The 144,179-nt window shown below is 42.6% G+C and overlaps 1 protein-coding gene across 1 annotated transcript; it reads right to left on the bottom strand.

Moving 5' to 3' along the window:
* Positions 1 to 75,598: 75,598 nt before the first annotated feature.
* LOC126457506 (uncharacterized) lies at positions 75,599 to 125,281 on the bottom strand. Its single transcript, XM_050093837.1, has 3 exons — positions 125,029 to 125,281; positions 100,280 to 100,738; positions 75,599 to 75,894 (listed from the first exon to the last, which is right to left on the bottom strand). Exons 1-3 carry the CDS (start codon positions 125,190 to 125,192, stop codon positions 75,891 to 75,893), a joined length of 627 nt encoding a protein of 208 aa, XP_049949794.1. The 5' UTR covers positions 125,193 to 125,281; the 3' UTR covers positions 75,599 to 75,890.
* Positions 125,282 to 144,179: the final 18,898 nt, after the last annotated feature.

Genomic DNA, 144,179 nt, shown 5'->3' with positions numbered 1-144,179 from the left:
TCCAGCTGGTGTGGCCAAGCTTCACAGCCTCAGTCACAAGTGTTGATTTGTCATGGTTAAATCTCTGAGTTTTATGTGGATACCATGGTCTGAGATGCAGTCATTCATTTGGCCCCTGATAAGGAGGTGTGTCAACATACCCTCCAGTTTGAGGACCCAACAATAAAGCAAATTTTGAATTTTGCACAGTTGTTAGATCTTTTACACCACAGGCTGTCAATTAGAGACTTGGAGTGAGGTCACTGTTGTTACAATGTGCACCTCCAGTGCATGGAGACTGGCGTGCTGGGGGAGGAAGAGGCTGCTGCAGGACACACAAGCCAACCGCACCAATGCAGGCAAACACATTGCTGGCATTAGCTCCAGCAAACACCATTTCTTTCATGCCTCTATTGTTTTGTACAGTATGAGTGGACAGCTCACCCCAAGCAGTCAGCCTCTTGCCATAAATGTAAAAAAAGTGGTGATATGTCAATATCTCTACTCTCTCAAAAATCAGTGCAGGTCTCAATGGACATCAATATTTGTACTGTTTTTTGTTGTGTTCGCCATTGTCTGCAGGCCAAAACAAACTTTTAATTGAAGTATGGTTGATGGATCAGCCATTATGCCCACAAGTTGACACATCCCTTTTCAACTCCCAGATATACACCAGGCTTAGGTCCCTAACATTTGCGTGCATTGAATGTCAGTTGGTAAGCTATAACAAACAGCATATTTCTATATTTCACTAGTTCACAGCCAATGCAGTTTCCAAGTTAATTACTTGTTCCATTACATAATTGGTGGTTACTGATGCAAGTACTGAAAATATGTTTGGGTTACTGGCTTTTGCTATTTTTGGTTTTTCTATTGCAGATGTGGTGCATAAGATGTCAGACCAAGTGCCTTAACACAAATTGGATTCATCATGTTCTGAGTTTTTGGATCTGTATGTTATGGGGTTAGGTTGTGCAAAAAATTTCATAGCACACATGACCCTCAAACCCTCCATCCACCCTCATTTTTTTTGGATGTGGCCAGTACCAGGAGCTTTATGTGACTAAGTCAAGATGGAGCTGGATCATTTAGTGTCATTGGGTGTGATTAAACCAATCTCCTCGTGTGAATGAGCTACGCTCTTAGTGATTGTAAAGAAGCTGTTTGGTCACTTTGGCTCTATGGCAACTTCAAGATCATTATTAATCCACAGGCAGCCATAGACATGTACACACCTACCTCACCTGGGGCAATTGCTCATAAAGTTGACTGGGGCTCAATCGCTTCAACAAAAGTTGCCTAAGTGGAAAAATGTTTGGCCCTGAGTGAAGTAGGTGGAAAAGTGTGTAAATAATTTAGCACTAATTGCAATGACTTCACTTAACATCTGCAATAAGAGAGAAAACTACTGATGAAAGGGGAAGAGTAAGAGTCATTTGTTTTATTTAAGTTGGATTGTATGACAAAAAAAAAAAAAGAAGCGCCCTCATGGGAATCACATTCTTTGTGAATTTTGTAGACTGACACCTATAAGGTGTATTTCTTCATGTTTCATTTTCCATACAAGGATCCTCCTCTCCTACTATCCTGTATACTTTAATCACATTGTCTTCAACTATTTTTAACTATCGGAAAGGTATTTGTGATCAGGCTGGATAAGCAGGTAACATGGCACTTTTAGTGGTTGTAAAAGTGTACTCCACCCATTGTATTAAGAAGTGGAGAACTGCAGAGTTAGCTGTTATGTACCACTTCCTGTGTGAGAAATATCATTGTAGTCGCACTTACTTTGTGGGAACTTTTTCTTTTGTAAAAAGTGCTGGTGGTACTAAATACCTCAATAATTCAAAAGTAAAATATTTGTATTATTAAGACAGCTGATAGAATCAGAACTATTTACAAAAGAAAAATTTTCTACAATGTAAGTGTAGCTACAATGATATTCCTCACACGCTGTAAGTGGCACATAACAGCTGACTCTGCAGTTATCCACTTCTTAATACAATGAGTGCAGTACACTTTTTTTGTGTTATTAGACCCTATTGGATCAGGCAAAACTTCTTGTTTCTTTTTCCTTTTTTTCCACACTGCTCTAATTTTTTCTGCATGGGCTCTCCATGTTGTTTTGACTTTCTTCGGAGCTTTGTTCTCTGACTTAACTTACCATGTGTCAACTTTCTGCTAAACTACCTTTTTATCCAAAATATCTGAATAATTTACCTGAGCTTTTTGTAGGTCCTTTTCAACCTCTTGTATCCAGGGTATGTTTTAAGTCCTTCTGTGTATTTAAGAATTTGTGCGTACGTGAGAGACATAACTTTTTCTAATGTCTGCTGCAAGGTTGGACAATTTTTCAGTTGTTTGATGAGATTGTAGTCTATAGCCCTCTTCTGTTTTCTTTGGCTGTAGCATCTTTTAAGATTTTACATTCTTCCTTTAATTAGTTTTCTAGGTAACCTTTTATGTGGACTGTCAGAGTTTCACTGGCATACAGGACTTCAGGTTTTAATACTGTATTATAGTGCCTAATTTTAGTGTTTTTGGACAAGCATTTTTTTATTGTACACCTTGTAGCTTCTTCTATAGGCTCTCTTTAATTTTCGGAGGCAAATGTTCCATGCTGTTTTCTCTCATCCTGTAGGTTCAAGGACTTCACCTAAGTAATTTAAAATATTGGGCTCCACTGATATGACTGTATTTTGAAGTCGTTTTGGATGTCAGTTTTTGTGGCAATGAACTCAGACTTTAGGAAAGATATTCACAGACCAAATTTCTCTGCATGTTCTTTAAGGGTTTCAACCTGTTCGATTGCTGTTATCTCATCATGTGCTAGTAATGCTAAGTCATCAGCAAAAGCTACACATGAAATTATCATGTCATTCTTGACTCACTTCATCCGTATAGGTTTCCAGCAGGTTTTGTTCTTAAATTCATTTACCCATTTGCGGATGACCTTGTCCAGCATAAAGTTGAATAGAAGAGGAGACAGACCATTGACTTGTCAGTTGCCAGTTTAGATCAGGAAGGGCTCGGATATTTCACCCATGAATTTCACCTTGGAGGTAGTATCAGTCAATGTTTCTTTGATGAGGTTAAGGATTTTTGGATCTAACCCTTGTTCTTCAAGGATATCTAAAAGTGCTTGTTGGTCAACTGAGTTGTACGCCTTTTTAAGTCAACAAATGTGCAAATTATTGGGCTGTTTCTGACTGCTTTGTATTTTAGCACGGTATTTAGATTGAAAATTTGTTCTGTGCTGGATCTACTAGGGCAAAACCCACCTTGGTATTCACTAATTTTGTTTTCCAGTTGCTCTTGTGCTCTTTGAAGAAGACAGGCTGATAGAACTTAGGATGCTGTGTCATAATACATGTTTTATGGGAGGAAATAGGGTAAACGCACCAAGGAAGTAAGAGTCTACACATGCGCTAAGGTAGGGGAGGGATTTGGCACATAGGGACACCATCTCTGTAGAGTAAAGGAGGAATGAAATGTGTCTGAGGATATAGGTGGAAAAGATAATTTCAACAGAAATACAATATTTAATGTTTCGAGACTTGCTCCAATGTTGTGCAGATGGAAACTTTCCTTGTGAAAAGTGAAGAAAAATAATTGAGTGGGAAATGATTAAAGAGAGTTTATGAAGAGTGTCTGAATTTTTGTAATACAAATAATAGATGTCTAAAAGACAAGGGTGTTACAAAATAAAAGTTTAAGATTTCAAAATACTCAGAATGTAATTCCACCAACATAATTATTAAGACAAAACTGTAAAACTATTATAAATGGACAAGGCAGCCAGAATCTATTGTTTGCTCATGAAAATTGCATGTTTTAAAAATTCTGTCTTCTAATGTCATGAAAGGACATTACTACAACTTTACAGCAGTGCCATTAAAAGGCATTAAGAGAATGTTGCATACAAATGTAAAGGTCTTCAATAAAAGCAGAACCATGGCTACTGTAGTATTGTTAATCATGCAAAATGAGAGGTGAATTACTTTGTTACAAGCTAGTGGTTATTAACTTTATAATGCATCAGTAATTAGAGACATTCATCAAAACAATTTGTTACCAATGTAAACTGATTGCAAAATGACAGAAGTCCTAAATATGAATTAAGAAAAGTAGCAATATTTATGGCCAAATCACTTGTCTAAGTGGGTAGGTATGTGGTGCTACATACTACTCAAGTGGAGTCATATGAATCTCTTCACATTCTTACTCAGAAACGAAAACCATGAAACAATCTATTGTCAAGGAGAGCATAACTATTATAAGGATTAGTTATTTTATTTACATGTGAAGAACCATGCGAAGGGATGATGCCTGTCTTCAAGATGGGAGGTTCATCACAGCAACTTTGCTAGAGAAAGTATCTGTGCAAACATAAATATAGAGGCTCCTAGCATCAACAGCCTACTTCGGTGAAGCATGAAGTCCTCATAGAATGCATATATTCATGACAAGTCATGATGTTCACTAAAACAAATGAAATGTTAATGCATTGCCATTCAGATTCATTTGCTTTTTTGATAGACTTGCATGTAGAATAAATTATGTCCACACAAAGTGAGACACTACACATGGGGGCTCATCACCTATCAGTCAGTGTTCACAGAGGGTGTTTCTAATAGAGTAATACATAATTCAGGATGTGGAGAAGATGCTGTGAGATGACATCATTTTGCCATCAGGAAGTCCATGGTCCTCCTCCACAGTCCTCATGAGAAAGATGGCAAATGATATTTCTGCTTCAATTAACAGTGGCTATACTAAATCACCATGAAGGATGAACACCCACTGCCATGAATTGTAGACACCTTGAAGTGTTGGAAGAGAGTAAAGGATTTCTCCACTATGTATATGCAGACTGGCAACTTGCAGATGGAGTGTGCAATTGGGCATTGCACATTTTTGGATGCATGATGTGTGATGTGTCTTTGCTACCTAAACTACATTGTTGTTTTCTCAAAGACAATTGAAGAGCATCTAAGCCACTAAAAATCTGTGCTGGAGTGTGTCCATGATGCAGATATTCATCTGAACCAGAAAAGGTACCTCACATCATGCAAGAAATATAAATCTTGGAGAAACTAACAGAAATGAAATCTGTCCTGCTGCTGAAAATGTAACAGTGATAATATATTTTCCAACTTCTTAGCACATTGGTGAAGTAAGAGTTTTGCCCATAGTGTGTTCTTACAACAGGCACTTCAAAAAGCATTTCAGTTGCAACGCACAGCACAGAGATGTCAAATTCTCTTGGAACAATGAGCAAGTAAGCTCTTTCTGTATTCTTAATGATTTTCACCACCACATTTTCACAAGAACGTTGATGTGGAACTACTCATTGAAGCTAGCACTATGGGATGGATGCAACTGTAGGAAGCTGCTGAAAGAGTGGTTGCTTACTTCTCCATAGTGCTCTGCAAGTGCAAGAACAATTACTGTATAGATAAGAAACAGTGCTTCAAAACTCCAACCCTATTTAGAAAGCAGAAGATTCAGTGTTGTGACTGACCATCATTGTTTACTCTGGCTAACAAGCTTGAACCATGAGGATGCCTGACAAGGTGGAGACTGAAGTTCCAGGAATATGATGTCACCATAGAATACAAAAAATGGAAGCAGACAAGGATGCCAACTACTTTTCATGGAATCCATTGTGGGAATATTACAGTGTTGGTGATATCCCAGTCATCACCACACTAACAAACATTCCAGCTGAACAAAGGGAATTTTCAGCATTACTGAAGACCATAGTGGCCTTAGAGAAGGAAGAAGCTATCAAAGGTAAATTCAGATTAATGCACAGAACATTATATAAAAGGAATTGTGACCCAACGGTTCAGAAATGGTTGCTCATCATCTCAGCTGATTTATTACCATCCACACTGAAGTATTTTCTCAATGCTCTGACATCAGGTGGTCTGGGTTTTTCATAGATCCTCAACAAAATTGTAAGTACGAGGGCGGTTCAGAAAGTAACCTCCGATTGGTCACAGTGCGGGTTGTGGGGTGAGTTGCGACGCCATCTGTGCGTTCACGCACTCAACAGGTCAGTCGGCATCAAGCCGTGGTCGAGTGAACGTTGTACCTGCGCTAGTTTAGTTTTTGTGGCAGTTTGAAATGTGTGCTGCAATAGAAAACCCCGCCAAATGTGAAGTGCGTGCTGTCATAAGATTTTTTACAGCCAAAGGATATTCTGCAGCAGCTATTCATCGTGAGCTTTGTGCCGTGTACGGACCAAGAGTTATGAGTGAAGGAGTTGTCCGTGAATGGGTACGTTTATTTAAAAGTGGACGAGAAAACGTTCATGATGAAGAGAGGAGTGGTAGACCATCATTGGTGACTGACGAACTCGTTCAGACAGTTGATGCAATAGTTCGTGAAAATCGACGTTTCTCAATGTCGGAGTTGTCCACTGGTTTTCCACAGATTTCTAAGACTCTCTTGTACGAGATAGTGACAGCAAGATTGGGTTACCGTAAGTTCTGTGCACGATGGGTGCCCAAACTTCTTACCGACCACCACAAAACTCAAAGAATGGCCTCTGCATTAGACTTTCTGTCACGTTATGAGGACGAAGGAGAACCATTGTTAAACAGAATCGTGACCGGTGACAAAACCTGGATTAAGTACGTGAACCCTGAGACAAAAGAACAATCAAAGATGTGGGCACATTCAAATTCGCCTACCAAACCAAGAAAAGCCTTGCAAGATTTTTCTGCCATAAAACTGATGGCAACGGTGTTTTGGGATGCCAAAGGGGTGTTGTTGGTTGAATTCATGGAACGTGGTACGACCATTAATCAAGACGTGTACTGTGAAACAATAAAAAAGTTACGACGGGCTATACAGAATGAACGCCGTGGTATGCTGACTTCCGGTATCGTTTTTTTGCACGATAACGCCCGTCCTCACTCTGCTCGCAGAACAACAGCCCTTCTTGAGTCTTTCAAGTGGGACGTTATCAACCACCCACCTTACAGCCCAGACCTGGCGCCAAGTGATTATCACCTCTTCATGCATTTGAAGAAATGGCTCGGGTCACAGCGGTTTGATGACGACGAAGAGCTCAAAGATGCGGTCACAGGCTGGCTCCAGGCACAAGCAGGTGATTTTTGTGCAGAAGGAATTTCAAAGCTTGTGAAGAGATACAATAAGTGCCTCAATCGCTATGGAGACTATGTAGAAAAATAGTGCAAAGATGTAGTTGTAAGATGTATATATTAAAATATTTTTATTTAACTTGGTGTATTTTTTTAAATCAACCAGAGGTTACTTACTGAACGGCCCTCGTAGATATTATTGGGGAGGTCTCTACCGATCTGTCAAACTTTTATGTAAACAATTTTAAGGAATGTCAGTTATACATTTATTCATCAAGAATTGTCTCACAGTGATATAGGATTTGTCATGAAATAAGTATGCTTTTATGCGGATAGGACTGATGGTCAGTTGTGGCATTGATAGAGGAACCATCCTGGCATTTACCTGAAATGAGTTAGGAAGACCACAGAAACCTCAGTCAGTATGGCCAGACAGAGAAAACTCAACCCACCCAAATATTGTGACATTGTCTTAACAACTGCACTGCCTCATTTGGCTGGTCCCTAGAGTACAATGTTCTTTGATTTACACACAATTTATAAAACACAGTTCTGCATTTCATTGCTTTACACACTGAGGTCACCTCCTGGTGTCTCCCTGAGTACAGACATTCTGCAATGCAATTGCACTAACTCCAGTTTGTTTGAAAAAATGACTCCAGGCCTGTAAACATACGACTATGCCTCATGCATGTCTTCATGTCCTCCCCTCAGTCTGCATGAAAAATTAAGCCAGCATCTCCCAAATGATTGAAATACTGAACTCAGGAGAATGACAACATATCACTTATCACTTATCTTTGGACATGTTTTGCTGGTAAAAACATCACATTGTGATCATGTATTGTAATGTGTCAGTGTTATAGTTTTCTCTTTCACAATTAACCCCTACTCTGAGTCCTCTAAGTAATATTTAATTGTGTAGTAGGCATTACTTACAAAAGATGCCTAAACTTCCTTCTTTTTTTTTTTTTTTACCAGTCTTTCCCATCTCCTTGGGCAATTTATTACAAAAATTTATTCCTGACAAAAATTCTCCTTTGAATTTTTTATTTGTTTTTCCCTACTAAAATTATGCCCAAACTGGCTCTTATTTCATTATTATGTATAGAACTACTAGTGAAATACTTATTATTGTTTTTCCTGATATGCACAGCAGACTGGTACAGTTAAGATCCCCAGTTTTTGAATAGCTCCTTATAGTGAGTCCAGCTACTCTTTCTAGTCTTATTCTTATGGCACTTTTCTGCAGTTTAAAAATTAAAATACAATTTGTGCCTTCAAATCTCAAAGCTAAAATTGAATGTACACAAGGAGTAGCATGTATCAAGACATTGGCCATTCCTAACTGATGGTAGAACCTGAAGAGCATAAGATGCGGATTAAATCCTTTTTGCTAGTATCTTTGCGTATTCATTCCATGTTAACCGATAATCAATACTCATCCCTAAGAATTACGTGTTTGTTGCACAATCTATAGATTTATCCTCTATGCTTAATGCAACAAAATTGTTTTCCCTCTTTATGCTGAAGTGCATGCATATTGTCTTCTTAATGTTTAATAATAATTTATTACAGTCCACCCCCATAGCTGAGTGGTCAGCATCAATGGCTGCCATTCGGATGGGTAAATTACAGTTTTATTAGTGGTGGGTGTCATAAGACATCCTGTGAAACTTGACTAAATGCCTTCTCTGAAAACTATCTAGAACAGGTAGTTAGGAACCCCACTCATAATGGAAATATGTTGGATCTAATGGCAACACATAGACCTGACCTCTTTGAGGATGTTCACATTTAAACTCATATATCAATAAAGAACTTGAAACTTTCAGCACAGGGCAGGGGAATGTAGAGCAACTCTGGCTCAAGTTTAAAAGAATAATCGACCATGCACTGCACCATATTTACCCAGTAGAACAGCTTGTAATGGAAGGGAACCTCCATAGCATACAGTCACTGTAAAGAATCTTCTAAAGAACTGGAGATTGCTGCATAATAGGTGTAAAACAAAGCATAGGGCTATACACAGAGATGCTGAATGGAACACGTTTGGTTGCCGAGAGAGCAATGTGTGATACCTTCAATGAGTACTGTAGCAGAAAAATGTCAAATGATCTTTCACAGAATCCAAAGAAATTCATTCATATCTAAAGGCTGTTAGAGGCACCAAAGTTAGTGTCCATTCCCTAGCAAATGAGATAGGAACTGAAATTGAGGGTAGCACAGCAAAAGCTGAAATGCTTAACTTCGTTTTCAAATGTTCCTTTACAAAGGAAAACCCAGAACAGTTGCCACAATTTAATCCTCGTACCGCTGAAAAGATGAATGAAATAAGTATTAGTGTCAGTGGTGTTGAGAAACACCTGAAATCGTTAAGTTGAACACAGCTCCACAGCCTGATGGAATGCCTGTCACATTCTATACTGAATTTCCAACTGAGTTAGTCCTTCTTCAACTGTAATCTATTGTAGATTCCTCAAACAGAAACCCTTGCCCAGTTTTTGGAAAAAGACACAGGTCACACCTGTCTACGAGAAGGGCAGTAGAAGTAATCCACAAAATTATCAGCCAATAACCATGACATCAATTTGTTGTAGAATCTTAGAACATATTCTGACCTCAAACGTAATGAGGTATCTTGAACAGAATAACCTCCTCAATGCCAACCAGCATGGATTTCAAAAACATTGAGCATGTGAAACCCAACTCACACTTTTCTCATATGACATACTGAAAGCTTTGTGTCAAGGCAACCAGGTGGATACAGTATTTCTTTATTTCTGAAAATCATTTGACCCGGTCCCACACCTACACTTGCTGCCAAAAATTTGGTCATATGGGGTATCTAGTGAAATTTGTGACCGGATTGAGGATTTTTTGGTAAGGAGGACACAGTATGTTATCTTGGTTGGAGAATCATCATCAGATGTAGAGGTAACTTCGAGTGTGCCACAGGAAACTGTGTCAGGACCCTTACTGTTAATGTTCTATATTAATGATCTTGCAGACAATTTTAATAGTAAAATTAGGCTTTTTGCAGATGATGCAGTTATCTATAATGAAGTACTACCTGAAAGAATCTGTATTAATATTGAGTCAGATCTTGATAAGATATCAACATGGTGCAGAGATTGGCAACTTGCTCTAAATGTTCAGAAATGTAAAATTTTGCACTTCACAAAATGAAAAAAATGTAGTATCCTATGACTATATCAGTGAGTCACTGTTGGAACTGGCTAACTCATACAAATACCTGGGTGTAACACTTTGTAGGGATATGAAATGAAATGATCACAGAGGTTCAGTCGTGGTAGACCTTGGTTTATTGGTAGAGTACTGGGAAAGTGCAATCAGTCTACAAAGGAGATTGCTTACAAATCACTCATGCAACTGTTTCTAGAATATCACTCAAGTGTATGGGACCCATACCAGGCAGCACTAACAGGTGATATTGAACGTATGCAGAGAATGGCAGCATGAATGGTCACAGGTTTGTTTAATCCGTGGGAGTGTGTCACAGAGATACTAATGGAACTGAGCTGGAAGACTCTTGAAGATGGAGATAAACTATTCCAAGAAAGCCTATTAACAAAGGTTCAAGAACTGGCTTTCAATTATTACTGTAGGACTAACTAGTACCCCTATATACCGCTCACATAGAGATCACGAGGATAAGATTAGAATAATTACTGTACTCACAGAAGTGTTCAAACAATCATTCTTCCCATGCTCCATACATGAATGGAACAGGAAGGAACCTTAATAGCAGGTACAACCGGATGTACCCTCTGCCATGCACCTCATGGTGGTTTGCAGAAAATAGATGTAAGTGTGGATGTAGATGTAGATTTGGGTTTGATTCCTGCTACTGACAAGGATTTTTTGTCAGTGGAAGAACTAGTATGAGGTGCACTTAGCCTCATGATACCAATTGGGGAACTACTTAAATGAGAAGTAGAGGCTCCACAGTCTGGAAAGTGCTTCAGGTTATACTGAGGGTAGGGAAGAAGTGTGGAGGGGGGGAGGGGAAGTAGTGGAAAAGGAGAGAAATAAAAAGACTGGATGTGGTGGTGGAATGATGGCTGTGTAGTGCTGGCATGGGAACAGGGAAGAGGCTGGATGGGTGAGAACAATGACTAATGAAGGTTGAGTCCAGGAAGGTTACAGGATCATAGGATCTATTGCAGGGAAATTTCCCACCTGTGCAATTCAGAAAAGCTGGTGTTGGCGGGAAGGATCCGTATGGCACAGGCTGTGAAGTTGTCACTGAAATGAAGAATATCATGTTTGTCAGTGTGCTCAGCAACAGGGTGGTCCACTTGTTTCTTGGCCACAGTTGGTTGTCATGCCTGCATAGAATGCAACACAGTGGCTGCAGCTTAGCTTGTAGACCACATGACTGGTTTCACAGGTAGCCTTGCCTTTGATGGGATAGGCGATGTTAGTGATTGGACTGGAGTAGATGGCGGTGGAAGGATGTGTGGACAGGTCTTGCATCTAGGTCTATTACAGGGTATTAGCCATGAGGTAAGGGATTGGGAGCAGGGGTTGTGTAAGGATGGATGAGTATATTGTGTAGGTTCGGTGGACGGCGGTATACCACTGTTGGAGGGGTGGGAAGGATAATGGGCAGGACATTTCTCATTTCAGGGCATAATGAGAGGTAATCAAAACCCTGTTGGAGAATGTAATTCAGCTACTCCAGTCCTGGGTGGTACTGAGTTACGAGGGGAATGCTCCACTGTGACCAGATGATGGGACTTTGGGAGGTGGTGGGAGACCGGAAAGATAAGGCACGGGAGATTTGTTTTTGTACAAGGTTGGGAGGATAATTGTATATTATAATTATATTAATGGGTTTTTACACCTGTACAGAAGACCAGGCTTTGAACATACTTTTAAACAGGAGCGGGCTGTTGGGTGCTCAGAAAAATTGAAATGTCACTTCAGCTTAGACCAGATAAGAAGTAGCTTTGAGAGATCTCCTGTGAAGTTGAGTGGGATAATTCCATGAGGAGGCAAAAGCAAAGAAACATAGTCTATGTTCTTACCATGAAGCCTTATCATTATACTGAGGCATAAATTGACAATAGATGCTTCCAGTACAAAGAATATGAAGACCTGCCCAATGATTGTGTTACCTCAAAGTAAGTAACTCCAGTTAAATATCACAGATGACCATGAAGATGTAACAACATGACCAGAATGTGAGGATTCACCAACACCATACATAGGACTGCTGACTGGATCCAGATCCAGGAAGCTATAGTCAACTTCGAAATAGCAGGTCGCTGTTTTGTGAGGATGGGGAACAATGCTGTGTATTGTTTGTCATGGTGTAGTGATTATAGATGCTGGCTGGTGTTGTGTGTCCCATTCCTACTGCCTGAAATTATTTATCATGACATTAGTGATTGCTATAAGTTTCTGTAACATCATTATTTATGGATTATTGTAATTTATTAAAAAATGTGCTGTTATATAGTAAGTAACTCTGCTGAGCTCCATCTGTACTTTCATGTGTGCTTAATAAATGTACTTTCAGTGTGAATTGTTACTTCTTACAGATGACCCTGCTCCCATAATTGGTACTTGATAGCAAATTATATGTGATAATATGAAGTGAATCTGTTATTCCATAAGTGACATAAGTCCATTTTCTAAATTTTACAGACAGCAGAAAAACTGTATATATATAAAAACTGAGAATAAGTTACATCTTTGGAAGTTCCTGGCAGGTTGAACTTATGTGCCAAAATCATACTTGAACCTTTGCCTTGGACAAGTGCTCTACTGACTGAGCTATCCAGGCATGACTCACAATCCACCCTTACAGTTCACTTCTACCAGCACTTCCCCATCCTACTTTCTATGCTTCACAGAAGTTCTCCTGCATACCTTGTGGGTCTATCACTCCATGGAAAAAAGCCATATGGAGGAGATTATTTCCAGGATGAATTTTCACTCTGTAGCACACTGTGCACGCACTGAAATTTAGTGGCAAATCAAAACTATGAAAGGCAATGGCTCCAGGTTTGAGCTGTAGACAGAGACACAGTTTTAACCTGCCAGGAAGTTTCAAATGAGTGCCCACTGTGCTACAGAGTGGTAATTCATTCTAGATGCAAGTTCCATCTTTGTTTTATATACACATATTATACATAAAACACATCTTATACATAAAAATGCATTGGTGTGATCTAGCTCTAAATTTTGTTTCAACTCCAGTCTTTGAAAACAAAAATTTCAAATAAACTTATGTTGATTCTGTGCTAAATAAATAACATTTAGATGAAACAAAAAGTTATAATTAGAGGACAGTATTCTGCTGCTAAAGCATATGTAAGCCAAAATATAATTTTATTTGTATTTTGCAGAACCTGTCCAGGTAGTTGAACAATCTGAAGTGCCTGCTTCTTGGATAAGGAGATGCACACTGACTTTGGATTGAAAATGATGAGGACCTGGGTACCAGTCCTCTGGAACAGGGTCCACTCAGCCTTGTGAGATCAAATGAGGATCTGTTTGAATAAAGTGGCAACAGCAACATAAGGATTCATCAACTAACAGGAATGGCTTGAGGGACTGGTGTGATGCTGATCACAGCCTATGATCTTAGAACAGTCCTCATACTGGCTTGTACGCAGGAGTCGGCCAGTTGGAACAGGCCTAAGGCCTAATCCCTGAGTGGTATTTACCACTTAGGTGAATACTGGGCTGGTTCTCAGGGTCTGTCTCAGTTTTGAAAAAGATGTCACATTTGACCATGCAATATATACTAAACTCATCTGAACATGTGATAGCTTTAAAATGCCTTTGGAAATGGTGACCTCATCGTAATAGTAGCCTATAATTCCATGCAAATTTGAAGAAGTAGCCTACCAATTCTGACCCAAAAATGACAGGATACAGGGATCGAATGCATGGATGGACTGTATTTTCCAGATGAAAGATAAACTTGGAAATAGTACAAAATGCCTGACTTTTTTTAAACTTTTTATGGAAAAGTTGACACTGATAATACACCATACAAAGTTATATACTCGAACTTTGCTACACTAAGAGACAAATAATACAAAAATATTATGTCAGAGAGATAGATTTAAAAACAACATCCCCATCTGCAGTGTCATTGTGCATCCCCAAGTAGTGACAATGGAAAAGATGTATGAAAATCCTTTAGTATAGGTATGTAAATTCACATTCTCCAACTTTTTTTACTCAGAGAAACAGCCACAGAAAAGTAACATTAAGATTAGGGAAGCATTATGTTTTGAGTTTGCTGTGGCTTTTTGTAGCTGAAAGAGTTAGACACTAAGTATTAAATATCTTGTTGGCAATTACAAGTCCCTGGTGTTGTGAATATATTGAAATTCCATTTGCCAGGAGTAAATTTAACTTTATGTTGGATAAAAATCATCTTTGCCAGCAAATCCTTGGCTAAAGAACATTTCTTGTAGTAATCTTCCACCAATTATCAAAACTATAGAATGTATAGGGATTTGAATTTCATCACTTGAAACTTATCAGTACTGTTTGAATAAGGATTCACATAGTTCCAGACCATACACACAGTAATATGATCGTTCACATTTTCTCAGTATGACTGATTAATGATGTGCTTCTGGGAGTTCAGTTGAGATGTTTCCATTTTATGCACACTATTTCAATGACTGACCTAGTCATCTTCTTCAGATGCTGCGAGTTGTGCTGTTATGCATACCCACTGCCTGGTCTCTAACTGGACTGGTTGGAGTCTGGGCAGTGGGTGGCACCTGAAGAAGATTAATGGGCCAGTTGCTGAACTATTATGCGTGAAATAGAAATACAACTTGGTTGAGCACTCAGAAGCATACCACACAGTAATATTTATTGAGTTTTTTCTTTGTAGTTCCAAAATCTCAATCACTGCAAGGGAAAGAATGACCTCTAATGGGAAAATAAGTGTCACAGGATGAACCAAATCAAGTCACTGTGTGGTTGCAGTTTTTCCCAGGACAACTGTCAGATAAAAGGAAAATATTTTTCACTTTAGGAGGTAGAGACTTATTTATGTATTTGAACAACATGAAACAAACCTCACTGATTCTTTTTCTGTGATTGTGCTTCATAATATATTAGGAACTCAAACCTGTCTGTCTAAGTTTTTGATACCATGGCAAATGGCCCATAATTGATAAAACTAGAACCTGTCTAGAATGGGAATTTTTGGAAGTGGAAGTTTCTGCATAAAGTTAAATATGATAACAATAGTGTCATCACATTATAAGTGCAATTCAGCAATGTGTATCCATTTCCCACAAAACTTTTTTGCTCTGCCTTTGTGAATGTGTGATTCTCATTCGGCTACATTCCTCATACAGAATGATAATGAAAGATCTATACATTGGTAACAAGATTTTCACATTTCAAATAGGCATCAGCTTGAGCAAGATCAGCATCAGATTAATGTTTTCGTTACAATACTGCCAGAAATAAAACTCACATTCAAGTCTGGATACAAGTGAAAGAGCATGGAAGCACTTTCTCCATACCTATTGCAGCTTATGACTTGGGAATGATTATGACTGGAAATGATCCATTATAATCATGAAAATAATAGCAAATTAATGACCTTACTGAATTATGGTTTTTCTCTTGCTTATTCCTGTGGAACAACTTCCCTATGTAACAGCTTTGGCAACTGTCAGTTTGCATCACAAAACTAAGAGCAGATTAATGACCTTACTGAATTATGGTTTTTCTCTTGCTTATCACTGTGGAACAACTTCCCTATGTAACAGCTTTGGCAACTGTCAATTTGCAATGCAATGATGCATAGGCTTTTTCTGTACAAGAAAAATGAGAAACTAAATTTAATGGTGAGAAAATGTAGAATATGTTTTTTGGCTATCAGGTTCTGATGAATGAAAATGGGATATGCAAAACAATTTTTATGTCAATCAGAAAAAAAATCTCCTTCATGCAAGTGGCTCCAAGAAATGAGGCGTGATCTAAAAGAAATGAGGACTGAAGAACACAGTTTTCTCAACAAAGATATGTTTTCAAAGGAGGTTTTAGATTCCAGTCTCCAGAGAAACCAAAAATGAACACTGGTGCAAACTGTTCACAAGTTCAGAAATAACGGAACTCTGGTTTAACAAAAAAATATTGGAAAAACTGGAAGTTAAATCAGAGGTATCTATTTACATGGTCACAGATGGCTCAAATCAAATAAAAAGAATATACTGGAAATGAAAGGGGTAGTTAAACCAACCATGTTTAAAAAAGGCAGTTAGAGCATACCTCTTGAATAAAATATACTATACAGTAAACAAATGCTTAAATTACACGGACTAGGAATTGGAGAAAAATTCAAGGTTGTAAAAAAATTAAACTGTCTGTGATTCCACAAGATCGATACCAGTCTACAAAAAAGGAAACACACAAGACATTGGCAATTACAGACCAATTGCCCTATTGTCTGGTTTCTCAAAAATTTTAGAGAAGGTCTTCCACAAAAGACTTAAAATCTTTATGGAGAAATATCAAATCCTACCCACAGCACAACACAGGTTTAGGAAGAACCACTCAACCAACAGTGCTATCTATGAACTCTTAAGTGAAATTTACCAGAAAAAGAACAGTGGTGAATATTCACTGGAGTATGTCTTGACTTGTCAAAAGGATTTGATGTTATAAATCATGAAGCACTCCTACAGAAATTAATTTAACTAGGCATCAGAGGCACAACTAATGGCTGGGTCAGCTCATACCTTTGCAGACAGAAACAAACAGTGGAAATACAACACACTGATTGCAACAAAATCACAAATCATTACTCAGATACCAAGGCCTGAAATGTGGTATTCCCCAAGGGTCTGTACTGGGGCAGTGCTGTTCCTCGTATATATAAATGACCTACAAACAAACATACACCATCAAAATTCTTACCAGTTTACTGATGTTACAAGCTTAGACTTTACTTTATTTATTTAATTGTATGGCTAGGGCCCCCCATTGTGCAGGCTGTTCGCCAGGTGCTGGTATTTCAATTTGACACCACTTTGGTGACCTGCAGTCAATGAGGATGATAGAATGATGATGAGGACAGCACAACACCCAGTCCCTGGTCAGAGAAAATTCCCTGACCCAGCTGGGAATTGAACCTGGGCCCAGAGGACTGACAATCCGTCACACTGACCATCCAGCTACCGGGGGCAGACTTAGTCATTATTGCAAAATCAGAAAACCTACTACAAGAAAACATAACAAAGACAATGGATAGCATAGTAGAATGGTTCACATACAGTATGGTAATCATTAATGAAGGAAAAACTGCAGTAATCAGCTTCCATAATGTCAAGGAAGAGGTTCCATACACTATTAATTATGCAGTTGTCAAACAAAGCTGTAAATAGAGTTGACCTGACAAAGTTTCTTGAGCTCTGGATCCAGGGTAACATCAGGTGGGGAATTCATATTGACAACCTCAGCAAAAAGTTGAACACATCCTGTTATTTGATGAGGATCCTTAAAACTGCTGTAGCAAAGAGCGCCTAAAAAGGGTGTGCTACGAAAGTGTCCAATCAATCCTAAAGTATGGTGTCATTTTCCGGATAGCTTCACCAACAACATCAAGCCATTTAGAATCCAAAAAAGAATGATAAGAATCACAGAAGGTGCCAAACACAGAAAATCTTACAAGCCACTTTTCAGAAAACTGCAAATCCTTCCTCTTCCATGCCTTCATATATATGAAATCATAGTATTCATATATTTCTCAAAACTGAAGATGTGCACACTCATAACACAAGGCAGAAAATGTATCTCCATACACACCATACAAAAACTAAACTCTGCCAAAATGGAGTTCTGCATCTTGCAAAAGACACTGAGGAAACTACCAAGTAATATATAATCAGTAAACAACACAGCAGGGTTCAAAGCTGCAGCAAAGGCTTATCTAATTGATCACTGCTTCTACAGTCTGAAAGAATATTTTAATAAATAATAATGTGCCAGTATGACTAATAATGTACCAGTCTTAACCAAATAATGTACCAGGCTTATCCACTAAAACCATAGTATCATTGTAACCATTGAACAAATACAAATAACGTACCGATCATAAGTAGTGTAACTTTAAGACATTAATGATGTTAAAATGATAGAAACAACATTGTGTTAAATGATGTCCAACATCTAATGTACATTCTATGTACCAAAAAGGTCTCATGGACAAATAAATAAATAAACAGATTTACTGAACACAATACATATCAATGGAAAATGACATCAGATGAAAGGATGTATGTGATGTGACTGTAATGTGTGCAGTAACTGTGAATAAATAGTGTAATACTGGATTTGGAAATAGACCTATCAATAACTATATGAATTTTTAATTATGTTTTATTGTTTGTAAAGTGGTCTGTGGATAAGCAAACAACCAGATAATGTAGCTGGAGCAATCTTGTGAAAACAAAGACCACTGTTGAGGCAATGAAAAAACACCATATGAGCACTAGATTTATTGTTTTAATGACCAGGTGAATAGTTCATCTTCAAAACCCAATGCTGCAAAATGCAGTTTGTCCAACATAGTGTGTCAAGTGTGAGGATTAAAATCTGTCTGATGAACAGATCATCTTTAAATCTAATGTCTGCATGGTGTTTTCTTTCACTATAGATCTTTTATTACAGTTGTGCAGAATATTCAATTTGCAGTTACTGATTTGTCAGGATAGTCATCAAAACATCAATACAATCATACTGAAAGAATTACAAGCAGTTATTTTTCTGGGTTATGGATAATTAATTAATAGTATTGTATCATCAGCCACAATTTTTATTTTCCAGTTCCCATCAACACATTTTGAAGCTACAACTCCATTTTCAAGGACTGTATGGATATACTTGGCATTACAGGCACTTCAGTTTTTCACCTCCATTTGACCACATCTTCTGCACTAATGAAAAACTTCCATATTTGCACTTACATTTTGAAACTATTTAACATGTTTATTACAGTAGTATTGTAATGCAGTACGTGAGAATGTAACACACAACATATACATCCATACAGTCCTTGAAAATGGAGTTGTAGCTACAAAATACATTGGACAGCAATTACGAATAAAATTTGTGACTGGTGATGAAATGTTGTCAATTAATAATCCCTGACCTAAAGTTACAGTCACAGACAGCTCTGATTTTATGTCATTAATAACATAATTATTTTTCTGCTACATTTAACAGTACATTCTATGTAAGATGCAGCAGAAACATTAAAAAAGAAACTGCAAGAGCAAAACAGCTGATGCCAAATAAATTACTGCAGATAAAACAGGAAAAGCTAATGTCACAATAATTCATTTTCAAGAGTGAGAGGAGCATTACAAAAAGTTATTGAGCAAGAGCAGAAATGAGTACAAACAGGTAGTCTATCAACTGGAAGATGCAGATAATTTGGATGGGGGAACAGTGATGCAGAATGAAGTACAAAAATACTGCCAGATGGATGAAACAAATACTTAAGATCCAGATACATACCCATTAATTAAGTTAAATATGGACCAAGTATTTTATGGGAAATACTGGCATGCTTCTTCAATAAACTAATGATTAATGGTGAAGAGCTACCAGAGGATTTTAATATTCCTGTAATAAGTTTCATTTACAAAAAAGAGAACAGACAAGATTATGACAGTTAAGAGAAGCATCAGTATAAACAGCCCAACAGGCTAATAGGAAGGTTGTTTGGTTAAATCTGAGCAAACAAATCAAAGTATTATTGCGGACATCAAATAAACAGAGAGCATTTGGAATATGCAGGTCATGTAGTGATAATATACACTCCCTATGCCAGTTGTTGCAGAAAAGACCTGAAAGAAATTAGGAAACACATTTAGTGACCATTGATCTCCAAAAACCTTATGAAAATATCCCACTAGCCAAGCACTGGCTCCATTATTCATAAGAAGTATATAAAGATGTGCATGGAAGAATAATGGTAGGATCTATCATCTGTAAATTGCTTAAAATAATTAAAGGATTGGAACAAGGCTGTTTTTTGTCTCCATATCTACAAATCGCTTCATAGAACTGGAAAAATAAATGCAGTAAAATGGGATTTCTGTTAGAAGACTACTGCGCATATATCCTTTTATTCACAGATGACCATATGGTGATCATGACTAATGAAGAAAATATCTCCCATATGGTGAGAAAATTAATAGAAGAACACAGCAATTGGGGACTGAAGTTGAACATCAAGAAGACAGAATACTTAACCAAGGAACATGATCTGTAGATCTTGAAATATCAGAGAATGTAACTGTGACATCTCTGGTGCACAGCACCCTCTTCGATTCTTATTTCTTTGAACTGCTTTTGTTCTATGTCTTCTCTCAGTATGCAACATGTGTTTTGCCATGTTTGTCCGTTCTGTCTCAATGTTCAATAAATGTATATATGATACTTAGTGTGTGTTATTACCAACCAACCATACATGATAACCACAGTGAAAACCCCGACATTGTCATCGTGTGATCGCGAGCTATTTTGTGCTCGTTTTCATCATTTACAAACTTCGTATGCCAGCCCACATTGTTTCCGTCACAATGGAACTAACAGTGTCTTTCAGTGCAAGTGTAACGGACCTCATTAACTTTGCTTGAGATCAAGAGTGGACAAGTATACCTACTCCAAATTTGGTTAAAAGTAAACAATTGTTTATGCCCGGCTATGTCGGTGGCCACCTAACCTTACCCGGCACAACAAGGTCACCGCCTAGCGACACAACACAACAACCGCCACACATGGACAGTGCACGCTGCCTGATGACAATGTCGACGACCTTCAACTTAAGGACTTGGTGGTTTATCCTTCATGTACATTATTACCTTCAGGACAGTTCCAGAACTGCAACTGTCGTATCGTGGTTGCACCATGATCACCTTCTGCCCGCTTTCCTAATGGCGCTGGCCATTCTGCCCGTGCCGGTCACTGGGCTAGAGCCCCCCCCCCCCCCTCCCCCCCGCCTTGGCTGCACCACGACTGCCTTCCACCTGCTGTTGCAGTGACACCGACCATTACAATTGCGCCGTGTTCTTTGGCGGGCACATAGTTTGCACACACAGTGCTGACATCTGCACCCGCACACTCCATACCATGTGCTGCATGCGGCAGAAGCGTTCTGCTCTGCTTGTACCGATCTCCGTCTGCTTGTGCTGCCTCAACTTGTGTTACCCGGCAGGTTTTCTAGGCTACCTGTTTTGCAAAAAGATAACCGAAAGACTTGGTTCCCCTTAGTGGATCAGCTCCTCGACATTCACGGCACTTCCGAAGACAGCATTTGTTTTGTCTGCCCGGCCCACTTCCATACTGCACCACTCCGCCAAACAGCCTACCTGCTGTGCTGGTTCCATGTTACCTACGGGGATGCACCTGCAACTGCTGTGCATCTTGACTGACAAGCCATGTTTAGGTGCCGTGTCCCACCACATTCCTTCACAGCACCTATCGTCCGATGCTGCACCACTCGCTTCAGCACCGCAATGCCTCTATGCCACAGACATATCAACGGGCACCCGCTTTCTTGCCAAAACCGGCGCCGACATTAGCGTAATCCCAGCCAAGCATACTGCTGACACACTATCACCTTCTACCCTCACCTTGATCACTGCCAATCTTTCTCCTATTGTGATCCATGGCTCCATCAAGATGTTGCTTCACTTATCTCCGGTTCACACCTACCCTTCGACCTTCCACATTTCCAACGTGGATGAACCTGTGATTGGGTTGGATTTTCCACACCATTATGAACTTTCACCACACCTGCAGGCCGCCACACTCCATCACACGTCTGGCTCTATTGTTCTATGCTCACACGAGTTCGACATGACTCTGCTCTCTGCCTCCTTGGCTACACTTTCCACATGCATGTCCCTGGTTGAGCACGTCACTACACGGCTCTCTGACCTGTTGCACGTACACTCACAATTGACGAACTCTGCACCCAGAACAATGCCTTACACATCTGCATCACCTCAGCCTCCGTCTACCTGTAGATCCGTAACGAGGTGGTCCATCACACGCCTCTACAGTATTTTCCCACCAATCTACTCCTGTGCCAAGTATTCCACTGCCTGCTGTTGTTTTCTCACAACCGCAGACGAATCTGCAAGACGCATCTGCATGCTCCGCTCCTACACTGCATCTCCCGTCACCAACTTAAGCCGATGCCCTGTCTACGCTGCCCCAATTCACCAAGGTCAGTGAACCGATGTTGCCTGCAGATAGCTTCTTGACCCCTATTGCCGACCCTCCTATACGAGTATCAGCCAGCACTAATGGCACTTTTCATAAGATTTGCACCACCGATGGCCCAACTGTTCGTTATAAGGCCAGGTGCCTTAACGCTTCCAAACTTCTCCGTGCGAAGATCATTCAGGATCTGTTGCCTTTGGGCATCCTCCGCCCCTCCGATAGCAACTGGTCTTCACCTATTCACCTTGTTCCTAAAAAGGATGGCACCTTATGTGTAGGAACTACAGGTCCCTTAACGCTCGCACCATTATTGGTAACTACCCCCTTCCTCATATCCAGCATTTCACGCAATTATCACATGGTTCTAAGTTTTATCTCTGTTTTAGATTGTTCCAAGGCGTATCATCATATCCCTATGCATCCAACGGATATTCTGAAGGTGGCCATCATCACACCCTTCAGCCTACTTCAATACTGTTACATGCCTTATGGATTGAAAAATGCTGCGCAGACATTGCAGCGGTTCATTGATTCCATTTTGCTCCCTCTGCCATTTGCTTATGCTTACTTAGATGATATACTAATCTTTTCCTCCTCCACTGAGGAGCATCGAGCTCACCTCAACGCATCCCGTTCAGCCGTCGCTGTTAACGGTGTGGTTCTCAACCATGATAAGTCTCAACTGTGTTCCACATCAGTTACCCTCCTAGGCCATACTGTTTCTGCCAACGGCCTCCGACCGACGAGTTCTCTTGTCGAAACGATACTTCATCTTCCTCTCCCTGAGGATTATGCTCAGCTTCGTCGTTTTCTGGGTACGGAAAACTTTTACTGCCGCCATATTCCTCAAGCTGCCTCTGTCCAAATGGCCCTCACTGACGCTCTCTCCTGCAGAAACGCCACGGGGAAACGGAACCAACCTTTGGCAACCTTAAAACTGCCGTCACCAAAGCCGTCACACTCGCCCACCCTGACCATGAGGCCCGTGTTTCGATCACGGCTGATGCCAGTGACTCAGCTGTGGGCGCTGTTTTACAACAGCACACCGCCGACTCCACTCCTCTGCTTCTTTTCCAAGAAACTGACTAAGAGCCAGTGTAAGTGGTTGGCTTTCGATCATGATCTCCTCACTGTGTACGAGGTAATTAAACATTTCTGTAGTGACCTCGAGGGGCGACCTTTCACGATCTACATAGATCACAAGCCACTTGTGGACGCTATTCGTAACCCAACTAAGGACCTTCCGCCGAGGCGTTTCCGCCATATGGACTACATCTGTCAGCACTCTTCTGACACGTGGTATATCCATGGTGCAGAGCATGTTGTGGCAGACTACATTTCCCACATCCGTGTGCTAACTGCATTGCTGAATCTTGAAGGGTTCAGCCCGACTTCAGGCGGAAGACGATGATATACAGCAAATAATATCAGATATCAGACAGCACGTCATCGGTCTCTGTCCAACCCCAAACCCTACACAGGTCGACGATCCCTGTCCTTTGTGACACCTCTATGGGCACTCTCCGTCCCCTGGTCTCTACCGCACTTCGTCATGGGGTCTTTACTGCTTCACATGGCTTGGCTCACTCTGGAACGCAAGCAATGACGCGCCTGGTTACAGAGCGCTTTGTCTGGCCTGGTGTGAAGCACGACTGCCGCACTTGGACTCATGCAGCATCCCGTGTCAGCGCAGCAATGTCGGCAGGCAAGCTCAATCTCCATTGGGCAACTTTGACATCCCAAAGGGCCGCCTTCGGCATGTCCACATCGATGTCGTTGGCCTCGTCCCCCCTTCCGAGGGTTACAGAGACATCTTATCGATCATCGACCGCGTGACCCGCTGGGTCAGGCGGTCCCTCTTATTGACATCACGGCCTAGACCATCACTCATCCTTTCGTCTCGGCGTGGGTTGCTTGTTTTGGCTGCACGCTGTCTCTCACGACTGATCAGGGATGACAGTCCTAGTCCGTCCTCTTTGCAAGACTGTGCGAACTCTGCAGTGTTGCCAAATTCCACACCACCGCTTACCACCTGCAGGCGATTGGCCTGGTTGAACGGTGGCACCGCACTCTCAAGGCCGCGCTTATGTGCCATGGTGCCTTATGGTCCGAAGCCCTCCCTTGGGTTCTGCTGGGCATTTGCTCGGCCCATAAAAAAGACTTGAACATATCGATCGCCGAGATTCTATACAGTGAACCCCTCCTCCTGCCCGCAGAGTTTGTGGTGGATTCACCATCAGCCGATACCGTGGATCTTCCTGCTCTGGTCGAATGGGTTCGTGTGTGCGTCGCATGCCTCCGCAACCCCCTTCCGCGCTGTGCTATACGTCGAGCACGTCACGTCTTCACTACCACTACACATGCGCTATCGAATGGGGAGACTCACGTAGTTTTGAATGTGACCGTACTGTACCAAGTATAAAGAAAATCGGGCGCAATACCCCGTCTACGACCAAGGTTCTCGGAGGGAAACAAAGAAAGGTTGGGGCTTAACGTCCCATCGACAATGACGTTATTAAAAATAGGAGGAAGACTTAAGGTGGATGAGAAAAGAATTTGGCTGCAGTCTTTTCAAAGTGACAGTCCTGCGATTCGACTCATTCACAGAAAACGTAATTATGGATGAATGGATGGGCTTTAAACCCACCTTTCCTGAATGCGAATCAGTTTCTTAACTATTGCGCCCCTTGAGCCGGCAAACGTTTTCAGTCTCTTTTTTTTCTGTGAGGCTAGAGTTCTCGTTTCAGATATTCCTAGTGCGAAATCCCCCTCCCACTCTTCGTGCTCCCTGGGATTTGGCTGAAAATTATCGACAGTTCTACAACGACCTGACCTGCCCACTTGGGTTAGCAAGGGGAAGAAGGTCGCATTAGTTTACCGACATCAAACGTTTTGTGTTGAAAGTGACGTACCATGTCATAGTTCAATAGCGTGTAACTAATCAGTCACGAGGTGACCAAGGTAACATAATAACAAGCACAGATCACACCAATACACAACACAATCATATAAGTAACATGTCATGTTCTTAGCAGAATCTTATGACTACTTATACGCATGTACTCGGGTAAAAAATTGTCGTCGAAATGCCACTGATGCAGTGTTTACCATCTTTACTCTGGAAGAAATTACAGTCAAATCCAGCAAATAAACGAGGAGGGCCTCTGTACGTTGACATGTAAACTGTTAGGATTGTTCCACATTGATATGGTTTTCGTCGACCATCTGCAAACAAGAAAATAATAAATTGGTAGCATTTCAAACGTGGAGCTACAGTGGAATGTTAACAATAATTTTATCGGGCCAGTCAAGTCGGAAGCACCTGCTAGTAAACATTACATGTAGCGCTCTATCTTGTTGAACAACGAGCTAAATAATTGTATGATCTCACAGGTTTGACAATCATTGGTTCATGATATGAATGATAGTGATTTCTGGGTGGTTTTTCCAAGCACCTGTTTAGACAAATACGGAACTCATGTACACCGTCACCTACAAAGTGTTACACACAAACATTTAAAACACGAACACACACATGACAAAATTTACACATTTCACAGTCAGATGATGAACACGCGATGCCTTCGTATCAAGTGCAGTACACAAGATGCTCTATTATCTTCGAGTAAGCTGTCCATGTGGTGACAAGAATAGTATCTGGTCACATTAGGACAAGAACTAAGGAAGAATAAGAACGCAAAGTGTACACGAAAAGGATAAAAAGTAAGTGTTACCATAAGAAGCTTCACGTTAGTGAAGCACCCGACAATAGTTATAGTTGAACGCACAGTAGGCAAGATATGTTATTTAACTGCGAAAGCTGTGTAAAGCTGTTTTAGAATGACGCATTTATTTTGAGGGAGATCATGCCTCTAAAAAATTAGAAATGCAACAAGAGCTGTAAGTGCTTAACTTTTGGTGCAGAGACTGGCAGATGACTCTCAACGTAACCAAATATAACGCGCGTAAAACAATTATTCGATATTGTTTATTCACACCTTCGTAGAGCAATCACTGAAAAGAGTCACATCCGTCCAGAGCGACAAGAGTTGAAACGGTCATATAAATTGTATGGAAGGCAAACGCTAGGCTGACATTAATTGGAAGAATTCTAGACAGATGTGAATCATTCACGAAGGAGATCGAATGCAAAAATCCAGTCGGATCTACTGCAAACTATACTTCGTCAGTTCTGGCCATTCCTTAAGTTAGATTAATAAAACTGAAAGAGCAAGTCCTGTAATAGGTAAAACAAACTATCGAGTACATTGAATATAGTAGTAGGTACCATAAGATTTTGAGGGAATGTATTTATTACGCTTTTGAAGAACACAAGAGCGAATACAGGTGAAACTTACCGCATAGTCATACCATGATCACAGCCATCAAAAATACTCACAAAGGGTGCCTTATCGAGGAATGGAAGAGAAAACTGTAAGCGGACTAAGAGAGGAGCAGTAACGGCACTCGAGAAGAATTTTAACATTGCAATTGTCAAGAGAGAGATCAAATTTAGGGAAAGTAAGGAAACATACATTGTAAATTTGGAGAAGGTTTTTGATAGTGTGAAATAGAATAAGATGCTACCGGCTTTAGGCTTTGTCGCATTACCTACAGGGATACAAGACACCTCGGTACCATTATGTGGAACAGTCTGGAGTAGTCACCATTAACGTAATGGTACAAGAGGCCTCAATCAGTATTGGGGTGGGGACGGCTTGCGTATTGTCACCACTGATATAAAATGTATGAAATGAAGAGGCAGTGAAGGAAATGAAGGTACATTTCTTTGTGGGAATTGTTTGTCACAGACAGAAAATCAGTATGATGCGGTTCGTTGATCACACAGCAGTGGTCGTCGACAGTAATCAGGAATTTTGTCGGGTGCAAAATAAATGGAACGTGTGATGACTGATGGATATAATATACACACAAACAAAAAAGAAACAAAGGTAATGGCGAACGCAGAGGATGCAGGATGATTAATGTTAAACTTGGATAGGAGACCGTTGAAGTGGTAAATAAATTTTGCTGTCTCTAAAGTAAAACAAATGAGTAAGTCTATGCAAGTAAGACGTAATAGTTAGGACTGCACAAGGAAAAAGGGCTCCCTGTAAAAATAAACAGCTATTAACGCACAGAAAAAAATTAGTTAGAAACTATGTTTTGAGCGTAGTTCTACATGGGTGTGAAACGTATACAACAGAGAAGAGAGAACTGAAACGATTAGAAGCATTTGAAATGTAAGGTTAAATGTTTTCGAGCAAAAGGACCCAATAAAGGACAAGATGACTCTAAGAGATAGAATAATTCGTCACATATTAGGAGATCAATCGGAACAGTAGCCGAAGTTACGATGGAAGGGAAGAACAGCCGAACCAACCCTAAATATAAGCATATAATGCAGGTCGTTGACGATGCAGGATCCAGCGGTTACGCTGAAACGAAGAAGGTAGAAATGCCATACTCTCCAGAGAGATTAAGTGATTGAATATGTTCTTTTATTTTTTATATTTTTCGTCAACCAGTGGCAATCTCGAGACTAAAGGCACGCACTGTAAACGTCGATGGTTCACGTTGACAAGCGACAGGAGTGGAAGATACCAAAGGAATTTTAGGGTTGATTACTGGAACGACAGGAATACGGAATCAAGTCAGTCGAAAGAGTGATGGAATGTACATGTTTTAGCTGATGATTATCATGCTGAGAGAGCAGAAGACAGGAACAGAAGACAGGGGGTGGTTGAGTTGGTGGTGGTTTGATCGGTGGAGTCTGCATTGAAAATGACATGTCAACTTGGAGCATGCTTCTCAGCTGTTCTGATGCCACGAAGGAGGAGAGGCGTCAATGAGGAATAGGGAAGAGATTCGGGATAGCATGAAGTGACCGATGTACTGGCGCTCTCGGATGAAAATGGCCTATTAGGTCGCGGCGCGCCAGACATACATAATAGAAAGCGAGGTAGCGACACTTCGTCGTATGCTGTCGGTGCAAACTGATATGTGAATGGCAGTGTCATCTTACGCCCATTTTTCACGACCGACTTTCTGGTCAAAATCGAGTTGTCGAAGTGCGTGCACCTTATGTGTCTACACGTAAACCAGCAGCCAATCATGGCGCGAGTGTGTCTGTGACGTCAGTGACCTATGGATTGTGCCGAGTTTGGAGTTCTAAGTTTTCCAATATGCTGTACATTGCGCATGTGCAGAAACAGGAGGCCTTGACGGCATTGCTAATATCAGAATTTAACATATTCTTGTCCAGTTCAGTCTATTATAAAAAAGGATTTTGTACTTTCGTGTCTTCTTAATCTTTATTGTGTGGCTTCATTTGTTTTTGTGACACACTGGAAAGGTTGCACGAGATGCTGGTATTTTTGCTACTGGTGTTCCGCCACACGAGACACGAAATATCTAAAAGCGAAAAGGTGGAATGGGTAGTCAAATGGAAACTAGAAAAATCCAAAAAATATGTAAACTCTTTATTATATCAAAGTAATCGCAACAGCTGCTAATGCATTTATCTCACTGTGAGACAAGACTGCCGATGCCTTCATGGAAAAGGAATTGTGGTTGCCTACGGGGCCGTGGTTGTATCCAAGTGTGCATCTCTTCGTTCGAAGAAAACCGACAGCCACGAGTGTCTTTCTTCAGAGCTCCAAAAATGTGGAAATCGCATGGGGAGAGATCGGGACTGTATGGAAGATGTGTAAGGACTTCCCAGCGGAACTATTGTAGCGTAGTCGAAACGACCTTGTAACATGTGAGCAGGCATTTAGTTGGCAGATTATTTCGACTACGATGCAGATGTCCTTACACACCCTCCATACAGTCCAGATCTCTCCCCCTGCGATTTCCACATTTTTGAAGAAAAACATTCGTTGCCATCGATTGGCCCCGGACGAAGAGGTACATGCTGCCTTGATACAATCGTAGTTTTGTAGCCAACCGCAAACATTTTTCCATGAAGGCGCTGACCACGTCTTTTCACAGTGGGACAAATGTATCAACGGTTATGTCGATTACTTTTGAAATAATAAACAGTTTACTTACTTGTTTCCTATCGGTCTCGTTTTCCTTTCACCATCTCTTGAGTTTACGTTTTACAGAGAGAAACCTACTCTAAGCGTAAATACTAACATAAGCAGATAAACACGTTTTTATCAAAGTTACTGTAACAGTGAAGAAGTCAAAACTGCCTAACGTGAAAAATAATTTTGGGAGTTATTTGGTATTTAGCAATGAAAAAGATACAAAGGATAAAGTAAAGGCCGGCCGCGGTGGCCAAGCGGTTCTGCTGGCACGGTAGGTCAGCGTGTTCGGTCAGATTGGTCTCTGTAATAAAAAACTGAGTGGAGAGATCAACAAACGAACTTGAACGGATGTCATGTGACGTTCGCAACGACCAAACACAACGATCAACAACGAACAAAATACAAAAAAATGGTGAAAGATTAACTAAAAAACTGTAGCCAGCCGCGGTGGCCGAGCGGTCCTTGGCGCTGCAGTCCGGAACCGCTCGACTGCTACGGTCGCAGGTTCGAATCCTGCCTCGGGCATGCACGTGTGTGATCTCCTTAGGTTAGTTAGGTTTAAGTAGCTCTAAGTTCTAGGGGACTGATGATCTCCGATGTTAAGTCCCATAGTGCTCAGAGCCATTTGAACCATTTTTTTGATAAAGTAAAAGGGCGCTATTTACTGCGTTCTAGATATTGTTTGATGTGTCTGCAAGTATATATTTTCTCGAGTAAATAGATATTTATGTTTTGAAAAGTTTAGACGACACTTTTCCTATTTTTTTAGTTCTCAGTAGTATAGAGAATTTACCAAACGACGTTTGATAAGAACATCGACTGTGAAGTTTGCTTTGGTCGTTAATTATCATTACTTGTTCCTGCATTTTGTTACTATATTTCGACATTTTCGTAAAAAGGGTAATCCCTCGTAACCCCACTTTCACCGTTCAAGCGCCAAACTACACAATAGATAGCTCTCACAACACACGCAGTTATGGTGCTGACGTGTAAACGAAAACGACACTCGAGAGAGAGGCGACACTCAGTACACGAATAAATCGCCAGGGGCGCTGCATTAGACTCTGTTGCCTCGAGTACTAAGTTGGGACAAGAAAGTCGATCTTGTAAAAGGATCATTAAATTGAGCAGTGAGAATGGAGTGCACGGCGACAGACAAGTGTCGGCCTCAACTGCTGCAGTGCAAGGGAGTGCAGGTGGCCACTACGCTACGACAAGGAACAGGCGGTAACCTCATGGTAGGCGGGCCGTGGCGTCCACGGCTCTGAGGCTGGCGGTGGGGGCGGCGCGGCGTGCTGCTACCGGAGACCCTGGCGCCGGACTGTGCTGGAGCACGGCTCGCGGCCGCGCCAGCCTCCAGCGGCTATCGATCCAGCCGCCAAGCCAGCTCATCTCCGGCCTATTCCGTCGGGAAAACAGCGGAAACAAAAGGCGGAAAAAGTGGCGGTTGGACGCGGCGCGGCGGCCGACTGCGCGCTCCTCTGCCGGCCCAGATGCGGCGGGCGCCGGCCGACGGGCACCGTGCGTCGATACTGCCGCGGCCTGCGCCTGGGGGGGCAGCCAGCCCGCTACACCTGCTTCTCGCTCCGTTTCCTCGTCTCCGTTTCACCTTTCGACGTGAAAACGTCTAATCCCTCGTCGCTCCAACTTCCTTGTGTGACAAACTACCGTCAGGTTTGAACCGCTAATAACTGTGACATTAATAATGCTTAAGGAGTGGTTGAGTCTACAACAGACAGATCAAGTCTGTACCTACCTATACAATTCTTCTTAGCTTCCAGCCACGTCAATTCGGAATCCACGAGCTTTCGGCCGAGTACTCCTCTGCCACTGTCAGGTGGTGACTGTCTTTTGGTTGCTGCTATCGACCTCATATAGCCGCGCTGCCTTCTGTGACGTCACTGGTGCTCGCTCTGGCGCCATATAAGGTAACGTTTTCGTTGCGCGGCCGCCGCACCCGCTTCAGCCTTCCAATGGCCGGGTCCCAAGCCGTGCTTAGTTGCACACTCGACTAAGCCCAGAAAATGGCGAATAAAGGAAAAATTCATGTAATCGCAAATTTTTGGACAATACTACGGGGAGTGTCAAGAACAACACATTAAAAATCCCCAACTGTGGGGTGTGAGCTTTCAGTGGGGAGGCGTTTAAAGGTCACATTTCTACGTTTTTCTTGAATAATCCGAAAACCGCAGATTTCAGAGAAAACGTTTCCCAGTACAAAATTAAACTACATTAAATTTGCTACAAAAAGGTTCCTATTTAATTTTTTCTCTAGAACTAAAATTTCCTGCGTTGCAAGGTACCGAAAAATAGCAAAAAGGTAGTGTTATAGGCCCTTTGCTGTTCCTTATCTATATAAACGATTTGGGAAACAATCTGAGCAGCCGTCTTCGGTTGTTTGCAGATGACGCTGTCGTTTGTCGACTAATAAAGTCACCAGAAGATCAAAACAAACCGCAAAACGATTTAGAAGAAATATCGGAATCGTGGGAAAACTGGCAGTTGACCTGAAATAACGAAAAGTATGAGGTCATCCACATGAGTGCTAAAAGGAACGTTTTAAACTTCGGTTACACGATAAATCAGTCTAATCTAAAAGCCATAAATTCAACTAAATACCTAGGTATTACAATTACGAACAATTTAAATTGGAAGAAACAGATAGAAAATGTTGTGGGGAAAGCTAACCAAAGACTGCGTTTTATCAGCTTTCTCCTCCGAATGCGAAAATATTTTGTTGATCCGACTTACATAGGGAGGGCCGATCACCAAGATAAAATAAGGAAAATCAGAGCTCGTACGGAAAGATATAGGTGTTCATTCTTTCCGCGCGCTATACGAGATTGGAATAATAGAGAATTGTGAAGGTGGTTCGATGAACCGTCTGCCAGGCACTTAAATGTGATTTGCAGAGTATCCATGTAGATGTAGATGTATTAAAATACTGTTTTAATGGTATAAAATTAATGTTATTGTTAAATGAAGTGGGTTAAGACTAAATATAAATGACTGTGCCATATCTAAGTACAGTAGAGCAGTATTGAGGGACACATTGTGTTCTGGCGATGTGACTGGCGGCAGTGGGAGGAAGCGGGGGTGGTGGGCAGAACTGTGAGGGAGGCCAGGTCGCCAGAATGATATCACTTACTTCCCTCAACGATAACTGCTCACACTTAGGTTTACATACAGAATAATCGACTCTACCCCCTCTAGCATTTCCTGTCCAGTTTCATATGTCAGTAAACAAAACAACTTCTCTGTGCTCGCTTTTAAATAGTAGAGTGATTTTTAGTTTATTAAGTGAGTAGTTATTATTAAGCAAGTATTTATTTCTGTGGTTTCTGTGATATTTTCATGCAAAATATGTTACTAAAAATAGTGGACGAGAACTCTAATCTGTGAGAATGATGTTGTCAATGGCCGATGCAGTATTGGTGAGAAAGGAATTCGTGGATTGGTAAATGCCAGTTATTTGAGAAAAGACTGGAAAGCTGAGAGTATCAGGAATGAAAAAATACGGTGTCATTCTTGTATCTTGAAGAAAAGAGTATACCACAATAAGTCAATTAAAAGGTTTCTAGGAGAGGCTGTTTCAGATGAACAGCTTTCAACGTTTGCTTTCAGTTGAAGCGAAATTTGATTTTAACGCTAGCTATCTGTTTTGTGCAAAAGCTACTGATGATGGATTTTTTGATGAACAGAAGTCAACAACCCAAAAATGGCGGCGAAAGGTTTACAGTATTCGATCCTTCAGTGGCGATAACACAATCAGGGTTCGTGCAGAGGAGAGGAAGGATGGATGGAGAGACACTATCTGAAGACTAGATGATCTTTTGAGGATCAACACGCTGCAGATGCAAGATATCACGAGGATTACTGTAAAAAAATTCTTTATGGGCTCAGCACCTAAACCTAGAAGAAGTGGACGCCCTGAGAGTGAAGAAATTACTGTGTCAATGGAGGAAATATTCCACTGCATAAAGGGAAATGACGACTGCCAGTTCACCTCAGAAGAGTTGCTGGAGGAAGTTTCGGGAGTGTTACCTCCTATAAAGACAGTCAAGGACAGAATGAGTGGAAAATAGGAGTACCCTGTTGTTTTCAGCACAATCCGCACCAGAAAAACTTTTGTGTACTTTCGCAGTTCAGGTGAAAAAACTGGTATTCTTCGAATTGCAAAGACAAGCGAGCAGAAAGGGAAAGAATTGTAAAAGCAGCTGCCACTATCATTGAAGATATTGAGTCAATGGCGTCTGGTAGTTCCGTTTTTTCAATTTGTGACAAATTCTGTGGTGGGGCTGAGGAAACGGTACCTCATACACTCCGTGCCTTTACTGACTGCATTTCAGTGAAGAAAAGGGCAAAACAGAAAATTGAAAGGAAGCTTACATCTATATCCCACGCCTTCATTGCTGCCATTCGCCCACGATAATTCATATCATCTAGACTACATGCTGTCGCTCTCTTCATTCACAGGAACCTTGGATGAAAAAATCTGACTCGTCTGCTTGCTTGTTTAGGTTTCAGTGGAACATAATACGAAGCACAATAGCTGGAGTTACCTGCTGTCTACCACACTGAAGAGCCTGCCCCAAGTGGAACATTTTGTCAACATATCTTCGACAATGTCGATTTCGATGTTGCACTGTGGACGGCTGGAATACTTTTCACAGCAAAGAGGGCATCAAGCGCAGCACCCCAGCGTCAGCTCTCCCACCATCTGAAGAAATACAGCAGCTTAAATCGGCTCCCTCTGCCACAGAAGTACGCCACCTAGGTGTTACGGAACTTCAGGTATTTGAACATCAGACACACAATGCATTACGGCATATTGTTGTCCATGGCTTACATGATTAGCTGGGTTCCATCTGACATATTAACACCAATCATGCCAGGTATGATGTGGGTATGTGGTAAGTGGCTCCATTTCCATGCAGTCGTATATGTACGAATCGTGTAGCATTACACGATCCGCAAGGCAATAACGATGATATAACTACTGATTTTAAAATGTGCCAATTCAAGACAAGATGTTATTTATAATAACTAATGTACATTTTCTGTTATTTATAGGTTCAACGGGTATTAAACATTAATTTCACGCCATTAAAACACTATTTTTAATAACTTGCGATTTTTCATCCCTGCGACGCGGAAACTATTAGTTCTAGAGAAAAAATGAATAGGACCTTTTGTGGTAAATTTAATGTAGCTTAATTTTGTACCGGGAAACATTTTTGCTAGAAGCCGCGGTTATCCAGGAAAAACATAAAAAAGTGACCTTTAAAAGTCCCTCTCCTCCAATGCTCACACCCACAGGTGGGGATTTTTATTATGTTGTTCATAACATTCTCCCTACCATTGTACAAAAATTTGTGACTAGACAAATTTTCCCCTTAATTTTCCTTGTTGACTAGATTTAGCTGCAGGCTGCCGTCTTAATTAAGGGTATTGTCACAAATTATTTCCTCCATCGCTTCTTTTATGGCGCTATCCCAGAAACTATCAGTTTTTGTAGTAAAAGACGTCTCGTCAAATGCAATACGATGTCCGTTTTCAGGAGAATGCCCTGCTATAGATGATTTCTCAGGGTACCGAAGGCGAAATCCTCTCTCGTGTTACACACAGCGCTGTTTCCTAGTACGCACAGTCTGGCCGTCACAGAACTGTCCACACCCACACGGCATTTTACATACTCCTGACGTTCTGAGGCTTACTTCGTCTTTCACAGGCCTGATGAGATGCCGAATTTTTGTTGGAGCCCTGAAGACAGAATCGATTTTATGCCTCTTTAGAAGCCGACTAATTTTTCTGTTACTGAGCCACAGAAAGCAAAAACGCAAGCTTCTGCGACTTCTCCTCGGGGTCCTTCTGCTTCCTTATTTTGGGAAAGATGGATTGTGAAATCTGGCGGTTGTTGTAGCTCGTTTCGTTCAATATTTTCCGTAAGTGGCTCAGTCCCTTCGGCAGGTTTTCAGCGTCTGAGACGGTTTCCGCTCGATGCACCAAGGTCCTCAGAACAGAACGTTTCTGCGACGAATGGTGATAGATGTTAGGGAGCAGATACCGGTCTGTGTGGGTGGTTTTCGGTAAACACTGTGGTTGATACTCGATTTCTTTATAGCAGACGAAGACGTCAAGGGCGGGCAAGGCAGCATCTGTCTCTGCTTCCATCTTAAACTTGATGTTGTCATGGATACGGTTGATGTGGTCCAAGAATTCTCTCCACTTTTCATGTCTATGACACCAGACGACGAAAGTGTCGTCCACGTAACGGGCAAAAGCAACTAGACCTTGGAGGAGCCGTGCAGGCATTCGAAGAGACATCTGTTATTACGTGGACTAATAGTTTCTGGAGTAGATTCTTAAAAGAAGAGATCGAGAAAAAAAAATTGTGACAACACTCTCAATAAAGACAGCGGTCTTTAGCTAGACCACGGCTTAGGACCCGGCTATCGGAAGGCTGAAGCGGGGAGGAGAACGCGCAACGTAATTACCTTATATGGAGTTGGATCGAGCACAAGTGACGTCACAGAAGGCAGCGTGGCTATATAAGGACGGTAGCAGCAACCAAACGACTTGACAATGGCGGAGGAGTACTAGGACCAAAGCTCGTGGATTTTAAACCACTTGATGCTGCTGGAATGCTGCTGCATTTTATCAGCACATACCAAAAGGTTCAAATGGCTCTGAGCACCATGGGACTTAACAGCTGAGTTCATCAGTCCCCTAGAACTTAGAACTACTTAAACCTAACTAACCTAAGGACATCACACACACCCATGCCCGAGGCAGGATTCGAACCTGCAACCGTAGTGGTCGCGCGGTTCCGGACTGAAGCGCCTAGAACCGCTCGGTCACTCCGGCTGGCTCAGCACATATCGCCGTGAGACACTGCATTCGTACGTGTCTGTATGTGTTTGTCGCCCAATATTTGTTTTGCCTGTGGCGTCATTGTACCAGTGTAGGTTCATGTGCGTGATAGTTAACAGTCAGCTACGTGTAAAATTATACACTGTAGGAAAAAAAGCAACGCCTTGAAGGGCTGTGTTCAGTGGCACCTAGGGATAATATGTGCATACTGAGGGGTTATAGCATTAGTGATTCATTTTTTACAGCCATCGACGATCAGATGACGCTCAGGTAGCCTGTCCGAGCACCCACTGTGTTGACTTACAGGTAGTAACTATACTGAGTTTAGAGGTGAACAACAGTGTGCGCAGCATTCATTCTAGGGCACACCTATGCCCCACCGACGAGTATGCACTCCTGCTGAACAGATTCAGATATTTGAATGGATTCGCATTCTGGGCCTGCGAGAAGCCTGGTAAAATGTAAATGCCGTGTGGCTAGAGCCGCCCGTCGGGTAGACCGTTCGCCTGGTGCAAGTCTTTCGAGTTGACGCCACTTTGGCTACTTGCGTGTCGATGGGGATGAAATGATGATATTAATGGCAACACAACACCTAGTACCGGGGCGGAGAAAATCTCCGACCCAGCCAGGAATCGAAACCGTGCCGTTAGGTATGACATTCCGTCACACTCACCACTCAGCTACCAGGGGCGGACAGAAGCCTGGTGGACATAACGGATTATTGAACATCTTAGCAACATTGTATCGATGGTGTGCCGCTGCTTTCAGCAGTGGTCTACATGTTCTCGAAATTTGAACAAAAGCCCGTACCGAGCTACTGAGCGTCTCTCCTGCAGAGTCTTCCACTGCAGCCTATCTATCATCTCCGTAACGCTTTCGTGATTACTAAATGATCCTGTAACGAAGCGCGCTGCTCTCCGTTGGATCCTCTCTATCTCTTCTATCAACACTATCTGGTACGGATCCCACACTGCTGAGCAGTATTCAAGCAGCGGGCGAACAAGCGTACTGTAACCTACTTCCTTTGTTTTCGGATTGCATTTCCTTAGGATTCTTCCAATGAATCTCAGTCTGGCATCTGCTTTACCGGCGATCAACTTTATATGATCATTCCATTTTAAATCACTCCTAATGCGTACTCCCAGATAATTTATGGAATTAACTGCTTCCAGTTGCTGATCTGCTATATGGTAGCTAAATGATAAGGGATCTTTCTTTCTATGTATTCGCAGCACATTACACTTGTCTTCATTGAGATTCAATTGACATTCTCTGCACCATGTGTCAATTCGCTGCAGATCCTCCTGCATTTCAGTACAATTTTCCATTGTTACAACCTCTCGATATACCACAGCATCAGCGGCAAAAAGCCTCAGTGAATTTCCGACGTGATCCACAAGGTCATTTATGTATATTGTGGAACATTTCTGCATCTGAAGATCAGGATCTGGACGTCTGCATAGTACAGAAGCTCAACGAGATCGACACTCTGTGCGAGTAGCGGTGACTGACCGGACATAATGCACGGACGAAATCCTGGTTCATGTGACACCTGCTATTTCATCAGAGTCCATTAGGCCACCTGCATACAGCAGGGCGAAGATCACGTGTGCCTCTGGCCAGGCTACCACAGACACTACGAAGCCGCGAATCACGGCTACTCTGGTGTCGTGAAAGAGTCAGCCGGGAGTTGAAAGGTGCTCTGTTGTCTTCAGTGGTAAGTGTAGGTTGTATCCGTACGCGAGTGATGGACATGCATGTGCCGTGGACCTCGTGAGCGGCCTATTTCGGGTTGCATCCACCCACGACACACACGTCTCACCCCCATGCTTCATGATGTGGTGGGTCATTTGGTGTTTATGCAGGACAAGCTAACCAATGCCTGCTACATTCCAAAGCTTGTTACCCCTCTGCTACCTCCCCTTATTCGACAGGAAGGTAGCGAGCTTTTCAGCAGGGCAATATACGTCCTTGTAAGGCTGTGGCATTCTCATCGTGGGGTACAACAGTAATCATTGCCTGGACCTGAAGGGGAGGCGGAAGGAAGCATTAGCTGAGCACCTTGCAGAAAGTGCAAGAGGGGCCACAAGCACACATGAAAAAATCCCGGTGATTACTGGAGTCGAAGGGGCACATTTTTTAGGTTAGAGTCAGATTACGACAGAGAGTACTGAAAGAAATTAGTGCAGTGCAAGACCATAATACATGTAACAGCTTCCAGCAAAATAAAATTAATTTGTTTCATCAGAACATTAAGGGGTTGAAATGCAATGTAGGTGAGCTTACAGTACGTCTAGAAGAAGGGGAAAATCCTGAAGTGATGGATGTTCTGTGCCCCTCTGGACATCATGTAACACATATAGCAAATGTTGAACGCAAATCAAAATCGAAGCAAACGCTTTTAACTAAGGCATCTGATGAGCCCACCGAATAGAGCCAGTTCCGCAGTGACTTGCGTCGTCCTATTACGGCAGCAAACATCCATTTCCGAAAAACAGAAAATCCTTGTTTTCAAAGTTTATCGTGAGAATTGCCTCCATCAGTCTGTTCCTGCACAGTCAAAACTGCATCAAAATTATTTGGATTCAACTTACACTGACGCATTGCCCAGAATCCGAGGAGATACTGGGAAGTCTTATACATGGTCTTATCTTGATGAAACGACTCACATGTCTTGGCCGGCACACGGCAAATCTGATTGTTGGCAAGTTGGACCCAGATGCTCCATCCAGGGCTTATTTGATTTGTTCAAACAATTTCCAAAGACTAATCAGCAAACAATTGCATACTTTGTCAACAACAGGCCGAGGATGCTGTATCAAAACGGTGTGGATGAAAACAGACGCTTCTGGATTTCACACAAGCCGTTGCATAAATGGCTGCAGTGTTTCAGTTACATTGAGTATTCTATCCTTTGATGATGCATGTAATTTGCGTAGCACCTAGTATCAACCATACAGAAGAGCAAGTAAGGCTAGAATTCCCTAAGGCAGATAAATCAATCTCGACGGTAAAGAAAGCTTTTGTTAACGCACCATCAATGAGACAGGTATTCAAATAACAACTCCCAGATGTGCCTTTGCCACCTGAACCTGTTATTACATGCTGGGGTACATGGTCAGTAGCAGCTGAATACTATAGTAAGCATCTCCCATCATCCATCAATCCAGTGGGACTTCGACATCTTGGCAAGAATTGTTTCCGAACTAGAAGGCCAAGGAGCCCTATCTACGAGAACATTTCTTTCGTGAAGGAAGTTTAAGAGGAAATCAATGAAGCGCCTGGTGTAATGGGAGAGAAAGTGTTTTGGAGAAGATCACCGGGCTAAAGTACTTGGACGCACCTCTCCTCGTTGCAGTATTTCTGTCCAACATGTCCCGAAAGTGAAGAACGCCTCTGGCACGTCCGTTGATGCAGAACGTTCGTTTTCAGCATTTAAATTAATACTGACTGATGAGTGCCATAGTTTTTCTCTGGAAAACCTAAAACAGATCTTAGTTATTTACTGTAAAGCTAACTATGATCGGAATGTTTGAAACCACTGGTATGCCAGGCACTTATTATATTGCATACTACACGTATTGCTTAATACCGTATTTTTTTCTTGGAAAAACTATGAACATTTGCGATCAGTTTGAATATTACAGTGGTACAGTGGTATAATGTTTTCTTTGTTGTGCAGTTGCAAATATTTTCATTTTCCGTGTAGTTTACATTATGTTTTGTTTCTCTGCACAGTACTTTTTAGAACGTATTTTAGGTTTTATATAGTCTACATGAGGTACTGAAAGCGTCTATTTTAGGCGCCTAAAATGCATTTTTTCGACCTAAAATTCAACAATCTACTGATAATTCACAAGTTGTAGTAACTTTAACAATCACTTTCTAAGTGTGGCTGCAAATATAGGATTAAATGGTTCAGATGCAAAAACAAGAGAATATATTAAAAGTGTCATTTAAAAACTTTAAGTAACTAGAAGTCGCACAAACATCGTTTACTGAAATTAATAGACTTCTAAAAATTCTGAAAAAGAAAAGCTCTTGTGGGATTGATGAAATTTCAGACAGAATTGAGAAGAAATTAAATAAAAATCAAATCAAATCAGTTCTAATAGTTGAAGCATATAGCATATGCCTCCTTGTGTTTTGAAACCTTTTTTTAAAAAAGTTTTACCAATTTGACTTTACATACGTGTTTTAAAGAATAACGAAACAATTGACTCACAAGCAGTGAACCTGGAATTTTTTTATATTGTTTAAGTTTACTGTTAAATGTGGAAATAAATCGGACAGCAATCTAAATAATTTTACTTTATTTTATTTTGTTATTTCTTTACAAATTTGAAGCTTTTCATTAGAGGCCATAGCTTCTTTCCTTTGAGTGTTATATATTACGTAGTTCATACAGAGGGTGCCATACAGCAGCCGATGTGTTCTCCGCAAAGCCTACCCTCATTATACTGTAGTCTTGAAAGAAAAGTGACATAAGCCCGAACAACAGGGTACTGACGTACTAGTACATGCATTGATACGATGAAATGTTGGTATGTAATCTAATGTATAAGCATATAGGTTATGCCACGAGTTGTAATTTTTTATGCTACCGCCTGACTTTGTGCTTCTTGTATTCTTTAGCATTGATAATGGCTATACACTAGCCGAAATCTTGATTTGCCGAATAAAACCAGCAAGAAAAGGACGACTGATTACTATGCTCTATCATCTGAAAGAATTGTGAACAGTTTTTCCAGCTTACTAAGGAATCTCCTTAGTGATATATACAATGCGTCACTGGCACATGGAATTTATCTGGGATGGTTAAAATTCTCAATTATTAAACCACTTCGTAAGAAAGGTGATAAGGCAAACTTAAGTAGTTATTATCCAGCTTCCTTACTGACATCTTTTTCCAAATATTCGAAAAAGTAATGTATTCAGGAGTAGTCGCACATTTAAGGAGAAACAATGGATTTCAGAAAGCTTGTTCGACTCAGAATGCTATTTATACATTCACTCATCAAACGGTAACACATCGCCAGAAGGTAATTTCTGTCATCTTTCCAAGGCGTTTGATTCCACAGAGCATGACACTCTCTTAAAAAACTAAAGTTTTATGGAACTGGTGGCTTTACACACAGCCGGTTTGAATCATACTTAACGAACAGAATGCAAAATGTTGTGCTTAGTAATTCATACACGGACATAAATGTAGAAAATTTTAGTGACTGGGGAAAAAAACCAGAAAGGGAGTCGCACAGGGTTCAACTTTGGGTCCACACCTATTCCTTGTATATGTTCAAATGGCTCTGAGCACTATGGGACTTAACTTCTGAGGTCATCAGTCCCCTAGAACTTAGAACTACTTAAACCTAACTAACCTAAGGACATCACACACATCCATGCCCGAAGCAGGATTCGAGCCTGCGACCGTAGCGGTCGCGCGGCTCCAGACTGTAGCACCTATAACCGCTCAGCCACTACGGCTGGCCCTTGTATATGTAAATGACCTTCCATTTAACATTCAACGAGCAAAGTTGGTACTTTATGCTGACGATACTAATGCTATAATAAAATGCATTAGAGAGAAAGTAACAGAAGGGTTGGTAAATGATATTTTCCAGAGAATTATTAAGTGGTTCTCTGAAAATGGTCTCTCCCTAAATTTCAAAAACAAAAACAAACCAACAAAACACACTACTTTCAGCTCCGTGCAACAAACAGAGGCATACCAACAACAGATGTAGCACATGAGCAGGAGTTTGTAAGTAGGGTAGAATGATCCAAATTTTTGAGAGTACATATTGATGAAAACTTGAACTGGAAGAAGCATGTGACTGAGCTTTTCGAACAATTAAGTTCAGCTGCTTGTGCTCTTTGTATAATTGCTGATCTTGGAAACAAATGTATCAACTTCCTGGCATATTTTGCATATTTTCACTTTATTATATCGTACGAACAGAATGGAAAATGTTGTTCTGAATAATTCATACAGGGACATAAATGTAGAAAATTTTAGTGGGGAAAAAACCAGAAAGGGAGTCGCACAGGGTTCAACAATTAACAAGTGTTCGAACAATTAAGTTCAGCTGCTTCTGCTCTTTGTACAAGTGATGATCTTGGAAACAAATGTATCAACCTCCTGGCATATTTTGCATATTTTCACTTTGTTATATCGTACGGAATAATTTTCTGGGATTAATTATCATTTAGAAAGAAAATATTGATTGCACAAAACCGAGTATTGAGAATAATATGTTGTGGTTCACTCACGGACGTCATGTATGTGCCTATTCAAGGAGCCAGGTGTTTTATTTGCGTCTTCACAATACGTATATTTGCTAATCGTCATAAATAATCCATCACAATTTGAGAAGAGCTTACCTTCAACACTAGAGTGAAAAATGACCCTTATTACCCTTTGTTAAAGCTGTCAGTGGCTCAGAGAGGAGTTCAATAGGCAGCAAAATAAGCTGTCTGACAAGTAGGGAGGAAAGTTTCAAATCTAATATAAAATCATTTCTCCTGGGCAGCTCATTCCTATTCCGTTGACGAATTTGTACTTAAAAAACTGGTAGCCACTAAAAAATGTAGTTAGGTGATTAGGACCAAAAATAATAATCGTTCAAATGATCAATGGAACATGTAACTAACAACTGTCCTGGGCGCCAAGATCACCATATCTTTCGGTAACTCAGCACGTATGGGACACGATGAGGTGAGAACTTAACTCGTTGTCCAGCGCCTGAAAGAACCATTGCGGAATTGTGACGAAAGGTGTTAGATCTAGATGCCTGGGGACTCTATCGCAGGAAGCCATTCGGCAGCTTTATGATCGTTTTCGTGCTAGAATACACACCTGCGTCAGAGGGGGCGAGGCCATTTGAACCATTTGAACAAAATAATTAAAGCTGTCATCTCATATGACACGTTAATATGCTCGGAATTATAGACTACGCAAGTCAGAGGACAGATAGCGTCGACAGGTATATAAAAAGGCCAAAAAGTACAGAGCAGAGCGACGGCGAGTGCAACGGCAGCGTCGCAAAGAAAATGAAGAAACGGCGCGAAGCGATGACTTAGCTGGCCCAACTGGCTTACAGCGGCCTGTGACAGTCCCAAACTTCTGATACGTCGATTCTGTAACCATTATACTACTATGTGTAACCATTGTTTTAAAGAAATGGATAATTAAAACACTGGTTATGATTCTGTCCCGACGTTTTCACGAAAAATTATGGCGCGGGCGCAATGTGTAGAGAGATTTTTTTTTTTAATTGGCTTTTGGTATACAGACCACTGCAGCCAACAATTTATTACAAGACAAAGACAGAGATTACCATACTTATTTCGGCTCTATAATTCTTTTTTACTTCATAAAACGACAGGCTGTTTTCTTATTCATTCCATAGTGTTGGGAGAACTGGGGACAGCAATTGCTAAACATTTTATCACGGAAAATAAAAATTATTTCATCTCTTTTTTGCGGTCGATTTCTAATCTCTAAAACTTCATCTTCAGACGCTTTTTGTTTGATAATCGATATATAAATCCACAAATTTTCCTGTCTTTCCCAGTAAATCCCAACATGTGTATCTCCATTGTTCGCTGAACAATTATAAAATTTTAACACAACCTTGTCAATCAAACTGTACGTACAAGAAACACGTCCCGAATTCTGAATGCAAACTTTTAATATACTGGGCAGCGCATTATAGGCTGGACTATATCTAAAAATTACAACCTTGGAGGTATGCAAACGAGGTTTTTGGCTAACGATAGTAGGCAGTGGGGAACATGAATTTGACACATGAGCAATTCTTGTATCAACTCAGATATTGAAAAAGTATACCTTTTTAAACGGAATAATGAGCTTTTTTAACGATATTCTAGGCTTGTTAAGAAGACTAGTACAATGATATAACACGATGTAAATGATGCGGTTTAAAAATTTCGTTAAAAAATTCTGAATAACGTGCTAAAATTGAAAGGCATGCCGGCCTTCCGATTGCTTACTTGTTACGGCAAAAAGCTGTTCATTTAAACCTGACAGAGTGCACACAGCTGAAATAGTTTTCCTCGACCATTTCTGACACGCTAGTAGTTAGCATACACTTTCATTTATAACAGTCGTAGCTGGCAACGTAGCCTGTAGTTGTGGTCTTCAGTCTTAAGACTGGTCTGCTTCAGCTTTCCGCGCTAGTCTACCCTGCACAAGCTTTTAAATTTCCGAATAACTACTGCAACCTAAATTCACTTGAACCTCCTTACTGAGTTCATACCTTGGCTTCCCTGTACAATTTTTACCCTCCACACTTCCATCCAGTATCAAACTGACAAGTCCTTCATGCTTTAGACTGTTTCCTATCAATCTACCCCTTCTTATAATCAAATTGTGTCACATATTTATTTTATCCCCAATTCGAATCAGTATCCCCTTATTATTTACGCTCTCGACTCATCTAATCTTCAGCAACTTTGTATAGCATCACATTTCGGAAGCTTCTTTAATCTGTTTCTCTGAAATACTTACCGTACACGTTTCAGTTCCGCACAAGGCTACACTCCAGACAAACACCTTCAGAAAAGAATTCGTAACATTTAAATTTATATTAAATCAGGAAATAATTCCTAGCATTTAAATTTGTATTCGTTGTTAACAAATTCCTCGTTTTCAGATATCTATTCTTGCTATGGCCAGTCTGCATTTTATATCCTCTCTACTCCGACCATCGTCAGTTATTTTGCTGCTCAAATGGAAAAATTATCTGCTACTTTCAGTGCCACGTTTCGTAGTCTAATTTCCTCATCATCGTCTGATTTAATTCTGCTTCTTCCCATTAATCTTATTTTTACTTTTATCGATGCTCTTCTTATAACATCTTTTCAAGACACTGTCCATTCCGTCCAATTGCTCTTCCAAGCCCTTCTCTGTCTCTGACAGGTCCCGCCGCCTTGCCTGCCAATTATAGCACATTTCTCGAATACTCTGGCGAAAAATTTCAGTGCCAACATTAACCACTGCTATATCACTGTATTCGTCTTTTCGAGATCTTTCGAATGATCTTTCATTAAACATAGCATACTTACTTCTGTCTCTCCATTGACATAAGCAGGGCGGTATTTAGGCACCTGCAACATGTGCAACTGCATCCGGTAGCAAAAGTTTGGGGACGGGAAAATGTTGCCATCGAAAAATTATTTTTTATGTATATTTTAATGTGGATATCATTAGCGTTAAGTCATTCAATAATTTATTGGAAACGTGTTGACAAATATTTTTACCCGTCATTAAACTCGTATTTTATTGCTAGTCCATCTGTAAAACTTCCTTGAAAGAGTGCATTAATCTCGTAGGCTTCGCTACGAGATAGCTCTCCACGTAATCCAGTAGCCTACGAGACCTCACGTGTAGCATGTTGTTCAGTTCATCTATCTATGGTTATGTTGACGTCATACACAACACAATACCGTTCCATGTGCTTCTCAACTTAAAATTAAGGTATGTAATTCGTATAAAAACTGGTCACAATGAAGTTGGTTCGTTGTATTTGATATGGTCAAAGTACGTTCAGTTTCCAAGACTAAACATCGCTGTGGTGGTATGATTGGATGATGTAGGTTAAGTGGTGCTGCATATCAAAATAAAGGTGAAGAAACAAGCTAGAGGGATAGTTAACTTAAGTACTGCAAATCGACTCAAAGTTTCATGGTAAAAGCAAAGGTGAACTCTGTTGCTCTGAACATTCAGGTGGAGTTACGGGTCAAAACAGTAACAATGAACAGTAAAGGTCTGGAAGTGGAAGCGAAACTAGAGCTATAAAAGGTAAACGTCATACAGAAGTTCTAGCTTCAGGAGTTCCAGAAAGTTATCGAGAATCTACAGGCTCCAAACCAGAGGATTTTCCAGTTCTCACAAGGGAACCTCCCCATCGCACCCCCTCAGATTTAGTTATAAGTTGGCACAGTGGATAGGCCTTGAAAAACGGAACACAGATCAATCGAGAAAACAGGAAGAAGTTGTGTGGAACTATGAAAAAAATAAGCAAAATATACAAACTGAGTAGTCCATGCGTAAGATAGGCAACATAAAGGAGAATGTGAGGTATGGAGCGCCGTGGTCCCGTGGTTAGCGTGAGCGGCTGCGAACGAGAGGTACTTGGTTCAAGTCTTCCCTCGAGAGAAAATTTTAATCTTATATTTTCAGACAATTATCCTCTGTCCGTCCGTTATGTTTTCATCACTTTTTTGGGAGTGATTATCACATCCACAGGAAAACCTTAATCGGGCAAGGTAGAAGAATCTTTTTACCCATTCGCCAAGTGTACAAGTTAGGTGGGTCAACAACATATTCCTGTCATGTGACGCACATGCCGTCAGCAGTGTCGTATAGAATATATCAGACGTGTTTTCCTGTGGAGGAATCGGTTGACCTATGACCTTGCGATCAAATGTTTTCGGTTCCCATTGGAGAGGCACGTCCTTTCGTCTACTAATCGCACGGTTTTGCAGTGCGGTCGCAAAACACAGACACTAAACTTATTACAGTGAATAGAGACGTCAATGAACGAACGGACAGATAATAATTGTCTGAAAATAAAAAAGTAAACTTTGCACTCGAGGGAGGACTTGAACCAAGGACCTCTGGTTCCGCAGCCGCTCACGCTAACCACGGGATCACGGCGCTCCTTGGCTCAGACGTTCCTTGATGTTGCCTATCATTTCGCATGGACTACTCTCTTTGTATACTTTGCTTATTTTTTTCGTAGTTCCACACAACTTCTTCCTGTTTTCTCGATTGATCTGTGTTCCATTTTTCAAGGCCTATCCACTGTGCCAACTTATAACTAAATCTGAGGGGGGTGCGATGGGGTGGTTCCCTTGTCAGTAATGATCCATATCACTAGGTAATAAAAAAACATGTCGATTTTTCTATGCCCTCGTGGCGATACGCTGACGGATCTCAGTGATTTTGCAGCAGAAAGCTGTTTCAGAGGGCTTTGGTGAATGGGAAATTGGTAAACCGTCAAATCTTGTATATTCCCCTACCCAAAGATCGTTGTTCTGTGCATGTTGTAAAGTATTCAGTGGTGCATTTCAGTTTGTAACATTTGGTTTCAACGATTGGAGCCATGATGGAATACGAATTGCAGGACATGAAAATTCTATCTCCAATAGAGAATGCTTGTCAGAATTGAATAACAGAGGAAACGAGATGGTTAGAACTAAAGAATGATTGCTCATTCAGGATGAACATGAAGTTACACATCGCAGAAATGTACTCATAGAAGAAATGTCCTAAAATCAGTTATTTCTGACAGAGAGATGTTTGGCTATGTAAAAAATGGAAATTTCTTGATGTGTTTAGAACTAATTGCGGAGTATTATTCTATTTTGGCTGACCATATAGCAAAGTTTGGTAATCTGCACGAGGAATTACTTCATACATGTCACCAGCAACTTATGAAGATTAATACATCTTATGAGAGGGGGTGGGGGAGGGGAAGGAGGGAGCAGCCGATAGTCAGTGACCCAAAAATAACTAAATTATTTCTTCTAAATATTCTTCTGAATATTTTTCAGTCATTGAAGGTTACGCAAGAGATCTATCCGGCAATAACCAGGTACACTATGTGATCAAAAGTATCCGGACATCTGGCTGAAAATGACTTACAAGTTCGTGGCGTCCTCTAACGTTAATGCTGGAATTTAATATGGTGTTGGCCCACCCTTAACCTTGATGACAGCTTCCACTCAATCAGTTGCTGGAAGGTTTCTTGGGGAATGGCGCGGAGTCGGCGTCCCAAAACATCTCGAAGGTGTTCTATAGGATCCAGGTCTTGACTCTGTGTAAGCCAGTCCATTATAGGTGTGTTATTGTCGCGTAATCACTCCGCCACAGGCCGTGCATTATGAACAGGTGCTCGATCGTGTCGAAAGATGCAATCGCCATCCTCGAATTACTCTTCAACTGTGGGAAGTAAGAAGGTGCTTAAAACATCAATGTAGGCCTGTGCTGTGATAGTGCCACGCAAAACAACAAAGGGGTGCAAGCCCCCTCCGTGAAAAACACGACCACACCATAACACCACCGACTCCGAATTTTACTGTTAGCACTACACACGCTGCCAGATGACGTTCACCCGGCATTCGCCATACCCACGCCCTGCCACTCGGATCGCCACATTGTGAACGGTGATTCGTCACTCCACACAAAGTTTTTCCTCTGTTCAATCGTTCAATGTTTACGCTCCTTACACCACGCGAGGCGACGTTTGGAATTTCCCGTCGTGATGTGTGGCTAATGAGCAGCCGCCCGACAATGAGTTTCCTCACCTCCTGCCTAACTGTCATAGTACTTGCAGCGAATCCTGATGCAGTTTTGAATTCCTGTGTGATGGTCTGGATAGATGTCTGCCTATTACACATTACGACTCTCTTCAACTGTCGGTGGTCTCTGTCAGTCAACAGCCGAGGTCGTCCTGTACGCTTTTGCGCTGTACGTGTCCCTTCACGTTTCTACTTCACATCGGAAACATTGGACCTAGGGATGTTTAGGAGTGTGGAAATCTCGCTTACAAACGTATGACACAAGTGACACCCAATCACCTGACCACGTTCGAAGTCCGTGAGTTCCGCGTAGCGCCCCATTCTGCTCTCTCACGATGTCTATTGACTACTGAGGTCGCTGATACGGAGTAACTGACGGTAGGTGACAGCACAATACACCTAATATTAAAAACGTATGTTTTTGGGGGTGTCTGGATACTTTTGACCACATATTGTAAGAACAATTATGAGGCACGTAACTTGGATGGGCTCTCAGTCGAGAGATTCCTGAGTTTTATAAAAAAACTACATGGACTGAAACTTGACAAGTGCAGAGATCAGTTATAAAGTAACGCAGTCTATATCTCTGGTTTATATTCAGGCTTTCAGGCAAGGCTCAAGGACTGAAACTCTAATTTTGTTCATTTGCTGAATCTAGTTGGCTCATGAGCTACACTGTTGGGATATGGTTTCTTGAGGTAATTCAAGGTTTATACAAGTTCTTTGCAGCTTCTACACGTAGATGAAACAGCTTGGCCACTTTTTTAACTCTCCGTTTATGACATTTTAGTCACTGTCTGAAAGCCGATGGTGTGTAGGTGGGGATGATTGTAAGAGTTTGAATGCAGATTGCAAAGCAATGTTTTCTGCATTAAGGACAATTTTATGAAATGAGAATAGTAGGGTTAGATGCCAAGCCGAAGGCCTTCTTAGGCATGAAGTGGCACTGAAGTAGCTTTCATGACGTCAGTGTGGGGCTGTTTTTCGTAACAGTTCGGCAAGGCATTGGAAAAACTGCAGTCTGGAGATGTAGACATTTCTACTTCTGTTGTAATGTATGGCTCTCTTGCATTGTTCTTAGTTGAGCTTTAGGCATCTTTTTCAATTCACAAGCGTTCAACGTAAAAGAAAGTTATGGAGATGAGGAATTCTGAATCAGTTCCATCTCTTTCAGCTGTTGAGAATCAAAAAAAGAAACGTCAGATTAGACGCAAGAGATTCTTTGATGAATCGCCTGACTGAAGAGAAGAGCCCAAGTATCCTGAAGAAGAAACAGCATCAGGTTGTGTTGAGATCAGGATGAAGAATGAAAATGTCGATTTCTAAGAATATTCAAACTCTTCAGGATGAGTTAGAGAAGAGAATTAGGGTCTACAGAGAACACAACTTAAGATTTTCATTATGCTCAAATATCATCGGACTATAAGTTGTTCAAATTTATCAACGTCGCAGAAAAACACAGAACCATTTATAATTTTGACATACAGAACAACTTTGATGAAGAATGCGCCTACGCATTTTAAAAGCTACATGTTGCCTATTAAGAAAGGATATGGTGACAAGTAGTAATATTTTCTAAAAAATGGTTCAAATGGCTCTGAGCACTATGGGACTTAACATCGGAGGTCATCAGTCCCCTAGAACTTAGAACTACTTAAACCTAACTAACCTAAGGACATCACACACGTCCATGCCCGAGGCAGGATTCGAACCTACGACCGTAGCGGTCACGCGGTTCCAGACTGAAGCGCCTAGAGCCGCACGGCCACTCCGGCCGGGAGTCCTCTTTTCTATTTCTCTGTAGAATGATGGTTTAGAAAAAAATGGTGATGTTTATCCAAATGTGGACTGTAACAACGGAATGTCCTGCTGAAAACTTTTCTGTTTTAAAATGGATTATGAGCTATCCACGGTCAGCAAAGAATCAAGAACGAAAACTTCATCTTGGAGCACTGGCCATGGAATCAGGAATGACAGTGTCTGGATTCTGAGGAAGTGACAAATGAATTTGCAAATATGAAAGTGAGAAGGGAGCCATTTGTCTAAGTTCGCTAAAGTTTGGAAAAGGTCAGTTAAATGTAATTATATCACGTATTTCAAACTGCCTAAATTTAAGTGAAGTAATTTTAGCATAGGGAGTTAAATAAACTGTGGAGATTTTCTTTATATTTTTACCATCTATTGCGCTCAAGTTTGATGTTTCTGTGGCAATTTTTCAGTAAAAGAGGCTGAACGTAGTAATTATTTTATTATTTTTGAATATTTTATTTGCACATGTCCTACGTTGTAAATGTTATTTAAGTTCTCCAGTAAAGTTTAAAATTGAAGTTAATGTCTACGCAGTTTTATTGTTGGTTGTTCGTGATGAATAGTAGTGCTAGAGGGCGTCACACACCCTGAATACCACCCTGGATATAAGAAGAGTATTGCCCATAGAACATCCCTTTGCTTACTATCATTTGCTGAAAAGCTTATTTCAATATTTTGAACAGTTTACAAACAAAAGGATGCAAGTCTGAGGTGATTCACCTTGTATACAGGGTGTAACTATAAGAGACGGCCAAACTTTCAGGAATCATTTCTCCCATATACAGAAATAAAATGTGTCAAATGGAAATAGGTCCGGGAACACTTTACTTCCATGTCTGTGCTTCTGGTCATAATCACACATCATGACAAATACACAGAAGCAGAACTTTTTCTTACGTGAAATGTTCATAGTACCCTACTGATGACGCTCGGTTAGAATGTTCAGTATGTTGTAGTTGGCAGTTCGACCGCAAATGTTTGTTGACCAGTTCAACGAATATAATGCTGTGGTGGTGTAATGGTCAGCATATCTGCCTAGTAAACAAGAAGACCCGGGTTCGAGTCCCGCCCGAATCACAAATTTTAGCCGGCACGGTAACTCAGCGTGTTCGGTCAGTGGATTAGCTGCCCTCTGTAATAAAAAAAAACTGAGTTAATTGATCAACAACGAGCTTAAACGGATGTCTTACGACGTCCGCCCCGAGCAGATGCAATGAACAAAATCGAACAAAATGAGATTTTTTTTTTTAAAAAAAAAAAAAAAAAACAACCGGCATCAAGCACGTAGCTTCAACTGTTTGATGTTCATCATGGACTTGGTTTTCGGTGCACTGCAGTGGAATTGTATTTAGATGCGGAGTTGGCAGATGCTGCACGGTTTAGCAGATGGTAATAGCTGTGGTGTTCAAAGTTTGTATCGGGCGACATTTCGAGAATCCGGTTCCCCGACCGGAGAACGCTTGAATTAATTGATGATAGTCTTACGACCCCAGTACCCTGGTAGCTGAATGGTTTGCCGGCACGGTAGCTCAGCGTGTTCGGTCAGAGAGCTGGTTGGCCTCTGTAACAAAAAGCTAAGTGGAAGAATCAACAAAACGAACTTGACCGGATGTCATGTGACGTCCGCAACGACACAAAAAAAAAAAAAAAAAAAAGAGTGGGCAGCGCGGCAGAATGTCAATCCTTAGGGCCCGGGTTCGATTCCCGGACTGGGTGTTGTGTTGTCCTAATCATTATCATATCATCCCCATCGACGCACAAGCCGCCAAAGTGACGTCAAATCGAAAGACTTGCACCTGGCGAACGGTCTACCCGACGGGAGGCCCTAGTCACACGACATGTTACATATGTATCGCCTTAGGAAGTATGAGCCTACTGCTTGCGATTGGGGAGTGCTTCTGTATCCGTACTATGTGTAGAACCTGAGCTCTAACATAGAAATAAAATGTTTTCTGACCCTATTCTATACAACATATATTCTTCCTCTACGCCTGATAAATGTTTCCCGAAAGTCTGAGTGTATCTTTTTGTTACACCCTGTATGAGTTGGTAGTTATGATGACGTAGGAGAAGTAGAAAGTAGATTAGAGTTTAAGGCCGGGTGAATGCTGAAGTGAATAGAGACGGAGGACAAGCTCGTACTGGACATAGCTAGTAAAGGAGACCGGCCGGTTTCTTTTTTTAAGGGAAACTGGATGGGAATTCAATTCCGCTCCTCCAGAATACCACTCTTGGGCCTTAATCACTGCGCTATAACATTTGGTAATGTAAAAGCATCCAGTACTTTAAGCTTTCATAATTTAAGTAAAGTATAAATAAGACGTTACGAAGTGAATTATCAATTAGAAATAGGAATTTTAAGATTAGTTCTTTCTTCCCTTTTTGAGAGAACGGAAGAAAAGGAGAACGAAACTACTGAAGAAACCATATAAAATTAACTATAGTCCAGCTTTATATTGCTCTCCAGAGTTCAGTATTACAATGCGAATTGAATAATGTAATTTGAGAACCTATATTTAGATCCAACTGTTGGCAGTGATTTACGGTAAGTTGCTATCGTTAGGCCGGCTATATCGATGGGTCGGCTCGATGTCTCTGTGGATATTGACAGTAGGCGCATGCTACCGGTCATAAAGTGTACTCCGCGTTACCAAAGATTCGCCTTCTTAGTAGTTCGCAGTTCCACTAAGACACGAAGCTACAATGAAAAACTGTAGGAATTGCACTGTGTTACTGTAATTGACTAGTATTAATGATTGAAACGTGGTACTGATATGGTACTACTGATTAAATTTCTACAGCACTCATTGGAAAATACGAGCAGATAGATCATTTTGTCGTATTCGCAATACTTACGTTCCGTGGATAGAGACGAGGTATTGTTTAAGCGACGCATTGCGAGTTGCCTTGAATGAGCCGCCTCGAATTTTGTCTAACGTTAGGCATAAGCAGGCCACTATGAACAAAATTTAAGTAATGGTTTTCATTATCTTGTCTAATAGTTTATAAGCGTTTTGATAATCAGTCAAAAGAGTGTTTTACCTTCGAAGGTGACATTTCCTGTTTTAGCCACCCTGGTAACGAATATTCGATTTTAGATGCTAAAAACTACTAAAATACAAAAAAAACAGGAACGTATTGACACTTATTTAGATGCGCATAATATTTAACAGCCACCGGTATACACAATAGCTTATTCACGGAAACTGCTCGTCCCAATGAAGAAAACCAGTCGCCTTGACTGGGCCCATGACACATATTTTTATTTTTAAAATATTTCATTAACAGCGATTATTTATAACTTCTGTGTCTCCTATAGTGAAATGCGAAGGATAAGGTTCAAGTTACACTGAAAGTAAAATATATATTGCAATATCCGAGGATTTTATTAGGTATTTTCTTTAGGTGGTCCATTGATTTAAACCTTCATCTAGCTTCAAAAGCGATAATAAATAATCTTTTTGACCATGCCAACCAAACGGTGAATGCAAACACTGTGGTGCTTTAATTTAGATAAAAGGGTATAAAGTTTATAGAACAAAATTAACAGTTACTGACTCTCAGCATTTAAAGATAATTTACAGGAAGTATTTGTGGAAGACGTTTACCAAGTGAATGCCACAGACACCCTTCCATATTGCTATTTTAAATTGTAATGCAATTTCTTTTTGAGAGAAGATAAAAAAAAACTTGGGAAGAAAACAACTAGTTACAGTCACAGGTAAAGCAACCGTACAACACTCTTAACACGTATTATACAACGTAAGAAACTTTTTAGATGTAAGAAGTTATTATAATGGAAAAGGACGTCGATAGCTACATGATTTGATAAGTTTCTTAATTAAGTAGTGAAGCAAAGGATAACAGATTGAAGATTCAAAATCTCTTTCTGTGGAGGGATTGAAAGTGAGTCGTTAAATAGAGTTTCATTAGATTTAAAATGCGCAAACAGGAACACACTGTAGGGAACACAGAACTGTGTATAACGTTCCATCGACGAGGGGAGTAAATTGGCTGAGGTCTTGTTTCGGAGCCCGAGGATGAAGCGGCCCTGGCGTCCACAAGAAAGAAACGAAAAACAAACAAGGAAAAATGAAAATGGACGATATCTGTAAAATCGTCAGTCAAATAAAGCCTTTCTTGAGTTGGTTTCGAAAATCATTCTTACGTACAGAGTCATTTAGCTAACTTTAGCTAGCAGACGTTGCTGTTTTCAGTGCTTTGATGCACTCGTAAACGAAAATAGACGTAACACGCAGAGAGCGAGATCACAAAAATGGTAAAAGTAGCTGAATTTTAAATCGTTTAAATTTAATGTTATGATGATATGTTCAATGAAGATGCTCTTTGCACACGACATTGAAAAAACATACGAATACCAGTTTGAAGCCATGCACATTTCGACTTCTATTGAAACAGTTACTCGTCAGTCATTGCTCCGAGAATCTTCTTAAAAATTAACGCTTGACATTTTTTAGGACACATTAGGTGGTACACAATGGTGTAAGGGACCATGTTTGAATGGGGCTTACTGCTAGAAACTACTTACCACCGAAATGAAACACGGCATTAAACAATGGCGAATATAGTAGTTAGTCTATTGCTCACATGTACCATTTTATCAAAGCTGGCAGCGATAGGAATCAATATTTTGGCAAGTCGAATTCCAGCTACCTCTACCACTTCAGTTTTAGGGACAGGGGAAACGAAGAAAATGTGCGCGCCCGGTACTGGGATGGACGCTACGACTATTGATAAAATATCGACATCTTTTACGAAAAGTTCGATATATGTCGGAGAAATTTCTTTCACCGATGTACTGACATCGAAATGGCAATACAGAGTGCCGATATTTTTTATCTTATATTATATTATTTTCGCAATTTTTGGTAAATATTTGAAATTGTTCTTTTGAAACTGTTAAATTTTACTTTCACTGTGTGAAATAGTTTATTTCTTTTCGAGCTTTCATCACGTCTAGTCTTTCTCTTCTTTCTCTTGATAGATGGCACAAAGAAGATGTCCGAATGTACGATGTACGGGGGGGGGGGGGGGGGGTGGCTGTGTGAATGGAGTAAGATATCCGATGTGAAGAAATAGCATACCAACGTGTGAGGGAAACGCTGATGTAATCGGCGCTCCGCACTACCAACAGAAACTACAACATTTAAATTCACCACACAATTTTGATAGTACGACTGCTAGTTCGCTGGCGTTTGCAGAAATGAAAATAGAGGGAAGTCGACATGAAGTGTTTTACACTAATCCGATATGTGACGAAACCGAAGAACTCATCGGACTCCCTTGTTGTTCCCACTGCTGGAAAAGTGGTTATCGTCAAGCATGAACGTGCACCGTTTTTCTTTCAGTTCTTTGCTCTAAGGGGGATAAGCAGGCTGCTAGCTTATTGATTGCAGAATATCTAGTAATAAATCAATAATTAAACGTACAGCTTTAAAAGTAGTAGTTTATTTACAATGTGCGGCCGATATTTGTTCTTTTTTTTTTTTTTTTTTTTTTTTTTGTCGGGACGTCGATATATTTTCCGGCGGTTTATCGCTAATTTTTTTCGTTATAGCGAGGGCCAATAGTGATGTTTTTTAAATATCGATATATCGGATTCCAGATATTGTTAAAAATACTAACAGTCCTAACTGGAGACACGAACTGCACTGGCACAAAGCCAGAGGCTGATCTACTTTATTGAAGTATACGTAAGCGGAAACAGCAGTTTCGAGTCGCATGCCGTTTCGTTTATGAAACACGTATAATTTAAAACGCAGATTAGTTTCAGACAAAATTATAGCGTAATGTTTGAAATTCATGCTCAGTAGTTAATAAATACTATCAAAATGTGACATGTGCATGGAAACCGTGCGTTGCAAGGCACCATGGTGACAAACTCGACTTGTCGAACAATGCCTATATGAGCGAATACACAGACCACATAGCACGGATATATAATTTGAGTTTTCCGACATTCCTGCAATTACAAAATTTATAAAATTCAGTCTTTTCCAACACAAACTGTATTAGGCAAGCCTTGATAAACAGTCTGGAAGACTGTGTTCCAAAGTCAAATTACACTGAATGTGACAGCATTGTCGAAGATCTCCATAATCGTTAAATATGGGCCTCAGATGACTTACCTTCTGACTGTTACTGCATTTCACGGTTTTCTTGAAATTTTACTGACCAATGACGAACACGTCCACGTTGCTCGCCAGTCGCCTCGTATCAAACTAATGCCACAGTCTAATGCTAAACAACTGCATAGGTCGCTGCAGAGACGACTGTATTGTTGAGAACCGCGTCACGTCACGGTACGTTGTTTACTCTTAGAGAATATGCGGAAAGTAGTCACCCCAAAATTAAGGAAACCATCCAGCGATAATGTTACTGATGTAAATTGACTAGGACAACTGGGGCAATGCTCTCGAGGATAAGGTACTTCTAGAATCTTTTCTTTTATATAAAAAAAGGAAAAATGAGGGAAAAGTAAGATGGTAAGCATATGTGGAAAATTTATGAAAATCGATCAATCAAGGGAAATATTTCGCTCTGATAAAATAATAAAAGACTGTTGTTGTTGAGTTCTTCAATCCAAATACTAGTTTGATGCAGCTGTCGATGTTACTCTATCCTGTGCAAGACTATTCATCTATGAATAACTACTGCAACCTATATCCTTTTCAAACTGCTTGCTGTAATCATCTCTTCGTCCCCCTCTACAATTTTTACCCCCTACAATCCATCCAGTACTAAATTGCTGGTGAATTCACATTTCAGAAAAGTGTCCAATCAACCGGTACCTTCTTCCATTCAAATTGTACCATAGATTTGTTGTCTACTAAATTCTATTCACTGCCTCCTCGTGGTTACGTGATCTACCCATCCAGTCTTCAGCATTCGTTTGTAGCACTACATTTCAAAAGCTTCTGCTCTCTTCTTGTCTAAACTGTATATCGTCCATGGTTCGCTTCTGCACATGGCTACAGTCCATACAAAAACCTTCATAAAACACCTCCTAACACTTATCAAATCCGTCTTCTTTCAGAAAAGCTTTTATTACCATTTCCAGTCCACATTTTATATCCTCTCCGGCTATCTTCTGTTATTTCACTGCTCAAATAACAAAACTCATCTACGGCTAGATCCTCGTTTCCTAATCTAATTCCCTCAGGATCATCTCATTTAATTCCACTAAAATCTATTATTCGTTGATTTTTATAACAAATTCTCCTTTCAAGGCACCGTCCATTCTGTTCAACTTATCTCCCAAGTCTTTTACTGTCTCTTACAGAATTATAACGGCATCGGCAAACCTCGAAATTTTTATTTCTTTTCCCTGGAATTTAATTCCTACTTCAAAATTTTTCCTTAGTTTTCTTTATTGCTTGCTAAACTTACAGATTGAATAACATCATGGATAGGCTACCACCCTCTCTCACTCCCCTTCTCAACCACTGCTTTTCTTTCATGGCCCTCGACTCCTATAAGTGCCGTCTGGTTTCTGTACAACTTGTAAATAGCCTTTCACTACCTGTATTTGACCCTCATTACCTTCATAATTTGAAAGAGTGCATGCCGGTGATCATTATGAAAAGCTTTCTCTAAGTCTACAGATACATAAACGAAGGTTTGCACTTCCTTAACATTTCCTTCTAAGGTAAGTCATAGGATCACTATTGCCTCGCGTGTTCCTACATTTCCTCGAAATCCAAACTGATCTTCTCCGAGATCGCCTTCTTCCAGTTCCTCCATTCCTCCGTAAAGAAATCTTGTCATTATTTTGCAGCCACGACTTGATAAACTAATAGTTCGGCAATTTTCACCTACTGAAAATACGGAATGAAAAGAAATTTATGTGAGCAAGTGTTACGGCCAAGTCTACGACGGAGCATCCTTCGTGAGTAAGCAAAAAAGAATAAAGCCACAATTTTAAATTTTGTTCCTAATGGTGCCAGCAAAGTCTAAGAGCTTAATCAAGAAACAACACTGTACTCCGAAAAACTTAAGAACGTTTATAAATGTTTTGGTTGCAGCATGCTACGATGATAGGATTTAAAAAGTTGTTCCGAGAGTACTTCCAAGGTAACTCTAAAGATACCAAATCAAATGCGTTGGGCTGGCAGATGAGAAATCAATACACTCATAAAAAAATAATCGTGCGTCATTGATGGCCGGGAGTCCGGGGAAGTTCGGCCGCCGCGTTGCAAGTCTTATTTCAGGTGAAGTCACATTGGGCGACTTGCGTATCGGTGTTGATGATAAGGAGAATACAACACCCAGTCTACGAGCGGAGAAAATCTCCAACGCTGCCGGGAAACGAAAGCGGGTCCGCTGCATGGTAGGTAAACACGTTACCACTCAGCTAAGCAGGTGGCCATATCCATTAATAGTGTTCTTCCGAGTGGTCTGCCGTGTTGTTTTTTCCATTTTATGCACAATATTTCGAAGACCGATCTGGCCGTCTTCTTTAGGTGCTGTGGAAACTCGCACACTGTTAATCAATCGCGCCGAGTAAACCAGAGAGAGAGATCGCATCCATCTATACCGGTGGTCGTCAAACTATTATGCTCAAGACTGATGCTCTGGGCCTCCATATCAAGTCACATACGTACCGATGTTATAATTAGTTAGTAACCTACATAAATTAGTATTTTTGAACCCCCAATAGACTACCAACTAACTACAGTAATGGATCGACCCCATTCGGAACAGTCCGTGTCGACGGTTACGTGTTTCATATTGCTGCCACCATCAGAGACCCCAAAGTTGTGACACTGTAATTGCTTGACGAAGTGTTGTTGCGTTTTCTGTGTTAGCAGACGATTACTTGAGCAATAACAGTAATTGCACTGATATTTAAATGCATTATGCAGTACAAGACACAGACATAAATATTTGCTAAGTGTTTTGAATATCATTTTCCTTTGCTCACTGAGTTGTAAACAACAGCCTTAATTTAATTTTGTAGTCCGTGTTACAAATATGTACCGCACTTGAAGAAGGGCATCTTTAATGCGCGTTCGGCATCCGTGTTAAAATTTATACCACAACGGCTGATCGTGACGAACTGAGTTGTCAGTTCAGGAAGACAAACAATAAAAAAGTCCCCCTTTCACATCCCCTACCCCCGCACTGGCCGCACAACTTACCTTCAGCCGTTGAGGAAAGTGGTCAACTTTACTTATTGTTAGATCACGGCTGAATTCACGACGTCAATTAAAATCAAGTACATCTTAAATTTTTTTTACTATCGAGTTGAGCCTCTATGGACTGCGTGGTAACAACCAATTTCATTTTAGTGTCTAGGTCTTGTTCTTGTTCCAGCTTTGACTTCCTGCCAGTATCTTCTGAGCCCACCAAGAAGTGCCTGTTTATGCTCTTCGGATAATCGTCCTCTCCGTCTTTTGGACGTTGATGCCATTTTAAAACCTTGGTAGCTGTTCAACAATCTTCTAAATTTGTTCCCGTCAGGAATTTCTCTCTCTGACATACCAATCTGCCTAAGATCTTTATCACATTCTTCGAACCATCTTGGCCTTGCTTTCTTAGATTGGATGAAACTCCATATTATTTTTGTTAGTCGGTCACCGTCCATCTTAATATATTACTGTCTCTGTAAGTAGTTTTGTTTTTACTGAGGAAAACCGCTCTCTTAAGAAGCTCTTAACGTTAGTTGATCTACAAATGATATAAATATGTGTTTGTCTTTCTTCAATCTAACTACTAAATAAGACGTAGCGTCAGTATTGCCTCGTGTATTCCTACATTTCTTGGGAACCAAAAATGACCTTCCCTGATATCGGCTTCTACTAGTTTTTCCCTTCTCCTGTAAATAATTCGTGTCAATATTTTGGAACCACAATTTATTAAACTGATGGTTCGGTAGTATTTACAAGTGTCAACACTTGCCTGCTTTGAAATTGTAAGTTTCTTCCAGAGGTCGGACGGTCGCACATATACTGCACACCAGGTGAATACTTTAGTCATGGCTGGCTTTCCTAAAGATCTCTAAACTCTGAAGAAATGTCGTCTACTCCAGGGGCCTTATTTCGACATGGGTCTCTCAGTGCTCTGTCAAATTCTTCTCGCAGTATCATATCTTCCATCTCATCTCCACCTACTTTCTCTTCTTTTTTTAAAATATTGTCGTCAAGTTTGTTTCCCTCATTGAATGCTCTGTAGGTTCCTTCTACAGTCCACCTTTCTGTCCTTTGCTTAATACTGGGTTGTCATCTGATATCTTGATATAATTTCTCTTTTCTCCAAAGGTCTCTTTAATTTTCCTGCAGGTGGCATCTATTTCCCCCCCAGTCACGCAGAAGTCTACAGACTCGCATTTGTCCTTAACCTTTCTTGCTTAGTCATTTTTCCAATTTCTTTCTTAATCTAATTTCTTAAACTTCTGTACTCCTTTCTTGTCTAATTCATTTGCTGCATTTATCATTTTCTCCTTTTAACAAGTAAATAAAATGTCTATTCTGTTATGGATTGCTGTTAGGCCTTGTCGTTTTACCTATGTTATCATATGCTGCCTTCACTATTCCGTCTCTCGAAGCTATCCATTTGTCTTCTATTATATTCATTTCCCGTGTTTCAGTCCAACATTGCCTACTTATTGTCTAAAACTTTTAACAGCCTCTGGTTCTTTCAATTTATCCGGGTTCGATTAACTTAAATTCCTCCATTTTTGCATTTTCTTATTTTGATCTGCAGATGTACCAATAAATTATCGTCGTAGTGCACGTATGCTCCTGAAAATATCCTGATGTTTAAAATTTGTTTTAGAAATCTCTCTTACATAATCAGCCTGAAACAACCCAGTGTCTCCATGTTTCTTTGTGTATACAATCGTCTTTCATGATTTTTGAACCAAATATTAGCTATGATTAAATTATGCTCTGTGAAAAATTCTACCACGCATCTTCCTCTTTCATTCCTTTCTCGCAGTCCATGTTCTCCGACTATTGTTCCTTTTCAAACATAAATTTTTCTCTCCTTTAACTACCTGAGTAATTTTTTTTTACTTATCATACATTCTTTCAATCTCTTCTTCATCTGCAGACGTAACTGGCATATGAACTTTTGCTGCTGTGGTGGGTGTTGGCTCTCCATTTATTTTGGCTATGATAAAGCTTTAACTATGCAAGTCACAGTAGCTACCCACGTAACCGTTTCATAATTAATTATTACGCCACTTCCTGCATTATGACTCTTTGATTCTGTGTACATAGCTCTGTACTGACGTGATCAGAAGTCACGTTCTTCGCCCGCATCTCGTGGTCGTGCGGTAGCGTTCTCGCTTCCCACGCCCGGGTTCCCGGGTTCGATTCCCGGCGGGGTCAGGGATTTCCTCTGCCTCGTGATGGCTGGGTGTTGTGTGCTGTCCTTAGGTTAGTTAGGTTTAAGTAGTTCTAAGTTCTAGGGGACTGATGACCATAGATGTTAAGTCCCATAGTGCTCAGAGCCATTTGAAGTCACGTTCTGCCTGCCACTGCACTCCACTAGTTCCCACTATATTTAACTTCAAGCTGTACTTATCCTTTTTTAAATGCTCTAGCCTACTTACCCGATCCAGGGAGTTAAAATTCCACACTTCGACCCATACAACGCCAGTTTTGTTTTTTCAAATGACGACATCCTCCTCAGATATCCTCACCCTGAGATCCAAACGGGGGTCTATTTTACGTTCGAAATATTTTACCCAAGAGGACGACATCGCCATTAAATCATACAATAGAGCAGCATGCATCGGGAAAAAAATCACTGGCTGTAGTTTCCACTTACTATCAGCCATTTGCAGAACCAGCGTAGCAAGGCCATGTTGACTTAATGTTATAAGGCCAGATTAGTCAATCAGACTGTCACCGCTGTAACTACTGAAAAGGCTGCTGCCGCTCTTCAGGAACCACGGGTTAGCCTGACCTTTCCATAATACTCCTCTGTTCTGATTGCAGCTGTTCTGTTTCATTGATGCAAGGAAGCCACCCCATCACGGCAAGGTTCGTTATTCATAGGGGGATAAACATATAACAGACATGAATAAATGAGAAAAACCGATTTTTTAAAGGACGGATTTATATCGGACAAGTTATTAGAATATTGTTTATTTCATAACTGAAGTCTCGCTTGACATATCAGTTTCGAATGTTATTAATAGTGATTCCCTTATAAAAAATAATATGTAGTAACATTACCCAACTATACAGGGTGGTCCATTGATAGTGACCGGGCCAAATATCTCACGAAATAAGTGTCAAACGAAAAAACTACAAAGAAGAGATGGGGTATGGTTGGCCCGCTAGATGGCGCTGCCATAGGTCAAACGGATATCAACTGCGTTTTCTAAAATAGGAACCCGCATATTTATTACATATTCGTGTAGTACGTAAAGAAATATGAATGTTTCAGTTGGACCACTTTTTTCGCTTTGTGACAGATGGCGCTGTAATAGTTACAAACGTATAAGTACGTGGTACCACGTAACATTCCGCCAGTGCGGACGGTATTTGCTTCGTGATATATTACCCGTGTTAAAATGGAACTTTTACTAATTGCAGAAAAGGTCGATATCGTGTTGATGTACGGCTATTGTGATCAAATGCCCAACGAGCGTGTGCTATGTATGCTGCTCGGTAACCTGGACGACATCATCCAAGTGTCCGGACCGTTCGCCGGATAGTTACGTTATTTAAGGAAACAGGAAGTGTTCAGCCACATGTGGAATGTCAGCCACGACCTGCAACAAATGATGATACCCAAGTAGGTGTTTTAGCCGCTGTCGCGGCTAATCCGCACATCAGAAGCAGATTAATTTCGCGAGAATCGGGAATCTCAAAAACGTCGGTGTTGAGAATGCTACATCAACATCGATTGCACCCGTACCATATTTCTATGCACCAGGCATTGCATGGTGACGACTTTGGACGTCGTGTACAGTTCTGCTACTGGGTGCAAGAGAAATTAAGGGACGATGACAGATTTCTTGCACGCGTTCTATTTAGCGACGAAGCGTTTCACCAATAGCGGTAATGTAAACCGTCATAATATGTGCTATTGGGCAACGGAAAATCCACGATGGGTGCGACAAGTGGAACATCAGCGACCTTGGCGGGTTAATGTATGGGTGCGGCATTATGGGAGGAAGGATAATTGGCCCCCCATTTTGTCGATGGCAATCTAAATGGTGCAACATATGCTGATTTTCTACGTAATGTTCTACAGATGTTACTACAACATGTTTCACTGCATGACAGAATGGCGATGTACTTACAACATGATGGATGTCCGACACATAGCTCGCGTGCAGTTGAAGCGGTATTGAATAACATATTTAATGACTGGTGGATTGGTCGTCGAAGCACCATACCATGGCCCGCACGTTCACCGGATCTGACGTCCCCGGATTTCTTTCTGTGGGGAAAGTTGAAGGTTATTTGCTATCGTGATCCACCGACAACGCCTGACAACATGCGTCAGCGCATTGTCAATGCATTACGGAAGGCGAACTACTCGCTGTTGAGAGGAATGTCGTTACATGTATTGCCAAACGGATTGAGGTTGATGGATATCATTTTGAGCATTTATTGCGTTAATGTGGTATTTTCAGGTAATCACGCTGTAACAGCATGCGTTCTCAGAAATGATAAGTTCACAAAGGTACATGTATCACATTGGAACAACCGAAATAAAATGTTCAAACGCACCTACGTTCTGCATATTAATTTAAAAAACCTACCTGTTACGAACTGTTCGTCTAAAATTGTGAGCCATATGTTTGTGTCTATTACAGCACCATCTATCACAAAGCGAAAAAAGTGGTCCAACTAAAAGATTCATATTTCTTTACGTACTACACGAATATGTAATAAAAAATGGGGGTTCTTATTTTAAAAAACGCAGTTGATATCCGTTTGACCAATGGGGGCGCCATCTAATGGGCCAACCATAGCGCCATCTGGTTTCCCCCTTCAAGCTAGACAAGTTTCGTGCTTTGTAGTTTTTTCGTTTGACGCATGTATCGTGAGATATTTGCCCCGGTCACGATCAATGGACCACCCTGAACAAGTAGAATTAAGGAAATAATATCTGATTATGTAGCTCTCTTAGTCATTTTAGTTTTTTAAAGTTATAGTTATTAGAATTATGATTAAATACAGTATTATCTTTCAGACAGTAACTTGACAACTTCTCGATATTGATACTCTAATGACCACTCTATAGGAAAAGCCGTATTTGTCTGATAATTTAGTAGAGTTAAACAAAATAAACTATCCTGTCTCTGTTTTAAGATCAGTGGTTGCTTAGGTAACTTGCCACTGGAAAAGTTAGTGCTGTTGTGTTTATTTCACTTCGTTTTCTATAACCAATTTTTTAAGGTCTTCAGTCAAAGTGTGATTCCACTAAGCACAAAAAAGAAAAAGATAGTTCTACACAGAGTAGTGCGAATACACCGAAACCTGTCAAAATTCAATACATTTCTTACTCCAGCTTTTGACTAGTGTTAATCTTCTTTTTTAAGGACACTGAAAGCATTACAAAAAGTAATACTATTTAACACGTTTTCATTACTCCTTATACAAGATGATGGTCTGGGATAGTAGTAGGAAGATGGCGCCGCGAGCACACTTTTGATGTCAAATTGATATGCAAATTAAATAAATTGATCAATTAATCACCCCTGCCCCACATACAAGCTGGCAGGAAAAAGGCAGGGGTGTAAGGTACTATCTTTATTCTTTTTGGTGGGAAATACGTTCAACCGATAAGATACTGGTGTTGGACAGATAGGTGTTTAGAAAGTATATTACCTGTAAGCATACAGTATCTATCGTTGTTTGACGTCAGAGTTCGCTACAGATGCATGGTCGAAAACCATCCTGCCACCCAGGTAATCGAAGTCAATACACACTACCAGAAACAAATGGAAAAAAATGTGTCACAGTTCTAATTACACTTCGAAATTGTGGTGAAAAAACCAGCACGCGTAATGAACGCGTCATAATCCAGGACATGTACTGGGAGAAAATCGTCGTCCTAAAAGACTGCAGAGTGCAGAGGTGGTGGTATTTGAACATGCGTTCTTCTCGACGTACGATCACAAACTGCTGAAACCCAAGGCCTTACCACTTCCCCCCCTCATCCCCCCCTCTACAATGCTCCACCAAACAACTCGCGCCCCTGCTACCACCCTGCCACTGCCTGCACTCAGCTTTCAACCATCTGGCCACTGCCTAAGGCGACGCTCCCATGCCTGCACCTAGTCCACTAAACAATAAGAGATAAAAGGACAACCACCTCAAGTGCAACTTTTTTGTCTAAAATAAAGCGACAGAACGCCCACTCACAGCAGACACACCTTCGTTGCCACTCTCTTTGCGCTACTCGCAATACGTGGCATGCCTTCAGATGACGGTCCAGGACAACACAAATGGGAAATTAAGTAACATAGCTCCACCCATTTGGGGAACAGTCCAGTTCGTCTGCAAAACTCGTCTTTCTACCATCTAGCTGCCACCATAAGGCGACACTGCTACGCCAACACAGTAGGAGATGAAAGTACGACTGTCTCAAGTACAACTTGTTTTCGTCTAAAATACAGTGACAGAGCCCCCACACGCCCCCCCCCCCCCCCCTCCAGACAGAGAGCGCCCATGTCCGGCGACCGCCACAGCAGACACGCCCCCCCCCACCCCCCCGCCGCCCCTCCTCTCCCCGACCCATCAACCGCAGCAACCCGCTGTTCGACGATGGAGAATAATTGTATTTTTGTCTTTGACGTCAATGCATCTATAATCAAGCATCTATTTAAAAAAAAGCAAAATACATTTGCGACCATAATCCATGACCTCTTTCCACGAAAATAGGTAAAGTCCATTTTCTTTCAGTTTTATGAGCAAAATCGGTATAGTTTTTACGTTCGATTGTAATCGCATCTCATTATTTTGTGACGTCCAGCGAAGTGTACTGTTGTGGGCTGGCAGGAGAGCCAACCCACGAAGTTTAGAGGAAGCCGAAAGGCACGCGTTTAAGCTCACGCAGGCTGGCGTGAGGTCTGGAACAGAACAAGGAAATTAGAACTTAGAAAAACGGACGCAGATGGTGGAATACTTAACTTTAATCCATTAATGTTGAACGTAGCTCTTGTCTGTACATTATTCACAATATTAATAGCAACTGATAATGGCGCCTTGCTAGGTCGTAGCAAATGACGTAGCTGAAAGCTATGCTAACTATCGTCTCGGCAAATGAGAGCGTATTTTGTCAGTGAACCATCGTTAGCAGAGTCGGTTGTACAACTGGGGCGAGTGCTAGGAAGTCTCTCTAGACCTGCCGTGTGGCGGCGCTCGGTCTGCAATACTGATAGTGGCGACACGCGGGTCCGACGTATACTAACGGACCGCGGCCGATTTAAAGGCTACCACCTAGCAAGTGTGGTGTCTGGCGGTGACACCACATGTACCACCACTGATCACAAATGATCAGCTGAGACATGCTCACCCTGTGTAAAAACAGGAAAAAAAACTTCGATTATTTTGATGCGAGAACTGCCGATCACCGCAGAATGTCCTCGTTATTTTGAGACCATCATCAGAGTAAAGAAAAAGCGAGAATTTAAACCTCACAGATAAAATCCTAATTAAGCAATTTCTTCCAGTTTGTTGAACAAATTATACGACCCGAGAGCATCTCTCGTGTTCAGTTTCTGTAAATAAATTGTCATGCACATGTGCATTACAAACGTTTCAGACAATCTTTCACGCCATTGGTGAACAATTCAGAAAAAGAAACACATTCATTTTACATTTGACAACAAGAAGCTATAATTCAACAGATCGTAGCTATTTTTTACACTACGACCGGGCTCCTTTTACCACTGCGATGCTATATCATACTAGCGTTTTCGAAACAAGTCGGGAGAGCCTGTCTCGCCCTGTGTAGGTGGGAGATTGAAATTTCGTATCAGCGAAAAAGAAAAAGAATCGCTTGTCAAGAATCATTCTGTCGTGCCCTAGACATCTCTTCCACCCGTCAGGAGGCAGGTCACTGATATCAAATTGATAGGCTAATTAATTAAATTGATCAATATAGTCACTTTGTATGGCGAGTAATTTTTTTTCAGTATTCAGGTTACACTCGCCAAGTAGGACAACTGGGAATCCATGGAGGGAACAGAATGTTCTTTTCGTGGAACACTATTGAGAAATGACATCTGAAGCTGACCTCAGAGGGATTCTACAACCCACAACATACATTTCGCGAAAGAACCGTACTATTTAAAAACACAATCATAACGCCTGTGTTACCATCACCCTGCATAAAAAGCGGTCTTGAGTCTACAGGCACACACGGTCGCTGATAGTGTTACACTTTCAGGCAGAAATACTGTCCGAAATGCTGTCAGCAATTTGGAATCAAGTCTATCCATTCAACCATACATTTGCTTTGGATCCTGTAGAGACGTCTTTTAATGATTACAGCCACTGGTGAATCATATTCTTGCCACTCTCGTATCTCGAAACGACTCACTCCCCCATTTTTTTTTCAACCTACCTGCTAAGAATCCCATACACAATGAACTCCAGCGCTGTTTTAGACAGTCCCTCTGCATCTTGCAACTGCTTCTAAATCTGTTCCCCGACCTCCCCACAACTTAGTCCATATGAAGGTCCCTATTTAAATCTGACCCGTACAGAAGTTGGAGAGCGCTATATCTCAGACCTTCTGCATCCAGTGGGGAAACAGGACGAGGTGAGTTAATTCGAGAGGAGCGCGTTTTGATCACTCAGTGGAAATGGGAACACGTTGTCATTGCTCCGCCAACCAGGTACAGTGTGTAAGGTCAGCGCAAACGAAGCTTTGCCCTGCAACAGGAGGTAGTAGGAGACATAGTAGAAGCAGTTATGGTGGTGTTTCTTGTTGGGAAAAGTAGGAATACTACACGTCATACATGGCATGGAGGAAGGTTGAATATTTTGCAACACATTTCCAAACTACATACATTTAGTCCGAAGGAGATCTCTGTCTCTCAGGGTGCATTCATGCCTATCTCCCAAACATATGAGGCGATCCTATTAAATATACAGGTATTGCTTCATTGGGGCATGTGGTTCATGATCGAAGTCACTTCTACAGACTGGTGTAAAGTTTCATCACCTGTACTGTAGGATGAACATATCCAGCAGACTATCAATCACATGTGAGGGTTCCTGTATTGCTCTTTCATAAGTAGTTTAATACATTGTTATTTTCGGTTGTAACACACCCAATCAGTGTACACTGCCATACACTTTGTTTTTTCTACCATGACTTAGAAACCTATGTCAGCTGCTGCTATACCGACATTAACACGTTTAGATCCTCTGACTCTCACAGAAAACTGAACATCACATGGCATGAACTGTACAACTACCACACCACAGGCTGGTACAAATAAAATACAGACGTGATGTTTCTCATTGACACAAATGTGGAAGTCATCCCAACATATGGAAACTGGAAGAGTTTGCGGCATTGTAGAGCGCTTCCAACAACTATTCGAAGGTGATCACCCGTACAGTTAATCTTACCTTCCCATCGAAAGGGTAGCGGATGTCTCGGTGCTCCGTTTCGAAAGCATTGTTCCTTCAATTTGCAGTCATGTACATGATTACTGTTGTGGCGTTGTCCGTTGCCAGAAGGTGCTGTTCACAACATGCGTGAGGTAGCACTAATAAAAAGAGGTACTGTTATCTTATTGGTGAAAAAAAATTAAAAAAGTGAAAATAAAAACATGTCTAGGGTATGACAGCATTTGTAAATAGGACGAGTCTGCAGCATGGGAGTGGGAACATGTTGTAGCTTCGCCACCCGTGTACGATGTGTAACGTCAGCATCAAATGAAGCCTGCTCCTGCAACACGACGATAGTATGAACAGTTACGGTGGTGTTTCTTGCTGGGAAAATTAGCAAGACTCAACATCGAAGCAGTTCTGCATCGCTCAGGATCCATCGGCGTCTATCACCCAAACATTCTATCATCGTTATTCTGTACCATCCAGCAGAGAAAAATTACGAATTATAAAAGGTCCGTTAATTTCATCTGATAGATTTTTACTACATCTCTCTCTTCCTATTTATCAAAAACGAATACCGTCTATGTGCCGGCATCGAGCATATGCTGCGATCCTATTAAATAGACAGGTATTTATCCATTGGAGCAGGTGGCCAGTGATCGACGTCGCTTGCACAGACTGGTGTAAAGTTTCATCGCCTGTACTGTACGAGAACCTTCTCCCACATGTTATCAGTCACAGGAGAGGGAACCGGATTCGTTGTTTGATACACCACTTTTTCTGCTGTAACACGCTTTGTACACTGACATACATTTTTTTTCCGCCACGACTTCAACGTCTGTGTCATATTCCAAACTGACATTAACATGTTTGGTCCATTGACTCCCTCCACGAAACTACACATCACACGGTATAAATCACATTATGTGGTAATCAATACCGTACCTGGACTGTTGGGATGTAAAAGACGCCATCGATGTACTGTAGTAATAAACATCATAGCTGATATTGCTATCAATTTTAGCAATTTTATCGTGATTTCAACACCAACCAATGACGTGGCAGGATAGTTACCAGTTTCTGTATCATCGCTAAACAGCCCCTCCACTGCTTTGTGAGTACCATCGCGAATGGAAGTAGATGACTGTGCAGTATGTTCATTCATTGATAATTCTCGAACATATACACCAAAGTATACTTCGATTATGGTGCGTAACTTACGATGTTTTTCTATGTGGATGGGAGTCACAGGGCATTCTCGTATTCGTAGGATAGAGTCAGAGACGGAAAGATCTCCTCGCATTTCTTTGACTAACGCTCCATGAAGTTGACTAGAAATAGACCGCTACATTCCACGTTTCGTGTAGGAACAGTGCGAACTGAGGCTGTAACTGCTCTCCCGCACCCATCCAAGAGCACAAGATTTCTCCAGATGTGCGAATGTCGAGGAGGTTAGCACCCATTGTCGCTGTGCAGTAAATATGAAACTGTTGTGATGATAAGAAACGGGTGGTTTTTATACATGATGGAGCTCCAGACAAACAGAGCTTGCAGCGTTTTACGTGAATTAACTGCGCTAGCAATTCTAAAGTATTGTCCTAGTGTCTGGGATCAGTACCAAGAAGGTATTGGTAAGAGAGAACATAAACACATTGACTCCTAAGGCTACAATGTTCTGCACTTAAAACAAGCTATAATGTTAGATCGTTGCGGTTCAGATGGCTCTGAGCACTATGGGACTTAACTTCTGAGGTCATCAGTCCCCTAGAATTTAGAACTACTTAAACCTAACTAACCTAAGGACATCACACACATCCATGCCCGAGGCAGGATTCGAACCTGCGACCGTAGCGGTAGCGCAGTTCCGGACTGCAGCGCCTAGAACCGCTCGGCCACCCCAGCATGCAAGTACTCCCCCAATTTCCCTCATTTTGGCATATTTTCCTTCAATTTATATGTATTTTTCGCAATTCTATCGATTGTTTTATGTCACTTCTACCCATGCCATCATGACAGAACCTCACTTTCGGTGTTCTAAAATTGCTTGTAAATGTGATACAGCTGCCAACATCTAGCGCAAATGCACTATTTTTCTGATTGGGAGATAGATATGAATGCACCCTGACAGACATAGATCTCCTTCGGACTAAATGTATGTAGTTTGGAAATGTGTTGCAAAATATTAATCCTTCCTCCATGCCATGTATGATGCGTAATATTCCCAAATTTTCCAACAAGAAACACCACCGTAACTGCTCGTACTGTCTCTCCCACTACTTCGTGTTGCAGGGCAAAGCTTCGTTTGGCGCTGACCGTACACACTTACATGGTTGGCGGAGCAATGAGAACGTGTTCCCATTTCCACAGAGTGATCAAAACGCGCTCCTCTCGAATTAACTCACCTCGTCCTGTTTCCCCACTGGATGCAGAAGGTCTGAGATATAGCGCTCTCCAACTTCTGTACACGTCAGATTTAAATAGGGACCTTCATATGGACTAAGTTGTGGGGAGGTCGGGGAGCAGATTTAGAAGCAGTTGCAAGATACAGAGGGACTGTCTAAAAACAGCGCTGGAGTTCTTGGTGTATGGTAGGTTGGAAAAAAAAGGGGTGACTCGTTTTGAGATACGAGAGTGGCAAGAATATGATTCACCAGTGGCTGTAATCATTAAAAGACGTCTCTACAGGATCCAACGCAAATGTATGGTTGAATGGATAGACTTGATTCGAAATTGCTGACAGAATTTCGGACAGTATTTCTGCCTGAAAGTGTAACACTATCAGCGACCGTGTGTGCCTGTAGACTCAAGATCGCTTTTTATGCAGGGTGATGGTAACACAGGCGTTATGATCGTGTTTTTAAATAGTACGATTCTTTCGCGAAATGTATGTTGTGGGTTGTAGAATCCCTCTGAGGTCAGCTTCAGATGTCATTTCTCAATAGTGTTCCACGAAAAGAACATTCTGTTCCCTCCATGGATTCCCAGTTGTCCTTCTTGGCGAGTCTAACCTGAATGCTGAAAAAAAATTACTCGCCATACAAAGTGACTATATTGATCAATTTAATTAACTAGCCTATCAATTTGATATCAGTGACCTGCCTCCTGACGGGTGGAAGAGATGTCTAGGGCACGACACAATGATTCTTGACAGGAGTTTCTTTTTTTTTTTTCGTTGAAGCGATATCTTTTAACGAAAATTCAATCTCCCACCTACACAGGGCGAGACAGGCTCTCCCGACTTGTTTCGAAAACGCTAGTATGATATAGCATAGCAGTGGTAAAAGGAGCCCAGTCATAGTGTACAAAACAGTTACGTTCTCTTGAACTATAGCTTCTTGTTGTCACACGTGAAATGAATGTGTTTCTTTTTCTGACTTGCGCGCCAATGGCGTGAAAGATTGTCTGAAATGTTTGTAATACAGTTGTGCATGACAGTTTATTTACAGACACAGAATGCGAGGGACGCTCTCGGTCATGTAATTTGTTCAACAAGCTGGAAGAAATTGCTTAATATAGATTTTTTTCTTTGGGGTTTAAATTCTCGCTTTTTCTTTACTCTGATGACGGTTCGTAATAACGAGGATATTCTGCGGTAATCGGTAGTTCTCGCATCAAAATAGTCGAAGTTTTTCTTTTTCCCGATTTTACACAAGGTGGGCATGTCTCTGCTGATCATTTGTGGTCGGTGGATGTCACAAAATAATGAGATGCGACTGCAGTCGAACGTAAAAACTGTAGCGATTTTGCTCATAAAACTAAAAGAAAATGGACTTTACCTATTTTCGTGGAAAGAGGACATTTATTATAGTCGCAGTTGTTTATTGATTTTTTAAATAGATGCTTGATTATAGATGCATTGATGTCACATGCAATTGTTCTCCACCGCCGAAAGGGGAGCTGCTGCGGCCAAGGTGTTGGGTGGGGGGTGGGGGGGGCGGCGTGTGGGGTCTCTGTCGCTATATTTTAGACGAACAAGCTTTACTTGAGGCGGTCGTCTTTTCATCTCCTATTGTGTTGGCGTAGGAGCGGCACCTTAAAGTGTAGGCCAGATTGTGAAAAACTGAGTTTTGCACACCCTTTGGACCGTTCTCTGGATGCGTGGGGTTATTCTACTTAATTACCCTTTTGTGTTGTCTAGGACCGTCGTTTGAGGACATGCTGCGTATCGCGAGAGGCACAAAGGGAGCGCAGTGGGGGCGCTTCTGCTGGGCGTGGGGGCTTTGTCACTAAATTTTAGAGAAACAATTTTCACTTGAGGTGGCTGTACTTTTATCTCCTATTGTTTAGTTGACCAGGTGCAGGCGTAGGAGTGTCGCCTTAAGGGGTGGCAGCCAGATGGTTGAAAGTTGAGTGCGGGCAGCGGCTTTAGTGGGTGGTAGCGTGGTCGCGCGACGCTCGGTGGAGCATCTTGGAAAGGGGGATATGTAGGCGTGAGGGGAAGTGAGAAGACCTTGGTTTTCGGCAGTTCGTGATTGTACATCGAGAAGAACGCATGTTCAAATTCCACCTCCTCTGAACTCTGCAGTCTTTTAGGACGACGATTTTCCCGCAGTACATATGCTGCATTATGACCCATTCGTTACCAGTGCTGCTTTTTTCACGACAATTTCGAAGTGTAATTAGAACTGTGACACATTTTTTTCCATGAGTTTTGGTAGCGTGTATTGGCTTCGATTACTTTGGCTGCAGGGTCGTTTTTGAGCAGACATCTGTAGCGAACTCTGACGTCAAACAGCGATAGATCCTGTATGCTTACTCTTTTAACTCCTCTCTGTCCAACACCTGCATCTCGTCAGCTGAATGTATTTCTTATCAAAAATAATGAAGATAGTAACTTACACTTCTGTCTTTTTCCCGACAGCGTATAAGTGTAGGGTAAAGTTTGAGTGTGTCTGTCGTTAATTTGGAGTGGTACTGCGAAATTTTTTCCTAGCAGGATATCACCGGTTATATGGTATCGTCAGTTTTTGAGCTGTATTGCGCTTTTATGCCGTCCTTGTGTAGCGCTATGCATATAGCTGTGTAATTAGGCCTGATATTTGTTATTAATTAAGTAATTAGGATCGCTCTTTGCGTCAGTTTCCCGACCAAAAATAAATAAAGTACACTAACCTAACCTTCCTCTCCCGCATCTGGACTGTTTCCATGTGTTGGGGGTGAACGTGGGCTATCCATCCAGTAGAATCTGGAAGGAGCCCCATCCTGCTGAAAGATGAACAGAGAGTCCGATTGCGTTTGAGGCATCAGCCATTGCTTCAACATGTCCAAGTAGGAATATCCAGTGACAGAGCTCTCGGCGAAGAAAAATGGCCAGAACAGTTTTCGACGTGACAAGGCACAAAAAACTACCTTTGAGAAATCGCGCTCAACTTCAATACTTTCGTATGGATGCTTTGTACCCTAGATTCGACATTTATGCCTATTCACTTTCCCATTAGTGTGAAAAGTGGCTTCGTCGCTAAAAATTAAGCGATCAACAATGTCATCCCCATACTCATTTAATTGTTGCAACTGCGAACAAAACTTGGAATGCTTATCTTTGTCGTTGTCATTGAGCTTCTGCACTAGCTCCAATTTGAATGGTTTCATAGACTGCTTCTGTCGCAGGACTTTCCACACTGTCATTGGAGCCATTTCGAGTTCACGGGATGCACGACGCATTGATTTCTTTGGACTCCTTTTGAATGTCACTTAAACGTGCTCCACATTCAATTCACTCACTCTGGGACGTCCGCTTCTCTTTGCCAGGCACAAGCAACCCGTCGTTGTTGTGCCAGTGGTAAACGGCCTTCCTTGTTGGTGCCTTCTTACCGTACTTGGTTCTAAACATCCGTTGAACAGCTGCAACACACTTGTTTTTGTCGAACTCCAACACACAGAAAGCTCGATCCGCACCTGAACTCACCATGTTTGCGACTAGTGCTGACTATCGGCAAATTACCAAACTACGCTGTGGCGGTATACATGAAAATAAAAAAAACTTTCAGGCTTTCTCTTCAAAACGACATATGTATGACATCTGTACAATGTTTAGTTCTTGTGCAACAAATAATTGAAAGTGTTCCCAGACTTTATGTACACCCTGTACTTGATATGTTTGACGTTTCAAACAAAAATGTAATACGTAATTTGCAAAAGCAACAATCACTTTAGAAGTGACGCCTTTTCTATGTGTTGAGTAAGATGATTCGTTACAGATATTACTCCCGTAATTGACATCATATTGGCAAAACTTCAATTCCAAATTCATGTAGTGAGTCAAAGGAGTTTGCAGTACCATCTTCTCTTTCCTGGTGTGTTCTTTGATTTATCCTGTGCACCTGAATGCACTTCATGTAGAGATTTGAGCAACGTGGTATATGGGCGAAGCAATGATCTACACTATTCTTCTGAACTACAACTGAGAACAATAGTACAATGAAACAGCCATTTCGTGCTTCCTGTCGTGGCTTTGATAGCTAAAGGTATGTGACACATCAGCGCATCTCGTCATGAAGTGGCCTGAAACGTCTGTTTTAAATCAATGCTTCGTCAAACAAGGATGAAACACAGATAAGGACAATTTTTACTCTACAGTAATTAATTTTTTATATTTAATACAAAAATTACAAGTTGTACTAATGAATGACCACTGAAAAAACAATTTTCAAACAACTAAATATTTTATTGTGAGTGCGAAACTTCGATGTTGCAGCTACAAAAACACATTTGAGAAAGTAGAAATAGTAATGTCTTCTTTGGACAAACGATTTCATTTCTCACAGAACAGTCTTTTCATTTTTCCTACTTCTTACTTTGCGACACAAACATTTCTTCAGATTCCTTAAAGAATTCATTTTCCTTTCATTACACAATTATCTCTTTTCTTCTTTCAGTTTCGGAGGTAACAGACATTCTATGGTAACAGATATTCTTTGCCGCTCGCAGAATCTTCCTCATCTAAAACAAAATAAAAACGGCATCCATGTACTGAAAGTGTCTACAATGGTACAAATAAACTATATCTAGTACTATAAAAATTGTTTCAAAGTAAGTGCTCAGCACTTGATTCAGGAAGAGAAATAACATTTCTCAGATAATTCTGCGAAAAATTTCGAAGCGACAAGTGTTATATGACTATACTTGTCTTTTCAAGCGGATTGAAATACTGTAAAAAAGTAAATTGTTCCACTAAGAAATAAATTTGCTTCATCATCTGTGTCGATATAAGAGTTAAGAGGCTTGAACAAGTAACAAAATTTCGTGCAGAGCTCTACTGAGGTGTTCCTACTCACTTGACAGAACGGCGAAAGGTGTAATCCCCCCCCCCCCCTTCTCCCCCCCCCCCCAGTAAGACTACCTTCCGACAGTTTTTTTCCATGCAGATTTAGCAAATTTTGTGTGTGTGTTTAACGGCGGCACAAACAACTGACCATTGAGACGTGGCACAAGAACTGGGTGGGACAAGCGTTTGGCACAGTGATCAGCAGAGAAAATTTAGGCTTTTGGTGCTACATGTAACAAGAGTTTCATTCATGGTACAATAAAAACAAACTACGTAAAACATAAGTAGAGCCTACTTACAGTTGTCTTACACGTTATGATTGAGCAATACAGCGGATGAACAATGACAGAGCATACGGCGAGTTCGTTCGTTCGTTTGGAAGGTAGGCCGACTGTGTTTGCCCCCTTTCGGTCGGCCGGCTATAACAGAATCAAGGCGTACGGCCTGCAGTCTCTCTCAAACGATTTTACAGAAACTATTCAGTAAAAAAAAATCGTTTTTGCGTTGCTTAAAACTTTATGTATCAGCTTCACGACGATGTGCCCACAATTTCGTTAATGGTCATAGTTATTGTGATATTTACATTACTGGCCATTAAAATTGCTACACCACGACGTGCTACAGACGCGAGATTTAACCGACAGGAAGAAGATGCTGTGATATGGAAATGATTACCTTTTCAGAGCATTCGCACAAGGCTGGCGCCGGTGGCGACACCTACAACGTGCTGACATGAGGAAAGTTTCCAACTGATTTCTCATACACAAACAGCAGTTGACCGCCGTTGCCTGGTGAAATATTGTTGTGATGCCTCGCGTAAGGATGAGAAATGCGTACCATCACGTTTCCGACTTTCATAAAGGTCGGATTGTAGCCTATCGCGATTGCGGTTCATCGTATCGCGACATTGCTGCTCGTGTTGGTCGAGATCCAATGACTGTTGACAGAATATCGAATCTGTGGGTTCAAGAGGTAATACGGAACGCCGTGCTGGATCCCAACGCCCTAGTATCACTAGCAGTCGAGATAACACGCATCTTACCCGCATGGCTGTAACGGATCGTGCAGCCACGTCTCGATCCCTGAGTCAACAGATGGTGACGTTTGCAAGACAACCACCATCTGCACGAACAATTTGACGATGTTTGCAGCAACATGGACTATCAGCTCGGAGACCATGATTGCGGTTACCCTTGACGCTGCATCACAGACACGAGCGCCTGCGATGGTGTACTCAACGACGAACCCGGGTGCACGAATGGCAAAACGTCATTTTTTCGGATGAATCCAGGTTCTGTTTACATCATCATGATGGTCGCATCCGTGTTTGGCGACATCGCGGTGAACGCACATTGGAAGCGTGTCTTCGTCATCGCCATACTGGCGTATCACCCGGCGTGATGGTATGGGGTGCCATTGGTTACACGTCTCGGTCACCTCTAGTTCGCATTGACGCCACTTTGAACAGTGGACGTTACATTTCAGATGTGTTACGACCTGGGGCTCTACCCTTTATTCGATCCCTGCGAAACTCTACATTTCAGCAGGATAATGCACGACCGCATGTTGCAGGTCCTGTACGGGCCTTTCTGGATACAGAAAATGTTCGACTGCTGCCCTGGCCAGCACGTTCTCCAGATCTCTCACCAATTGAAAACGTCTGGTCAATGGTGGCCGAGCAACTGGCTCGTCACAATACGCCAGTCACTACTCTTGATGAACTGTGGTATCGTGTTGAAGCCGCATGGGCAGCTGTACCTGTACACACCATCCAAGCTCTGTTTGACACAATGCCCAGGCGTATCAAGGCCGATATTACGGCCAGAGGTGGTTGTTCTGGGTAATGATTTCTCAGGATCTATGCACCCAAATTGCGTGAAAATGTAATGGCATGTCAGTTCTAGTATAATATATTTGTCTAATGAATACCCTTTATCATCTGGGTTTCTCACGTGCTGTAGCAATTTTAATGGCCAGTAGTGTACATGCAAGACACTGTGCAAAACTCGAAAAAAGTTTGCAATGAAAAATAGGGGTCTGTATGACTTTCCGTTTGATGCATATTACATAATATGTTGCTGCATATAAAATTTAGTTAACATATTGAATTTTACTTTAGACTTGGGTGGACGTCTCTATCTGTCACAAATCTCGAGAAAACTGATTGGATTTAACGCACTCATTTGCAGTGCGGATGATAGCGATGAAGCCAGAGTGGAATATCTTACAACATTCCCCATATTTCATAAGCGGTTTGAAATATCGCAAGGAAATTTTGGCAATTGATAGCACACCATATGGCTATTGCGCATAACTTCATTATCTACGTCCGCAGCTCGTGGTCTAGTGGCTAGCGTTGCTGCCTCTGGATCACGGAGTCCTGGGCTCGATTCCCAGCCGGGCTTTAGTATCTCTGCCCGGGGCCTGGATGTTTGTGTTGTCCTCATCATTTCATGATCATCATCATTCGTGATAGTTGCTAGATTGGACTGCGTTAAACATTGAACTGCGTAAAAATTGGAACTTTGTACAGGCGCTGATGGCCGCGCAGTTGAGCGCCCCACAAACCAAACAAAATCATCATTCATTATCTACTGTGGCATTCCACTAACTGCAGACTTTTTCGATGAAAGAATGTAATTTTTAAGGGCCATTGATAGCTGGTGAACCGAGAAATGCTATGGATTTGGAACAACATAAATGAAGACATTACAAGTTTATTTTTATACTGAGGATGTGCTTTTTCATAAGCTATTACCTTACTTCTGCAAAATTCATCATTTCATAAACTTAATAAACCACTGTTTCAGAATTTTCTCCCAGTTGTGTCTGCACAACACAATAGTGAGGTGAAACTGTGTAAGCTTCTCTGTCTTTTGACAAAAGAAGCGAATTTTAACATGGCAACAACAGGAATGTGTAGGTTTTACTCAAAATTCGTCACTCCTGACGCTTCTCTGAAAGTAATAATTGGTTAACAAATCAGGTGAATATAAAACGCTGCTTTTGTTGAATTCTTTTTAGACTTACCAAAGCAGATGTGACAGTAGATCTCTTTTGAGTGGTCACAATGCAAGCAAGTGTAGGCGTGTAGGGATTCCGCTTAATATTTACAAAAAAATGTGAGCAGTTTAGAATGGCATTCCCCTCTAGCCCTCGGCATTTCCCCTACAGTGCCCGACAGCAACCTCTGTCATTACCGCTCTCTCTACGAGTGCCTTGTCACCTGCGCATCTGCCGGCCACGCTATCCTATGCGCCACCTGCACCTCGGTTGAGTAGAGATGAACAGAGTGTAGCTGTCTACAGGCACATCGATTAACATTTCGGCAATATTATTAATCAGCTGCAGAAGGCTTATTCTCGAATTCTTTACTATTTACAAAGCAGATTGTATCAACCAAAGACCCGCCAGGGTAGCCGAAGGCGCTAATGCGCTGCTTCCTGGACTCGGGTGGGCGCGCCGGCCCCAGATCGAATACGCCCGGCGGATTAACGACGAGGGCTGGTATGCCGGCCAGCATGGATGTGGTTTTTAGGCGGTTTTCCACATCCCGCTAGGTGAATACCGGGCTGGTCCCCACGTTCCGCCTCAGTTACACCACTCACAGACATTTGGAAACGTTCGCACTATTTCATGACTTACACTAGACGTAGACAGCTGGGGTACACTACTTCCGTACCAGGGGGTTCGAGGTGGCTTCAGGAAGGGCATCCGGCCACCCTCTGTAATTAACACTGCCAATGCCGTAATAACAGAGCCGACCCTGCGTTGGAGCGGGACAAAGGCCCCGAGAAAGAAAGAAAGAAAGATTTTATCAACCAAAGCTTGGCAGCAGCGATAGCACTGGTTGCTGGGGCATGTACATTGGATATATCTTCCACGTTTTGTACTTCCTTCACCGTGGCGTCTCACTCCAATCCTTGGTCTTACAAAACAGGAAACGTACAATCAAGTGATATATTTGCTTCAGAATCCCTCCCCGATAGGGTTGCCATAATCCAAGGACGAAAATCAAGGACAAAATTCGGTGATTATAAAGATATGGTTGAAACACGGAGCGATATGCTGTGCAAGTGACCATTGGTTTGCATTTCAGTTGAATCCTCATCATAACTTTACAGAGTAATTATGAAGATGTGGTTGAAAACTGGAATCATTAATGTCCTTCCACATTTCTGCAGGTCAGCCAAATCTTCATAATTACCATAATTCAAACAGTAATTCTATCAGCAAAGGAGTTTTAATTAACATGGAAAATTAATCCAAGCATTAATCGTGTCTATAAAGGAGTGGTCGATGATGAAGAAAATGAATTGCAATTGACATTAAATAACTTTTTAGTTAAAGCATTGAACACACATTATTAACATGTACACAATCATGCTGCTACAATTGATATATATCTTTCACTTTATGCTTTAAACCAGTACACTTCGCACAGCTGAATGTTAACTTTACACGACCAAAGAATATCAGATACCGACAGCAGAGACGTTGTACGCCAACAGCGGAAAACTGAAACAATCGCAAACAATCGATTATTACACTGCTTCCACAGTCTGTTCTGAAAATAGCCGAGCGATTCTGAAGTGACACGGAATATCAGCATAGGTTTCAGCGGCTATCGTCAAGTTTGCACGAGTTATGAAACACTTGATCGGAGGCCAGTGGCAAAACTTACGAAAAAAAATTTTTTACTTACTAGCCACTTTTTTCGCCGACATTTTCCTCTTTGTCAAGGACACCCGTCTTCGAGCATAAAAAATCGCGGGCTGTCCGCGAAATCCGCGACGTATGGTAACCCTACTCCCCGACCGTTGAGATCCAACAGTACAGTAGCCAAGTAGCAATAAGACTTCAATTATTGAACGTAAACGTGCTGTGCAGACAGCAGCTGTGTGAACAAAGTGCACTGTTGCCATACAAACGATGTTAATGACAGACGTTTGCTCGGTAGTAGACATTTTAGACATTTCTTTATGATTCTAGTCGGACAAAATAACAGTGTTAAAGTCGGTCTGTGAGAACAGCATGAGTATACTGTCGCAGGTCGAAGAAAAGCTTCTCCTCGTAGGCAAACACTGGAATATGATTGGTGGGAAACTCACCTATCTTTCCTGGCTGATTTTCATACCGTCTTTTTCCAATTGGGTTTTAAGTTCTTTCCCTGTCTGCGCCTTGGTCATGCCTTCAGTAAGGCCCTGTCTGTGTGTACTATCACAACGGTCATTGTTTAGCGATATGCACATATACAGATGGCGGTAGTACAAGAGGGCAGTGCATTGGGGAGCTGTCATTTGTACTCAGGTGAACCATGTGAAAAAGTTTCCAACTTTAGGGAATTCAATATTCTGCGAACCACAATATCAAGAGAGTGCCGAGTATACCAAATTTCAGACCTTACTTCGCACCACGGACAACGCAGTGGACAATGGCGTTTGCATAGAGTTGTTACAGCTAAGAGGCAAACAACACTGCATGAAATAACAGCAGAAATCACTGTGGGACGTCTCTGTTAGGATAGTGCGGCGAAATTTGGCGTTAACAGGCTATGACAGCAGACGACCGACGCGAGTGCCTTTGCTGACAGCACGACATCGCCTGCAGCGCCTCTCCTGGGCTCGTGACCATATCGGTTGGACCCTAGAAGACTGGAAAACGGTAGCCTGGTCAGAAGGGTCCTGATTGCTGCTGGTAAAACACGACGGTAGAGTTGGAGTGTGGCCCAAACCCCACGCAGCTAGGGATCCAGGTTGTCAACAAGGCACTTTGCAAGCTGGCTCCATAATGGTAAGGGCTGCGTTTTTTGTGGACTGGACTGGGCCCCCTGGAACTGAACCGATCACTGACTGCAAATGGTTATTTTAGTCTATTTGGAGACCATTTGGAGCTATTCATGGACTTAATGTTCCCAAACATCGATGGAATTTTTATGGGTGACAGTACGCCTTATCACCAGGCTACAGTTGTTCACTATTGGTTTGAAGAACATTCTGGATAATTCTAATGAACGATTTGGCCACTCATATTGCCTGACGCGAATCCTCTCGACCATTTATGGGTCATAACCGACAGATCATTTCGAGCACAAAATCCATGGAAGGCTACAGATGCTGCATGGCTCAGTATTTCTGTAGGGGAGTTCCAAAGACAAAAATTCGTGGGCTGCCTCCTATCATCGTTTTGTATCACCTTTTGCCCGGCATAGTGCAGCAACTCGACGTCGCATGGACTCAACAAAGTCCATGCGACGTCGAGTTGCTGCACTATGCCGGGCAAAAGGAGATACAAACGATGATAGGAGGCAGCCCACGAATTTTGTCACTTCCGTGTATTTACCGAAAACCTCTTTTCGATATTTCGAGCCGTATGTCAGGAAGAGTAGTAGTTGGTACTTAGTGCCCATATATATACGTTCCTTAAAGCGCAAGAAAGCATGAACGGGGAAAGTCGCATGTAGTTTGACGCGGTACAAAGTATATGTCAGTACTGCATGGCGTCGAGTTCTGTTAGGAAACCGGGATTTCATCCTTTCTCTGTGGTCTATACAAAGAGAGTGAACAAGCCGAAAAATAGAAAATGGTCATGGTCGGTGGAAAAAATGGATGACCTGACAGGAGGAGTAGAGAAGCTTGGCATTTCTTAGAAAAGAAAAGAACTAATACCCATTTTGAATGTAATTACGGATGAGTAAGGTTGGGTTGTTTTGGGGGAGGAGACCAGACAGCGAGGTCATCGGTCTCATCGGATTAGGGAAGGACGAGGAAGGAAATCGGCCGTGATCTTTCAAAGGAATCATCCCGGGATGAGTAAGGATAATTATTAATTCCTAATGGAGATTACACTACTGGCCATTAAAATTGCTACTCCAAGCGAGTAATTCAGATGATAAAGGGTATCCATTGGACAAATATACTATACTAGAGCTGACATGTCATTTACATTTTCACGCAATTTGGGTGCATAGATCCTGAGTACCGAGAACAACCACATCTGGCCGTAATAACGGCCTTGATACGAGTGGGCATTGAGTAAAACAGAGCTTGGATGGCGTGTACAGGTACAGCTGCCCATGCAGCTTCAACACGATGCGTATTGTGACGAGCCAGTTGCTCCGCCACCATTGACCAGACGTTTTCAGCTGGTGAGATATCTGGAGAATGTGCTTGCCAGGGCAGCAGTCGAACATTTTCTGTATCCAGAAACATGCAGTCGTGCATTATCCTGCTGAAATGTAGGGTTTCGCAGGGATCGAATGAGGGGTGGAGCCACGGGTCGTAACACATCTGAAAGGTAACGTCCACTGTTCAAAGTGCCGTCAATGCGAACAAGAGGTGACCGAGACGTGTATCGGATGGCACCCCGTACCATCACGCCGGGTGATACGCCAGTATGGCGATGACGAATACACGCTTCCAATGTGCGTTCACCGCGATGTCGCCAAACACGGATGCGACCACCATGATGCTGCAAACAGAACCAGGATTCATCCGAAAAAATGACGTTTTGCCATTCCTGCACCCAGGTTCTTGCACCATCACATGCGCTCCTGTCTGTGATGCAGCGCCAAGGGTAACCGCAGCTATGGTCTCCGAGCTGATAGTCCATGCTGCTGCAAACGTTGTCGAACTGTTCGTGCAGATGGTGGTTGTCTTGCAAACGTCCCCATCTGTTGACTCAGGGAACGAGACGTGGCTGCACGATCCGTTACAGCCATGCGGATAAGATGCCTGTCATCTCGACTGCTAGTGATACGAGGCCGTTGGGATCTAGCACGGCGTTCCGTATTACCCTCCTGAACCCACCGATTGCACACTCTGCTAACAGTCATTGGATCTGGACCGCCGCAAGCAGCAATGTCGCGATACCATAAACCGCAATCGCGATAGGCTACAATCCGACCTTTATCAAAGTCGGAAACGTGATGGTATGCATTTCTCCTCCTTACACGAGGCATCACAACAACGTTTCACCAGGTATCGCAACGTTGTAAGTGTCGCCACCGGTGCCACCCTAGTGTGAATGCTCTGAAAAGCTAATCTTTTGCATATCACAGCATCTTCTTCCTGTCGGTTAAATTTCGCGTCTGTAGCGCGTCATCTTCGTGGTGTAGCATTTTTAATGGCCAGTAGTGTAATAAATCATGGTACTTGGATGAGGAAAGCAGTTACTGCTTCCGAGAATGTATCTGCTACTCTACGATTCCATGCCACTGGTGAATGGAAGTCTGTCAGAATACAATGTAGAAAGCTCACTGCCAGCATTACTTCTCTTCGAAGACACAATGAATGTCTTCCGCGGTAATTCTGGGAGTATAGTTTTTCTTTTCTTTTTAATTTCCTCCACATCTGACTGTGGCCTACACTCCTTTAATGTGCTCCATTTTCCCTCTAAATACTGTGTCACGTCGTTTCCTGTTGTGATAATCTTCACTTCTGGCTTCGAAACGACAAGGCTTTAGTCCATATTTCTCGCAGGCTATCTTCATCGCTTAAAAGGGAAATTGTAAGTGAACGATTGGCATCTGTCGGCAGCATTCGTGTGACGTGGTATGCTCTTTGATGCCCCGACGTTTGCCTTTGGTTCTGAGCAACATGCAACAGCAAGGTGGAGGTAGCGAGTCTAGGGCCTCTGCGTGGAACCTAGCGGGCACTGTGGAGGATTATCAAATGTATTTATCAATCCCGCTTGACTATGCTCATTTTAATTTCAAAGTGTTTGGATCGTATCGGTTGGACGCCGGTGACCAGGTACTTGAGTGAACAGATGCCACTCTCTTCACTTACCAGGGCGGGCAGTATGTCAACAGCCACCTCATGTTTGTGAATTCCCGCTACCGCTGCAAACCCTGCAATTTCGCCATCTCGTCTAAAAGGCACTCAAGGAAAGCCCCGCTAAAGCGCACTCGTAACCAAATCATAATTATATTAAGGTATGCTGGGAAGCAGGGCTGGTTAGCCACGAATAAAAATAACAGAAATGCAATAACGGTTGCCCACTAATAAACCAGCAGTTAAAATAGCGGTGGACTGACAGTTACAGTGGCGTTTGGCACCTATTGTTTATGACGAGAGCACAAGAAAGGCAGTGGTATCAGGAGAACGCGTTCACTTACGTGCCTTGTGTGATATTTCCATCCGCATGTTAAATATAATTCTTCTGACTATGAAGGGAAGCTTTACTCACGTTAGCCATTTCTAGAACTCCAGAAATCTATCTCAAGCCCTTTGTACTTGAACACAGTAACAACACGGAAAAATAATATGTGAATAACTTTCACTCGAATTGATCATTTTTGTACCGCCTCGCAGATCTTTCAATAATGATACTAAACTACACTCTTTCTCGTCTGCGGATAGTAAACCTTAATAAAGGATAGGTGTTCAGTATTTTCATCACGCTACCAGCCAGTCACCTGCGTATTTAATCTTTCGAAGATACAAAAATCAGAAATCTTGCAGGCGCTAAGTCACGTGCCGAAAGCACTTACCCATCCGCCTACCGTCGCTTTAATAACCATCACAGTTGGAAATGATACTTGTCCCTGGGGTGTCACCGCCAGACACCACACTTGCTAGGTGGTAGCCTTTAAATCGGCCGCGGTCCGTTAGTATACGTCGGACCCGCGTGTCGCCACTATCAGCCACACGGCAGGTCTAGAGAGACTTCCTAGCACTCGCCCCAGTTGTACAACCGACTTTGCTAGCGATGGTTCACTGACAAATTACGCTCTCATTTGCCGAGACGATAGTTTAGCATAGCCATCAGCTACGTCATTTGCTACGACCTAGCAAGGCGCCATATTCAGTTACTATTGATATTGTGAATCATGTACCATCAAGAGCGACGTTCATCATTAATGGATTAAAGTTAAGTATTCCTCCAGCTATGTCCGTTTTTCTAAATTCTAATTTCCTTGTCCTGTTCCAGACCTCACGCCAGCCTGCGTGAGCTAAAACGCGTGCATTTCGGCCTCCTCTAGTAACACGGTGTTGGCTCTCCTGCCAACCACAACATTGGCGACGAGGCAAAACCGCGTTCTTATCGATATTGCCCTGCTTTACTTGTGTAATGGCTTCGCCACAATCTCCAAATGTACTGTCCGAATTTTATCGCTTAAAGAATCAGCAGACGCAGGCATTACTGGATGCCCTTGGACAGCTCGTCCAGGGTCAACGTGCAATGCAACACGATGCACCAGCCGCCGCTCCACCGCTAACGCAGCCACAACACGCAGTTGCACCAACTTTTCGACCTTTTGATGCTGCACTGGAAAGCTGGACGGAGTGGTCACGCCAATTTGGATTCCATCTCGCCACCTACAGAATTCAAGGTAACGAGTGGCAGCCTTTTTTGTTATCATCAGTCGGGGTGAACACGTACCGTGTGATAGTCAAATTATTTCCCCGACGTGATGTAGCAACTCTGTCCTACAAAGAAATTTTGTCTGCATTGGATGCATATTTCAAAGAATCAGTCAATGTAGTTGCCAAACGGTATACCTTCTTTCATACAAAACGTATGGCAGGTCACACTAATCGGGAGTGGGTTGCAACCTTGCAAGGCCTTACTAGGGATTGTGCTTTTGAGTGTCAATGTGGACTCCTTTATTCAGATACTATGGTACGTGATGCAATTGCACAGAACGTTTCTGATGCACGTATAAGGGAACAGATTTTGAAACTAGTCAATCCCTCCCTTCAACAAGTGATGGACATATTGGATCGGCAGGACACACTTGACTTTGCTCAGAAATCATTTGAAACTTCACCAGCCGTGTGTCAGGTTAACTGGCCCGCCGGGCGAGTTGTACGGAGCAGTAAACAGCCCTCGCGCCCGGCCGCGCAGCTGCTGCCAGGTTCTCAGCCACGTGTGCCCCGCCGGCGAGCAAATGCAGTGCTAAAATCCTGCTCGCGGTGCGCTACTAGACGTTCACGTGAGAATCGCCAGTCACGCCAAGCTATTTGCTTTTATTGTAATAAAAAAGGACATGTTCAGAGTGTTTGCCAGAAAAGCTCAGATCAGAAGCTCAAAACCATTCCAGGCCCTTTGCTTCGCGCCAGAATCAGAATCGAACCAAGGATACTCAGGCTCGTGAAACTTCGCCCATGGAAATTCATGTAGTTCATTCCACTCCGCCCAGTGCCACTCTCTCTAACAGTGACTGTGTTCGTCCCACAAATAGTGTGCATCAACATCGCTGGAAATCCTGTCAAGTCGCAAGTGATTTTGAACCAGTGTTAGTTCACGTTGCTCGAGACAGTCGCTCTTGTCGTCAGCAGGACAATAAACTTTTTGTGGACTTGGACATTAACGGCAAAGTGATACCATTCCAGCTCGATACCGGGGCTGCAGTTTCACTGATCAATCAAGACACTTACAAACTGCTGGGCACACCTCCGTTGCGTGCCGCAAATGTTAACTTAACTAGCTATTCAGGTCAAGAGATCCCTGTGTTAGGACAGTGCAGCCTTCTTGCAACATACAAGGGACAAACAAAACTTGTGTCATTTTACGTCCTTTGTTCTTCTTCTGCAGTGAACTTGTTTGGTTTCGATTTATTTCAGTTGTTTAACTTGTCTGCAGTAAATCAGGTCCTATCAGTGTACCAGACTGTGCCTTCTGACAGTGTTTCTCGTGTGAAGAATTTGCAGACATTTTTGCACCAGGCCTTGGTTGCGCTAAGAACTATAAAGCACATTTGGAACTGAAAGTAAACGTGCAACCGAAATTTTTCAGAGTGCGCAATGTTCCCCACGCATTGCGTGATGAGGTCGCAAAAACATTACACGATTTGGAATCACAAGGTGTCATTGAACGTGTGCAGGCTTCTCTCTGGGCATGACCCTTAATAATTTTGCCAAAACCTTCAGGAAAATTGAGACTTTGTGTGGACTTCAAGGCAACAGTGAATCCACAACTAGTAATTGCAACTTTTCCCATACCCCGCTTGGAAGATATATTTTTCGAAGTTGGACGTCGCAGATGCGTACTTGCAAATACCGGTGGACGAAGAATCCCAGCGCGTTTTGGTGGTTAACACGCCTCTTGGGTTGTATCAATTCAAACGACTGCCATTCGGGTGTGCATCCGCCCCTACACTGTTTCAGAAATATCTACAAACTGTTTGTGCGTCGGTCCCTACTGCAGCAAAGTATCTGGACGATATTGTGATCTCCGAAAAGACGGAAGAAGAACATTTAGCCCATCTCAGAACATTATTTCAGGACTTGCGACAAAATGGTCTTCGCTTGCGGAAGGACAAATGTGTGTTTTTTGCTCGTGACTTGCCATACCTGGGACATGTACTCAATGCCCAAGGCATACATCCCAGTCCCACGCACCTTCGTGCCATACAAGACTTGCCTTCGCCGCAGAATTTGAAGCAGCTACAGAGTGTGCTGGGAAAAATAAATTACTATAACAGATATGTGCCATATGCCTCTTCCATTTCAGCTCCGCTTCATCGCTTAAACCGTAAAGGTGTTCCGTTCGTCTGGACGATGGAATGCGAACGCGCCTTTCGCCAGTTGAAATCGGCGTTGCTTTCCAATACTTGCCTTACGCCATTCGATCCCCAGAAGCACCTTTTGTTGATGGTGGATGCCTCGGATTTCGGGATCGGTGCTGTGCTTGCGCACAAAGATGGATCGCACGATCGTCCTATTGCCTTTGCGTCCAAATTGCTCTCGTTTGCGCAAAGAAATTATTCACAGATCGAGAAAGAAGTATTGGCTCTCGTATTTGGTGTTACAAAGTTTCATGATTTCTTGTATGGTCGTCACTTTACCATAATCACAGACCACAAACCTTTGACATCGCTTTTTCATCCGACCAAGCCTGTACCTCCACGTACAGCGCAGAAATTCATTCGCTGGTCTATTTTCCTCTCGCAGTACCGCTACGATATCTTGTATCGGTCCACTGCTAATGCCGATGCGTTGTCCCGCTTGCCTGTTGCTGAGGATAGGGCATTTGATTCCCCCGAACTTGCTTGCATGTTCATTGATGCGGAAACCGATGACGTGGTCGAATCGTTTCCGATTGATTTTCGTCGTGTAGCTACAGCCACAGCTGCCGACCCCGTCCTTGCTACCATTCTGCGTTTTGCTGCTACGCAATGGCCCTTGTCAAAGTCACGGATCGGGGACCCGTTGGTTCGCCGATTTTTTGCTCACAAGGAGAGACTTTTTGTTCGACGTGGTGTTTTGCTGTTGTGTTCTGATAATAATCAGTCCAGTGTCGTGGTCCCACGTTCGTTACAGTCCTCTGTCTTACAGCTTCTCCACCAAGGACATTGGGGTATAGTGAGAACGAAACAACTTGCTCGTCAGCACTGTACTTGGTTTGGAATCGATGCCGCGATTACGAACATGTGCTCTTCTTGCATGGTGTGTGCCGAACAACAATCAGCACCACCGCGGAAATTCTTTGCATGGCCAAAAGCCACTTCCCCTTGGCAACGCTTACACCTCGATTTTGCTGGTCCATTCTGGAATGCTCGATGGTTGGTTGTGGTAGATTCATTCAGTAATTTTCCTTTTGTTGTCTGGATGTCTTCCACGACGTCATCTGCCACCATCCAAGCGTTATCTGCTATCTTTTGCATGGAAGGTCTTCCACAGACTATTGTTTCCGACAATGGCCCAAAATTCATGTCCGAAGAATTTCAGTCATTCTGCAAGGCCAATGGTATTCAACATCTGACGTCCGCGCCGTTTTTGCCACAGTCAAATGGTGCTGCTGAATGATTGGTCAGGACTTTCAAGTCACAGATGTTGAAGAGTCGCATTCTCGGGAGGACGCGTTATTGCTCTTTTTGTCCTCGTATCGCGCTCAACCCCGAGATGGTCGCTCGCCGGCTGAGTTGCTCCACGGTCGCTCTCATCGAACCTTGATGTCTTTGCTACATCCGCCGCATCAGGTTCCTGTGAAGCGGCAGACAACTGCTTTTGCCCCGGGCGACGTTGTCTACTACCGCCACTACCGAGGTTCACAGTGTTGACTCGAAGGGCGCATTCTTCGCTGCCTCGGAGGCGCTATGTATCTGGTTTTGGGGGCCTCTGGTGAGATGCGCCGGCATCTAAACCAGCTGCGCCTCTGTCGTCGCACGGGATCTGCCGCTCGCCGTCCACTTTCAGCGACGGTGCCGTCCGGTCAGCGCGCTGGGGACCCATCTACTGGCTCGCCTCAGCCCCAGGTGTTACCGACGCTGCCTTCCATTTTGCCCCACGGCGACGCGCCGCCGCCTGTTCTCCCGCCGGCGACGCCCGCAGTGGACGCTTCGCTGCAAACGCCGGGCGCCTCCCTGGGTCACGCGCCGCCGATCGCTTCCCGGGACCAGTTGTCCTCCGACATGGAACTCTTGCCCGCTCCGGACCATGTGTCGTCTTCGCCCGTCGGGTGCCCCGGCCCGATGGACGTCGACCCTTCGGCCCCTCCTGTCTCTCTACGGGCGCATACACCGCATGGTGGCGTGCACCCTGGAGCAGGTTTTCAGGCGTTTCCTAGCTCCCAGCGGTCCGAATGGCAGGGTGCGGGTGGCACAGCCTCGCCTGTTGTTAGGCTCTCCACCTCGTCGCATACGTCAACATGGGGTCCTCCCCACGCTGGGCGGAAGTCTTATACCACAATCGTACGCCGATTTGCGGGGGAGGAATGTGGTGTCACCGCCAGACACCACACTTGCTAGGTGGTAGCCTTTAAATCGGCCGCGGTCCGTTAGTATACGTCGGACCCGCGTGTCGCCACTATCAGTGATTGCAGACCGAGCGCCGCCACACGGCAGGTCTAGAGAGACTTCCTAGCACTCGCCCCAGTTGTACAATCGACTTTGCTAGCGATGGTTCACTGACAAAATACGCTCTCATTTGCCGAGACGATAGTTTAACATAGCCTTCAGCTACGTCATTTGCTACGACCTAGCAAGGCGCCATATTCAGTTACTATTGATATTGTGAATCATGTACCGTCAAGCGACGTTCATCATTAATGGATTAAAGTTAAGTATTCCACCAGCTATGTCCGTTTTTCTAAATTCTAATTTCCTTGTCCTGTTCCAGACCTCGCGCCAGCCTGCGTGAGCTAAAACGCGTGCATTTCGGCCTCCTCTAGTAACACGGTGTTGGCTCTTCTGCCAACCACAACAGTACCCACATTCAGAGTCATTTTCTACTCGTGCACGTTACTGCGTGTAATATTTGAGGAATAGCCTCTCGTTGCTCAGATGGTGTATCGGACACTCGAAACAGTGCCTGAAAAGCGATAGTATTCGGAAAATACTATATTACATCCGAAATGAACATTTTTGCCTAGCGCGCATCTACGTGACCTGCCTCTCAGTTAGCCCACTTGCGACTTCTACTTTAGATCGCTCCAACACCTTTGCTGGTGCCCCTCCACTGAACATACGCTTCCGCACTCGTGATCACAGCAGATGTAACCGCTTTTGGAACTGAATGAAAACGCACGAGTTGGACCAGGGAAATCTGATCGATTAGGTATTGTCCTCAATTACCTTCTTTAGGTCACAAATAAAATAGTCCCTAACCTATAGGGTTAAGAACTCCTGGGACTATTTTATGTGTTTGTGCGATACCTCGATCTATTGTAAGCAGACCAGTACGGGGATTCCCCTTCGCCATAGCCGTTCTGCGCGCTTTTAAGCTGACGAGAAGGTCTACTACCTACGTGAAGATTCGTCTAGAACAATCGAGATATTTCTTGCGCTACTGCACAAACGACACGTTCTGAGGTGACACAAGTCATGGGATACCTACTGATATCGTGTCTGACCTCCTTTTGCCTGGTGCAGTGCGGCAACCCGATGTGACATGTACTAAACAAGTCGTTGGAGATCCCCTGCAGAAACACCGAGCCACGCTGCCTCTATAGCCGTCCATAACTGCGAAAGTATAGTCGGTGCTGGATTTTGTGCACGAACTGACCTCTCGGTTAAGTCCTACAAACGTTCGATGGGATTCATGTAGAGCGATTTGGGTGGCCAAACCATTCTCCCGAATTGTCCGGAATGTTCTTGAAACCAATCGCGAACAATTGTGGTCTGTTGACAGGACGCACTATCATTCACAAAAATTCGATCGTTGTTTGGTAATATGAAGTCCATGAATGGGTGAAAATGGTCTCCAAGTAGCCGAACATAACCATTTCCAATCAATGATCGGTTCAGTTGAACCAGAGGACTCAGTTCATTCCTGTTAACCACAGCTCGCACCATTATAGAGCTACCCATGCTCCGTGTCTTGTCGACAACTTGGGTTCATAGCTTCGTGAGGTCTGCGCCACACGTGAAACCAACCATCAGCTCTTACCAACTGAAATCGGGACTCATCTGACCAGGCCACAGTTTTTCAGTCGTCTAGGGTCCAAGCAATACAGTCTCGAGCCGAGGAGAGGCACTACAGGCGATGTCATGCTATTAGCAGAGGCATTCGCGTCGGACCTCTGCTGCCAGAGTCCATTAATGCCAGATTTCGTCGCACTGTCCAAACGGATACGTTCATCGTACGTCCCATATAGATTTATGCTGTCATTTCACGCAGTGTTGCTTGTCCATTATTGCCGACAGCTCTACGCAAACGATGCTGCACTCGGTCGTTAAGTGAAGGCCGTCGGCCTCTGCGTCGTCCGTGGTGAGAGGTAATGCCTGAAATTTGGTATTCTCGGCACGCTCTTGACACTGCAGACTTCGGAATACTGAATTTCCTGAAGATTTCCGAAATGGAATATAACGTGCACCTAGCTCCGCGCTCAGTCTGTTAGTTCCCATCGTGCAACCATAATCAGGTTGGAAACCTTTTCACATGAATCACCTCAGTACAAAGGACAGCTCCGCCAATGCACTACCCTTTCATACCTTGTGTACGCAATACTACTGCCATCTGCATATATGCATATCTCTAACTCACGTCTTCTGTCGCCTCAGTGTATAACTTCCGGCTACTTCACTCTCGCCTTCGTACTCTAAGCGACTCTCTGGGTTCCATATGTAGGGTACGCACAAGAAGAAAGCGGGCTACTTGCACAGTGGATCCCAGTGCGAGGGGTCTGATTTTGCGGTCTCGCGGCTGCCGGTAAGCCAGAATGAACGAGACTTTCTTTGATGTGAATCTTCAGGTATTGCCGGCGCAAAAACTGTTCCATTAAGTTTCGGGTGTGCAGCCGCAAGAATTCTCCTTCTTCTTCTAATATTTCGGCTGTATAACGTTCAGCCATCTTCAGAGTGAGCCGCAAGACTGCCGCTCCAGTGCTCGCTTCGTCCCTTTATACTCGTGTACCGCGCAACTGCGCATGTGGCCACAGATGCAAATGCGCCAGAGACGTTGGTCGGCGGCAGAGACGTGCACAATGCTCGAGTTACATATATGACTCCGCAGTCGATCTGTGTTGGCATGTCGATAAGTTATTGTCAGTTGCACTGACGACGTCTTTGTGAGTTTATTACACCAAGTGCCGGAATCCATAAATTATCAAGGTTGAAACCACTCTCTCTATTAATTAAATTGGTCGTTAAGCGAATCTCAATTGCCTCCTTCACTATCGAGTCCCAAAAAGATGATGTAGTTGCCAAAATTTCGGCGTGCTGTGCTAACGGAATCGAGGCGCACGCCTTGCGATATTCCCTAAACGATTTTACAGAAACTGATCAGAAAAAAATGATTTTCACATTAGTGATAGCTTCGTATGTCATGTTCAAAGTGAAGTGCCCATCGTTTCGTTGATGGCCACACTTACTGTGATATTGTCATTTAAGTAAGACGCTGCCCGAAATTCGAGAAGTTTGCAATGAAAAATATGGGTCGCTGTGCTTTTGCGTTTGGTGCATATTACACGACATGTTGCTGCTAATGAAATTTAGCTAATATTTTGAATTTTTCTTTAGACTTGGGAGGAGGTCTCTGTCTCCAATCTCGAGAAAATGTAATTTATGTAGCACTTCGACCACACCCACGCGAGATTGAAATATTCATAACATACCTCTTATCTCCTAAACTATTCGAAATAACGATACGAGATTTTGGCAGGTGAAAATATGCGAATAGGAAAGTATTTTGCTATACGGTTAACATACGGAACTTGCTTATTTACGTCAATATAGCCGAAGCTAAAGCTTTTATTTATTTTCTTCAACCAATATTGTAATTTTAAAAAAGTCATCGATAGAAAGTAGAAAGAGAATTTGCCAGTACGAAAATAAACGTGAAAGTACTTTCGTTACAGCAAGCCGACACAATGATGTTGCTTACTGTTTGTTTAATAAGACGCTCTGTTTCAAGATTCTGTCACAATAGCTACTGCAAGATGAGTTTGCGCAAATTATACTGTGTTAAGACGTAAAAGCAAAACTGAACCTGTCAAAAAGAGAAATGAAGGCATTCCTCATAAATTGTGAAGCTTCTTCAAAAGATAAATGGTTAACAATTCAAAGAAAAATACATCGCCAATTCTGTAGCAATTTCGGCAGAATCCTGTAACACATCGTATTCTTACTAGTGAATGACTAAAATAGAAACTTAGGAAAGGATTTTCTCCCCGGTTCGAGCTGAGAAATATGAAAATAAGTCGCAACAAGTAGTGCACCGTATATATTTACCTATCCCCGTTCGTAGTGAAATGGTGAAGTTCTCTACCCTAATGATCTTTTAATGAGTTAAAGATAGATTATACACTCCTGGAAATGGAAAAAAGAACACATTGACACCGGTGTGTCAGACCCACCATACTTGCTCCGGACACTGCGAGAGGGCTGTACAAGCAATGATCACACGCACGGCACAGCGGACACACCAGGAACCGCGGTGTTGGCCGTCGAATGGCGCTAGCTGCGCAGCATTTGTACACCGCCGCCGTCAGTGTCAGCCAGTTTGCCGTGGCATACGGAGCTCCATCGCAGTCTTTAACACTGGTAGCATGCCGCGACAGCGTGGACGTGAACCGTATGTGCAGTTGACGGACTTTGAGCGAGGGCGTATAGTGGGCATGCGGGAGGCCGGGTGGACGTACCGCCGAATTGCTCAACACGTGGGGCGTGAGGTCTCCACAGTACATCGATGTTGTCGCCAGTGGTCGGCGGAAGGTGCACGTGCCCGTCGACCTGGGACCGGACCGCAGCGACGCACGGATGCACGCCAAGACCGTAGGATCCTACGCAGTGCCGTAGGAAACAACACCGCCACTTCCCAGCAAATTAGGGACACTGTTGCTCCTGGGGTATCGGCGAGGACCATTCGCAACCGTCTCCATGAAGCTGGGCTACGGTCCCGCACACCGTTAGGCCGTCTTCCGCTCACGCCCCAACATCGTGCAGCCCGCCTCCAGTGGTGTCGCGACAGGCGTGAATGGAGGGACGAATGGAGACGTGTCGTCTTCAGCGATGAGAGTCGCTTCTGCCTTGGTGCCAATGATGGTCGTATGCGTGTTTGGCGCCGTGCAGGTGAGCGCCACAATCAGGACTGCATACGACCGAGGCACACAGGGCCAACACCCGGCATCATGGTGTGGGGAGCGATCTCCTACACTGGCCGTACACCACTGGTGATCGTCGAGGGGACACTGAATAGTGCACGGTACATCCAAACCGTCATCGAACCCATCGTTCTACCATTCCTAGACCGGCAAGGGAACTTGCTGTTCCAACAGGACAATGCACGTCCGCATGTATCCCGTGCCACCCAACGTGCTCTAGAAGGTGTAAGTCAACTACCCTGGCCAGCAAGATCTCCGGATCTGTCCCCCATTGAGCATGTTTGGGACTGGATGAAGCGTCGTCTCACGCGGTCTGCACGTCCAGCACGAACGCTGGTCCAACTGAGGCGCCAGGTGGAAATGGCATGGCAAGCCGTTCCACAGGACTACATCCAGCATCTCTACGATCGTCTCCATGGGAGAATAGCAGCCTGCATTGCTGCGAAAGGTGGATATACACTGTACTAGTGCCGACATTGTGCATGCTCTGTTGCCTGTGTCTATGTGCCTGTGGTTCTGTCAGTGTGATCATGTGATGTATCTGACCCCAGGAATGTGTCAATAAAGTTTCCCCTTCCTGGGACAATGAATTCACGGTGTTCTTATTTCAATTTCCAGGAGTGTATATATTCATAATCTGTTTTAATTTTAATGAATAGTGTCAAGCGGTTAGTAAAGTAATGAAACAATTTAATTTTTAAGGACCGTTGGTAGGCGGTGAAACGAGATTTGTTGTGAGCTTTTGCAACAACCTAAGCGAAGAAATTACGCGTTTATTTTACTTCTTCGCAAGCTGTTGACTTGATTCACCCTCAGTTCCTCACTTAATAAAACACTGTTTCAGGAGGTTTAAGATGCAGAAAGAATATAATTTGATCAATTTCAATAACACTTGTTCATTATTATAAAGACATTGGGTACAAGATCACTCTGAAACCGCAACAAAAGGAACTATTTATTTTGGTCTGAATTGTTAACCTACTCTCTTTCTGAAAAGCGTCATCAGTGCGAGTTTTAGACAAAAAGTTTAACAACTTGGATGAAAATAAATCTGCAATTCTGTTGCAATTTCTGAGGAATCCGATAGCGTAGTGTATCTTTAATAATTAACAGCCGGGACTAGAACTTACCAAAGGATCTTCTTTCTACACCTCAATTATATCTGACATATGAAAAAGTGTAGCAAATATCGTACAGTCTAATCATTCCTGTTCCCGTGTAGAGTGAGGGAGCGAATATTCTTTCCACAAATGTTTTTTAATTCATCAGTGATATTACCTTTGACTAATAGTTGGCTATGTTCTGCAAGTCGTCAGTGTGTTCACAGCGTCAGAGTTACGAAAGAGTTTTATTACGTTAGTTCTACTTTGCGGCAGAAGGGCATTACTGTTCTATAAGAAACAACGAATTTGGTGGCTGTGTATCTGTTGATAACAATGTTATAAAAGCACGATCGTCATTACCTTATGAATCACTGGAGACTATGCATTAAGTTTAAAATAGATTATAAAAATATATAATATATCTATAAAACATTAAAAATAATTAAGGTGATGCTGCGAATTACTTTCAGATTTCGAAGCTGAAATACAGGGAGAAAATCCTTTGGTAAGTGTCTGTTCCGGTCGTGAATTAAAAATGCGATGGGTTACACGATTGCAGCAAAATTGGTACAGAGCTGCCGACTTTTTTGTGTCTGAGTCATTAACTTTTCTCTTTTAAAAATGGTTAGTTATGAGGAACGCTTATATTTCTCTTGTTGACCAGTATAATTTTGCTTTTCACCAATACAGCGTATATATTGCAGAAACTCATCTTGCAGTAGCTATTGCGATAGAATCTTGAAACAGAGTGTCTTATTAAACAAACAATAAGTGACCAGAGTGGTCAATACCTTACGGAAAACCTCCTTGTGTCGGTTTGCTGTAACATAAGATGAGAAATTTCACGTTTATTGTCATACTAGCAAATTCTCTGTTCACTAGCTATTGGTGACTTTTTAAAAATTATAATACTGGTCGAAAAAAATTAAATAAAAACTGTAGCTTCGGGTATATCGACGTAGATAAGAAAGCTCCGTATGTTAAGCATATAGCAAAATACTTTCAACTTTGCGTACTATCACCTGCCAAAATCTCGCATCGATATCTCGAACGGTTTAGGAAATATGAGGTATGTTATGAGATAGAAATCTCCTCCAAAATCTAAAGAAAAATTCAGTATCTTAGCTAAACCTCATTTAGAGCAACATATGGTGTAATAAGCACCAAGCGTGAAATCATAGCGACCCACATTTTTCATTGCAAACTTTATCCAATTTCGCGCAGCGTCTGACTTGTGTGAGAGTATCACAATAACTACGGACAGTTCACCATGAAGCTGAGGTACAAACCTACATGTAACGCAAAAAACAAATTTTTTTATGAATAGTTTCTGTAAAACGGCCTTGCCGCAGTGGTAACATCGGCTCCCGTCAGATCAGTGTAGTTAAGCGCTGTCGGGTTGGGCTAGCACTTGGACGGGTGACCATCCGGTCTGCCGAGCGCTGTTGGCAAGCGGGGTGCACTCAGCCCTAGTGAGCCAGACTGAGGAGCTACTTGATTGAGAAGTAGCGGCTCCGGTGTCGTAAACTGACATGTGGCCGGAAGAGCGGCGTGCTGACCACATGCTCCTCCATATCCATATCCAGTTTCGCCTGTGGTCTGAGGATGACACGGCGACCGGTCGGTACCGTTCGGCCTTCCAAGGCCTGTTCGAATGGATTTTAGTTTTGGTAAAACCGTGTGACAAAGACTACAAAGCTAACAGAGCGCTCATGACGTTCTACTTATAATGGCTGTGCTGCACCTTGACTAGAGGGCTAACTACCTTCCGTTCTTACACTAACGGTGTCGTCCAGCTGTCTAGTGTCATTTCAGTTGCTCCCTCCTACTTTAATTGCAGTTCAAAACAAATACACTACTGGCCATTAAAATTGCTACACCAAGAAGAAATGCAGATGATAAACGGATATTCATTGGACAAATATATTATATTAAAACTGACATGTGATTACATTTTCACGCATTTTGGGTGTTTAGATACTGAGAAATCAGTACCCAGAACAACCACCTCTGGCCGTAATAACGGGCTTGGTATGCCTGGGTATTGAGTCAAACAGAACTTGGATGGCGTGTACAGGTACAGCTGCCCATGCAGCTTCTACATGATACCAGAGTTCATCAAGAGTAGTGACTGGCGTATTGTGACGAGCCAGTTGCTCGGCCACCATTGACCAGACGTTTCCAGTTGGTGAGAAATATGGAGAATGTGCTGGCCAGGGCAGCAGTCGAACATTTTCTGTATCCAGAAAGGCCCGTACAGAACCTGCAACATGCGGTCGTGCATTATCCTGCCGAAATGTAAGGTTTTGCAGGGATCGAATGAAGAGTATAGCCACGGGTCGTAACACATCTGAAATGTCAATGCGAACAAGAGGTGACCGAGACGTGTAACGGATGGCACCCCATACCATAACGCCGGGTGATACGCCAGTATGGCGATGACGAATACACGCTTCCAATGTGCATTCACCGCGACGTCGCCAAACACGGATGCGACCATCATGATGATGTAAACAGAACCTGGATTCATCCGGAAAAACGTACGTTTTGCCATTCATGCACGCAGGTTCGTCGTTGAGTACACCATCGCAGGCCCTCCTGTCTGTGATGCAACGTCAAGGGTAACCGCAGCCACGGTCTCCGAGGTAACGGTCCGTGCTGCTGCAAACGTTGTCGAACTGTTCGTTCGTGCAGATGGTTGTTGTCTTACAAACGTCCCCATCTGTTGACTCAGGGATCGAGACGTGGCTGCACGATCCGTTACAGCGATGCGGATAAGATGCCTGTCATCTCGACTGCTAGTGATACGAAGCCGTTGGGATCCAGCACGGCGTTCCGTATTACCCTCCTGAACCCACCGATTCCATCTTCTGCTAACAGTCATTGGATCTCGACTAACACGAGCAGCAATGTCGTGATACGATAAACCGCAATCGCAATAGGCTACAATCCGATCTTTATCAAAGTCGGAAACGTGATGGTACGCATTTCTTCTCCTTACACGAGGCTTCACAACGACGTTTCACCAGGCGACGCCGGTGAACTGCTGTATGTGTATGAGAAATCGGTTGGAAACTTTGCTCATGTCAGCACGGTGTAGGTGTCGCCACCGGCGCCAACCTTGTGTGAATGCTCTGAAAAGCTAATCATATGCATATCGCAGCATCTTGTTCCTGTCGGTTAAATTTCGCGTCTGTAGCTCGTCATCTTCGCGGCGTAGCAATTTTAATGGCCAGTAGTGTAGTTTATTTCACGTCCTCTGATGGATGGCGTGAAATTCTTCTCTGTAAATTTTGTTGAAGCCTTTAATTATTGTTATTATAATTAAATGTAAGTAGAAAAAAAATTAGAGGAGGATACATTTGTGCATTGGTACGTAATGTATTTGCTATGTTACAGGCGGACTCTTATGCGCTACATGGAACGTGTGTAAAAGCACAAGTAGTTGTAGGTATAGGTAGTTAGGAACCTGGTGTGCCGCTTCCACTTGTCGCGGCAGGTGCCGTCGCTGGCGACGCCCTGGCCGGGCGCGCAGGTGACGGGCCTGTCAGGCGCGTTGATGAAGCTGCGCAGCAGCGGCTCGAGGCTGGGGTCGGCGCGCAGCACGTCGCGCAGCGGCAGACGCAGCAGGCGGCGCAGCGCCATCAGCACGCGCGCGGGCAGCTGGCGCAGCAGGTGCGCGGCGCGCACGCTCAGCGTCTCGTAGACGGGCCGCCCCAGCGCCGCGCGCACCTCCGCCGGCCGGGCCACCAGCAGCCGCGCCGGGCCGCGCAGCAGCGCCTCCAGCCGCGGCTCGCCCAGCGCCTCCAGCTCCGCCACCACCCCCTCGTCCAGCAGCGACTCCAGCGGCTTCTCCAGGATCCCCTCTACCTCCCTGTCCCTCTCTCTCGTCTCGAACACTACTGCTTCGCCCCTGTCGTTCTCCGAACTGTTGACAACATTGTGGCAACACGTCAGAGCTTCACATATTAAACTGCCATTAAAAATAAAGGATTCTGCACGACATTATCATAATTAAAGAAGCTCCAGTCCATTCGAAAAGACGCTTTGCACTGGACTACGGACTACAGATGTACAGTCGTGTGCAAAACGAGCGAGACCCCTCACCTTTTCGTTAAGCTGATCCGCACAGCTTTGAAGTCTGCCATACAGCATAACAGGCAAGGCGACGAAGTGCTACCAACATACTATGCACAGGCGTGATATTGACAAACTATCCGAACTTTCCAGAATGAGATTTTCACTCTGCAGCGGAGTGTGCGCTGATATGAAACTTCCTGGCAGATTAAAACTGTGTGCCGGACCGAGACTCTAACTCGGGACCTTTGCCTTTCGCGGGCAAGTGCTCTACCAACTGAGCTACCCAAGCACGACTCACGCCCCGACCTCACAGCTTTACTTCCGCCAGGTCCCGAGTTCGAGTCTCGGTTCGGCACACAGTTTTAATCTGCCATGAAGTTTCATATCAGCGCACACTCCGCTGCAGAGTGAAAATCTCATTCTGGAAACATCCCCCAGGCTGTGGCTAAGCCATGTCTCCGCAACATCCTTTCCTTCAGGAGTGCTAGTTCTGCAAGGTTCGCAGGAGAGCTTCTGTAAAGTTTGGAAGGTAGGAGGCGAGGTACTGGTGGAAGTAAAGCTGTGAGGACGGGGCGTGAGTCGTGCTTGGGTAGCTCAGTTGGTAGAGCACTTGCCCGCGAAAGGCAAAGGTCCCGTGTTCGAGTCTCGGTCCGGCACACAGTTTTAATCTGCCAGGAAGTTTCATATCCGAACATTGTCAGATTGTTTTCAATCATGTGTAAGACTGTATTAATGCTGATTAGTGTGTTAAACACAACACGTAAATATAAGATATAAATGAAAGAAGAAACGCTAATTAGTATGAACTGTACTAATAAAAACGAATTTCAGCTTACCGAGATAACACAACTGTTCTAGTAAGACTAAGTACCCCAGATCGTTACGAATTAGCAAAATATTATACGCATTCGGCCGCGAAACGGTTTGTGTCAGACCAGTCATAGTAGATTACCGTTGTTGACCTACCATGAAAGTGTGCAAATTTAGCAACGCGTGAAGATTCATAACGAAATTCACTTAAAAATCATTCAGTGCCACAAGTAGGTCAATTCAATTATTGACAGAGGCGGAAAAAGGAAGGCAGTAACAAGTACGAAATTCTCCAGGATAAGGAGGGAGATAGGAGAGTGCTTGTGATGAGGACGGAGTTATCGTAAGAGGTGATGATTAGACAGCGGTGGCTGTAGGGGCAAGGAGAGTGTGGCAACTGGTATTCAGAGCTATAGATAGAAGAAGAAAAGGGGATGTGGGGCGACAGGAAAGGGGAAAAGGAGGAGATGTGGTAGGGGGCGAGGAGGGGGAGGGAGCCCTGGGGGTGGATAGGGTAGGATGATTCAGAGTTGATAGGATTGGTATATGTTGCAGGGGACTTCGTGGTTCAGGACAGATGAGATATGCAAAGAGTTGGGCAGCACACTAGGATTGGAAACGTGAGGGGATACAGTAGGATTGGTGGAGTCGAATTTGCTGATGGAACAGTGTGAGGAGAGGTGGGAATTTGATGAGTGTGGGGGAAGGTAAGCGGATGTGGAAAGCAAGGCGATGAGCATGGCGATCGAGGATCTGATGGGGCTTATAGAACTAAGGAGGGGCAGTGATCCATGCAACATTTGCACAGTCAAGGCTGGGGAGAATCAGGGATTTATACGTGTGAAGGACAGTGTAGGGGTTTCAATACTTCACAGAAAACTGTTGGTGGAGAGATAAAAATTGACAAACATACTTGATATGATATGGGGTTTTATTGAAACCAAAACAAAGAGCACAAAACAACCAACAGATGACACTTGGGGTGATACAGAAGCAATAAATAGCGTAACAATTGAAGTTTAGCTAAGACAATGTTCCTTAAGCTATAACAAATGGTCAACATGTCGGCTTCATCAACAATACCTTTAGTTCAAATTGCGTCAATTCCTAAGGGACCAAAGTGCTTAGGACATCGGTCCCTAGATTTACACATTACTTAAACTAACTTAAACTAACCTATGCAAAGAACAACACACACACACACACCCGTGTCCGAGGGAGGACTCGAACCTCTGGCGGGAGGCTCCGCGCAGTCCATGGCGTGACGCCTCAAACCGCGCGGCCATTCCGTTCGTCAATACCTGTAGTCGAACGATAATGTTGTGAACAGCACTGTACAACATATCAGTAAGACTGTGAGGAACTGCCGTCATATGTTGTCTTTTAGCTTCCCTAATGACAACTGTGGAAACCCCACAGCCAGTACTCGTAACCACACGGATTAAGGTCTGGGGATCAGGGAGGTCGAGTATGCCTGACGTGGCGGCTCCTCACCAAACGATGTGCACAAGATATCTTTCACACGTACAGCGGCATCCTGCATAAAAGTAGTACCTTTCAGCAGGCTTTTATCAGACAGGCTAGGGATGATACGACTCTGTAACATATCTGCGTACTTCGTACCCGTCGCACTCACATTTTATAGCTACACGATTCTCATGCGACAGGAATGACTCGTCGGTGTCCAGCACCATCTGTTGGCCGATTTTGCGCTCGTTTTTGGTTTCAATAAGATTCCATGTCATTTCAGACTTGTGTGTCAAGTTTTACCTATGCGCCTACATTATTTCGTGACGTAGCGCATTTTAGAATGTCAATGGACTTTTTGGTCACCCTTTAGATTACGTTGGAAGTTTGAAACTAAGTTGGCAGAACACAAGTGGGCAGGACGGATTTTTCATTTTAAAATTCGTTCTACTGTTACATAGCACTGAAAAATTTGTTTCCTTTGATGAAAGCTATTGAATACAGTGTGTAATGTGTAGATGTTCAATTTGCATTTAAATTATGGTGTTTTCAACTGAGGAACGTATTTTTCTTGTTGTACATGGTTTTCGACAAGGCGGCAAGTACACACATTTAGTGCTGGAGGCATTTGCTGAAAAGTTCCCGGAAGCAGCTGTACTTCATCCTGTTTTGGTTCGTCGACTTACTGACAAATTTCGAGAAAATGGCTAGCAGGCTGCGTTAGAAGCCTGACGAACTGGAAGACCAGCTAAACTAAAAGAACATAATTTGTTGGATATTTCTGACTCTATGCAGCAGAGCCCAGCAACGTCATTGCCCAAGCCGACACGAGAAAACTATATTGGGCTTGCAGCAGCACATAGAGAACTTAACTAAAAACTGAAATTTTTCCCGTCTAAAGTAACACCAGTGCAAGAACTGAAAGATGCAAATCGTGAAAAGCCAATCCGTTACTGCAAACGGTCTACATATTTTATGGAGATGAATACCACTGATATTCTTGATGTCACATTCCCTGGAGACAAGGTGTGGTTCCACTTTTCTGGTCATTTTAATACACAAAACACACGATTATGATCAGCAGAGAATCCTCGTGCTTTGCTTGAAATGCCATTGTATGATCAGAAAAGTGGAGTGTGCTTAGCAACATTCAGATGACGCATTACTGGATCTTTATTTTTTGAAGAAACCGTGAACGGTAAACGTTATTTTTCAATGATCCACTATGTCCTTAGCCATGTGTGTCAACAATTCATGGTTTCAACAAGAAGCCGCTACTGTGCTCACAGCTAACAGCACTTTGTGTATTCCAGGAGACTTTTTTGGGGAATATGTCATCTCGAAAAACGTTACTACACCAGACCTTTTTTCTTTAGGAAGCAGTAAATTCTGTAGTGTATCACAATGCGCGCTTGGTTTGTGACTATATAACTGAGCATGTGAGAAGCATATTACTATCACATATACAGAAAGTGTTTTCGAATAAAGTTAGGCCAGTTGTGGCTTGTGAATATCACTTCCAACATATGTTCCAACTGCACAATAATTTTCCCAACACACTGTACAATAGCCAATGAGTTTTATGTATTCTATGATAGTGTAACAAAGAATAAATTATCTTTGAAATTTATACTCTTTGGCATAGCTTGCGCTAACTGGTGAGCCTTAAACTGTTAAGTAAATAAATTTTTTTCATTACTTATAGCTATATATGTCAGTTTTGTGGTGAAATGCACATCATTCCGTTAGTGGCATACAGGGTGGTCCATTGATAGTGACCGGGCCAAATATCTCACGAAATAAGTGTCGAACGAAAAAACTACTAAGAACGAAACTCGTCTAGCTTCAAGGGGGAAACCAGATGGCGCTATGGTTGGCCCGCTAGATGGCGCTGCCATAGGTCAAACGAATATCAACTGCGTTTTTAAAAATAGGAACCCCCATTTTTATTACATATTCGTGTAGTACGTAAAGAAATACGAATGTTTTAGTTGGACCACTTTTTTCACTTCGTGATAAATGGCGCTGTAATAGTCACAAACGTATAAGTACGTGGTATCACGTAACATTCCGCCAGTGCGGACGGTATTTGCTTCGTGATACATTACCCGTGTTAAAATGGACCGTTTACCAATTGCGGAAAAGGTCGATATCGTGTTGATGTATGGCTATTGTGATCAAAATGCCCAACGGGCGTGTGCTATGTATGCTGCTCTGTATTCTGGACGACATCACCCAAGTGTCCAGACCGTTCGCCAGATAGTTACGTTATTTAAGGAAACAGGAAGTGTTCAGCCACATGTGAAACGTTAACCACGACCTGCAACAAATGACGATGCCCAAGTAGGTGTTTTAGCTGCTGTCGCGGCTAATCCGCACATCAGTAGCAGACAAATTGTGCGAGAATCAGGAATCTCAAAAACGTCGTTGTTGAGAATGCTACATCAACATCGACTGCACCCGTACCATATTTCTATGCACCAAGAATTGCATGGCGACGACTTTGAACGTCGTGTGCAGTTCTGCCACTGGGCACAAGAGAAATTACGGGACGATGACAAATTTTATGCGCGCGTTCTATTTAGCGACGAAGCGTCATTCACCAACAGCGGTAACGTAAACCGGCATAATGTGCACTATTGGGCAACGGAAAATCCACGGTGGCTGCGAAAAGTGGAACATCAGCGACCTTTGCGGGTTAATGTATGGTGCGGCATTGTGGGAGGAAGGATAATTGGCCCCCATTTTATCGATGGCAATCTAAATGGTGCAATGTATGCTGATTTCCTACGTAATGTTCTACCGATGTTACTGTGGTGTCACCGCCAGACACCACACTTGCTAGGTGGTAGCTTTAAATCGGCCGCGGTCCATTAGTACATGTCGGACCCGCGAGTCGCCACTGTGTGATCGCAGACCGAGCGCCACCACAAGGCAGGTCTCGAGATACGGAATAGCACTCGCCCCAGTTGTACGGACGACTTTGCTAGCGACTACACTGACGAAGCCACGCTCCTTTGCCGAGCAGATAGTTAGAATAGCCTTCAGCTAAGTCCATGGCTACGACCTAGCAAGGCGCTATTAGTAACGTTGCATGTATCTAAAGAGTCTCACTTGTATCGCCACAATCTCCAGATGTACCACAAGGATGGATTAAAGTTAAGTATTCCAGAAGCTACGTACTTTTCTTAATAGCAATCATTACGTATCCTGTTTCAGACCTCACGCACCCTCTTTGGCTTAGCGCGTGCCTGTCGGCTTCCTCTCATTGTGTCTAGGCTGTCTTGTCTAGACACAACAGTTACTACAAGATGTTTCACTGCATGACAGAATGGCAATGTACTTCCAACTTGATGGATACCCGGCACATAGCTCGTGTGCGGTTGAAGCGGTATTGAATAGCATCTTTCATGACAGGTGGATTGGTCGTCGAAGCATCATACCATGGCCCGCACGTTCACCGGATCTGATGTCCCCGTATTTCTCTCTATGGGGAAAGTTGAAGGATATTTGCTATCGTGATCCACCGACAACGCCTGACAACATGCGTCAGCGCATTGTCAGTGCAAGTGCGAACATTACGGAAGGCGAACTACTCGCTGTTGAGAGGAATGTCATTACACGTATTGCCAAATGCATTGAGGTTGACGGACATAATTTTGAGCATTTATTGCATTAATGTGGATACTTACAGGTAATCACGGTGTAACAGCATGCGTTCTCAGAAATAATAAGTTCACAAAGGTACATGTATCACATTGGAACAACCGAAATAAAACGTTCAAACGTACCTACGTTCTGTATTTTAATTTTAAAAACCTACCTGTTACCAACTGTTCGTCTAAAATTGTGAGCCATATGTTTGTGACTATTACAGCGCCATCTATCAAAAAACGGAAAAAGTGGTCCAACTAAAAAACGTTCATATTTCTTTACGTACTACACGAATATGTAACAAAAACTGGGGGTTCCTATTTTTAAAAACGCAGTTGATATCCGTTTGACCTATGGCAGCGCCACCTAGCGGGTCAATCATAGCGCCATCTGGTTTCCCCCTTCAAGCTAGACAAGTTTCGTACTTTGTAGTTTTTTCGTTTGACGCTCATTTCGTGAGATATTTGGTCCGCTCACGATCAATGGAGCACTCTGTATAGTGATTTTTGCATTTACGTAACACAACGCACAAAATTCGAAAGGTTTTTAATAAAAAATAGGGGCAGCTATGTTTCTTACTTTGGTGCATATTAGATCGTACATTGTGCGTACAAAATTTAGCTAACCCACTGAATTTTTCTTTAAGTTTGGGAGGATATATATATGTACCACCAGTCTCGAGAAGATGGATTTTATGTAGCTGTCTCACTTGCACTTATGTATGCTAACGATACAACGTTAACGAAATATTCATTAAATACAATGTATCTGATTACTGGTTTGAGATACCTAAGCGAGGTTTTGGCAAATTATACGATGTAAAGAGGCGAGTATTTTGCCATATAGTTAATACTTTTTTTTTTATACATCACTGGAATTTTTTCAGAATCACCAACAGGTAGTGAAAAGAGATTTTGCTAGTGTGAAAATATACATGAAATTTGTTCACTTATGCTACTGCAAAATGACACAAAGATGTTTTTTCGTAAGCTGTTGACTTCTACGATCGCCAATCGCTTGTTTAATAAGACTCTGTTTCAGGACTGATCGCAGTAGCCATTCCATAGTAAGTTAGGAAGATGAGTTTTTGCGAGCTATAGTGCGCCTTGCCCAAATACGAAAAATTAAACTTATTAACAAGAGAAATGTAGACGTTACTCATAAGTCATGATGTTTCTTCAAAGAAAGAAACGTTAACAGTTCAAATAAAAACAAATCACCAATTCTGTTGCAGTTTTGGCTGGACTCCGTAACCCTTCACATTTTTAATATGAATGGAAACTGTTTGAGAAATGTGGAAATCAGAACCGGTCACGGTGAGCCAAACGTCGAGCAGGCTTGGTGTGCAGGCCGTGTGCGTGACAAGGCTTAGCCGTATAGCCGTATAGCGCGACCTCTCATTTTGCACTACGGCCCAGATCACACAATAAACAGATTGGCCGCCCTTAACGGTGGAACAGGCAACCGCAATAATTTATTTATGGAGGACTTCGAGGACACGGCACTGAGGACTTCAGCTTTGCAACCAACGTGCTTCTGGAGATACGTGGACGATACCTTCTTCGTCTGGCCGCTTGGACGTGATGCTCTCAACAGATTTTTGGACCACTTCAACTGTCTTCATCCCCGTATCAAATTTACTATGGAGGTTGAAAATGATGGGATGCTTCCATTTTTAGACGTAATGGTTTATGAAAAACCAGATGGAAATTTGGGACACAGTGTTCACCGAAAGCCGACACACACAGATTGGTATCTGCATCCTAAGAGTTGTCATCCACCACACCAATGTAGTGGCGTCCTTAGGACTTTGGTACGGAGAGCATATGCCATTCCCGACGCAGACAGCTTAACCCAAGAACTTGAGCATTTGATGACTGTTTTTAACGAAAATGGATACACCGAGAATTAGATTCGTCTGGCTATGGAGTTTGGACCATCTCCGGAGGTGTACGAAGAGGAACAGATCTGTGGCCTTTCTCCCTTATGCTGGAGGCTTATCGTTTAAGATTGGACGAATTTTAAGGAATTTTAACATTAAGAGTGTGTTCCGTCCACCTTCTAAGATTAGGGCTCTGCTCGGCTCTGTGAAGGATGATTTGGGGCTCAGGAAACCCGGGATGTACAAAATTCCGTGTCAATGTGGGAAAGCTTACGTTGGCCGTTCTATTCGCACAGTGCATGACAGGTGTGTGGAACATCGCCGTCATACGAGGCTACAACAGCCGGAAAAATCGGCGGTAGCAGAACACTGCCTAAATGAGGGACACAAAATGAAATTTGAGGAAACTGTTGTGGTTGCCAACATTTCCGGTTTTTGGAACAGTGTCTATAAAGAGGCGATTGAAATTAGGTTGGCTGATAATTTAATCAACAGAGACAATGGGTTTCCTCTTAGCAAAACGTGGAATCCTGTATTATCTCACATCAAAACTGAACGTTCTTCGGTTCGGCCTTGATTGCGATATATCGTTGCCAGCAGTGTTTCACTAAGGGTGGCGCCACCTCCCTGTTTTGGAAGGTAGAAACCGTGATGGGCGGCGCATGCGCCGTGTACTGAACGGTGGCCTATATAGGACGTCGATTTGCAACCTGGCGTCAGTTCTCAGCGGGACTCATTAGCAGAAGCAATATTTTCCTGAAGATAGCGACCAGTTGGATCGCCGAAATATCGAGTCAAGTTGATTTTAGGATCCGGCAGCAAACCCGAAGAGACTTTCATGACTTGTTACGCTGGGAAAGCCTAGCTAATCACAACCGCATGAATAGTTTTTTCGTCGGACAACAGATGTCGCAAGCGACGCTACGATGTTGGTTGGCCAGTTCGTCTCATGGAATTGGCAGCCTCAGAAGGACCAATGCTCAGATCACAGGGTACATTTAGCAGAAGGCAGGAGCGCTGCGAGCCCTGCAGCCGAAGGTTGCAAATTAGCTCTTGTAATTCTACAAATGAAGTTTACTTCTACTTTAGGGATACTTCCTACAGTTATATGAGGAATAAATAAACGAATGAAACATTCCTCGCTATTTGGTGCTTGAATGAAGGCTGTATTGCCATAAACGCTGTCTGATAAACTGAAGGATTTATGCAGTCGCTTAGTTTATACGCTAGTCGCCCTCCGTCCTCTCTGCAGCGCGTTGACACGGATGATGAGGATAAAAAAGTCTCCACATGCAGATATAACACTAAAAACTTTCAGATGCTTTTCAGCTTTTTTTAAAATTTGATCAGTTACTTTCTTGACAAATGTTGAACACATATTGCACCACTGCAACAATAAATAAACAATAGTTAATTGGCGGAAGCCGATTGGTTTTTAGTTCGATGTCCTACAGAAAAATCGACTACAGCTGTCTTAGTCATTTTCTTCCAGCTTTGCTCTTTACGGTAGTTAATTATTAGTGTTTTAGGGCGCACAACAGCGAGGTTATCAGCGCCCGACGGTTGTTAATCCATTGCCAATACCATCGTAGTGATTCTCTCTCGTTCCTGCTTACCGGACGCTACCAACAGTACGAATAAATTTACCCGAACGTAATTTATCACCCGTGAGTTGCAGTGCTCACAATTGTGGTTCAAACATGGTTCAAATGGCTCTGAGCACTATGGGACTTAACTGCTGTGGTCATCAGTCCCCTAGAACTTAGAACTACTTAAACCTAACTAACCTAAGGACATCACACACATCCATGCCCGAAGCAGGATTCGAACCTGTGACCGTAGCGGTCGCGCGGTTCCAGACTATAGCGCCTAGAACTTCTCGGCCACTCCGGCCGGCCACAATTGTGGATGACACAAGTATACAGGCACCCACTACTGATTTATTGTGTGTGTGTGTGTGTATCTGTTTTTCTTAATACATCCGACTGCTGAACATGTGCAACAAAACTCACAGATTTCATTGCATTAAATAAAAACTTAGTTGGTGGGTAACAGGTGTAAGGCTCATTGCATTCGCTAATCAGGTACATGATCTGAGCCGTGCTGAATGGGCGCCCGGTTTGAGGCGCCATGTCACGGATTGCGCGGCCGCTGGATGTTGGAGTCCTCCCTCGGGCATGGGTGTGTGTGTTGTTTGTAGCATAAGTTAGTTTAAAGTAATATGTAAGTCTAGGGACAGATGACCTCAGCAGTTACATCCCTTAGGAATTCACACACATTTGAACATTTGAAATGATCTGAACACGGTTCCTGTAGTAAATACAACTGAAGTACCATTAGGTATCAAGTCCTCACACTACGGACGTAGTTCGCTCTTTTGCGTAGTGCATGTATAGGGCTTAACTGAATTATAACGACAATATAATTTTCACATTGATACTGTCAACGAGCATAAGAAACAGTTTTGGCTTCCTTTGTAAATAATTCTGTAGGCATTATTAACGGAAAACGTATTTTGCAGTATTTTAACTTTTACCTCCTCTCAGTTGAACGAGGTGGAGTGAGGAAGAAAAGGCAATGAAATCGATTAGAGCAGTGTAACATATTTTTTATATGTCACTACAAGAAAGTATATATAACTACACATTTTTTAGTATCTTCAGTTTTGAAAGAGTTTTACGAAACTTTTCTCTAAACATAGTTCTGCATACGTAATATAGTTTGCGATTAGCAAGGTGGTTTAAAATAAAAGGTCTGAGCTCCACATTCTTCATCATCCAGCCAGTGAAATTTTTCAGTTGCGAATTTCATGTAGTTAAGTACCCTAAACTTTATATTTCTCTTAAATTGTACGAAACAGGATTCGTATGGCTGTAACGACGACTCAATAACGTTGCTGAAATAAAAAGTTGGAGCTCTGAGCCCTCTTGACGAGCTACACAAAGTGCCAGTTACGTAACATTGATTGAGAATAAATAATCCTCTCTTTTCTTGAAGCTCTTGCTACAAGTAAGTGCCTCGTTTCTTCGCAAGAATCCATAATTTTGGATGCATTTATGTGCTAAGTAGCCAGCAAAATGTGCTACTGAACACTGTTCATCAGAAATATCTTCCTGGGAGGAAGGCAGATGTTCATCACCCTCGACGATGCTGTCTGTTCCACCCACAGAGGAACCAAGAGTGTTAGGGATTTCCTTGTTTCCAGAGCCCTCCAAGTGCTAAGGTCCATACTCTTCCTTTTCCAATCCACAGTTGTTCAGTAACAGTACGTTGTCAGTGTCACTTTCACAGTCTGAAGCGTCAGGTTTCATTAGTATATTAATAATGCTGGTTTGGAACAAGCACCTTAATGTTCTTGCTGTAGCGCTCAGGTTGCAACACATGCTCTGATAGCTGCAGCAACAGACTGGCTGAGGGCCTGGACTGCCATTTTCACATTCATTTTCTGGAATGAATCAGGTTGTAAATGACTGTCAGTGAGTTTTAACTACATTCTACTTTTTTTGTTCTTCTCGTCAATATCGTATGTCAGCCAAACGTCGTCAAATGAAACAACTGCAGTGTTGAAAGTGAAGTTGTCACAAAGCAGATTGTTTCGCAGGCTTTTGAATGAGTATGGAACATCATAAATAGCAGACACTCGCTGTCCACTTACACTGAAGTGAGGTCTTTCTGGCGTAACCTGTAAACGACCGCGCATGCTTCGATTACTAGCTCCCTAATGACGAACGACCAATTTTAGTTCCAAGTTTGCGTTTTGCAACAAAATAACTAGCTCCTGTAAGAGCACCAATATGTTCGCATGTTTTACTCATCAACTAGACAAAAAGTATGAAACAGGCGGCTTCCAGTTACTGTAATTACCTCTAGTCAAAGAAATAAGTGCATAATTTGCAGAAAGTGGGTTTCTTCCCCTGTCAGCCAAATCCTCTAGACCTTCTACTGAAGCGAGATCTTTTGTGTACTCCAGATGCTGCATTATAGACATCTTATCAAAAGAACACTACACATGCCATTTCCAAAGAGGTTTTTGTTAAAGCCTGGTAGAAACTTAGTGGCACCAATACATCGTCTAATTGTAGTCAGCCCAGGTAACATGATACTCAATTTTCACAAGAATTTGTATGCTGCTAGAGATTTGTAAAATAACATCAGTGAAAGATTTTTCTCAACTATGGCCAAGTGCATGTTAACAGCGAGCTCCTGGACTAACTTTAAATGGTGGGCCATTTTGTGGTGGAACGTTTGGATGTGATAGCTCCGTTAGTCACTTTGATTTTCGCTCCTCATTCCTTAAACCATTTGGACTTGAGTCCGGGATATTTGGTATTGCAAGTCCACGTAACTGCGCTGTGCCCTGGTTTCGTTGCATTTATCTTGAATTACAAGTGTGGCCGGTGTTCGGCGATTCCTTTTTTATGATTATTGTTAATATGTCAAGTGATCAGTTTTATTAATCAAAGCTTATTCTCTGTATAAAACTTCAGCCGCTCATTTAAATTGGAATTGCAAACTCCTGCTTTGTTGACAACTATAATAGTAACAATTTTGCACCGTCAAACGGTGCTTTGGTATTTAAGGTTGTGTGCGGATTGTCTGGTCATTATCACCGTGAGCCAGTTGTGGTTTATGAATTTATCAAGTGAAATTTCACGTCATTGGAGATTGTTTAATGAACTACTGCTTTACTAGTAGCTGCGGTTGTCACACTATAACGTTTAACATCTCTTCCTGCATTTGGCGCTACCCAGTGCTTGGCTGTTGGTTTTAGTATTTTAGTGAATCATGTATTAATACTGGGCTTGTGTGTTCTAGAAGCTGTTATTGGTGGGCGCAGGTCATCCTGCCTATTGTTGTCTCTTGAGCTCTCGAGCACGGAATTCAGACGCGCGGCCGATGTGAACGCCAAACGTCGAGAATGTGCTGATTGCTGTGTAGAGGTTTCAGGCTATCATTACATCATATTGCCGAATGTTTTCCATAGTAGTTAATTTAATTATTTATGAGATCTTGCTATTTGAGTATTTTTTGAAACCTAATAGCTTTTACAAATTGTTATTTTTCATATTCACAAGGCCTGATAATCGACTTAATTTCATAACTAGTGAGATCAGATCTGCAGTTATGTAAAGGTTATATTCGTGTAAAGGATTTTTTGTTAATTTAAGGTTGGGGCCATAAGGCTATTTCTTTTAATTTTTTTTGAATTATTCTCATTGCTTTTGTACAATTGAATAATCAGTGTAGATAAGTGCAGTTTGCAGATGCTAATTAATCATTGTGTTGTTACCAGTGCTCTGTTGTAATTAAAGTGGTGAAAATAAATTTTTGTATCCTCAAAAGGTGTCAGCATTCCACTCCAGCAGGCCATGTGCCCTGCTTACCAATCCTATACCTTACCAGAGGGGTCTTTTGTCAAGAAAGGACGTATGGATCAAGAAGCGTTGAGCGAGGTGTGTAGCTTTTTCATATCAGTAACTCACGGAGGTAAGGCAGATTCGATGTTTCACATTTCTAGGAAGAATCATACAAATAGCTTCAGGTAGCATCGACATCAAAGCCTATTTCCACATTCGTGATTAAAGAAGATACCCAGGAAGAACTGCTCGTTGCTGCTACAGAAAAAAAAAGAACAGTTTATGACTTGTAAGGCATCATTAACGCTTCAGTTCTCTTGACTATACCGTAAAACTGAAAGCCACAATGTATGCTGACTCCAAAGGCGCCACAATGCAGTCCACAGCCAAGACCAAAGCTACAGCGATTTTTAAAAATATTCTCGCACCACGCTCCGTGTCCGAATGTATAAAACAATTGCAGGAAGATTCGTATTATGGCATAAGCACCGATGCATCGATCCACAAGGCTGAAAATATATTTACTTTAGTTATTCAATACTTTACTGAAACTGACTGTATCCAACAGAAGCTGTTAAAGTTTGATTCGCTGAATTACGAAACATCGGGACACTTGCAAAGTTTTGTCTCGACGCTTTACAACCACAAATTCTATTTGATTAATTAATCGCTTTTTGTAAAGACAGTACCAACACCAGCTGAGATGGATTTCATCGACGCCGCCAGCGGAACGTGTTTCACCAAATTAAAGAATAAGTTAGGGGAAAAAATGATTCAAATGGCTCTGAGCACTATGGGACTTAACATCTGAGGTCATCAGTCCCCTTGAACATAGAACTACTTAAACCTAACTAACCTAAGGACATCACACACATCCATGTCCGAGGCAGGATTCGAACCTGAGAACGTAGCGGTCGCGCGGTTATGGACTGTAGAGCCTAGAACCGCTTGGCCACTACGGCCGGCTGTTGGGGAAAAGAGAAGTAATTGGATGCCCTGCCAATGTTCTCAACAATACTGAATCAAGCGCTGCTGTAGTCTTAACTCTCGACATTGAAATAATAGTCACGAAAATTTTTTATTATTTTTCAATATACCCCGTAAGTGGCTCTGAGCACTATGGGACTTAACATCTTAGGTCACAGCCCCCTAGAACTTAGAACTACTTAAACCTAACTAACCTAAGGACATCACACAAGTCCATGCCCGAGGCAGGATTCGAACCTGCGACCGTAGCAGTCCCGCGGTTCCAGACTGATGCGCCTAGAACCGCATGGCCACCGAGGTCGGCTACACGGTAAGTACAGAGAAGGTGAAACAGTTCTGCTTATACGTTGACATCAATCATAAGATTCTTCTATCTCGCTCAAAGACAAGACGGCTTTCATTAATGCTCGCAGTGGAGAGAATTCATTAACATTTGCGTTCTATTAAGACAATTTTTTGACGCCGAAGACAGGCCACCTAAAATAATTTCAGATTTTTTCAGTAGTCCGATCAGTGAAATTTATTTCATGTTTCTGCAGTCAAACTTGGCTCTTGCGGCGTTGCCGTTCATTGCAAAGCTCCGCGCACCCTGTGGCGAATATCGTGTCGCACGCACGCCTCCTTGAAGTAACTGAATTGCACTTCTCAGCCGGAAAAAAAAAATTATGGAAAAGAAACAGCTGTACACCTTGTAACTACAAGTTGCACTAAAAATTGTTTTGCCAGTGGAAGAAATAGTAAAAAAAGTATTTATGTGTGTAAAATTTCACTCTATTACTGTAAGCTTGCATACACCACTGCCAAGCCTTACTCTAAGCTGTATAAAGCCTGAAAAGTCCGCACACGCACATCATTCATGACCGTAGCCAGTTTATGGTAATTATGAATTATCCTTCACAGAAAATTTACAAACGGATTGTTTCTTTTACGTAGAATTGCTCGCTCAGATGTTGCTATAATGTCTCACGTAACAAAAGGTTGACGTTTGCGAGTATGCAACACGTCACGCGGAATTCAGTATTGGAAAAGACACAAAAAACTCTAAATTTCACAAAAGGCATTAAATCTAACTCTCATCTACACTTTACCGAACTTCTCGAACATTTCGGTACCGAAACATCACAATATTAGTAATTTTCAACGGAGCTCGTATCAATAGGTCTGATCACTATGAAATCCAAGCCCCTGACTCTACTCATCTCGCAACACAAAATAAGTCTCTAGTTCCCCGAGAAAGGCGCGAATACACTAATTTATGATTGGCAGGGAAAAATCACAGCCAATCGTAAAACAGCATCAAACCCGATCAACTCCGCACATATACAGAACCAATCAAAATTTGTCATTGAATCAGAACAGTAAATTACATAAATAAATTTTGAAAACCTACAAATATAAAACCAATTCCCTCTTAACAAAACTACTTTACCGAAATCATAATCTCATTTCCCCAGTACCATAAACTGACGAAATAGTTTATAAGAAATTCCTCAGTGTGAATAACACACACGCCATTCTCGGACATTCCTCACGAGACCAATTACTTCAATGTACGAGGGCCGTTCAGAAAGTAACCTCCGGTTGATTTAAAAAAAACCACAAAGTTAAATAAAAATATTTTAATATATACATCTTACAACTACATCTTTGCACTATTTTTCTACATAGTCTCCATAGCGATTGAGGCACTTATCGTATCTCTTCACAAGCTTTGAAATTCCTTCTGCATAAAAATCACCCGCTTGTGCCTGGAGCCAGCCTGTGACCGCATCTTTGAGCTCTTCATCGTCATCAAACCGCTGTGACCCGAGCCATTTCTTCAAATGCATGAAGAGGTGATAATCACTTGGCGCCAGGTCTGGGCTGTAAGGTGGATGGTTGATAACGTCCCACTTGAAGGACTCAAGAAGGGCCGTTGTTCTGCGAGCAGAGTGAGGACGGGCGTTATCGTGCAAAAAAACGATACCGGAAGTCAGCATACAAGGCGTTTGTTCTGTATAGCCCGTCGTAACTTTTTTATTGTTTCACAGTACACGTCTTGATTAATGGTCGTACCACGTTCCATGAATTCAACCAGCAACACCCCTTTGGCATCCCAAAACACCGTTGCCATCAGTTTTCTGGCAGAAAAATCTTGCGAGGCTTTTCTTGGTTTGGTAGGCGAATTTGAATGTGCCCACATCTTTGATTGTTCTTTTGTCTCAGGGTTCACGTACTTAATCCAGGTTCCGTCACCGGTCACGATTCTGTTTAACAATGGTTCTCCTTCGTCCTCATAACGTGACAGAAAGTCTAATGCAGAGGCCATTCTTTGAGTTTTGTGGTGGTCGGTAAGAATTTTGGGCACCCATCGTGCACAGAACTTACGGTAACCCAATCTTGCTGTCACTGTTTCGTACAAGAGAGTCTTAGAAATCTGTGGAAAACCAGTAGACAACTCCGACATTGAGAAACGTCGATTTTCACGAACTTTTGCATCAACTGTCTGAACGAGTTCGTCAGTCACCAATGATGGTCTACCACTCCTCTCTTCATCATGAACGTTTTGCCCTCGTATAATACAAAAACTTTATAGAAAACATTATTTCACATTCACACCTGTCATAGCTAAGCAAAACAATAGTAGTAATTAACAAACAATCATAAAATTAAACAAACAGAACTGCAAATAAAAAGGACAGTATTTTAATTGCAGCTCAAACAGTGCCCGTCAGCTAGTGACCTCTACCAGATAGCATAGAAACTATGTATTCTCCAGCAATCTGACGCCACCTGTCCTGCACATGCCTCATATTGGACGCCTGTTCACAGATCTCCCATATCAGTAGGCACGATGTAAGGCGCTATGCTCACTCTGTTTGAAAAAATATAAAAAGCATAGAGAACAATAAAGTCTCGATAACTGAAAAAAGAAATATATTAATCGGCACGCAAAGATATCTGAATGAAAAGAAGACTGCCAGTGTTATTGGCACACTGTCCAAGATGAATTTGAACAAATAAAAGAATGAGACCAAGAAGAATTTGAACAAATCAGAGAATGAGACCCCCCATGAACCATGAACCTTGCCATTGGTGGAATGGCCTGCATGCCTCAGCGACACAGATAGCTGTATTGTATGTACAACCACAACAGAGGGGTATTGGTACTGTGAATGTTTAAAAGCAAGGGGAAACTACAACCGTAATTTTTCCCGAGGACATGCAGCTCTACTGTATAGTTAAATGATGTTGACGTACTCTTGCGTAAAATATACCGGATGTAAAATAGTCCCCCATTCGAATCACCAGGCGGGAACTACTCAGGAGGACGTTGTTATCAGGAGAAACAATACTGGCGTCCTATGGATCAGAATGTGCAATATTAGTTTTAATCGGACAGGTAGGTTAGAAAAGTTAAAAAGGGAAATGGATAGGTTGAATTTAGATGCAGAGGGAGTTAGTGAAGTTCGGTGGCAGTTCTGATCAGTAGAATAAAGGGTTATAAACACAAAGTCAAATAGGGGTAATGCAGCATTGGATTTAATAATGAGTAAGAAAATAGGAATGCATTGTCATAGCCAAGACAGACATGAAGCCCACGCCTACCATAGCACTACAAGTTTGTATGCCAACTTGCTCCACAGATGATGAAGAGGTTGAATAAATGTGTGATGAGATAAAAGGAATTATTCAGATAGTTAAAGGAAACGAAAATTTAATTATGATGGAGTGCTAGAATTCGATAGTCGGAAAAGAAAGGGAAGGAAGAGCAGTAGATGAATGTTGTCTGGGGGGAAAAGAAATAAAAGAGGAGGCTGTCTGGTAGAACTTTCTACAGAGCACAATTTAACCATCGCTAACAGTTTGTTTAAGAATAATGACTGAAGGTTGTACGATTGGAAGAGATCTGGAGATTCTGAAAGCTTTCAGATTGATTATATAATGGTTAGACAGATATATAGGTGTAGCAGGACAAGGGCGGTGTCACCCCACTCTGCATTGTTGCCAAATTTATTCAAGATGGCGGATCCAAAATGGCTGCGATATATGTGGCAACATTGCAATGACGTAATGGTGGGAAGTTCAAATTTTGGTCACAAATTAGGTCACTTGGGCTACCTCCACTAACCTAAGTAATCCAACCACCACCTCTTCCTAGGTATTGGTGGGGAAAGGACTCAGCTTGTGTTAGCAACTGGATAGGATTAATGTCCAATTAAATGTAGCTATTCCATCAGTATTAAACTCGGCAAATGGCTGTTCTGTTGTTAAGTGGACAACATCCAGCTCGCTACACTTAGATAGAATATAACCATCCTTCTTAAGCCAATCCAAATGGGAATAGAGCTTAATAAACACATTTTTCATGTATCCCTTGATATAGTAAACGTTATCGATTCCACTGATTTCGCCAGTACTCCAACACACGACCAGTTTTCACGGCCGTTTACTGTAAATGCCAATATTTTGTATTCCCCCTTCGTAGTCAGATTTCTCCATACCGAATGCTTAAATCCGAATGTAAACCTGGCCTGCACATCGGCAATAGCTTCTTCCTTTTCCAATTGCAGCTTATATTCTTCCTTTATGGCAGTTGCCCTCTCCATATACTCCAGTTTCCTTTTCTTTAGCCGGCCGAAGTGGCCGTGCGGTTAAAGGCGCTACAGTCTGGAACCGCGAGACCGCTACGGTCGCAGGTTCGAATCCTGCCTCGGGCATGGATGTTTGTGATGTCCTTAGGTTAGTTAGGTTTAACTAGTTCTAAGTTCTAGGGGACTAATGACCTCAGCAGTTGAGTCCCATAGTGCTCAGAGCCATTTGAACCTTTTCTTTACTTCGAGGTCCTCCATTTCCAGTTCTCGTTTCCGTACACTTAATACATTAACTGCGCTTAAAGGAGTAATTTCTTTAGTGAGGAATGGTTTATGTCTGTTTGATACATTGGTCCTTTTTCTTAAGACTTGGGGTATAACATTATTTATAGGAACCAGTCCCAATTCGGCGATATCTATATCGGACGGTATTGTGGAGAACAGGGTTCTAGACTGATAAAAATAAGTTTCTCCTGCTTTAACATAACAGTACTGTGCAATACTAATATCGTCTTTGTTGGAGTCTGTGTTAAGAACCTCTACGTAGTTTACAGATATATAATTAAAACTGTATGCAGACAGCTGACGGCCACGTCGGCACTTCGCGGGGGCCGCCGGTGCATCCCGAATCCTGGGAGCGTGTGCGGTGCGTGCTTCGCGATCGAAATATTTTTAACTGTGTAATTACGTGTGATGTGTGTTTCATGACGGTATTCCTTGCACGACTGGAATAATAAAAATGGCGATCGATTTAATTACTTTTTACAAGACCGGCATCTTTCCAAGCAGCAGGGAATGATGAGAAAGAGAAATCTAGCCCCCATAAACTGAATTTTTTATAAATAAACAACATACCCTTTAATTTCCATTCGTGAGGTCCTTCCTCTCCACCGCCGATCCGCCAACTTCCAGGTAGATGAAGGGAGGGGGAGAGGGGTGGGTGTGGTAGTGGGGGTGGGGTGGGGGGTCGATTTCCTGAAAAATTCTTTAAATAAATAAATAAACTGTATTCCATACACTGCCCTGAATCCCCTAAATTGTTTAAATAAACAATATTCCACACATTGTCGAAATTGTTTAAACAACAGTCCATACACTGCAATCGTTTTCCTGACAAATTCTTTATCTAAATAAATAAACTATACCCACAGGAAACGAAGAGGTAGACTGCTAAGTATTACTCATCATGTGCAACGGTAGTTGAAGATAAATGTAAATGAAAATCATCGATTAAAATTATAAACTGACACAATCCATGTCACTGTGAGAAATTGTAGGCGTTATCCACGGGGCATATGAACAATGAATATCTTTGAAATATCTTTATGTTTTTTCTTAATATTTACGTTGTCTGGTGACGGCGTTCACGAGCTAATCGTTGCAACGCCAAACATCTACTATGCCATAAGAAATGATATCACAGTCACAACTACATACTTTTTCTTAATGAGGTATCTAGATTATTTTTCATATTTCAGTGAAGCAAAGCTTAAAATGTGTTATCTCAGAATGTACGTACGCATTAAGTACTTTACGATAAATTTCTATAACAGGTTGTGCTTAGCACCAGTAATGTGATGACCACAAAATCTTTCGCGACGGGTAGTATTAAATATTCTCAGTGCACTTGACACGCTTGGCTACTTGGTGCAACATGAACCAGTCCATACAGAACGATATCACAACCAGCTGAGTGACAGATTTCTCACCGTGCGCGGTTTCCACCAGGCTGTCCAAATCAGAACTGTGTCGAACACTCTAAGACACTGAGTCTTATCGGCGCCGGAATAAACCATATCATCTGTGTTCAAACAAAATGACTATGGCTACAAGAAATCAAGTCAGCTCTCTCCAGAAAGCAGAAATGCAAACACGGTCAAACAAGGTAACAAGGTCAGTACTTGACATTCCTTTCGTTTTGTGGAACAACACCATGTTGGACGAGGCTTAAACTGACACGGGATTAAAAGCGTATTTCAGTTACCTAAGCCCATCGTAGAGACGTTGCGTCCTGTGAAGGACAATGATGGCATCAGAGTTGGCTCAAATGGCTCTGAGCACTGTGGGACTTAACTTCTGAGGTCATCAGTCGCCTAGAACTTAGAACTACTTAAACCTAACTAACCTAAGGACATCACACACACCCATACCCAAGGCAGGATTCGAACGTGCAACCGTTGCGGTCGCGCGGTTCCAGATTGTAGGGCCTAGAACCGCTTGGCCACTCCGGCCGGCAGGCATCAGAGTCCCAGGCGTTTATAATGTTCCGTGAGAATGTGGCAGTAGGAAAGTGTGACTGTCTATTCGAACCTTTTCCCATTGCTGTACCGAACATCAACGGCACATCAATTACAGAAATATAAAAGAAGTCTGCTGTTGCCGAATACAGCATTACAAACAAACACAACGTATTGTTTGAGCAGACATGGATTCTAACCGATGTTTCAGATTACTTGAATTCAATCATCAAAGAGGCTGTGAAAATGGGAACGTGTGTCAACTTCGACAGAGACACGGGTAAAGCACTCAGCAACGCGTGAAAGCGGACACTTCATACCGAGGGATTCTGTAGGAAAGTGCCCTGCATAGTACAGTGTGACGAAAACAAACCGAAATTAACATGTGAATTCAGTATAGTACTGTTTCTTTATATTTTGCGCCAAAAACTAAACAATCCTTACATTTATTTGCCCTGTTTTCACACATTAGGTATTAGTAACAGCAATGGTGAATAATTGTTGCCGCTTTGTATGCAAATTGAAATACGTTATAGGAGCAAAAGTTACATTTGTAAGATGTAATTATAGTTTATCATAATAGTAAGACGCGTTTTGTATGTTGAAAAATATCGAGGCACGGTGTGAACAACAGATAACCTGGCACGGCTTATTTAGGTAACTGCTTAGCCATATATGTAGGAGATAAATACTAGATACTGTCAGCTGTGTTGGTGTGTGCTGTCAGTTGTTTCAAGTAAAGATATTTCTAATTATTTTCACCTGCACATGAGATTTACATATTACAGTCTGAATTGTTACTTCCCAATTATACAGATCACTATCGTGCTTATTTTAAGGTAGTCGCAATTGGCAGGTCTGTTACTTACGACATGGAGGATCAGTGTGTGTGATTAATATTGTAATTCCCCAAGGATGAAAGATGATTTAGTATATGGTATCAAAATATGAAAACGGAAGAATTTCACCCCTAAAATATATCAATGCCTGATAAATTGCTAGTTTGCTGCAGGTCATAGATCCAAGATTCGATGTTTCACATTGACCTAGTAGGAAGTCATATCGCATTGCCTCCATAGCATAATTTATTAAAATAGGAACTCGGATATACCATCAAGTGCAGTATAAAACTTAAAAAGTAACTGTGGCTGTCCTTTCGTTCCTTCTTTTCCTGCAGCAAATAATTTGCAGTATACGACAAATATCACTTGTCACAAACAAGCGAAGTACCCTTGCATTTAACTCTTGAAAGCACTAAGCAAAGTTCCCCCTCGTATCGAATGCAAGTTATTAAAATGCCAATGAAACGCGTGCAGAAAATCTGCAGTACTTTGGAAGGGGATCGGTTTGTACTAGCGATGTAATAACATTTACAATTTTGAGACCACTTACGGGCAAACATTCGCGCTGTAGCATAGTCACTTAACTTTGGAGGCAATGTATGTTGGCAACAAAACTGTTCTGAATGCTCACTCCGTAGATATTACTATTTTGTGGTCGCAATGGGGGTTTCTTCATTATTTACACGTGTGTTATTCCGTTACTTCTTCGACGGTCAGTTGCTTTCCTGACGTACATAGTGTACCCAGGTCCAATAGGACTATGGCTTTGACAAATAAAAGCCTTGGATTATGTGCCAAAAATTATTGTAGTTTTTGAAATTAATCTCCTCTGAATTAATACACAGCTGAAATCGGTTTAAAAGTATTTTCAAACGGTCACTGTAGTCCTTTTCTGGAACTGCGTTTAGTGCTGCAGTACAGTTTTCTGGTGTGTCCTTAACTGCATCGTAACGGTGTCCTTTTATTGCCAACTTCAATTTGGGGAACAACCAGAAGTCGATTGTGGTCAAATGCGGGGTGTGATTCAGGACTGTGAATCGTTTGCTGGCCAAAACACCGCCCATTATCTTCGCATTGTGGACTGGGGCGACTAGGAACATGTCTCTCGGTATTTGGGTCGAATCTGACGAATTCTCGCCCGTGAATGACGGAGGATTACGAGATACTACTTTGAATTAAAGGTTTGCCCTTCTGGGAGAAACTCTTTGCGAATAATTCCTTTGGAATCGAAGAAAACTCTTAGCATTGTCCTCACACGACTCTTCTGCAAGCACACTTTCTTTGGTTTCGATTTCTTCGAGCTCAGTTATGCTGTACTCTGCCGCTTTCTAAGAGGCTCGGCGGCCGGTGTGGCCGAGCGGTTCTAGGCGCTTCAGTCTGGAACCGCGCGACTGCTACGGTCGCAGGTTCGAATCCTACCACGTGCATGGATGTGTGTGATGTCCTTAGGTTAGTTAGGTTTAAGTAGTTCTAATTTCTAGGGGACTGATGACCTCAAATGTTAAGTCCAATAATGCTCAGAGCCATTTGAACCATGTAAGAGGCTCGTATTGGAAACACTATGTCTCGTCGCCAGTTAGATCGTGAAATCAGTATCACTTTGGTCTGCCTGTAACGGATCTTTGCTGTATTGGATTACGCCATGTTTTTCATCGCCTGAAATTCGTGTGGCACACACCGATCACAGGCTTTCCTTCGGTCAAAATACTTTGCACAACAGTTTTCACTATTCCTGACAGCTCATTGCTGAATTGTGCAGAAACACATTTATCCGATGCAATGATTTCGGCGATCTTTTTGCACATTTTCGTCCGTACGACTTCTTCGTGGTTTTGATCCTCGTGAGGCGTCCTTATTGCCCTCCCTGCCGTCAAGAAATTGAACATACCACCTAAAAACATTTGAATGACTTAAACAATCACTACCCTACGCACTTTTCATAATATCAAACGTTTCATGAGCTGATTTGCCTAACATAACACAAAACGTGATGTTCTTCCCGTAACTGCCATCGTTCGACGAGTGTCAGATACCTACTGTTACTTACGTGATCAGGACACCTGGTTTGACCTTCTACACGGCTGTTGTCGAAACCTCAAGATCGAACGGCGCAACTCGCCATAAGATAGCGTTGCATTATGGAATTTCGCACGAGCAGTTCTAACGGAACTGTGACGCACCGTGTAGATAGTAGTGGATGTTATCGAAGGTTCAGATGTTCATAGAGAATTAATGCGACAAATACACAGAATACATTTAACACTACAATAATATAGCATTTAAGAACTGACTGAAAACAGAAATTATGTGTTCTCTATGAGTAATAACCTTATTCTGTTGTCCGTCAATTCGCTGCCAGCCTCATATGGGTCGCCCCATACGGGTCCGTCTATAGAGCCGTAGCGCTGGAGGGCCCTCGGCACAATGGGATAGCCGAGTACCGGATAGGCCGCTGCAGCCGCTAGAAGCAGTAGCTGAGGCGCCACCTGCATTTTCCCGACGCTGCTGGAAGGCGACTGCGTCCCTGCGCAGGTGGCGCGCCTGGGCTCCCGAAGGAAGCAGCTTGCGGCTCTCCGCAAAACCTACTTGTTTGCCGCCGCCTCATATTCTTCCGTTCCTCATCTTATCGCGCTCGCTAGCGGACACTGTATGGGTCGTTGCTGAATTGCCTAACAGGTGAAAAAGTCAAATGCATGAATTTTTCGGTCGTCTGTTTTTTTAAGCCGACTAACAACGTTCTTATGTTTCTCCTCAGACTAATTAATCTACATTTATATCTACACTTACTCTCTCGTGTCATCGTATGCTATTCAGTGAATGATATACAGGTTGTCCCAGAAGGAATGGTCAACATTCAGGCAAATAAACGAACGATGATCTGTGCAAAAAACTTCATACGGACATACGCCAAATCCCGAATGGTTTCAGAGATAGAATATATTTAATTTTCGTTTGTTTTTGAGCTAGGGACGTTCACATACACAAGGAGTTCCGAAATTCTCGTTACAAGCTTCTAGGACTTGTAAAATGGAGTGAGTACATAATATTTTGAATAGAAACCCGTGTCCCGAAACTTTTCGTTTGTGTTCTACGATGGCTTCACTTTAGACATGTAACGAGTTCACGTCTGCTGTGATAAAGAGAAAAATCTCAGAGTAGCTTATCCCTGTATGCAGTAGGATGACAGGATGACGTGTACTCCTTGTGGGGTCATATGCAAAGTTTAATTTACGAGACTCCTCTTGAGACAAAGGAAGATGTGATGCACGATGTCTGGTCGCTGTGGTAGCAACTGAAGAGACACCCAGTGCGACACAGAGCACGTACCACAACATGCTTCGTAGCTACAATGTGTACAATGTCTTTAACAGCGTAGGTGGTCGCTACATCGAAACGCTGTTGTCATGCATCAGTACTTTTCTGTACGTGCAATATGCTGGGTTCTTGCTGCGCGGAGTGGCCGCGCGGTTTGAGGCGCCATGTCACGGACTGAGTGGCCCCTCGCGCCGGAGGTTCGAGTCCTCCCTCGGGCAGGGGTGTGTGTGTTGTTCTTATCATAGGTTAGTTTAATTAGTGTGTACGTCTAGGGAACGATGACCTTAGCAGTTTGGCCCCTTAGGAATTTTCACACATTTGAACATTTGCTGGTTTCTTTTTTGGCTTGAAATAATGTAAACACGTAATGTTTAAATGTTAATACAACCAAACGAGCGTAAGTGAGCAATTGATTTTTAATTGTGCTTCCTTTCGAACTGTTATCTAATAACTTGTACTGTGTCGCGTCTAATTCAATTCCTCAAACAGAAGCGGGTGAGTTAAACATCCGAATTCAAAAAGTCGTAGAAGAGAAACGGTACGTTTCCGGACATGGGTTCATATTCAAAATATTATGTACTCACTCCCTTCTACAAGTTCTAGAAGCTTGTAACGGGAATTTCCGAACACCCTATATGTTTTATCCACCCAGCCCCTTTGATATTTTATTCTAGTCCAACTTACCCCATGTCTTTCAACCTCTTCGCTCGGGATGTCTTTCAGTCCATGGTGTGTTGCGAGTGAAGTAGTGAGAGGGACTGAGAGTGTATCAGAGAGAAGCCTCTGTTAATTAACATACACCTACACTGATGAAGAATGTTTACGGGTTCATCCGCTGCCGAAGAGTACCGTCGGCGCTTTCCGATACGACGAGTACTTGATAGTAGGGTGTCTACCAGAGTTTGCGTGAAGCAAGTATTCTTCCAGGTTCCCGTTTTTCTTCCGAACATTGGCTACAGTGCCATGCGACTTGAATTTTGTCACTTGTTAAATGACAATCGTCATTTTCTATCTTTAATTCTATTCACTGATGGTCACGTTAACACGGGATGGTATCAGCAGTACACGAAATAATCATAGGCGGTCACAGTAAAATCCATATGCTACAGTGGGAACCAATTTCCAAGTTCGTTTTTCGATCAGTGTTTGGTGCGGAATGATCGGTAATATGTTGATGGGTTCAGCCATTTTAGAAGAGCGAATCACGCGATAGAATTACTCGAATTTTTTGGAAAATTACGCTACTGGCCATTAAAATTGCTACACCAAGAAGTAATGCAAATGATAAACGGGTATTCATTGGACAAATACACTCCTGGAAATGGAAAAAAGAACACATTGACACCGGTGTGCCAGACCCACCATACTTGCTCCGGACACTGCGAGAGGGCTGTACAAGCAATGATCACACGCACGGCACAGCGGACACACCAGGAACCGCGGTGTTGGCCGTCGAATGGCGCTAGCTGCGCAGCATTTGTGCACCGCCGCCGTCAGTGTCAGCCAGTTTGCCGTGGCATACGGAGCTCCATCGCAGTCTTTAACACTGGTAGCATGCCGCGACAGTGTGGACGTGAACCGTATGTGCAGTTGACGGACTTTGAGCGAGGGCGTATAGTGGGCATGCGGGAGGCCGGGTGGACGTACCGCCGAATTGCTCAACACGTGGGGCGTGAGGTCTCCACAGTACATCGATGTTGTCGCCAGTGGTCGGCGGAAGGTGCACGTGCCCGTCGACCAGGGATCGGACCGCAGCGACGCACGGATGCACGCCAAGGCCGTAGGATCCTACGCAGTGCCGTAGGGGACCGCACCGCCACTTCCCAGCAAATTAGGGACACTGTTGCTCCTGGGGTATCGGCGAGGACCATTCGCAACCGTCTCCATGAAGCTGGGCTACGGTCCCGCACACCGTTAGGCCGTCTTCCGCTCACGCCCCAACATCGTGCAGCCCGCCTCCAGTGGTGTCGCGACAGGCGTGAATGGAGGGACGAATGGAGACGTGTCGTCTTCAGCGATGAGAGTCGCTTCTGCCTTGGTGCCAATGGTGGTCGTATGCGTGTTTGGCGCCGTGCAGGTGAGCGCCACAATCAGGACTGCATACGACCGAGGCACACAGGGCCAACACCCGGCATCATGGTGTGGGGAGCGATCTCCTACACTGGCCGTACACCACTGGTGATCGTCGAGGGGACACTGAATAGTGCGCGGTACAGCCAAACCGTCATCGAACCCATCGTTCTACAATTCCTAGACCGGCAAGGGAACTTGCTGTTCCAACAGGAAAATGCACGTCCGCATGTATCCCGTGCCACCCAACGTGCTCTAGAAGGTGTAAGTCAACTACCCTGGCCAGCAAGATCTCCGGATCTGTCCCCCATTGAGCATGTTTGGGACTGGATGAAGCGTCGTCTCACGCGGTCTACACGTCCAGCACGAACGCTGGTCCAACTGAGGCGCCAGGTGGAAATGGCATGGCAAGCCGTTCCACAGGACTACATCCAGCATCTCTACGATCGTCTCCATGGGAGAATAGCAGCCTGCATTGCTGCGAAAGGTGGATATACACTGTACTAGTGCCGACATTGTGCATGCTCTGTTGCCTGTGTCTATGTGCCTGTGGTTCTGTCAGTGTGATCATGTGATGTATCTGACCCCAGGAATGTGTCAATAAAGTTTCCCCTTCCTGGGACAATGAATTCACGGTGTTCTTATTTCAATTTCCAGGAGTGTATATTACACTAGACCTGACATGTGATTACATTTTCACACAATTTGGGTGCATAGATCCTGAGAAATCAGTACCCAGAACAACCACCTCTGGCCGGAATAACGGCCGTGATACGCCTGGGCATTGAGTCAAACAGAGCTTGGATGGCGTGTACAGGTACAGCTGCCCATGCAGCTTCAACACGATACCACAGTTAATCAAGAGTAGTGACTGGCGTATTGTGACGAGCCAGTTGCTCGGTCACCATTGACCACACATTTTCAGTTGGTGAGAGATATGGAGAATGTGCTGGCCAGGGCAGCAGTCGAACATTTGCTGTATCCAGAAAAGCCCGTACAGGACCTGCAATCTGTGCTCGTGCATTATCCTACTGAAATGTAGGGTTTCGCAGGGATCGAATGAAGGGTAGAGCTACGGGTCGTAACACATCTGAAACGTAACGTCCACTGTTCAAAGTGCCGTCAATGCGAACAAGAGGTGACAGAGACGTGTAACCAATGGCACCCCATAACATGACGCCGGGTGATACGCCAGTATGGCGATGACGAATAGACGCTTCCAATGTGTGTTCACCGCGACGTCGCCAAACACGGATGCGACCATCATGATGCTGTAAACAGAACCTGGATTCATTCGAAAAAATGACGTTTTGCCATTCGTGCACCCAGGTTCGTAGTTGAGAACACCATCGCAGGCGCTCCTGTCTGTGATGCAGCGTCAAGGGTAACCGCAGCCATGGTTTCCGAGCTGATAGTCCATGCTGCTGCAAACGTCGTCGAACTGTTCGTGCAGATGGTTGTCGTCTTGCAAAAGTCCCCATCTGTTGACTCAGGGATCGAGACGTGGCTGCACGGTCCGTTACAGCCATGCGGATAAGATGCCTGTCATCTCGACTGCTAGTGATACGAGGTCGTTGGGATCCAGCACGGCGTTCCGTATTACCCTCCTGAACCCACCGATTCCATATTCTGCTAACAGCCATTGGATCTCGACCAACGCGAGCAGCAATGTCGCGATACGATAAACCACAATCACGATAGGCTACAATCCGACCATTATCAAAGTCGGAATCGTGATGGTACGCATTTCTCCTTTCTTACGCGAGGCATCACAACAACGCTTCACCAGGCAACGCCGGTCAACTGCTGTTTGCGTACGAGAAATCGGTTGGAAACTTTCCTCATGTCAGCACGTTGTATTTGTCGCCACCGGCGCCAGCCTTATGCGAATGCTCTGAAAAGCTAATCAATTCCATATCACAGCATCTTCTTCTTGACGACTAAACTTCGCGTCTGTAGCACGTCATGTTCGTGGTGTAGCAATTTTAATGGCCAGTAGTGTAGTTTGTTGAACACTATGAGGACGTTCCTTTGATCACGCGGTGTGCAATGTATACTTTCAGCATGACGGGGCCTCCCTTCATATTACGAGACGTGTGACGGTACATCTCAAACGCATTTACCTTAATCACTGAATCGGTTGTTGTAGTACAATTAACTGACGATCAATGTTTTTGTTTATGAGGTTCGATGAAGCCTAAGGTGTACAGACGAAAGGTGAATACACGAGATGAACTGCTTGGTCCCATTAAGGAACATGTAGAGGTAATCAGACAAACAACACAACGTGTCCTTCGAAGAGTGCACAAATCACTGAAGTTGACAGTGGGATATTCGAACATTGCTGTGAACTGATCAAGGGTTGTAATAGGAGGCGTACGATAATACTTGTAGATGTGATGATGATGACGTCCCATACTCCTAGACAGAGCATAGGGGACAATACGGGAGACCCGCACCGCCGTACTAGGCAAGGCCCTAGCGGAGGTGGTTTGCCATTGCCTTCCTCCGACCGTAATGGGGATGAATGATGATGATGAAGACGACTCTAACACGTATGCTTTAACAGATACTTTGTAAAAGGAGTGTAGTAATGTTTACTGAGTGTTTTACATGTATGCATGCGTAAACCTTACAATGTACTGAATAACGCAGAAATAAATAACAGTGTACATTAAATAAGTTCCATATCGGAAACCATTCGGAATAGGGCATATGCCCATATGAAGTTTTCTGCTTCAAATCATCAAGTCATATCTATGAACATTGACCATTCCCCATGAGACGACATGTATAGTGCAGTAACGTGATTTTACATCATTCCTGTTCCATTCGCGCATGCTCTAAGGAGCATGGCTCTTGGCAAGCGTCCATATAACTGAGTGCGGTGGTGCAGGACTATCGTTATCTCTGATCCCATCAAACCGATTCTCACCGTTCAGTATCACTGATCGCCATAATCAGAAAGGCGTTTCAACGGATATCTACAGACAAACAAAATTCTCGGAAGGATGACACCTGCTTGCTAAGTTCAGTGTGACCTAAAGGGACACCGCGCAAAGAATAGCACACTCCATGAAGGAAATTAGGACTTAATACAACGTCAAAGGCGCTGTCAATAAGAGACTAAACAAAACCTCGTATTGGTAAAGAAAATAAGTCTTGCATTTTTCTTAGAAACCATCCGGGCATTTATCTGAAGCAGTTTAGGAAACTGTGGAAAATCTGAATTTCGATGGCCGGATAGAGAATTGAACGGCTGTTCTCCCGAATTACCATTGCAGCACACCACTCGGTGACACACTCCAAAGACTAACAGCTGACACAGAAACGTTGTAAGCACAGGACACTGCACGGAGGACGTCTTTTTAGGTATCGAGCAGGGTTTGGACAAAGCCATCCCGCCTACTGCCGAGGTCGCTGCGGTGGCTCTAGGGTCGGAAAGCAGGCAGTTCGAAACATGGTGATGGGACGAATTTTCACCACCAGTACTTGGCCGACAGGGAGAGGAGTTCCTTATCAGCAGACTATGCGACTGTGACGTGGATTAAATTCCAGACTTCTCCTCAGTGTCTCATGGAATGAGAGTATGTGACACTGTTCATGGTGGTCCGTCCATCAGGCGGGGACTTTAAAGCTCGACGGCCTCTTTGGTCCTACACTGCACCGAGTTTCATCCTCTCCCTTCTCTCATCATCATCATCATCATCATCACCGTCGTATAGTACAAACATGACTCTCTGTGTTCTCCCTGTTTAGTTATTTTCTCGCCCATCTAGTCATCGTCATCAATTATCCTAAATAGAAACTCTCATCAATTTGTTTCTCACCTTACTGTTAGTTTTTACTATTTTCTTTTCACTGTGTTGGAGTACATCTTATTTAAGTCTTAATGTAATTCATTTTCAGACCTACTTTCAAACTATCTATATTACGTTATCCCTAATCAGTGGCCGGTCGGAGTGGCCGTGCGGTTCTAGGCGCTACAGTCTGGAGCCGAGCGACCGCTACGGTCGCAGGTTCGAATCCTGCCTCGGGCATGGATGTGTGTGATATCCTTAGGTTAGTTAGGTTTAATTAGTTCTAAGTTCTAGGCGACTGATGACCTCAAAAGTCGCATAGTGCTCAGAGCCATTTGAACCATTTGAACGTTATCAGTGCTAGGGCGAATAGTACACCTCCACCAAAAATACGTCCCGTTTTCCCGAAAACATTTTTCCTTTTCACAATTTGGGGATCTGAGAACTTTATCTAGGACTGCTGAGAAATGCTTTGGTGACACGAAATATTCTTGACTGATTCCATTTTGAATTCCGGATTTCCTATTGTCTGGATGAAGTGTAATTGAAAGTTAAATTATTGACTAAAATATTCTTCAGTGCACTAACGCATACCGATTCGCTGTCTTATTTCTCAAGGTCTGTTATAGGGTTATAATTGAAGACGAGTCACAAGCTTTTTCAGAATCTATGAATCACAGACGCAGTGGTAATAATTAATGGTTCAAATGGTTCAAATGGCCCTAAGCGCTATGGGACTTAACATCCAAGGTCATCAGTCCCCTAGAAGTTAGAACTACTTAAACCTAACTAACCTAAGGACATCACACATATCCATGCCCGAGGCAGGATTCGAATCTGCGACCGTAGCAGTCGCACGGTTCCGGACTGAAGCGCCTAGAACCGCTGGGCCACCGCAGCCGGCCAATAATTAATGCTCACTACTCCGTTCTGTGATTTCCTTCATGACGTTCAAATTGTCTGCTGCACTACCTATCCTTCTAAAGCTATCTTGTCGCTTTGCTTCATTAAAACCTAATATTTTTCTATACGATTGGTGATAATTTTACTGCAGATCTTGTACATCACGGAGACGAGACTGATAGCTCTCCAGCTTTTCGTGTTTTCTCTGTCTCCTTCCTTGTGAAGTATATTAGTTATTGCATCGTTCAGTTTTGGGGAATAGTTTTCCATATTTTGATTTATAGTTTATTATTCTCTCAGAAATACAAGTAGAGAATCTTAATGCAGCTTTTCTTACAAATGGTATTAGTTCTTTTATTTACTACCATATACCGCCAAAGACGTGGAGATTTAGGGGGAAATTTTCTCCGTTTATACTACTTCCTTTCAAAAAATAGATGCGAACTAGATGTTAAAAGTCATTCATAAACGTAAAACTGGATACATCGTCTATAAGCAGGATGAATTTCCGAAGCGCGCCTGTGGAAGCTCCATGCTACAGAAGTCTTTACAGCAGATGGAGACAGAGTAATGGAGAAACGAGAAACTTTGCGGCGTTGTTAACTGGTAGTGATGGAATTCGAGTGGCAATTTGAGCCACATAATTGGAAAGGATTTCTTGCATAGCGCACGCTGGAACCTATTTTTGCGATCTGTGAGCCTTACGCCTTCGTGAAGTGTACGTGTTTGGCGATGATGGCCGTGACAAGTCAGTGGCAAGGGTAGTGTTCTCATAAAGGTTGACTGACATAACATTTAGTGCAAAAAAAGAAAAAAAGACCGATAGTTTTCTGGAATTGTATGCTAAATTTCTTGATAGTCCTATTAATCACTTTATATGACGTCTTTCTTGCGGCGAACACTTAGCTACCTTTAGACGAGGCTAACTCATTTCCGTGCAAGTTACACACATCAGTACGTCACTTCTCAGTACTGTATGGCGATATGATACAGTCTCACGCATATCAGGAGTACCTAATATGGAAGTGGGTTCTAAGTTCACTAAAACACAGCTGAAACCAGTGATAATAAATAATTGTTACGATAAAGTCTTTTAATGAATCTGGTTTGCAATGGATTAGTGTTGAGTTTGTAATGTTGATGACAAAAATAGACAAAAGCGAGTCTTCTTATCGTATAGCTCCAATGGGGACTCCTAGCATGTCGTCCTTACCCGAGGGGCGGATCACTTTCAACAGTACCCATTGCCTCACACCATGGTGCACTGTTGAGAAGTTTGATATTTAACACACAACAGTGATGGACCAAAAATTTCAATAAAGAAATTTGTTGTTCCAACGCGATGGCGAATTGAACATCGCCTTATCGGGATCTACCGCACCGCCGGCCGCGGTGGCCGAGCGGTTCTAGGCGCTTCAGTCCGGAACCGTGCGACTGCTACTGTCGGAGGTTCGAATCGTGCCTCGGGCATGGATGTGTGTGATGTCCTTAGGTTAGTTAGGTTTAAGTAGTTCTGAGTGTAGTGGACTGATGACCTCAGATGTTAAGTCCCATAGTGCTCAGAGCCATTTTGAAACATCTACCGCACCAGCCTGCGTTAACGACTTGGAAACGGGCCGGCTTCTGTGACCGAGCGGTTCTAGGCGCTTCACTCTGGAACCGCGCTGCTGCTACGGTCGCAGGCTCGAATCCTGCCTCGGGAATGGATGTGTGTGATGTCCTTAGGTTAGTTAGGTTTAAGTAGTTGTAACTTCTAGGGTACTGATGACCTCAGATGTTAAGTACCATAGTGCTTAGAGCCATTTGACTTGGACACGAAGTCGGATAGAGGCACATAGTATTCGTCGGTCACTTTTACTAAGATGCTGGAAATGTTGTGGTATTGTAGTTTAAGAATAAAAAACGTAATTCATAAATAAAGGCATTTAACTACTTGCAGGTCTAGTTTTAAGTAGGATGGGATTGATAGTTGACCGCAATCTTATCGTAGGGACCATCCTGGAATTTGCTTGAAGTAATTTAGAGAAAACACAGAAAACAAATCCGAGTGATTAGAACCTTCATCCGCTCAGTTAAAAACAGTGCAAACTGCCTATCTTCAGTGTATAATATTGTTTTGTTTAAGCCTACATTGTTGTAAACAAGTTATTCCACGATGTAAAAAGCTACTACTTCAGCGTCCAGACATTTATCAACAGAAGTCACCGCACACGTTACACACGCTATACACTCACTATCACTTGACAAGGCTATGAAGAAGATGTCTGGTTTCCATTTTGTCTATTGGAATCTCCATTTGCTTGCCTGAAAATCTGAATCGGTATCATTGCGTAACGAATGAGATTTTGAGGATAAGATATTATTATTATTATCCACTGAAGACTTTGGTATAAGATTTTCCAGAAGAAAATTTCTGGTGCCGAAGTGTTTTGTGAAATGAGAGAGGTGTTTTGTCATTATTGCTTGTCTTGCGTTTTTTTTTGGCAAACCCCTAGTCCAATGTTATCTATATGATCATTCGCCGTACAGAATAAATAGCTTAAGATGTACTTGGTACCTGAGTTTTTAAAAATAAGTTTGTTTAAAAAAATCTCTTTAATCTTCTTTGGCAGGTTACTGTACTATTTTGCTCGTTAGTAGAAAATGCTGTTTAGAGTTTTATGTTAATTTTTTTCGGGGTGAATCTAAATTTAGTCTAGATCTTGGTCCATGATCATGGACAGAGTTGCTTGCGTAGTAATTATAAAAATTTTCGTTGATGCGCATAACTAACGTAAACGTACTTAAAAGTTATAGTAAAAATCACTAACGCTGTGATCGATCTATAACTGAGCTCGATTAATATTTTTAGCTTTTATTATCGGGCACTTTCCTTAAATTTAAAAATTACGTTCATATTTTGTTCATTTATTACCCAGAAAGGTGTTCTTGGACTAGAATTGAGTGACTAATAGGCACCGCCTGATTGACTCTCTGATAAGTGATATTAGTGGAAACCAGCAAAGTGTTGCGGTTGGGAAACATTTCCTACCGCAGATAGGTGCGAGCCGGCTGTTTGTGTGATAAATTAGAGGCACGCCGGATCTGCGTGTGCGGGTGCGACCGCAGGTGGCGGTAATGATTTCCTGCTTCCGGTGACGCGGGACGCGGCAACTCGCGGATGTGGCGCTCGGAGTGGGACTGGTAGGGGGCGCGGGGGGGATTGCGAGGCGGTCGCTACATCCTGCGGGGTGGGGCCACTGCCTCTGTGAACCGGACACCACTCAGCTCCGGCCGAACGAAACACTGGTTTTCCAGCAATGAACTTGCGGCCAACAACTTGGCATCTGGGGCATGACAGGTCCATAGATCCAACAGAATGAATGAGCACATGTAGGTGACTTACGTGGGTCTTCCAGCAAGAGCAAGCTCCAGGAGAGGCGGAGAGGTTGGGGTGTGTGTCGCGGGTGAGGGGGGGGGGGGGGGAGGGGAAGTGGGGGGTGGAGGAGGAGGGAGGAGAACGATGTCTCATTGGCTGACCCTTCTCCCTTCTGGGACTGCGGAAAATGGCGGTAGATCATCTGTGGCCGTAACGCAGGGTTGATGCGTGGTAGCTTGGGGTTTGTTCAGTTGGTATGGGTTTCCTGGAACTCTGGTTCTTCATAATTAATATATTGTCCTCAGGTTTCGAGGAATCACTTTCACAGTTGAAACTTCCTGGCAGATTAAAACTGTGTGCCTGACCGAGACTCAAACTCGGAACCTATGCCTTTGGCGGGCAAGTGCTCTACCAACTGAGCTACCCAAGCACGGCTCACGCCCCGTCCTCACAGCGTCAATTCCGCCAGTACCTCGCCTCCCACCTTCCAAACTTCACAGAAGCTCTCCTGCGAACCTTGCAGACCTAGCACTCCTGGAGGAAAGGATATTGCGGAGACATGATTTAGCCACAGCCTGGGGGCTGTTTCCAGAATGAAATGCTGTCACTCTACAGCGGAGTGTGCACTGATATGAAACTTCCTGGCAACTTCCTGACCAAAAACCGATTCTAGTAGATGGAGTTCTATGTATTTTTTCAGCGTGCCTTTTGTCTTGCTGTGCAGGTATTTCTACAGAAACTTTCATCCCTTAACACTTGTTTCTTTATATATAACAGAGAAGCGAAATACCAGTTTCCATAGATTTAGTTTTAAAATAATTTTGATATAAATAAATGTTTTCTTAAAAATTTTAATCTCCTATTTCACCCCCTTAGGGGTTGAATTTCCAAAAATACTCGAACACTTATTTATTTATTTGTAACCGAGAAGTCACATACTATACTTCATAGATATAGCTTTAAAAATACTTTAGTATGTTTCACCCCCATAGGAGTTAAATTTCCAAAAACGCTGTAACATGTAGTTCTCTATTTCTGAACGAGAAACCAAATACCAATTTTCGTAGGTCTAGTTTAAATTGGTTTAGTAGCAACATATTTTCAAAAAATCCTTTCATCGCCTATTTCATAACTTAGTGGTAGAATATCGAAATATCCCTTCTTAAACGACGGCTTAGCGTATAAGGTCAACACCATCTCTAAATTTCAAATTTCTATCCTTAGCGGTTGGTGCTGGGAGCTGAGTCAGTGAGTGTGTGAGTGAGTGAGTCAGTCAGGACATTGCCTTTTATTTATAGAGATAATGTTGCAGAAAATCTTGAACAAATTAATTATGGGCATTCCTCCATTGCGATTTGTGACACAACGATGGTGATACACTGTTGTTACGAATCCACTACGAAACACTTCCCACTCACAACTGATGGAAAGCACATCCTTTGTTTGCAAATGTTAGTTCAAGCTGCCTCGTAGTCACTGCGCTGACGTCGCTTACACGACAGTCATGAAATCATTCTCTGTACTATTTGGACAGAAGGTCTATAGGTTCTAAATACGACACTAAGGAGAATGTTAGTCAAAGTTAATAAATTTGATTTTGGCCTCTATGACAACTGGACGACTTTTAATTATCAGTACTTCGGGGCCGGTGACCGAATAGTGGCACCCTTTACTATATTCTTCTATTAATTCTTGCATTTATTCTTACGTTTATTCTTCAGGAAGATTTGGTCCATTTCTATGGATAATACCGATAGCAGAAACATTGGAAACATAGAAATTCCGAACACTATGAGCATCGCGCGAAGCCAGGTTTGCCACAGAGACATTTCTTCGTACGAATTCACTCGGGAAAGAAACGTCCTTCACGTTGCTGACGATTTCGCGCGTTGGTAATAATTTCCCCGCAAACCACACATAACGGATCATTTTTCCGAAAACTGGAGCTTGCAGCTGATTATGAATCAAGATACACTACAGAAATTTCACCAAAAGTAAGTTCAAATAACTTCATTAATTTATTGTTTTTTTTTTTTTTTTTTTTTTTTTAAATTCAATCACGAGACAGACTATTAGCAGGCGAACAATGACAACGTTGATTCAATATACATTGGAAAACATTCATATGGTAATCTTCTACGGATGGGTAGATGCATGAAGTAAATAAAATAAAAGCAATAACAGGGTTTCAACAATCTCGGAACAAACTTTGCTGCTACACGTTTCATGTCCAAAACATCCGAAAAAACTGCGTGGCCTGAGCTAAAGAACATGCCGACATTGTCAGCAACCTCTCTGATGGTAATTCAGCGATTTTCCAGAACCATTTTCTTTATTTCTTCCACACTGTCGTGGAAGTGGAAGTCTTTCTTTCTTCTGCTATTATAATCATGAATGTCACTGTTGTTTTTAAACTGGTCCATGTTTTTGAGAACAAATTTCATTATTCAGCAAATGTACTGTGAGGCTGTTGTAAGAATTCCTAACCTTTTAAAGAGATGCCTACAAGATGTGCGATTATGAGCCCCACACATTATTCTAACCACTTTCTTTTGAGCAGTGAATAGTTTTTCCCTAAGTATTGAGTTACACCAAAATATTATTCTGTATTACATCAGAGAATGAAAGTGCGCAACGTATGTTAGCTTGCTGATTTATATATCCTCAAAATTAGCAATTATTCCGATTGCAAAAGTTGCTAAACTAGTCGCTTTTGGAGACCCAAAATATCAATTTTCCAATTAAGATTCTCACATATATGCACACAAAAAAATTAGTGTGCTCTACCTTGGCTACTGACTTTTGTTGGTATGTTATATTTATTGGACGAACTATAATCACTGCAGTGGAAAAATTGGATGCACTGTGTATTTTCAAAGTTCAGAGCAAGCCCATTCGCAGCAAACCAATCAATAACTTTTCCAAAGACATTATTTGTATCATCTTCTCTTGGAGTTTATTTTACTGGATTAATAATGATGCTTGTATCATCAGCAAACAGTGTCAGTTTAGCTTCTTGTTTCAGATAATAAGTGAGATCATTTACATATATCAAGAACAGAAGAGGACCCATGATCGAACCCTGTGGAACACCTAATCTAATTTCACCCCATTAGATGAAGTGATAAACTTTCTTAACTCGCTTAAACCATATAAAGAAACATTTTGGTTCCTGTTCTGTAGATATGACTTAATCACTCATCTGCTGTCTCATTTATATTGTAGAATCGTAATTTCTGTAACATAATGTAATGGTTCACACAATCAGATGGTTTGGGTAAGTCACAGAAAATTCCTATTGGTGACATTTTACTGTTTGAAGACTCTATTGTGTGGGCAGTGAAATTGTATACTGCTATTTCAGTAGAACAGCATTTTTGAAATCCAAACTATGATTTACTAAGCATTCCATTACAGTTCAGAGACTAACCACTCTTGAGTACATTACTTTCTCGATGATTTTTGAAAATGCTGTAAGGAAGGATACTGGGCGGTAATTATTGACATCTGTGCTGTCCTCTTCCTTATACAGAGGCTTGACAAAGGCATACCTTGAGTCAGTGATGCATTACAGATGTGACTCAGGACATCAGCTGTAACTGCCCCACATTGTTTAAATATCTTAGTAGAGATGTCATCTACTCCAACAGAACATTTATTTTTAAATGGTTTGATGAATTTCCTTGTATCACAGTAGGTTTTTAGATGAAAATTAATCTGACAAGGATTTCTCAAAACTGACTCTTTCATGTACTGCTTGGCCTTCTTAAAATCTAACTTCTAACATAAGTCATGAGGTAAGAATCACTTCGTGTGTTCCTAAATTTCTCCGATCCAAAGTGATCTTCCCTGAGGGCCGCTTCTATCAGTTTTTCCATTCTTGTGTAAACAGTTCTTGTTAATATTTTGCAACCATGACTGATAGTTCGATAATTTTCGCAACTGTCAGCAACTATTTTCTTTGGAATTAGGATGAAAAAATTCTCGTTACTTTTTGACCACATATAACGTTTATTTCAGTGTATCACAAGCGACGCAAATACGACTGGAAAATGAGACCATATCCACTAAAAGATATTTACATGTATACTACTGTATGTCTATGTAATCAAAACGTTGACATAACATTGAACTTATTTTTGGTCTTCTGCTGCCAGACAGTGCTACAGGTTATCGAAAAGACGTATGAGGGTTGCCCAGAAAGTAATGCACCACATTTTTTCCTTCAGAAATTCTTTATTGAACATAATGAGAGTCACACACACGAGAGAATGGTGTTTTATCCACACATCCTATTTTTCCACGTAATCTCCGTCCCTTTCTATGACCTTCCTCCAGCGTGTATGCCCTGTCGGTACCAATCCTTGTCATGGTGGTGGAGCCAGTGATACGCTTAGTGAATCACCTCCTCATCATCCTCAAAACGTCTTCCACGAGTCTGTCTGTCCTCGCGAATGACGGTGTGCGGACTTTTGCCATGCTGGACATTTGCCACGATTTTACCTGCTCCGAAGGTTGGGTCCCTTATCTCCCCCTCCCCCTCCTCCTCCTCCTCACCCGTCGCCCGACCCGCAGTGAAGGTACTTACTGAGCTTTTCCGCTGGTTTACTTAACACAGGACCAGAATCTCTATGGATTTTCCGCCACATTTCTAGAGAGAATTCCGTTGTGGAAACTATTAAATGCATCTCGCATTGAAATCCGTACCAAATTTCGAGCCTGAGTAAAACTTCGCCAATCTTGGAGATTTTGCATTCGTCGAAATTATACGTGCCTTTTTCGGTGGTCCTGCAGCAGCTTTCTGTCGTGTTTTGTGTACCATTGGGGATCAGTTCCGTCTGTTATGAATTAATTTGGTATGAATCTCTCAAGTGCTGTTGATACTATTTTTTTGAACGTAAGACGCATATGGTCTTCACTTACATAGTTTGGAAGGATTGGAGACTGTCTCTTAGAAAGACATCAACCGAATTTTTAGTAGCTTTTATAAATAGAAATATTTCGCGTTTAATTTTAGTGAATTTCTTTGTTACGGAATTGAGCCTCGCTATGACTGTGTGTTCAGTAATCCCTGTATCCGTCGTGATGATCAGGATTATTTGTGGTTAAGAGGTCAAGTGTGTTTTCGTAACCACTTACAATTTGAATGGCCTCGTGAACTAATTCTTCAAAATAATTTTAAATAAAGCATTTAGAACAATTACGGAAGTTGTTTTCTATCTACAATAGGGTCTGAAAATGTATTTTTGTCAACATACGGAAGGAATATTTGAAGTCACTGCCAACTATAATTGTATGAGTAGGGTACCTACTTGCGATGAGACTAGAGTTTTCTTTGAAATGTTGAGCAACTGTTTCATTTGAGACCAGGTGTCAGTAAAATGAGCCAGTTATTAATTTATTCCGGTTGTCGAATATAACCTCCGTCCATACTAAGTCACAGGAACTACCGGCTTCAATGTCGCTTGTGAGCTGGAACACATATTACATTATTTTTCCCAGATCATTACAATTATGGCTTTTCCCTCCAAAACCTAGGATGCTTTCTCTGTAACCCTGCAAATACCAGAGCTAAACAATGTAGAACAACGTACGTTAGAAGCATAGCATTCTGCATTACTTCATTTCCTTATTTCTAACATTTTAAAATTGTACGTCGACTTTAGATGACATGTCAACCCTAGACGTTCTTATCTCTGTTTATAAAAGTACTTCCCTTCATGTTTTGAACATTGTTCCGTTACACTTTATTAACTAATGTTTCGCCGCAAGGGATATCGGATTTTAGAGAGTAAATTAATATAGAGTATGTCGTTCTTCTTTTCAATCATTCACATGCCCATTTATTCTTTCCTTATTGTCTTTTGGGCATGCAGTTGTAGTAATTAAAGTAGGCACAAATGCAGTGATCAAAAAGAAATGATTAGCGTACATTCGCATTCTCTTTGCATCGTTCCTTTCTTGTTGCTCCCATGGCGATGGACTGTTTCTATCGCAATCAGTAAGCGTGATAGGAAGCTACCGTACAGACAGAGGGATCTATATTTATACTTGGCAGAACTAATTACATACTGACATAATCGACGGAAGTGCTTTCGTTTCCCAAAAGTTATAAATATTTCGATTTCAGAAAAGAAGCTCTATATTTCGCCAAGACGTCGAAGAAGAAGGTCCCTTACGTACTGGTTGTATCGAGTAAGATGCGGAGACGGTGGTTTGAAAGCGGACAGAAGAAGAACGAGGAAGGGCGTCCCTTACCTGAGGGATCGCTACTCAAGCTACCTGGCGAAGGGCCAAGTGTGGCAAATGTCCGGCGTGGCAAATGTCCGGCATTCCGAATGACAGCTCGCTGTAACAAGTGAGGTGTGACCGTGGGGCTTCGCCGGACAGCCTTCTGATGACCTCACCCTGCGTGCCCAGTGACTAACTGTACTTCTGTCGACAGCAGACGCTCCATAGACTTTGCACAAGCGTTCGTGGATACTCTCCACAGTTTATCTCTCTGCAGTGAGAAAGTCAATGACGGCAAGTTGCTTGTAACGTATGTCACCTACAGACACTATTTTGAAACTGTCCTGCAGCTAAGTTATCTGTCGGAAGTGACAGAAACTTAGCGCACTCACTCAGAACACTTCAGATAATACATACGCAACGTTTCACGTTCGTAGCATTGTTTTTTTTTTTGGGATGAGAAAAAGAATGCGGTGCATTACTTTCCGGTTAAACCTCGTACATACGAGACGTGTTTTTGAAGTATGTAGCGTTTTGAAATGGGTACCCGTGGTCTAGGGGTAGCGTCTTTGATTCATAATCAAAACGTCTTCGGTCCCGGGTTCGGTCTCCGCCACTGCCTAAATTTTGATAAATAGTCAGCATTGGCGGCCGAAGGCTTCCGGCATAAGAAGTCAGCCTCATTCTGCCAACGGCCTTGTCAAAGAGGGCGGAGGAGCGGATAGAGGTTCAGGGCACTCTCTTCTCCTAGGGGTGGGAAATTGCCCATAAAGGCGGAAGAATCAGCAATTATCAACGACATGAGGATGCAGAAGGCAATGGAAACCACTGCATTAAAGACACGTAACGTGTATCCACAGGACATGTGGCCTGTAATTGAAGAAGTGTAATGTTGATCTCTCCATTGGCAAAAGATTCCGGAATAGTTCCCCATTCGGATCTCCGGGAGGGGACTGCCAAGGGGGAGGTTACCATGAGAAAAAGATTGAATAATCTACGAAAGGATAACGTTCTACGAGTCGGGGCGTGGAATGTCAGAAGCTTGAACGTGGTAGGGAAACTAGAAAATCTGAAAAGGGAAATGCAAAGGCTCAATCTAGATATAGTAGGGGTCAGTGAAGTGAAGTGGAAGGAAGACAAGGATTTCTGGTCAGATGAGTATCGGGTAATATCAACAGCAGCAGAAAATGGTATAACAGGTGTAAGATTCGTTATGAATAGCAAGGTAGGGCAGAGGGTGTGTTACTGTGAACAGTTCAGTGAGCGGGTTGTTCCAATCAGAATCGACAGCACACCAACACCGACAACGATAGTTCAGGTATACATGCCGACGTCGCAAGCTGAAGATGAACAGATAGAGAAAGTGTATGAGGATACTGAATGGGTAATGCAGTATGTAAAGGGGGACGAAAATCTAATAGTCATGGGCGACTGGAATGCAGTTGTAGGGGAAGGAGTAGAAGAAAAGGGTACCGGAGAATATGGGCTTGGGACAAGGAATGAAAGAGGAGAAAGACTAATTGAGTTCTGTAACAAGTTTCAGCTAGTAATAGCGAATACCCTGTTCAAGAATCACAAGAGGAGGAGGTATACTTGGAAAAGGCCGGGAGATACGGGAAGATTTCAATTAGATTACATCATGGTCAGACAGAGATTCCGAAATCAGATACTGGATTGTAAGGCGTACCCAGGAACAGATATAGACTCAGATCACAATATAGTAGTGATGAAGAGTAGGCTGAAGTTCAAGACATTAGTCAGGAAGAATCAATACACAAAGAACTGGGATACGGAAGTACTAA

Source organism: Schistocerca serialis, chromosome 1 (genome assembly GCF_023864345.2).
Source record: "Schistocerca serialis cubense isolate TAMUIC-IGC-003099 chromosome 1, iqSchSeri2.2, whole genome shotgun sequence".
NCBI classification, from domain to species: Eukaryota; Metazoa; Arthropoda; class Insecta; order Orthoptera; family Acrididae; genus Schistocerca; species Schistocerca serialis.
This window is presented reverse-complemented; position numbering and strand designations above follow the sequence as displayed.

Bases quoted from the DNA above. Each gene is read 5' to 3' on its own strand.
- LOC126457506 (XM_050093837.1), bottom strand. From the start codon at position 125,192: ATGCAGGTGGCGCCTCAGCTACTGCTTCTAGCGGCTGCAGCGGCCTAT. The intron at 100,739-125,028 runs GTTATTACTCAT...TGTTGTCAACAG, and splicing joins TTGACGGACAACAGAATAAG to TTCGGAGAACGACAGGGGCG.